The following is a 144,179-nucleotide window of genomic DNA, read 5'->3' as shown; positions in this document are numbered from 1 at the left end:
TTTTTTTTTTTTTTTTTTTTTTTAAACTGTTCATACTACTATATACATCCATGTAATATAAAACACTTGTATGCAAATAGCATTCAAATAATCTTGATGTTAGAAATCAAGAGGAGAGAAAAATAAGTTCTAACATTCATTTAAATCAAAAACTTTGGCTAATATGATTCAGACATTACATATATTAGGATGCATCTATTTTCTGTCATGTAAATACAGTTAACAGCTTCCAAAAACCTTGAATTGCTTGTATATGAGCATTTACTCAAACTCATTATTGCCAATAGAATAAAATATTGTATTCATAGAAATTGTTATAAATCATACTTCATAGTTAAGCAGATTCTCAGAAACATTTATATACATATCTACACACACACACACACACGCACACACACACACACACACACTCACACACACATATACACACATACACACACACATAAACACCCACACACACACACACAAACACACACACGCACACACACACACACACACACACACACACACACACACACACACACACACACACACACATACACACACACACACACATACATATATATATATATCTGATCTCACTGAGTTGTATCTTTGCTGAGCACCATCTTACATTGCTGTCCCTTCAATAAATCTGTCTGCTTTATACAAAATAATGCACAGCAAACACATTTTAGTAACCAGATTTTACAAACATGCTATACTACTGCTTTAAAATATATCACATGACAATTTCTTCCAGTATAGAGTTATAAAATTATTTATGTTTGTCAATCAGATGAATTAAATGAGTTATAGTAATGTATATGTTTGGGACATAGGTTTTTAACACAAATTATTAATCTGCTATTCCTGTATCTGTGATGTGTCAGTGTGATATCTAGGTCAAAGGTGAGACCAGCTGCTTTCAGCTTCTCTGTGAGAATTCTGAGAGTTGAAGCTTTTGAAGTAGCTCATGGACACTGTGCATGAGACAGCCCACATCCCAGATTGTCTCTCAACATTTTGGCGGGAAACTTATTAAAAACTAGTGACAAACATTCATTTAGCAGTGTAAATGCATCTAAACATGACAAAACCTTCACAATGCATTCTACAGGTTATTACAGACTCTATGTAAGTGAAATCAAGCCCAAAATTATTAATAAGTAACAAAACTCAACATTTTTGTCCCAACTCAACTCCTATGCGAATCTTATTATTTACTGTGTCTATATGATCAAAAGTATTTCTATATATTAATAAAGAAAAGAAAAGAGAGTAGAAAGTAAAAGGGTGTAAGGCAGAAATAAAAAAAAATGTAAGAGAAAGCTATAAGAAGTATATACAATAGAATATTACTTACTGTTTATATTAATAGAGTTAAACATAAAACATATTATTTACTATTATTTAGTTCTAATTATTATTAGTTAAAGCATGACAGATTATTTACAAACAAGCATAAGCAGTGTAATCAAGAAAGTATAATTAGGTAGTGTCATTCCTGTATCTGTGATGTGTCAGTGTGATATCTAGGTCAAAGGTGAGACTAGCTGCTTTCAGCTTCTCTGTGAGAATTCTGAGAGTTGAAGCTTTTGAAGTAGCTCATGGACACTGTGCATGAGACAGCCCACATCCCAGATTGTCTCTCTTAACATTTTGTCGGGAAACTTATTAAAAACTAGTGACAAACATTCATTTAGCAGTGTAAATGTATCTAAACATGACAAAACCTTCACAATGCATTCTACAGGTTATTACAGACTCTATGTAAGTGAAATCAAGCCCAAAATTATTAATAAGTAACAAAACTCAACATTTTTGTCCCAACTCAACTCCTATGCAAATCTTATTATTTACTGTATCTATATGATCAAAAGCATTTCTATATATTAATAAAGAAAAGAAAAGAGAGTAGAAAGTAAAAGGGTGTAAGGCAGAAATAAAAAAAATGTAAGAGAAAGCTATAAGAAGTATATACAATAGAATGTTACTTACTGTTTATATTAATAGAGTTAAAAATAAAACATATTATTCACTATTATTTAGTTCTAATTATTATTGGTTAAAACATGACAGATTATTTACAAACAAGCATAAGCAGTGTAATCAAGAAAGTATAATTAGGAATAGCATTTGAAGAACATATAAACTTTTAAAGGAAAAAAAAAATGTATCAAATTACTGACCTTATTTTTCCTCTTCAGAAAGAGAAACAAGTTAAATCACAGCTTGCCATTAAATCTCCAGATATTTTGACTAGTTATGAAACAAAACATTTCTTTGCACACAGAGAATAACTTTGATTAAATCTTTTCCAAATATTTGTTGCTTCTTGGAAATGCAGGAACTATATTTAAAAAGATTAATAATAAAATAAAATGATGAGAGAGAAAAAAAAATAGTACAAATCATTTGTTTTTTAGTTTCTTCTTCTTCTCTGAAGTCTTCCACGAAGTTTCAGTTGCCAGTCTCTTTAACGAAGGACTAGCCCATTCCATTTCTTCTATTTTTTCCAAAATCTTTTTTTTTTGATAAACAGTAAAGCAGAGTCTAAGTCATCGAAAATTTTAGGACCATCAGGAAGGAAGATTTTAAGCTTGGCAGGAAACAGAAGGTATGTTTTAAACTGTGTTTTTTAAGCTCCCTTATTAGTGGCAGAAAAACTTTTCTTTTAGCTAATACCATGGAAGAATAGTCATTGTCAAAACGCACAGTTGTTTCATTAATCTTAACAGGAGCTTTAGCCCAAGCAGATTTAAGAACCATCTCTTTATCAAAAGATGATAGAAATCTAACTATAACTGATCTAGGATAGTTTTTGTTACAGTTAGTATTAGCTATAGATCTATGTGCTCTTTCGATACCAAAAGAGAATGCTTCTGGTAAATCTAAAGTTTTAGGGAGCCAAGTTGTTAAAAAAGAAGTAATATTGTTACCTTCAATATTTTCTGGCAGTCCAAAAATCCTAATGTTATTGCGCCTAGATCTATTTTCCAGGTCATCCAGCTTTGTTTGTAAATGTGTATTTTGTTTCAGCAGAAACTCAATGTTGATTTCCTCTTCTTGTATTCTATTTTCCATGTCATTCACAGCTTCTTCTATGCCTGTCATCTGGATCTTCTGTTGTTGCAGGTCCATATGTAACAAGTCTATTTCTTTTGTAGTTTTTTCTATGAAAGTGTCTATTTTAGCATCCATTTTATCCATCTTAGCAGTAAGTTGCTGGACTATAATTATCAGAGACTGAAGTTCTTTCTTGATGCTGGAGTCTTGAGAATTTGTCTTACTGGAACTCATTTCAGACTGATAAACTGACAGGAAAATTTCCAAAGTAATTTCTGACAGGAATATTATTAAGATTTCCTTTCTTTTTTAGATATAGTTCAAGAACTATATAAAACAAACATATTTAGAAAGAAAATTACTTCAAGAATTAATTTTTTAAGTAATTAATTCCTGTCAATGTAATGAAATTGGTGGAGCTGAAGAAATCTGCTGCTATCCTGTGTTCATCCTTGGCCACGCCCCGGATATACACTTTTGACGACTGTGAACACAGTCATCAAAAAGTGAAGAAAATAAGGGACAACAGTGACGTTGAAAAGAACTGGACATCCCTCCAAAATTGATGAAAAGACAAGACAAAAACTGGTCAGGGAGGCTGCTAAGAGACCTACAACAACACTGAAGGAGCTGCAGAAGTTTCTGGAAAGTATTGGCTGTGTACTACATGTGACAACAATCTCACATATTTACCATATGTCTGGACTAAGGGGTTGGGTTGCAAGACGGAAGCCTTTTCTTCCACAGAAAAACATCCAGGCCTGGCTAAAATTTGCAAAACAATGCAAGAAGTCTCCCAACAGCATGTGGGAAAATGTAAAAACAATAAATTGCTGTGCTGGTGCAAAAAATACCATAAACCAAAGAAAAATACACCAAATGAACCGTGGATACTTTCTTTTTAATAAAATATATAAATAAAATCATCCAAAATAAATTGTGTTAAGCACTTTCATCAAAAAAACATGACTTCATCAGAACAACTAATCCAACATGTACTTCACATTTAAATACTTCCACCAATAGCTGCAAACAGTCAATTAATTAATTTCTCAACCTACTGGTGGAAGTATTTAAATGTGAAGTACATGTTGGATTAGTTGTTCTGATGAAGTCATGTTTTTTTTGATGAAAGCACTTAACATGATTTATTTTGGATGATTTTATTTATATATTTTATTAAAAGGCAGTATCCACGGTTCCTTTGGTGCATTTTTCTTTGGTATGTGGGAAAATGTGTTTTTGGTCTGATGAGACCAAAGTTGAACTTTTTGGCCACAATTCCAAAAGGTACGTTTGGCGCAAAAACAACACTTTGCATCACCAAAAAAACACATCCCCATGGTGAAGCACGGTGGTGGCAGTATCATGCTTTGGGGTTGCTTTTCTTCAGCTGGAACTAGGGTTTTAGTCAAGGTGGAGGGAATCATGAACAGTTCCAAATACCAGTCACTTTTGGCTGGCCCAAAACCTTTGTGAGTCTGCTAGAAAGCTGAAGAGGAATTTCACCTTTCAATATGACAATGACCCCTACCATACATCCAAATCAACAAAAGAATGGCTTCACCGGAAGAAAATTAAAGATTTGGAATGGCCCAGACCTAAATCCAATAGAAAATCTGTGGGGTGACCTGAAGAGGGCTGTGCACAGGAGATGCCCTCGCAATCTGATAGATTTGGAGCGCTTTTGCAAGGAAGAGTGAGCACATATTGCCAAGTCAAGATGTGCCATGCTGATAGACTCCTACCCAAGAAGACTGAATGCTGTAATTAAATCAAAATGTGCTTCAACAAAGTATTAGTTTAAGGGTGTGCACACACAACAAGGTATTAGTTTAAGGGTGTGCAGACTTATCAAACCAGTGTAATGCATGTTTTTTATTTTTTATATTTTTCCCCTAACAGATTTGTTTTTTTTTCAATTGAATTGGACAGGTTATAATTCACATAAAAGGTAGGAAAAGGTTTGTAATTATTTATTGTGGTCTCATTTTTTATATCACAAAAAACTGGCATTTTAACCGGGGTGTGTAAACTTTTTATATTCACTGTATGTGTGTGTGTGTGTATATATATATATATATATATATATATATATATATATATATATATATATATATATATATACATACATACGTACATGTGTGTGTGTGTATATATATATATATATATATATATATATATATATATATATATATATATAGATATATATAGATATATATAGATACATATATACATATACCAACATTGAGACAATAGCAGAAAAACCATATAAACTTTACAACCATTTGCCTTTCATCAAGATAACATGAGCTCATTAATTCAAGTACAGTCAAATAATTGGACTATCAGCAAGAGCTAATAACTGATTTGGTTTACGTTCAGCAATCTGCTGTGAAAACTCACTGATCCCTTTTGTAAAAGAGGTATGTAGTAAGACATGGACTATAAAACAGGTGTTATTTTTATCTGACTACACTTCTGATCTTTCATTGCCTCCAGTTACCTCGTCTTACATCACTAAAGCTGGCGACCATTTCCCATATTTCTCTGAGGTACAGTAAGTTTTAGATATGCCTGTGAGGGGTTCAGATATATTGCTGATGAATCATAAACATCTTTATTTTCTTACTGCTCCAGGAAAACATATTCATTGCATTACGAGAAAGCTGAACACGGACGCTCTGATAAAATTATATAAAGTGGATCCGCATAAGTGTTCTGAATAAAAACAAATAAGATGCAGAGAGAGATTTATAAATATGATAGCAGTATTTATTCTACTTTGTTATTGCAACATGTCACAATTGCATTATTATTGGGGTGGTGATCCCTAATTTCTATAGTGCATATACTGGATACATCATATAGAAGTTTGTGGCCAAGCATCTATCATGAATTCTGCTGTATTAGAAACTGAAGACTGAAGCACAAGTCGTGTTATTTGTGAAATCTAATCTCCTCTCCTAATTAAAGTCATGGCTTCATTTCAAGACCATCACTTAATAAGACCATAAATTAAAACTTGAATAAATAGTAGAGAGCAGCTTCATTACAAGGATGCCTTCTGAATGAAGATATATGGTAGAAAGCTATATTAAAGAAAGAAAAAAAAGTGTGTGCAAATTTAATTTTGGAGAAGCTATTACCAAGGTGCTGCTTTTAATGAGTATCCTAACTGGAAAGATAATATTTGTTTTCTTTAAAGACCTGAATACTCATCAACTGTGGCTTAATTTTAACCATCTCAGTAAGGAACAAGTGGTAGCCAGTGAACTGACTTTAAGATGAACAATCTGTGTATATACAAATCTGTGAAAGGGAAGGTACATATAGTCAGTTTGATTTTTTTGAACTACAAGTAAATGAGGCAAATTAAGTTTTAATCATTAAAGCAGGAGTAACAGTCAGCAAAGCAGTATAACTGAGCTATTTATAATTTCTTTTAAAAGTGGTACTGTAAGGGAGGTATTCAGAAAGATACACAATGCCATTGTGCAGTGGTAGGTAACAGACAGAGTTTAACACAATGTGGCCTGATTCTACTTAGGTATGCATGACTTTCAGTGTATTACTGCCATGCCAGGGTCAATGCTGTATAATGAAACTCTGCAGCCATGATTCTGTCAGTGGTCATGCTACTAGAATGACCATGATGAGGGTTGTCATGTGACTAAAGAAATGGCATTAAGAGTGTGACATTTCCTGATGCTATACATGTTCACATTCACACAGAGGTAACCCATAGTTATGACATGGGTGCTAAAGGCAGCCCATATAAGATATGTAGAGATAACTACAGGATGAAGTATTGAAAGACAAACAGAGGAACACACAAATGTCCAACAGGCTAGGAAGATAGGTATGGGGGGGAGAATGGTATACTTTTTGGGGGTTCATGTGCCCATTTTTCACATTTTTAAGAATGTTAAAGGGAAAAAGTAGAAAGAATAAAGTACAGCTAGAATGGTACAGAGCAGGAAGTATGGGCAAACAAACACACAGCACAGTCAATAACAGAAAGAAGAAGAAGAAGGGACATGTAAGTGAGGGCAACAGTGAAGAAATATGGATTGACAGAGGGTAGACAACTGGTGATGTGGAGAAATGGACTACAAATAGGGGATGGGAAGTGACACATGATAGAAAACACAATGCTGAGGATAAGGATGGGTAAGGAGGGCTTAACAGAATAGCTCGGAGAGGATCCACCTAGATATCAGTCACATTCATGGTTAACACCATGGACAGGTGACACCTCTTGTGGCCCAGTGGATTGGGCCAATCTGTTCTGTGACTGAATCAGCTGCAGAGGAATATGCTGTATGGTACCTATGCAGACATCCAGCTGCCAATCCACTTTGGTCCTTATCAGCTACAGTACTTTTTGACTAGTGACCATGTTCCCTCTGGACTACTGTGAGATGAGGAGCCTAATGCCAACAGTGAGTTCTTCATGTTACCATCTAAAAGGGGAATTTCCTTACACTGTAGGGAGACAGGCCTGTGGAATACTAATGAACCAGTCATAGATACTGTGACTGCTGTGGAGCAGGATGGTAAGTGCCTCACCACAGCCTGCATAATGATTAATCTTGTAGAAAAAGGAAATTAAAGAAAATGCAAAAAAATAGGAAAAATAAAAAAGTTGAGTATCTTGCACTTCATTAAAATTATAATGTACAAATAGTAGTAGACAGCACTTACTCCTCCACTTGTAGTCTCTAATGTCCTGTCAGATAAACTATCCTATCTGCCTCTATCTCCTTAGTTGTTGAAAAACATAAAACAGCCAGTAATCAGTACGACATTTATTTGACATAGAAGGCAGATACAGCTACAGGTGATAAGCCTAATGCCAAACCTCTACCAACCTCAATACTTTTGCCTACACTGTTCAAAAGAACAGATAATGACAGTAGCATCACTCAAAGCCCTGGCATGCTGGTGCAAGGTATCAGTTTTATAAAGCAGACCCTCATACTTCCCCATTAGGTAATCCATACCGTCCCTGTGTACCAGGTGTAGGAAGCTCTTACTTTCCTTACTGTGCAAATGAGACTCCAATAAACTCAGTGCCTGAAGAACTATTACCTCTCTTCTTCTTCTGGCTTCTCCCAGTTAGGGGTCACCACAGTGGATCATCTGCACTCTCATGCTTGGCAGTGGAGTTTTACTGTGTTGAGTTGCTTGCCCAGCGCCCAACCTTCCACAGAAGGCACACACACACACGCACTCATGCCTAGGGCCAATTTAGAGTGTCCAGTCTACCTTTGGGATGTGGGAAGAAACCAGAGCACCCAGAGGAAACCCACGCGACCACAGGGAGGACACGTACAGAAGGCACCCCAGCTGAGGATCAAACTGGAGAACCTCTTGCTGTGAGGCAGCAATGCTAACCGCTGCACCACTGAGGCCACCCTAGGAAATATTATCTCTCTACAGGTCTAAATGAAGAGAAAAATAGTAGTGTGGCACACATGCTCACAATTGCTGGACACCACTTGTTGTGGATTTCCTGAAAGCAAGGCAGCATGTTGCATAGTAACTCTAGTATGGCCAGGCAGCAGTGAGGCTTTGCAGTTGTTCTGCATGTTCTGATACTGCACATGATCCACCACCCTGGGAACAGGTGGTGAAATGCATCATAGTGCTGACTGTAGCTGATAAATGCCTTGCATTATAGTTATTAGTCAGGAATGACCACTTTAAATCATCTCATTACCATAATGACTATGTTATAATGTTGCTTTAGTTGGATAAAAATCATGCTGCCCTATTATAAGAGATCACAATATCACAAGAGAGTCAGAACATCGTGGATAACAGAGAGTACTGCCATAAAAGCAAACTGATAGCAGACAAGGCTTCTGATAATTGACATCAGGACTGCAGTGAGCACAGAAGGGTGCACAGAAGCAACAGGGATAGTAATTGAGGCCTCCAGAATTTCAGGGCACAAGGTTCAGGGCAGGACAGGTTTTCAGTCCTGTGGGTGGGCGGGTTTAACCTGTCAGGCCAAGTTGCTATCATTCTGTGTAGGATTGCCAACAGCTTGACATATGCATATGGATTCTCTCGTTTAATTTCTCCAAGTCTTTTGGGTTTCTAATACCATGATGGGACAGGACCCATTCCGAAGTCAAAGTATGATTAAAGTTCATGACATTAGTATTGTTTCAATCTTTGATTTTAGCTATAAGTTCACTTCCCAGCACCTGCAGTGTGCCCAGTAACTCTTTCTGCAATTCATATGGAGTTACATGTATCAGTAACATATCTAAGTATGATTATAAATTCTTTTTTATAAGATCCATTGCTCCTACTAGTATTGGAAATGTCTGGGTATCTTTCTTCCACGTTGCCTTTTTTTTCTGCCTGCAAGTAATGGTATTTTGTGACTTTGTGTCTCTCTGTACATAAGACCCTATAGTCACTGGGTGCAGCAATTTCTATGATCAGTGCTGCTTTTGTATTTTCATGGACTACTATATCTGTTTTTCAATATTATAATGTTTGCACAATCCCCAGTGCAGCAGTCTTGCCACATTATTATGCCATTCAATATACATTCCTTCTGCAAGTATTACACCAGCAAAACGATGTGCAGCTGTTTCCAGTTCTGTTTACAAAACCTGTATTTGTCGGTTTCACCCACATGTTCAATGAACTTTGTAAACGAATGTGTATGTAGTTCACTACATTGGTTCGCCATTATTAACCTTACGTCTTTTGGTTTAAATTCACCTCTCTTTAACCATTCCTGCATTTGATCCTGATCAACATGAGATTGCTCCAAGAGTTTTCTACACTTGCAACTACATTTATGCATTTTCAACATTTCTTGCCTTGTCATCTGATCCTTAACCTTATATTGTTTCATTTTTTTTTTGGCACATTCAGTTGCTGCCTTAGTTATATCTAATTCTGGTTTGATTTACATTCCAGCTTGCCGTCTGATTTGCTTCTGCTAAACTATGCAGGGAAGTTATCGTAGACTTATTCTCTTCATGTTTTAAAACTTTCACTACATTTGGATCTTGTGAGGTCCAAAATACACCCCAGACTTAGAAATGCAAATAAAAACGTTTAATATTACAAAGCTTTCAGGATTTCTCACTTTGTCAGTGTTAAAAAAAATTCCCCAAAAAAAATCAGTTTCTTAAATACCATATTCAAATTTCATCACAAAACACAGCCTCTGATCAGAACACAGAGTTAATTACATTTAGTAAAAGATTTTAAAAAGTATTTACTGCATCATTTTTTAAAAATTCAGCATTAAAAGACTACCTCAATTCATTTTCTCAGACAGTCTCCTTTCCAAGTACTAACCAAGTCGAACCCTGCTTAGCTTCTAATGTCAACGAGGATCAGGTTTATGCAAGGTAGTACAACTATCTAAGCAGGTAAGGACACTTAGGAGCAAATTCAATAAAGCTTACACAGTCATTTTTTCTATGTGCACATCACGGTGAGATGTGAACATGGGTGCAGTGAGTTTTAGATTCAGTAAACTCTGTGTAGCAGTGCGCAATTATGGGCATTCATGCACAATAATGGAAATTTTCACAGAATGCAAATTTCAGCATAAGTAGCTGAAATTTATGCTAATGAAGCAAAACAACACAGTGAAGCGATCCAACAACCTTAATAGGTTCATAAGTGTTTACTAGGCTAACGACCACAAGGCCCATTTTAAGCCTAGCCATGCATCCCAAATTTCTGACAAGTTTAAGCAGGGATTTGGGAGATGGACCATTTACAGGTTGCCTGTCTCCATTATAGACATATGTGCCAAACCAGGGATGAATTTCCGGTTTCCCATCCAACTGTCCAAGTTGCACTTGAATTGGGTTAGGGAGGAACTTTGCTTCACATGGATGGGGAGCCTGTTCCATAGATCTGATAGTCTCTGAAATACATACCCATCTCTCCAGCAGGACCTGTTTATATCATAGGCAAGGTTTAAGTCTTTAGAATGGATAATTCTGGTGTTACTTGTTTAGTGGATATGCAAGAGGTCCATCAGAGTGCGGTCTGCCAATACCCTGCATGCCAGACATAGATCTCCACTCAAAAGCCTGTAGGAGACAGAATACAGGGATAGGGCCTTGAGGTAGTCTGCATAGGGCATTTTACTTATGCCCGTCCCTGTATTCTTTTAGTGAGTAACCTCTGTGGACATTCCAGTTGCTGGATATGCCTGGTTAGGTACATACCAGAAGGGGCATTATACTCAATCATAGGTCTGATGAATGCTGAACACAGTGGAACAATGACTTCCTTGGACTTAGATGCCATACCTTTATTTATAAGTTGTGCAGTATAGAATGATTTCTTCACCACTGTAGACACATGATGGTCAAAGACTAGATTACTATCTACCTTATGTGTGTCCCTAAGTCCCTGACTACTGGGTCATCTCTAAGGGGTGTGTTGTCAGTATGATAGTTACCAGGGAAGGATGACTTCCCGAAGTATAGTATTATGCATTTCTTGGCATTTAGTTTTAGTCCATTGCTCTGACAGCAGTTGTTTGTCTGTGTCAGCCCCAACTGGAGAACATTTGTGTCAGTGTAAGATTCAGTAACAGCTCCTAATTTGCAATTGTCTGCAAATTTAATCAGCCAGAGACCACTGACATTGGCCTTGACTTATGAGAAGTAAATGCCAAAAAGGAGCAGTCCAAGGACTGATCCCTGAGGAACTCCACTTGTGACTGCCCTCTTTGTAAAGGTGGACTCCCCAATTCTAACTTTCTGGGTCCTGTCTGTGAGCCAGTTGGCTATCCACCAGGTTACATATGGGTTTGTACCTAACCTCTTGAGTTTGTCAACAATGCCCAAGTGCAGTATTGTGTCAGATGCCTTGACCAGGTCAAGGTAGGCAGTGTGAACGATTTTTTCCTCATCCATTGCTTTGGTGGCCTTCTCAAAGAAGTCCACTAGGTTGAGAAGGCATGATCTTCCCTTGACAAAACCAAACTGAGTTGGGTCCAGTGTCTGGAGGTTTACTGTATCTCTGTTGATCATCTACATGATAATTCTTTCCATGGCTTTACATATAAGACTACTGAAGCTTATGGGTCTGTAGTTTCCAGGGTCTGTAGATGTCCCACCTTTGTGCAGAGGGATGACTGTTTCCTTTCTCCATTCATGAGGCACAAAACCAGTTTGGAGGCTACAGTTAAATAGTAATTCCAGAGGCCCTGATATGTCATGTTTCATGCTATTTAGAAGACATCCTGGGATATTGTCTGGGCCCATTGATGCAGTCTTCTTGGTCTTAGAGAAGCATTAAGGACCTGTTTCCTAGTGATAGTAGGGGAGTTATATTTGATAATATTTCCTGAGGTAAGGTTGAGGGGGGGAGAGAGGGGTAAAGTTCAATCTGAATTTATCAGCCAGGAGGTTTGCTATGTCTTTTGGATCAGTATCGGTGGCTCCATTTATAACGAACTCTGCACACAATTGTGTATTGCCTCTGAGGTTGTGGACATAGCTAAAGAATGCTGTTTGGTTGTCCTTGGCCTTTGAGGCCAAACTTACCACAAATTTGGCTTTGGTGGACTTTATTTGTCCTCTGAGTTGTTTGTTTATTTTGATGAGAGTGCTTTATCCTGCTGGGTGCCGCACCTCCTAATTTTTGCCATGATATTCTTCCTCCTGTTATACAGCCCATTTATTTTGCGATTCCACCAGGGTGACTTGCTTTTTGAGTTCGTTCTATACTGATTCCTGGTGGGTACAGCTGCATCTATGCAGCTATTAACATGTTTGTACAGGGTTTCTGTGAACAGTTCTGCATAAACAGCAGTGTTCTAAGGGTTTATGGGGGCTTGGAATTTTTCTAGGTTTTCACTTAATAGCAAGAAGTTAGCCTTAGAATAGTTCCTGAATATTTCAAGTTTAGCTGGGGGTGCAGGTTTTATTTTTACTTCAAAGGAGACCATTTTGTGGTCTGACCTTACCAGCGAAGGCATTACAGTAGGGGGTGTGCACCACTCTCCCATATTAGTGAGTACCAGATCCAGTATGGTTGCACCCCTGGTTGGTGTATTGACTATCTGGCCCAGAGAGTTTGTATTTACAAAATCCAGTAATGTCTGTGTATGTACATTTGGTGTCATATAGAATTCCCAGTTAATAGTGTGGTAATTAAAGTTATCCATTAATATGGTGTTGGGTTAGATGTATAGTGTTTCGAATAAGTTTAAATACAAGGTATGGGTTTCCTGGTTCATAGTGAGGGTCCTATAGCTTGCAAGGAAGTGGTATTGGATTTTGCCTGTGGTGATTTGAGCAGGGAACAACTCAAGTGCGTTGTCCTGTTTGACCAGCCTTAAAGTATATTTATCTTTGATGTAAATAGAGACACCTCCACCTTTAGTCCCTGCCTGTGAAGTAGCTGGCCTAAATGTGTGGAAGGCATTATAATCTAGCACTGTTGGTGTGCTCTTTGTGGCTTTAAACCATGTCTCAGTAACCACATAGACATCTGCATTCTCTACGGTAAAGAGAGCTTCTAGAGAGTGGAGTTTTTTTGTTTAGACTCCTAGCATTGAGCAGTAATACCTTTAGATTTTCTTGGTTTTGATTTGCTATGTCAGAAGTACTTTCAATTTGGCATTGCTTAAAAAAGGCAGTATGGGGGAAGACAATGTTTTAGCTAATATTCAAAAGCCTAGAGGGGAGAGGTGCAGACCATCACTGGCAAAGCAGCATGGTCTGTGGACCATCTCCTTCCATGCTGACAAATATTGCACCCCCTTAGAATGACACCAGAAACAAAGCCAATTATTAAAGTCAATTATCTTTTGTTTATATTGTGGCATCATCCTTGGAGAAGGTAAAATGCTGCTTAATGCTAGGCTCATACCAGCCTAAGACACATATTCCAAGAGCTCCATGATGTCTCTCTTCAGATAGTCTAGGGAGGTCCATCTCAGATCATTTACTCCCACATGGACTATGACTGAGTCATATTAGTAACTGTGGTCCAATGATGTGAGTGCCTGCGGAATGTGGTGGATCCTAGCCCCTGATAAGCAACTGACCGTGACTTCCTCTAACTCAGCCTGGTGACAGGGACATCAGTGTGCCTCCTGATGGCCTCTCCAATGACTAGAATGTTGGATTGTGTGGTGGCTTGCCATATGGGCTGAGAGGTAGAGGTTCCATGAGATGTAGCTCTATGTGTTGATGTGGGTGCTGTTTTGAAAGAGTGCATTTGGGGCTGCTGAGGGTATTTGTTATGTGTACTTCATCTAGGAAGTCTTTGTGGTTTAGGAAGGTTACAGTTAAGTACTTCAGCATATGTGAGTCGATATGTCAGCTTTGAATTGTGCGTGATGGGTGCAGTGTGTGTACTACAGGCAACCTTATTGACATTAGGAGTACTTTTATGTGAGAGCTTTGTCTCCAGTGACATTGTGTAAATACATCTCTCACATACCATATCAGTTTGTTTGTTATTTGGTTTTCTGGTGATCAGCAGTCTCCAGGAAACAATGTCCCTGTTCTCCTTCTCTCACCAGGAGAAAACAGAAGCACTAATTCCAAGATGTCTACTGAGAGGCAGAATTTGGCTCTGCAGTAACTGGTGGTCTTGCAATAAATGTTTAAAGATAAGATGAAAAAAGTGGTTTATCCTAAACACTGCAGTGTACACTAAGCAGTTAGATGTGAAAGTGGGTAACTTACATTTTAGCTGTCTAAGTGGAGAGCCACAATTTTTAAAAGAGCAAGATAGATTGAATGGGGTGGGCACTTTTGTATTCTGGTACTATGGAATACAGTGGGATGGCCAATAGATTTAAATAGTTGAAGGGAAGGATAGTTTTGTGCTTACTCACACCAGCCAGTGAAGGAGAGAGAGAAGGAGATATATGGTCAAATTAACATAAGGGGCAGGCAACTAGAAAGACAGTGGTATTTAAGAACACAACAGTAACAGTGTGGAAAGATGGGAAAAAATGCTGTCTGACAAGAAACACAGCTGTGGTCTCTTTTCAAGTTTAAATATGCAATTAAAAGCAGAATACAAGAAAAACACTGTGTAAAGCAAGCAAATCACAGTATACAAAATAGAAAAAAGGCAGTAAAGTAATGCAAAGTACAAAAAATCAAAAGCAAACTAACCTTTCCCTTACAGCAAGCGTGACAGTGTCTGGGTGAGCATTTTCAGCAAATCGTGTAGACTCTGTGTCTGTGTTGGTAGTGTATGCAGAAAGTTTCCACATACAGGAGTCTTCACAGAAGCAAGGGCATGTAAAAGTCCAGAAATATGGACAGAATGCCCATAAAAAGTTAACAGCACACATATAATGGGAGATTTATACACCATGGATGTCTAAAAGCATTAGGGGTGTGTGGCAGATTAGTATACATTTAAAATATTTTTCCACATGTTTGCACAGTGCACTACTTAGCAAAAAAGGTTTTAAATATGAATAACAGAAATGTCATTGAAAAGAGAAGTATACTGTAGTGTCACAAAAGGTACATTAATACCCTGCCTTCTGACTTTAAATTCATGCATGTGTACTGTTGCCCAACTTACACAGCTACTAACCATGTAGATTCCAGGCTGTCAGCATGGTTATTCTGCAAATGTGTGCAAAAATCAGTGAATTTGTTGAATCACAAAAGCAGGAACCCTGTAGGGATGTTCACTTTGTGTAAGCTCCTACACAGTGTTTATGTTTACCATGGATGTCGATGACATCAGAGGTGTGTGTCAGATAATTCTGTTGTTTTTTGGAGGTGTTTTGTGTGTTTTTGCACAGTCCACTGCTTCACACAAACGGTTATGGTGATGCAATCCTTGTTTGCGCAAGCAGACCACCCACATATCAGACATAAGCTAGATATCCAAAAATAGAAACCGGATGCATTCCATCAATATTGCTGAGCACTGCTGGGCATCATGCAAACCCAGTAAGTGGGGCTGCACTCTGCTCATTTCTTCTAGTTAAAGGACTTTGCATAACTACTCCTGTGGCAACAGGTGTTAGTTATAGGACTGGAGTACCGATGGTTCTAGGTTCAAGTATGTGGTATGGCAACTTTTCTCATACTGTTCTGACATTGCAGGTTTTAGAAATTAAGTGTAACTAGCATTTTCTATATGTTTCATGACAACAGGTAGGAAAATATAACATTTTTACATGGTTTGCCGTAATTATGCACAGCTGCACTGTATGCATGCAGTTGCATACAGTGCACTACTGTACACTGAAGCAGGACGTTTAAATCATGTTAATTATATCCTAAGCAGGTGAATTCCATCATAATTAGCCAATCCAACATGGTAGATCTACTCAAGAAATGTATAAAGTATGCATAAAACCTACATTCTGATTTTCCATTGATAGTTCAAGACCAATGGAGTAGAGACTTAGAAATTTTAACTGAGATAATGCTAAGGGCTGCTGTATCTATTCTACATCTGCATGTGCTAGACACTAAAGTCAGCACTACTGGTGCTGCTGACAATAGGCCTAGTCCGAGAAGGAGAAGAGTGTTCAGGTCCAGGGTAACCGTCCAGGTGCTACATGAGCTGGAGATTGTAGACCAGTACAGGTGGACAGGGATATATTACAAGAACTTTGTGAGCTCTGTCACCCTCTACTCAGAGCCAGAGCCAACCTGGGGATCCCATCACAGTGGAAACTAAGGTATGTGTAGCCCTTAGGATATTAGCTACAGGTACTTTTCAATGACCAACTGGGGACATGATGGGGGTGTCACAGGCATCAGCATCCAGAATACTGCACCAGTCCCTGGATGTTATGCTCCTAAATGCCAGTGAGCACATATCATTTCCCCTTACCGCTGAGGAGAGGGCCAGCAATATGCAACAGTTCTATCAAGTAGCACACTACCCTGAAGTACTGGGTGCCATAGATTGCACTCATGTACATATCAAGGCACCAGCTGGTGAGCAGGCTAGAATCTACATTAACTGCAATGGATACCACTACATCAACCACCAAGTCATGTGCAATGCCCATGGGATTATCTTGAATGTGTGTGCTGGTAACTCTGACAGTTATCATGACTTTCATATCTGGCAGACATCACAGCTGACCAGATGTTTGCTATGGGGGACATCCCACAGGGCCATTTACTGGGGGATTCTGGCTATGCCCTATAACTGTCAATGATGACACCCATTAGAAATGCACATACACCCATGGAAGAATACCATAATGAGGCACACGCACAAAGTAGGAATATCATAGAGCCTGTGTTGGGCTTCTGAAGTCACAGTTCTTGTGCCTAGATATATCTGGTGGAGCCTTGTAGTATACTCCTTGCACACATACACAAATATTTACACTATGTGCTATGCTCCACAATCTGATCCTGGGGAAATAGCTGCAGCAGGATCAACAAGGGAAGGGACACATGTTTTCCCACCAATGCCTAGGTCACCACAGTCACAGTCGCAGGAGAACTCAGAGGAGGAACCCCCAGCTTTTGTCCCTGTAGACAGATGCAGGCATGCTCAGTATGCCCTTGCTTTGGCTAAGAGACAACGCATGACACATTCACTAACCACTTAGGGACCTAGAATTAATACCCTTCTAATATTCATGTACATACATTAAAAATGATACCAGGCAACTCACACAACCTGTACCAATCCATGTTTTGGATATTGCTTGCATTAGACAGATTCAGCCCTGAACTAAAATTGTGTCAGCCACTGCATTTGCAAGGTAGGTATTTAACCTATACTGTAGTCTTGTAGAGTATTATGACATATCCTTTGTATCTATGAACTTGGTACAGTATGCAAGCAAAGAGTGGTGACTTTTTACAGAAAATTATGTGACGTGATTATTGACCCTATTTTATGAGTATGGATCCATTTGTAATTAGTAGGCCTCATGCATGAAACCTTCATACACTCCTACTACAGCAGATTACTGGTACATCATTCAAGACAAAAGTTAGAAAGTGAGGCTACATGTTGCAGTTTCTGACTTCAGACTTGTCTGTATCCTAACAGTAGATGTGGTTTGTCCCCCCAAAAAAAACAGGGGTGTCCCTTTTAACTGCAATAACAGTAAATCATCTATCCTGCCCACAAACATATGGTAAATGGGTATATAACACAATTATTATCCCACACATTTCCAGGAGAATACTGTTGATTTGATCATACATTGGATATGTTAAGTAACTCATGTATAGCAGTGTACATTGTTATGCAGGTGGTTGTGTGGTGAATGACTCCTGTTCTGGTAAGTTGCTTCTATGGAAAAAAGGACTAAGGCAAACATCCTGTCTGATGAAGCTGTAATGCTGTAGTGGTTCAAATCCTGATATAAGTAGAGGTTTTGGGTACTAGCAATAGGCTGTGTTTTACAGACTACGACTCTGTATCCCAAACTGTTATAAACTTTGTCTTGTTTTGATTCCACATTTGTGCCACATGTTTAAAACCTTTTTGATAAGGCTTAGCCAGTTTGCTCAGACCACAGCAGTGCAGAAGCAGTGAAACAAGAAGCAGGATTTATGTCTGACCGTCAACCACTGACAACGGATACATTCAATCAAAGCAATTAGTAATTGTGAAATCCTGGCCTGGATTAGGGATAGGAGTGGGCTGTAGTAACAGATTTATATTACATAATAGTAAAATTCAGATGTGAGCAATGCACCTCATGTTTGTACACTGCTTACCGATGTGCAAACTGTATAAAAAAGGCAAATGTGCATGCATGTATACTTAGTTAACCATAGTACAATCCAATGCTTCTCGTGCTACAGCACTCTCTCTCTCTCTCTGTATACATATATATATATATATATATATATATATATATATATATGTATATATATATATATATATATATATATATATATATGTATGTATATATATATATATATATATATATATATATATATATATATATATATATATATATATAGATAGATATATATGGGTCTACTTTCTTTGATCGAAATACAATTATTTCGAATGAAGAAAGTACAACCTTACTTTTGTGAAAGTGTACTTCAATGAAAGTGCACTTTCACGAATTCCGGTTCAGCGGACCTGCAATTAAAATAAAAAATAAAAGTTTAAACTCCATTTTGCAGGGGGTAAGCCCCCCTGCACCCTCCATGTGGGGGGCTGTGCCCCCTACATCTCTGCTACATTAAATATACTAACTTCAAGATCGCACTACAGTGGGGAAACAGGTATATTCCCTTACCCCCACTAGTGCTCTGTTTTATTTAGATTACCAGTTCGCTGAACCAGAATTTGCGAAAGTGCACTTTTGTTGAAGTGCACCTTCACAAAAGAAAGGTCGTACCTTCTTTTTTTGAAATAGTGGTATTTTGATCAAAGAAAGTAGACCCCATATATATATATATATATATATATATATATATATATATATATATATATATATATATTTATATATATATATATATATATATATATATATATCTATATATATATATATATACATATATGGGTCTACTTTACATAATTGAACACCCAAATGTTCGACATTCATATGACCGAGACCATATGATTGAAAATTTGAATGTTCGAAAATGTGAAAAAAAAAACAAAAAAATCCTAAACAGTGCTAGCAGGGGACAAGCCCCCCTGCACACCCCACTTGGGGGGCTGTGCCCCCACACCCCCCGCTATTTAAATATACCAACTCCGAGATCACACTACATTGCGGTAAAGGGAAATATTCCCATTACACGCTCTATGGAGATCCCCATTCAGACTGTTCGAATTTTTAAAAGTTCGATCATATGGTCTCGGCCATATGAAAGTTGAGCTTTTAAAAGTTCCACCTTCTGAAGGGGACCCATATATATATATATATATATATATATATATATATATATATATATATATATATATATGTAAATAAAAATGTAAATGTTCATTTGTTCAAAATCTTAAATTTCCGAAAGTTCTTCACCGATTGTTTTGAAATTTTCACACAATGTTGCATTCAAATAGGTGCGTGTTTTTATATACCTACTATTATATAGATGTCACACGTTGCATTCGAATACGTGCGCGTTTTTATATACCTACTATGGATTCTATATATTTGTATACAAATATGCAATTTTATATGTTTTGTTTATAACTTTCTTTCTTCTTTTTCAGTGCAATCGATCTGCTTTAGTTCATCCAAATAATGCCTCGCAGAAGATCAAACTTAGGTTGTCGTACTCACGGAGCGGAAGCAGTGTGACACGTAATTGCAAATCAAACTGAGGAAGAATGAGCATCAGCGAACAAGCTAAACAGACAAAGAATGGCTCAAATATGTGCCGAGGAAGCAGCAGAGCGACGTGCAGCCAGACTTGAGGATGCACGGTTGCGAGCACGGCGATCGTGTTCTGCAGCTTCAGATCTGCTTTGTTCTCCTCGATCGACACCAGTGGACGAAATAAATGCTTGCCTGAAATACTCTACTTTGTGGCGACATGTAAAGATGTTAAAATTAACTACAAATATGCATGTTCAGCTGCAAAACGTTCGATCAGCTGAGATATTCTCACATCAATTGCTGAAAATTGGGAACGGAAAGGTGCCGGTTGATCTGACCTCAGGACGAATTTCATTGCCTCATAACTTCTGCAATTTAGTGATGTCAAAAGAAGAATTGGTTAAAAAAGTATTTCCCAACATTCAAACCAATTATAAGAATCATGATTGGCTGACTGAACGAGCTATTCTTGCGGCCAAGAAGAAAGACGTCTACAAACTTAACAATATTATTCAGTCTAACATTCAAAGCGAGGCAGTCACATAAAAGTCCGTCGACACTGTTGTGGAAGCAGATGAAGCGGTTAATTATCCAACAGAATTTTTGAATTCACTCAATCTGCCAAGGATGCCACCGCACGTACTGCAATTGAAAATCGGCGTGCCAATTATCATGTTGCGAAATATCTACCAGCCAAAGCTTTGCAACGGCACACGGCTTGCAGTAAAAAAATTAATGAGCAACGTCATAGAAGCAACAATCTTGACAGGACCTTTCAAAGGTGAAGAGGTCCTCATTCCTCGCATTTCTATGATTCCAACGGATATGACATTTCAATTTAAGAGATTGCAATTCCCAATTCGATTGGCGTTTGCAATCACCATCAACAAAGCTCAGGGCCAATCTTTAGAATTGTGCGGTTTAGATCTACACATGGATTTCTTCTCCATGGACAATTATATGTTGCATGTTCTAGAGTCGGCAAACCAGACAATCTCTATATCTGCACAGACAATGGAACAACAAAAAATATTGTATACCCACAAGCGTTGTGAAATTAAACATATTAGAAACATGCGCTTTCTCTTTTCTTTCTTTTCCATTTAACCAGACTGAGCCACAGCAACGCATGGCCGGGTACAGATAGTGTATATATATATATATATATATATATATATATATATATATATATATATATATATATATATATATATATATATATATATATATATATCCATAGTGCCCTCCATACAGGGGGCAAACCAACAAATAATGGGAGAACAAAGGCCCAAAAACAGGGATACTATTTTAAATATTGCACTTACAATCTTAGAAAGGTGATAGATTAACAGGCGTTGCATTTCCATGAATTTTCTGAAGGATATGACATGTGAAATTCAGATGTCTGCCATTATTTATTGAGCTAATTTCTCAATGATTTGCCATTGATTTTCCAGAAAACCACAATATTGTGTGAAACAGACTACAAATATGAGTCAAACATCTGGACATTATGCAAATATCTGGGCATTTAAAAGGTACGGTGCCCTATCATTCTTAGATACCATGTCTCCCCTAAGACCACATGTGGAAACATTGCAAAGTGAGGGTACAGTATAATTATATGCACATATATTGACAAGCCATCCCTTTGTTTCCAACCAGTGATGACAGCAACAGGCACAACAACCCTGGGTCGCCTTGAGTTTTCCACACATATATCACCCGCTTTACAAGTTGTAAGATATGATGTTGTGTTCTACCTCATTGACAGGGCCAACTAATGGTACTCATAGGCTTGGTAATCCAAAAGCAAACCAATAGGCTCAATAAGGATATTGTTGTTACACAACTAGAATACTAAACAGTATTCGTCTGCTAGGCTACTAGTCTCAGATAACACTATGAGCCTCCCAAGCTGTTGTCAAACACATGGCTTGGTTATGTCATCTACCATAAGATCACCTGCAGTCCTGTTAAAAGCAGACTTATGCTGTGGCATGTGAGTTAAGTACTCTGATCTGTAGTCCATAAACTTAGATAGGTATGGGGTTCTAATCTCACAGCAATAAGCTGTGTGTGTGTGTGTGTGTGTGTGTGTGTGTGTGTGTGTGTGTGTGTGTGTGTGTGTGTGTGTGTGTGTGTCTAAACAAAAGTGGGAGTGTAACAACAAAAAAGCACCAGTACCTGCCAGATAAATGCCTAGTACACCGAAAAACAGTCCTTACTCTCACAAATACAATGAAGCAGGTGTTAAGGCAAAGCAATGGCAGTATTTTCAAAATAAACTGTTTATTCAAAGATGAAAACAACACGTAAGTGCTTTCACAGGGTATCCCACAGCTTACTCAGATGTATAACCTGAATCACAACTACTTTAATTTAAATACATTTTCTTAATTCTTTTAATAATGAACCAATTCTCCTTTAAAGATGTATGTCTAGAAACATGAAAACATAAACCCTAGGATTCACTAATCTTCTGTGCAGGAATAAGTTATTCCTGCACGGAAATGACTGTTTAAGTGCAGCACGGCAGCACACCATGCCTGTTTACGAAGGCACGCAGCATGTGCTCCTAAACTAACATAAAGCCACGGATTAGTGCAGGGGGTGTGTCTGAAAGCCAAGCTCTCACAATATACATGCCCCTGCACTCAAGAATTGCCATTCGGCAATTAAAATGAGCGAGAATGCTCATAGTCTCCAAACACATCAGGATAGCTGTAAAATGTACAGATGCACATAGAAATCCACAGCAATATGTGAAATCTGTCCCTCCATTTGTTCCTTCATCATTTCAGGGTTTGTTCAGAGCTTGCACTCCAAGAGGTTGAGAAGTATGCCCATCATAAAGCAGAAAGCTAACAAAATAACAGGTGTAACAGTAGCAGGGATATTTGTAAAGGATATACATAAAAGAACACTACAAGATTTTTTTTTATAAAAGTGATAAAGTTTAACTGTAGCTGTGTAGGTGTGCCCATTGCTAAGCTATGCATAGTCCAGCTTAAACAGCACAAAATGTTAAATAGCAAGATTCATTCAATAGAAGCAGTACTGCTATAGTGTAATGGTTAGAGCATATTCTTTGTGAGCAGTCATTTCTGGTTCAATCCTCACTGAAGCCAATTTCCATTTTGCATATGAAAGCAATTCATAAACAATTATTTTGTGTATAACCTACTAAATAACATATATTTGTGAAATGGAGTACTGCATTAAGTCCAGATGTAAGGTGTCAGTGTAATAAAGTGGTGAAATCCCCTGATAAACACAAGTGCTTCATACAGTATGCTTACACATGAATCAGGGATACTAAGCAAATTTATGATATGTAATGAATGATAAATCAATAGGGGCAGCTGTGGTGGGTCAGAGGTTAGCATTGCCACCTCACAGCAAGTGGCTCTCTGGTTCAATCCTTGGCTGGGGTGCCTTTTCTGCGGAGTCTGCATGTCCTCCCTGTGGTCATGTGGGTTTCCTCCAGGTGCTCCAGTTTCTTCCCAAATACATGCTGTAGGTGGATTGGATTCTCTAAATTGACTGTGTGTGTGTGTGTGCGTGTGTGTGTGTGTGTGTGTGTGTGTGTGTGTGTGTGTGTGTGTGTGTGTGTGTGTGTGTGTGTGTGTGTGTGTGTGTGCCTTCCATGGAAGGTTGGGCATCAGGCTTGCAACTCGACACCATAAAACTCCACTGCCAATCATGAGCAGACAGGTGATCTGCTATGGTGACCTCTAACCAAAAAAATTGAAAAGAAGAAGAATGAATGATAAATCAATGCCATACAGCAAATAGTGTGTAAGATTAAAAATAAGCATTGTTCACCTCTTTCCTATCACCCCTTTTTCTTGTCTTTTAAAGAAATTATCTCACGGGTAAGCAGAAGTAAGCACTTTTAAGCAATACTAAGTGGGTTTAAGGCTGTTTGCACAGGGGTAAGCAATGCCTGCACAGAATAAGCAATCTTGAGGCTAACTCTCTGTAAGCATATTTACCTGGTAGTTAGCATTGCTTAACGTCATGCAATCCCATGCAGACCTGCCTACAACTGCTTAAAAGTGCCTTAGTCACTCTGTATCCAACAGCTCTTGTTCTGCCCAGCAACAAAATAATCAGTCTTTGCAAGACTTGAACCCAGGACCCTGCACACCATAGCCACAGTGATTTATCACTACACCATATCAACTGTACACAAAATTGAGGTATACTCAAACAGATCCTCATTACGGCAAAATCACATTTTACATGTGAAAATAATTTATAAACAATTTTTTGTTGTATAACATACTAAATAACATATATTTGTGAACTAGAGTACTGCATTAAGTCCAGATGTGAGGTATCATTGTAATAAAGTGGTGAAATCCCCCAATAAACACAAGTACCCCATACAGTGTATGTACACATGAATCACAGATACTAAACAAATTTATAACATGTAATGAATGATAAACCAATGCCAAACAGCAAATAGTCTGCAAAATTAAAGAAAAAAAATGCTAAGCATAGCACACCTCTGCTTACCAGGTGTAAGCAATGCATAGCCCAGCTAAGTAGATTTGCCCAGTGGTATGCCCCATTAAGCAATGCCAACCTTAGGTTAGCAGGTTTGCCCATAGCTTAGCATTTTCAAAACCATCCAATCACAGCAAAGTCTGGGAAATTGACCCTATTTACACTCTACAGGCAGAAATACATCCCATAACTGGTTGCAGATTCCTCCTGTAGGCACAGTGGCCGGTGTTGGGGAAGGATTATGCTTCTGAGTGCAGCGCTGGGGCATCCAGGATTCTAAGGTCATGGCAGGACTCCTGGCAAAAGACCATGAAGAAAGACTGCTGCAAGGCCAGCGCCAGGGTTCCCAATATAAAGCAGAAGCCTGGGATCGTCTCACCCATGATCTCACCAGTGCGACTTCCAAACACCCCTCCCCATCCAAGGTGTTTCCCCCCATGTGTCATATACTGCCCCTGTATGCGTCTTGTGTGTCTTGTCTGTCATCCTACCCAACATACCTCCCCAAATACACCTACTACCCCTCCCCGACATCCCACTCCAACCTGAAAAAAATGGCAAACTGTTCCCAAAAAAAAAATATCATGCCCCATACATAGCTGTCCATTTAGCACACCTGTCCACTGGACACATAATCTGGTCTAATTGGCATCACAACATATTACTGTTGTTCTCACCCCTCTCCCAGGTGTTGGAGTGTTCAAATGTACCTTCAAACACAGTGTATTTGCACAGCTATTGCTGTAGAGGAAATGGGCAGCTATGGACCTTCCCTACACCCTTCCTACACATCCCTAGCTATCTTGCCTACTGTCTTTCCCTCTTTGTATCCCTTTTTCACCACTTTCCTATCAATCCCTTTTTCTTTTCTTTTAAAGAAATTAGCGTGGGGGTAAGCAGGAGTAAGCACTTTTAAGCAACAGTAAATGGGTTTAAGCCTGTTTGAGTGGGGGTAAGCAATGCCTATGCAGGTGAAGCAATTCAGAAGCTAACTTCCGATTACAGTTTCTTATACTCAGTTAGCTTCTACATTGCTTAACCTGTATGGGCAGTGCTTACCCCTGTGCTAACAGGCTTAAATCTGCTTACTGCTGCCTAAAACTGCTTACTCACCTTACCCCATGCTAATTTCTTTAAAAGAAAAGAAAACGTGTTGATAGGAAAGTGGTGAAAAAGGGGCACACAGAGGGAAAGATAGTAGGAAAAATAGCTAGGGATGTGCATGAAGGATGTAGGGAAGGTCCATAGTTGCCCATTTCTTCTAAAGCAACAGCTGTGCATATACACTGAATTTGGAGGTAGGTTTGGACACTCATAGGTAGGTAAGTAGGTGCTAGGCTTTTGGCCCTAGGGCATAATTAAGCCTAGCCATAAATTTTGTGCTATAGCTCTCCCTCCCAGGTGGTTTAGTTACCTGCACCCCTGTCGAGCAGGGCCAAAGAAGTGATTCCCGGGGTGAATTTCCTGTTTCCCATCTTCTCATCCAGAGTTCTCTTGAAGAGTGTCAATGAGGACCTCTGCCTTACATATCTGGGGAGCCTGTTCCAGAGCAAAGGGAGTCTCTGGGACAAGTATCTGTCCCTCCAACACATCCTGTTTATTGATGATGTTAGGTTTATGTCCCTTGAGCATGTAGCTCTGGTGGATTGGGTTTTTCTTAGGTGGAGCATTTCTGACAATTCAGGGTTTGACATAGCCTTGTATGTCAGGCAGAGATCACCTCTGAGTAGCCGGTACCTAACCGAGTACAATCTGAGTTTTTTTAGCCTCATGGCATACGGCATCTGTTTAAAGTTCTTTATCCTCTTTGTGAGATACTTTTGAGGCCACTTCAGCTGCTGCAGATGTCTTGCTAGGTACATCCAGAATGGGGCATTATATTCAATAATGGGTCTAATTAGTGATGTGTACAGGAGGATAATAACTTTCTGATTCCTAGATGCAAACCCCTTTGTGATAAGGTGGGCCAAGTAGAAGGATTTTCTAACCACTTTAGCAATGTGGTTGTCGAAAGAGAGGTTACTGTCTACCTGAGTCCCTAGGTCCCTTATCACACTCTCTGTGATAAGTGGGCTGCCACCTATGTTGTCGTTCATAGGTACTTGGTTTTTCCCAAAGGGGATAACAATGCACTTTTTGGCAATTACTTTGAGGCCATGGTTTTGGCACCATGTATATGTATCCGTAAGACCCTTTTGAAGGAAGTCAACGTGACTAGGATTCTCTTTTATGGCTCCCAGTTTGCAGTCGTCTGCAAACTTTGTCAGCCATAGTCCCTCCATGATTGATTGTTCTTTTGAGAAGTACGTTGATGGCACCATGCCAACAATGTTGGAATAATTCAATATGGCACATGCATGGGAACCATTAGAATATTTATCAAATGATTGGCCATTATCAGAGTCAATAAATACCAGCTGGGGTGGGGTATGTTGATTATTGTTGGAGATAAGGTGGGGGGAGAGAAAGATGTCAATTAACATGTAGTATATTCCTGTACTCCACATTACTTTCCTAGTCAGTGCTGTTATCTGAACCTTACAAGTCTTACTACCATACCCTGTACACCTATATTGGACACTGATATGGCTGTCAACATCATTACACATGAACCAGTTTTACCTGCAGTATACACCTCTTACCTGGTATACTTGTGGAGGGAGTGTTTGTTAACACTGAATAACTGTTTGTACACATCCGGACGGATTCTGGGTTGATGTTTTGCACTATGCTATCCAACTCTTTCTGCACAGACTCTGGCCAAGTGTTGACCACATGCTGGTATGCCTGGACATATCTAGAATATTGCCCTCTTCCACCTTTAGTGAAATGACACACACGTATACATGCTTTCCTACACATTTATATTATGTAGCACAGTGTGGGAGACAGTGACCAGTGATACTTTATTATTCAGAGAAACTGCAACACTCACAATCCCCTACAATACCAGGGTGGATGGTACCAGTACAGGTTATATTGGTCTGTATTTCACAGCACAGTGTTTGTATCCAATGTACCTGCAGGAGCAATGTTTGTTAGCAGTACCTGACTGTTCCCACACAAGGTTCCATATTACACATTAGTATTATGCACATACATCTCACTCTGTTACTGTACACAGTCAAACCTCTCAACCATACCGAATTACTTGGTTTTTACCGAGTTTTGGGGTCCAAATGAAGGGTTGCCACGATTCCCGAGTGGCACCCCTTCATTTCCGATTTTTTTCTTTTGGTTTGCTTAATGATTTCAAATATTGCGCTGTTGAGCTGACGTCATCACATGCGCGATGACGTCAGCTCCGTCAGGGTTGTCAGCCAGTCGTAATTGAGCTCCTGTAGCTCACGTCATCATTTCTGGCTCATTTGGATTACTTGCTTGGTTTGGATATGCGAGCGGGAAAAAAGAACTCTAGTTTACTTGCTGTCATTGAGGAAGCAATTTTGTGGATTACTTGCTCATTTTGGGTCAGAATTATCATTGAGGAAGCAGCAGCAGCTCCTTTTGCATCATCGTATTTATTACGGGGCTGAGTATTGGATTTCTGTGGTCGTTGTATGAAGCAAGTATTATTGGGGAAGCAGCAGCTTGGCCCGGGAGCTGCACTCGTTGAATCATGGCTCAATTAACTAGTAAGTGTACGTATCAAGGGATGAGAGATTGCTGCTCTGTAGAGTTAAGTAATTCTTTAGTGAGAATGATGTGTGTTTGTGTGTGTGTGTGCGCTTTGGCTGAGTTTAGTAATGCTTACATTTTAGCTGTCTGTAGAAGTAATTTTTTAGTGACACTGATAAAACAAAAAGTGAACCTTTAGAGCGACCAAACGGCAAGTTATCAGTTAAATAAACACTGTCGATGTTGAATTCACGCCAAAAACAGGAAGGCTCACTTTAATTCCAAGAGATTTATTTAAAGCGCTTTAAAGCGCTTTAAATAAATCTCTTGGAATTAAAGTGAGCCTTCCTGTTTTTGGCGTGAATTCAACATCGACAGTGTTTATTTAACTGGTAACTTGCCGTTTGGTCGCTCTAAAGGTTCACATTTTGTTTTATTAATTTTTAGTGAGATATGGGCACTCCATGCATTACTGCAATATTTTAGTTTGCTAAGCAAAGATGACTCGTCTGCATGTAGATTGTAAAACATAAAAGCAGATTATTTGGCAATGTCTTTCATTTGTTGCTGTCAAGGATGCAATCTAGTAGATAAGGTTTCTAAACTGTAAACATCCTTCTGCTTTCAGTCGCTTTGATTAGTAAATACAATCAAATCTGAATGTTAAGGGGTCCCTTAATGCATGCCTCGCCAGAGTGGATTTTAGTATCTCATACAGTGAACTAACCTCTTTCTTTGTTCTTTTTATTATTGTAGACTTCTGTTTCTAATATTATTGTTGTAAAGTCTTACTTTTATTTATTATTTATTTTTAATTTACAGTAATAATGTGCTTGGTTGTAGGCAATGAAATAATTCTGAAGATGAACTTGAACAGGAAATATAAAGTCCACTGATACCCTGAATTCTTGCAGCTATGTCTGATAGTTTCAGGGTTGGACATATCAAAGGGAAATTGGGGTTGTAATAGTCTGCACATTAATTAGGCAGAGAAAGTGCTGTTAAGGTTCTCACTAAGTACTGTCATAACCGAGAGAAGAAATAAACAAACAGTGCTCCAAATATAAGATGTAGAAACAGAGAAAGTCTCTTTAAGAAAAATATTATTTGAAAAACTATATAACATTTGCAGGATGAAGCACAGTTTACTAAGAGGAGGTAATTAACATGGGAAGGGCAAACATTCAGATTATGTTTACTGAATAGGAGACTGGTGTGTGTGGGTGCGCACTTTAGCTGAGTTCAGTAATGCTTCCCTTTTAGCTGCTTTGTAGAGTTAAGTAATTATTTAGCGAGAATGGTGTGTGTGTGTGTGTGTGTGTGTGTGTGTGTGTGTGTGTGTGTGTGTGTGTGTGTGTGTGTGTGTGTGTGTGTGTGTGTATGTATGTAGAGTTCAGTAATGCTTTAGCTGTAGGTTTAGCTGCTCTAGTATGTACAGAGTTAAGTAATGCTTTAGTGAAAAGGAGTGTGAACCTATTAGCCAGCACATACATTCTTAGAAAGATAGTATAGCCTGTTGGAATTGAGCAAAGGAGCTGACGTGAATGCATTTCTTGCTGTTTGGAAGCAGGAATGGTGCTGCTGGTTCAACAAACAAGCTGCAAGGTGATTGCTGCACTGTAGTGTGTGTGGAAGGAACCCTGAGGACTTTGCAGATTTCTGGAAACAAGCCCCAGGGCTGCAGAATGTGGAAACAGAGGTATTTAATTTCTTATGCTGTGGCTGAAAATATTCTAATGATTATGCTGTGAAACACAACAGAGGTATTTATTATGTTGTGGTTGAGCTTCTGAAAACAAGCCCTGAGGTATTTATTAAGCTGAATGAAGGCTGTATTATGCTGAACTGAAGGCTGTATTTATACTGAACTGAAATTTATTATGCTGAACTGAAGGCTGTATTTATACTGAACTGAAATTTATTATGCTGAACTGAAGGCTGTATTTATTATGCTGAAGTGAAATTTATTCTGACCTGAAGGCTTGTGTGTGTGTGTGTGTGTGTGTGTGTGTGTGTGTGTGTGTGTGTGTGTGTGTGTGTGTGTGTGTGTGTGTGTGTGTGTGTGTACATTAGTGTTTATGGTAAATGGGGTGCAATAGCCAGGTAATTGGACATTAGAATGGCTGCAGGAGGACTCTGGTGCCATATTTTGCTTGTCTGTTCTTCAGTTTGCATTTAAAAGTGGTATCCCGCAATTCCATTGGAATGGGCGGGGTTCTGTAAATATGTATGCAAATTTTATGTTAAGCAGCGTACAGATTTGTACCTATTTTTTATGGGCCTTGTCCAGATTTTTGATGTTTCCAGGTTGAGAGGTATGTACACAGTCTGACCACAGCTTAACAGGTTGGGGTGTAAATGGGACATACGTGGCTTCTTAGTCACATAAGGTATTGGGGAGTTGCTAGTGTGCCAGTTTTGTTGTCATAGATGTGTGTCAATCAGTTGTATTTCCTGTTTGCTGCCTATACATCTGGGATCATTCCACTGATTTCCCAGGGGGACAGGTTGATAGGCATTAAATATGGGCCACTTTAATAGACAGTCTGGACATATCTGTACAGTTGTGGTATAATTCTGTATGCAGACTACTACCACTGGCAGAATTCAAACCGTGGCTGTGTGTGCTAATAAAACAACATCTCAGTTGCATGTGCTATTTGGGTTTTGTTGTCTGCGTTGCCCCTGTTTACTGTCTATGTGTCTCTCAGTTGTACTAAATGACCTCTGTGAACTACACCTGTCATATACAGGCATTCCTACACATTCACGTTATGGTACATGGTGTGGGTAACAGTGCTTAATACTACAGTACTATTACATGATTGCAAACCTACATTACCATATGATACCAGAATATACACATACAGTCCAGCAGTTAGACCTGCTTTGTCAGGGTATTGCACTTTTATTGCCATACTAACAATATGAGACTCTTCCTGCCATATTCTATAGTGTATGCAGTACTTGCCTTGAACAATACAGATTTTATACTAGCAATTACTTTGCTACTACTTTTATTTTTATTTCCTATGACAGTAAAATCATGAGTATTACTAACCTGCCTCGCGTCGCAACCACACCAGGTGGCAGATGTGGGCCTCCTAGTTCGCGGCCCGCTCCATTGCAGCTGTGGGGGACATAAGAGGAATATTTATCCATACCTATCCATGATATACCTGATAGATAGATAGTGGACTGATACTTACACACAGCTGGCACATCCCCTGATGCTCTAGCCACTCCTCCAAGAGGTCCCCCTTCCGCCGCTTCAGGTTGGCATAGTGGTGCCTGACCTGCTCACCAGTTTGGGGTATGCCAGTGGCACTGGTGAGGTCAGGGGTGAGATGGTCCCAGGCCTCTGCCTTATATTGGGAGCCCTGGTACTGGCCCTGCAGCAGTCTCTGTGCATGGTCTTTAACTAGGAGTCCAGCCATGAACTTGGACTCCTGGATGCACCAGTGCTGTGCCCGGAAGCACACTCCTTCTCCCCTTACTGCCATAGTGCCTGCAAGGGGAAGCTACAACAAGTTATGAGCTGTATTCCTGCCTCTTGGGTTTAAGTAGTGCCAATTTCCCGCACTTTTCCGTGATTTGCCGGTTTTGAAAAGGCTAAGCTATGGGAAAACTGGCTTACCTAAAGTTGGCATTGTTTAAAGAGGTATACCACTGGGCACAAAGAGTTAGCTGGTCTACACATTGCTCACACCTCCTAACCTGGCCTGTGCAATGCTTAGTGTTGCCTACAGTAGACATTCATTATAATGCCTTTTTGGTATTGTGTTATTATTCATTACACCTTATATGTGTGCCTTGTATCCCTGATTGATGTGTACGTACACTCTGTGGGGTCCTTGTGTTTTATTGGAGACTTTGACACTCTATTACAAGTACACCTCACTTCTGGGCTTACTGCTGTACTCCAGTTCACATATTTATGTTATGTAGTCAGTTATGACACATATGACTGTATACTGATGCCTTTCACAGGTTCACTTTGGTTATACTATGGTAAGGACATCTTTACTACTACCTCATTTTTCTGTACATCTGTGATGGCTTGGTGGATACCTACTGGAACTATGATGTATAGGGTCCTGGGTTTGAGACGTGCATGGCTGTTTATTTTGTTGCTGGGCAGACAAAGGCTTGTTGGATACAGAGTGATTAAGGCACTTTAAAGCAGTTGTGTGTTTGTGCAGGTTTGCGTGGTGGTAAGCACTGCTAACTTCTGGTTACAGTTTCTTACACTCAGCTTCTACTTTGCTTAATCTGTGTAGACAGTGCTTACCCCCATGCAAATGCACTTAAACATGCTTACTAGTGCTTACATATGCTTACTACTGCTTATTTGTGCTTAATCCTGCTTACTAATGCCTTATTCATTATGACACTGACTCTTCACATGTGCATTTCCTGCAAAACTCCAGTTCATAAATATATGTTATTTAGTGGGTTTTGCAATAAACATATTGGTTAAACCATGCTTTGCCATGTAAAATAGACTGTGCTGCAGTGGGATTCGAACCTTGCATGCCTGCTTGTTAGGTGAATGCTCTGTCCACTACACTATTGCTATGCTGCTTCATTTCATATATCTTCCCTGTTATCCTCTTCAAACTTTTAAGCTGCTTTAACTATAGCTAAGCAATAGGCACACCCGCACACCTACGGTTAGCTGTACTCAAAGCTTTAAAAAATAAAGGGGTTTCTTCTTTTGATTATTATGTCCTGTTGCTGTTGTACACATGGTGGACTGTTGGTGGGGATATGCAGACACCTATGAGTGGTCTCGCTCATTTATTTCCACTTTGTGCTGATCTACATTGCAGGGGCTTGTTTATTCTGAGAGCTCTGCTCTCAGACACACCCCCAGCACTTGTATACGCTCCATGTAAGCCAAGGAGGTTGGACAGCGTGCCTTCATTAATATGCATGGTGCGCTGCCATCCTCCTCCTACACAGGTGTTCCCATGCAGTAATAAGCTAGTCCTATATGGAAGATTAGTGAATCCGGGAGTCTATGTTTTCATGTTTCTATGCATACATCTTTAAGGGAGAATTGTTTCATTATTAAACCAATTAATAAAATGTATTTAAATGAATGTAGTGGTGATTAAGGTTATATGTCTGAGGAAGCAGTAGGATACACTGTTAAAGCACTTACGTGTTGTTTTTGTCTTTGAATAAACAGTTTATTTGGAAATACTGCCATTGCTTTGCCTTAACACCTGTTTCGTTGTAAAAGTGGAAGTGTGTATGCCAATCCAGCTTCACAGATGGCATGGTTTTTATTGTCTTGGTGCTTGCACAAACATCCAGTCAAGGCACACCTCCAACCTCTTGACCCCATATGGCTTGCTGATGTCATCTACCTTAAGATCACCTGGAGTGATGTTAAAATCAAACTTGTGCTGTAACACATGTGTTAAGTACTTGGATCTCTAGTCCATAAACTTAGCTATTTAGGGCTTCTAATCTCACTACAATAAACTGTTTGTGTATAAACAAAAGTGGAAGTGTGTATGCTAATCCAGCTTTACAAATGGCATGGTTTTGATTGTTTTGGTGCTTGCACTAGCATCCAGTAAAGACAGACCTCCAATCTCTTATCCCCCACATGGCTTGATGATGTCATCTGCCATAAGATCACCTACAGTCCTGCTAAAATCAGACCTGTGCTGTGACATACGCATTAAGTACTTTGATCTATAATAGTTCATAATCTTACATAGGTAAGGGTTTTATTCTCGCTGTAGTCGACTGTGTTTGTATGTGTGTGAGCTGTTGGTGGATGTTACACAGAGCATTTTACTTCAGCCTAAGGGATACTGTCCTTTTGTGTTCAACAGACACTGCTGATGTCAGCTATATCAGATTATTGGATATGTATATGTCACAACAGGCCATTGTCACAAACTGGCCTGACAGATGGGTAGAGGTTACCTCATCCTATATAAGACAGACAACAGTGACATTACTGTTATTGTATGTACAAACATCATGACATCTATTTGCAATGTTAATGGACAGGTTTTCACATTAGATCACATAGGAGTCCATGTAGAATTTGTTTTTTTTGTGGATGATATTGTTCTCTGTATTGAGATTAGGGTACAGGTGTAGAGACCCTGGGGGGTGGACATATGCTTTATAGAGGAGAGAAATGAAGGTCAGCAGGACAAAGAAAGAATATATGTGTGTGAATGAGATGGGGGGGGGGTTAGAGGAATGGTTAGAATACAGAGAGTATAGCTGGTGAAGGCATATGATGTTAAATATTCTGGACCAAAGGTTCAGAGTAATAATGAGTCTGGAAGACAGGTGTAGAAGAGAGAGCATGCATGGCGGAGTGTGTAGGAAAGAGTGTCAGAAGTGATTTTTTACAGATGGGTACCAATAACACTGAGATGGAGGGTCTACAAGATGGTAGTAAGACCACCTGTGTCATATGGGTCACAGATGGTGTCACAGACAAAAAGGCAGGAATCATAACAGGTGTTGACAGAGTAGCAGATCTTACAGTTTGCATTCTATGTCCCTAGGATGGACAAGAGTATTAACACTATATTACAGTGCCAGCTCAGTTTGTATGGTTTGAAGATGAAAATCAACAAGTACTGGCAAGGAAAATGGTCAAAATGTATGAGTATAATGTCATAAAACATAAACTTTATTTCATCCACATAAAGCGCTTGTCATCTGAGAAATTACTCAGACTTTTTCAGATATGGATCAGATATGGATCAACTTATCCACACCCCCACCAGGGGCAGCAATATCCTAGACCTGGTTATTACCAACATGGGCAACTGGTGCTTCACACCAGAGGTCAATTCCTCGTTGGTCAGATCTGACCACAAGCTAATCACCCTAGACATCCACATCCCTCCCCATCCCCCATTAGGGAAGCCACAGTAAACAATTTCTCCAAAGCCAACTTCATGCTTCTTAAGACAGAAGTGGCAAACTTCATGACACCCATGCTGACGGACAATAGAGATATGACTGCTGAATCCTACACAAATGCACTTTATAAGCACTTACACAAGTGCATGGATCGTGCAATCCCTAACAGAATCAAGATGCTATCCTCCAAAAAAGGAAGCCAATCTGGTGGTCCCCTGCCATAAACAAACTCTACAACAGAAGAAAGAAACTGTTGCAAAAGAGTAAAATCCCATAATTGGAGAAACTCCGTGGTGAGCCTCAGTAAGAAGTTGAGATCCCTCATAAAATCTCCCAAAGCTAGTTATGAAAACAAAATCGCCACTGACTCTAAAGACAGCCACAAAGCATTCTATAGCTATGTCAAAAATCTCAATGGCAACACTCAGATCTGCTCTGAGTTACAGCACAATGCATTAAATATACAGAACCAACTGATATTGCCAACATCCTGGCAGATAGGTTCAGTGCTAACTTTACCCCTCTGTCATCCCCTAAACGGCCCATCTCTATACCAGAAGTATGCAAAGTTCCTATAATCACAGCTGCACAGGTAAAAAACACACTGTCCAAAGCCAAGAACACAGCATCCATGGGACCTGACGACATCCCAGGCTGTGTTCTACATGAACTACAGAACGAACTGGCACCCCACCTGAGTACCATGTTCAATCATAGCCTCACCTCAGGCTATGTGCCCACTGAATGGTGCACAGCAACATTTATCCCACTCCACAAAGGGGGAGCCAACCCAGACCCTGGAAACTACCACCCCATTAGCCTAACAAGCCTGGTCTGCAAGGCTATGGAGCATATCATCATGGAACTTATAAACAATGACATTGGTAATCTCCAAACTCAGGATCTCACCCAGTTTGGGTTTGTAAAAGGCAGATCATGTCTCCTAAACCTGATAGACTTCTTTGAAGCAGTCACCAAAGCCGTAGATGAGGGTAAGGTGGTTCACACTGCCTATCTAGATCTCACTAAGACTTTCGACACCATCCCCCACTCTGGAATTATAGATAAACTCACTAAACTAGGTATAAATCCCTATGTCACAAGATGGGTTGCCTACTGGCTCACTGACAGAACCCACACTGTGAAAGTAGCAGACTCCAAATCCAACTTCAGACAAGTGACAAGTGGAGTACCACAGGATTCAGTCCTGGGTCCTCTCCTGTTTGGTATCTACTTCTCTGAAGTACAGGCCAACACAGAAGGTCTTTGGCTAATGAAGTTCACAGATGACTGCAAACTAGGAGCCATAATCAAGACTCCAAAAGATGTGGACATCCTACAAAAGGGCCTCGCTGAGACAGATGCCTGGTGTCAAAGCCATGGCCTCAAGCTCAATGCCAAAAAGTGCATTGTCATCCCTTTTGGTAAAAACTCAGTACCCATGAACTACCACATAGGTGGTAGTCTACTTAACACCAAAAGTGTGATAAGAGACCTTGGGACACAGGTGGACAGTAGTCTCTCCTTTGATATTCACATTGTCACAGTAGTCAGGAAATCCTTTTATGTGGCATACCTCATCACAAAAGGTTTCTCATCCAGGAAAAAAGAGGTCATTGTTCCCCTCTACTCGTCACTCATTAGACCCATTATAGAGTACAATGCCCCTTTTGGCATGTACCTCACAAGACATCTACAGCAACTGGAAAGGCCACAGAAATACCTCATAAAGAGGATTACTGGCCTCAAAGAGATGCCCTATGCAGACTGTCTCAAAAAACTGCAGCTTTACTCCATTGCATATCGCCTACTCAGAGGCGATCTCTGCCTAACACACAAGCTATGTCAAACCCAGAGCTTTTAGACATGCTCCACTTAAAGAAATCCCAATCCCTACGAGCTACACGCTCTAGGGACCTAAACCTCGTCACCACAATAAACAGAACATGCTGGAGGGATAGATTCCTGTCCCAGAGACTTCCCATACTCTGGAGCAAACTACCTATCTATATCAAACAAAGCTCCTCATTAGCACTCTTCAAGAAAAATCTTGATGATTGGATGGGAGATAGGAAATTCACCCCAGGGATCACTTCTGTGGCTCTGCTCAACAGTGGAACAGGAAAATAAGCTACTACATACATCAAAATCAGACCTCTGTAAGCATACAATTGTACCTAATGCATACATAGATAAATAAACTGTGAAATACAATCACATTTGAACATACATGTAGTTTTACACTCTCTGCGAATTGAATGTTGTAATAGACTTTTGAGATTTTTACCTCTACGAAATATAACTTTTGGATTAGTGCCTAGCTTCTGACATAATATGGGGTCACTAGTCAGAACATGCCAATTTTTCTGTAACATGTTCAAAATGTTACTGGCATCACAAGAAAATATTGTAGTCAAACTCATGGCAAAATTATCTGTTTTATTACGTACTGCCAATGTATTAGTTGTTGTTCCCTTACTTGTGTTTTTAGGGATAGGTACAAAAATACCTTCCTCCCTTTTTGTGGCTACTTCGATTATGAAATCTTCGACTAGTGTGTTAGGATACCCCCTTCTGGTGAACATGTTCTTTAAGTTTTGGCATGCTAGCATGAAATCTATATCCTCTGTCACCATTCAGAGAGAGTGTAAAACTACAGGTATGTACAAATGTGGCATGTGTCCACAATGTAAAGTTGTAGAAGTGGGAAACACATTTTATGTCAGAGGTAACAAATATAGGATCAACAAGAGGTTTGATTGTAATTAAAAAAAAGTAGTTTACTTGGCTCGGTGCAAACTCTGTCCTGCATACTATATAGGAAAAACAGAATGAAAGATCAAAGAGCGGCTCTACGAGTACCAGTATGTCATTTCAAGAGGCAAACTGGAAAATGCATTAGCCAAGCATGTTCAACAATACAATACACATGTTTTTTGGTTATTCACTAATAGATCAAATTCACCCAAACATTAGAGGGGAGCTTGTTCATTAAAGTTAGATGAACTGGAACTTTACTGGCAAATTTTGGTTAATGCCTACAGTCACCCAGGCTTAAATGAGGTGTGCTCTATATTATGCCTTTTAAAATTAAAAAGCCTAGTAAGATAAGACGAACCAAAAATTAAAACATCACTGAGTGTATAAATTACTAACATTATGTTGTGAATTGATTGAATTCTACAGTTTATCTATGTACGCATTAGGTACAATTGTATGCTTACAGAGGTCTGATTTTGACGTATGTAGTAGCTAATTTTTTTTTAATATAAATTATTTTAACAGGTTTTGTGTTAGGAGGTAGGGCTGTACTTTAAGAAATATGTAAATTATCACACCCATTTTATTGGAAGTTTGAACACATGTTGGTGTGCTACTTAATTAATGGGAGGGCTATGTGAATTTATCTGAAGAAGTCGGAGTATTTTCTCAGACAAAAAGCGCTTTATGTGGATGAAATAAATTTTGTGTTTTTTGACATTATACTCATAGGTTCATAGGTTCATAGGTAGGTACTAGGCTATCAGCCCTAGGACCTATACAAGCCTAGCCAAAAAGGTACCCTGGCATTCGCCACCCAAGAAAATTACTTGTGCATTTTGACTGTTTTCCTTGCCAGTACTTATTGATTTTCAGTTGGTTTGTTCATTTAAATGGTTTGGAGATGAAGACAGAGTGGTGGGATTGTGTTGGTTTGGACATGCACTGAGAAGTGATGCTGGGTATATTGAGGGAAGGATGGAGTTGTTGGGTAAGAGGAAAATAGGAAGGCCTAAGATAAGGTCTATGTATGTGGTGACAGAGGACATGCAGGTGGTTGGTGGGACACAGCAAGATGCAGAGGACAGTTAGAAATGGAAGCAGAACATCTGCTAATGGTACTGTCCAGAAGAATAGGTAGAAGAAGATGACATCTCTAGTTGGAGAAACCCCATCTGTACACTTGTGGCATGAGTGTACAATATAAGTATCTAATTGTCACTGTGTCTAGACTCAGTTTTGGCTTTAACAGGTTGTCTTTGCATTACCTGCTCTGGATTGTGTGCAGAAGCTGTAACACTTTGCCCTCTTATGTGCAGAAATGTCAATACACTTGCTTTCAAATACAATTGGCTGCTGTTATGTAGTAGAGCAGGTCTAGTCGTCAGAACCTCTGTTGCATAACAAGCAACAACCTACCCACTTACCTATCAATAACAGAAGCATTGATCCACCCTATAAAGAACATCATAATGTATACCCGATAGATTAATGACCTGACAATGGCAGTCAGATTACATATACTGCTCCTGTTTGCATTCTCTATGCAGATACCAGGTTCAAACCTCTATCATTTCCATTCTGTTTCCCCTGCTAGCATAGTTGACATGAGTTCCTGACTTAGTGCAGATAATGCCTCGTGTGCACTGAATAGTCTGTATCCCCTGCATCACTGAATCATAAATTTCAAGAGATCCACATATAGTAGGGATCTGGAATCAGTGCTCTCTAGCCTCCAGATGGGTAACACTGGAATGGTTGTCTGCTCACACATCTTGCCTCCTACTCATAATATGTATCCAACACAAATCATCATGTCTAGAGGTACTCCCCACAAACCAAACTAAACACCAGACACATCCTAAATGCAATCAGGAGGCTAAAATCAGACAATACACAACAGACATATCACCACTGTTTCACCATAGAAGTGCTCAAGGCAATGGCCATGTATCCTAAAGTTTGTCATAATAGTTGTCTGTATAGTGAGATGTACAGATGCTCCACTCAACAGCTTAAATAAGGATAAGTTTAGTGTCAGCTGTGTAGCATATGTAGTCATCTCTCAACAAGTCTCACTCGTATTCCAGCATACTTCATCTTGGTATGCAGAATTTGAGAAGTGATTATATGAGATATATGTAAAGAGACATGATTGAGCTGTCTTGGGTCCCTGCTAGGTATTTTGAGCAGGATTATACCCTCACCTTGGATGATACCACTATATAAAAATCAACAGATTCACTGAACTTGTCTAAGTTTCTGGTGTCATAGTACTGTGATACAGTGCCTTTCAATGTGGGATGACATGGTGGATAGAGCACACTGCTTTGCCAGACATAAGCCACTTGACTGCACCATAATCCCTGTATTAGGCAAGGCCACAAAAGCAGAATAACCAATGTGAAAATGTACAACTGTAACAAAGTAAGGGGCATGCTGCTAACCCTAGGAGTTCACACCTGAAGCCTCACTCTCTGTAAGCACTCTGCAGTGAAGATGTTGATGTCTGAGCAGTCACAGAAACCTGTTTCAAGGCAGCTGTATGCACTTTGCCCTTGCAAGATTACAATGCCTTCCAAACATCCACACAGCAAATGGAAGTCATGTGTACCACAGGAGGTGTCATGTTTATTTACATTGAAGATTAGTACCCCTCAAGACTGTTTAGAGAAGATAACTCTATGGAGTTATTCTATGTACAACCTACTGTGGGTAGGAAACCCCTTCCTGTTATTGCCATTAATAGGTCACCATCCATAAATATAGAAGGTTACACAGCCTACATATTACTACACAGGACAATTAAAGAAGAGAAAAACAACCTAGGCAGGGGTCAATGAAAGTATACATCCATTGACTGGAATAATTAAAGGGCAACAACCTCACCTGCACAATATTGCTTGCAGTTTGTGAACTGAAATGCCATGGAAGAAATAGTGCACCGCCCCACAAGATTTTCCATATTCCAGACCTGTACCTCAACAGTATGAATGAACATTGTAATGGTACATGTGTGGTGCCTGCACTGTTAATCCAACCATAAGGTGCTATGTTTTGAAGTAGATATAGCTACTGAGCACCACAAAGGAGGAGTCAAGTTCACAATCATCATCCAAGGTAACTACACACTCATAAGGAGCGGTCTTTAATACTTCCAAGACACAGTTTCCACAAAGGTCACTGACAGCTATAGTATATTACATAAGTCCCTGATGCCCTGTCTATACATCTACACAAATGTATACACACAGTTGTGCCTGAGAGGTTCAAACAAAGATCCTCTGGAAAATACAAACCATACCAGTGCATGTCTGTCATAACTACATTATACAGTAAGTGAAATAAGATGTTGTTTACAAATACAACATTGAGAAACTATGGGTATAAGGCCACTCTCCTCAGCATAAATATGCAAATAAGACACCTTCAAGAACCCACACAGAGCAATCATGCTAAGTCTTTACACAACATATCCAGGGATAACCAGAGGGCTTTCTTCATGTACACCTGCAAACTGATATAACTCAGATGTATTTGGATCAAACTGTTTATGGTATCACACACACTGACCCAGTGTAACTTCCAAACCTGCTAGCAGGCATGTTTGGCTGAAAAGAGAGCCCCCAGCCACCACCACACCTAGTACAAACCATGTGTGCAAGATCACCTCCGAGCTGTGGTAACTACAATGACAAAGTTATCACTGCCCTCTCCAAGACTAGGAGCACAGTCTCCATGGGACCAGATGGAATTTCAGCCTGTGTTTTTCATGTGCTTCAACAGAGAGCTACTCCCCTAGGCACCATATTTAACCACAGTCTGATTACTGCTGTTGTCCACAATGAATGGAATACAGTCACCAATTTCCATCCAAGCAAGAAATAACCTGCAAAATACAAGTGTAATTAAGATCCACACATTTATGCAACCTCTGCTGTAAGGCAAGCAATACAGTTTGCATGCATCTCAGACACAAGTAAATAGGTGACCTCTAAAGACTAGATGTGCTCCAGTTAGGTGTTCTCAAGGGCATCTTGGGCTGCAAAACCTGGTGGGAGTCAAGACTGTGACCAGAGATATACACAATGTGAAAGATGTGCACACATCCTATTGTAACTTGGCCAAGGCCTTCAACTCGATCCAGCATTTGTGGTCAGTGGGAAACTAGCCAAGGTGAATATCAAATCCTATCTTATCAGTTGTTTTTCAAATGGGATCACTGACCAACTACATTCAATCACAGTACGAGACTTCACCTCAAGCAGCAGACATGTCACCTGTGTGGTAAAGAAGTGTCAGTGCTGTGGCCCCTCATGTTTGACATATATGTCTCAGAAGTCCTGAATAAAACAGAGGGTCTGTGGCGCTAATGACTGCTGACAAAGTCATAGGTGTTACATGAACTGCACAGAAATGTATCAGCATACCTGAGGTAATAATAAATATTCCTGTTTATTATAAAATAACCATCAGTGCACTATTCCCCATTTCTGTGCTGATATACCTTGGGACACATATCAACTGCACCTGGGTCTACTGTGGGGAGGTAGACATTCTACATCCTACATCTGATTAACAATGGCATTATATCAATATCAATATATGTTAGCAGTCTCCTATACTCCTCCCTAATCGGCTGTATGAAAGAATATAAACCACCCATTGAAATGTATTTTATTGGACACCTGCACCAACCCAGACAGACCTAAGACATGTCTGGTAATCAAACATCAGAGGGTCACCAACATGTGTCTTCAGTGGGCAGAATGACTTATCTGTCACTGTGTGCAGCATCATGTAGAGAGCTTTGAGGCAGATTATGTATCCCTTACAGGGCTATCTGTGGCCAAAATGGGATGAAAATGCTGCATATGCATAAGTAATGTGGGATTCGAGTTACCTGTTCCAGGGACCTCAATGTACACTATGACATACATAGGTCATCCTCAAGAGAGAGGTATAGCTCTCAAACGTTGTCTCTCCTCTGCAGTAGGCTTAAAATCCATGTCAAGCAGAGCACCTCCATTACCCTGTTGAAGTGGATGCTGGATGATTTGCTGTGAAAACATTATCTGCCATGGATCACTGCTGCTTCATTCCTGGACATGGGTGGTTCTTGCTAGACAAAACTTGTCCATGCATTATATCTGACTGTTAATATTATATTGTGATGGAATGACTATGCTTCTAAACAACATCCGGTCAATACCCTAGTCACATCCTATGAACCTCAGAACCTATGACTATGTACATACAAAAAGGAACATTATACTGTATTACCTTTCTGATTAGATTTGTCTTCAATGCTGATGTACAATCCTGAGCTCTGAATCTAATGGGTTGACTTTGGATGTGCACCCATACATTTGTACTAAACAATCCCTAAAAAGAAAGTTAGATGTTTTAATGAGACGCATTTCATTGTCAGAATTAACAACCCTTACAAAATCATCCAGTATAAAGCAGATAAATTATTATGCTAGCAACTGTCTAAATAGCTACATACAATGTAAATGGCAGGTACAATTATCAGTTTAACAGCACAAATGGAGGTAATAATGTCATCTTAATATAGATAGTCACCTTGTGTATCAAACACATAGCTTTAGTATCCCTGAATCCAAAAGATAGATGACAGGGGATATGGCAGTTATCATCACTTGCACAGTATGTTGTGTGAGGAGGCAGAAGGCCTAGGCTGACACAAAAGGCTGGTGAGTGTGTGTTTGAGTAAGCAAGGGAAGCAGGCAAGATGGACCATGTAAATGCCGAGTGTGTGTATGTAGGTGCCCTCAATGTGACATTGATGTGTGAGTGTCTGCATGAACTCAGCCAAGCTCAGTGCTAGCCCTACATGTATGTATATTTGGCAGCTGTGAGCCGTGCAAGGTAGATCTGAAAGTTCATCATGTTCACCCTCTAACACAAGAACTGGCTCTGACAGGAGTTGCACTGGCAACTCCATAACCAAGGGCAGATGCTGTGCCACTACCTGAAGGAGACCAATGTCCCCTTCATGGGAACATCCAGGACCATGATCCCATGGCCTGCCACATCTGGGTGTGGACAGCACACTCACTCCTAGAGCAGTAAATGTGCTGCCACTCTGGGAGTGTGATCGGGCATGGCCACATTGGTTCTCAGCAGATGTAGTTGTTGACCTACACTCACAAGGCTGACACTCCCCTCCCAGTAGATGTTCCATCACAGACAATGTGCGTTCCATGACAGATACACTGCTACCCCTCATAGACACATCACATTCCAGCATGTCATTCAACTGATCCAGGGAATCAACAACACAGTGGAGGCAGTCATGGATGTCAGACTGTACTGCATCTATAATCCTGAGCATTCTCCTAGAGTTCCTTTCTGAATGTGCCTGTGCCTCCATGACAGCCATAAACATATGTTGAGTGACATGCGATGAGACACCTGCAACAGGTTAGGGAGGGACACCAGGCATTCCTCCGAGCACCCCAATGAATCTGCCTGTGTGGCACCTCACCAGCAGTTTGGCTATGGCCAGTGTCAACAGTCACTGAAGCTGCAGTAGTAGCCACACTTCCCTGGTCAATGTCCTCACCTTCCATCTCTCCAGTATCTATGGTCTCAGGGGACTGAATATGCATAGGCATACTGGGTGTGTCTGGTGATATGAGGGGGTGTCACTTGATGTCAACCTCTGTGTCAGAATCAGCCTCTGCAACCCCCAGTTGTGCTTCACTTTGGCCACCATCATCATCAGAGTCTGATAAGACACTGACATCAGGTGGCGTAGGGAACACGGAACAACTTCTATGTTCACCTGTCATAAAAGGAAGGAAAACAGGAATACATTAATATCTGCACTACTATGCTGCAATATATGTTAATCAATTTAGACTGCTGTCACTATTATAGACATTCATACCTCTCAACCTCTTAGGGTAAGGAATATGGACAAAGCCATGACTAATGGGTGGACAAAGGCCCAAGAATAGATATTATTGTGACATATTGCCCTTACAAACCTAGAAAGGTGATAGAAGAGCAGGTATTGCTTCACCATGATATTAATGAGTGGTATGCATTTTTAATGTGAGATCTGTCATTATTTTATATCTGAGCTCTACAATGATCTGTCAATAGTTTGCAACTCAATCGCTATGATCTTAAATACAGCACAGAGGTATGAGTCACACATCTGGGCATTTTGCAAATATCTGTATAGTTGAAAAGTATGCAGACAGTACAGCAATCCATACAGAAGGCCTGGGATGATTCTTTAGCAGATATGTTGGCATATTTCTACATTACTGACATAAATGTATTCTGCTTACCAACTGCAGGAGTCCTAGATATCTGGATTCCTGATGGCCCTGGAAAATGTAAAGGGACAGGTAATGGCAACAGCACCACATTTAACAATATAACATGGTATAATACTTTTAATAATCAATATCTTGGACCAAGTAAATGCAACAAGAATGTGTGCAGACAACCTCTAAATGACCTGAAAACTGCAGCTATCTTAAATACCTCACCAAAAAAATGCAACCTGCCACACATTAAAACTATATATACTATTACAGAATGAGTGCAACTGTATTCTACTGATGATCTGACAAAGCCACCTGGAAGCTCCTCCTGAGACGCAGAAGTGGCACCCACATCCAGAATGGATAGGTCATTGTCTCCCACTACTCTTCCCTCATTAGGCCAATCATTGAGTACAATGTACCATTTGGCATGTACCTCAGTAGACAACTGCAACAACTGGTGAGGCCACAAAAGTACCTCACATAGAGGATCCTAGGCCTTAAGCACTTGTCCTATAGGGACAGACTCAGAAAACTCCAACTATTCTCTGTCTCATATCACCTACTTAGAGGTGATCTCTGCTTGACTTACAAAGCCATGTCTGACCCAGCTCCGTTAGAAATACTACATCTAAAGAAATCTCAATCCCTCCACACCACATGCTCCAGAGACCTCAACCTCATTACCACAATCAACAAAACATGCTGGAGGGACAGGTTCATAACCCAGAGACTGCCCATGCTATGGAATAGACTTCCCATACATGTCAAGCAGAGCACCTCACTGACCCTCTTCAAAAGAAATCTTGATGAGTGGATGGGAAATAGAAAATTCACCCCAGGGATCACTCCAGTGGCTCTGCTTGACAGAAGCACTAGGAACTAAGGTCAGGTGGCACAATGCCAGGGTAATCCTATGTACTAGGCTTGTAAAGACTCCAGGGCCATTAGCGTAGTACACAGCTATTAACCTATGAACATACTGGCTGATAGACTGCTGGGAACTTTCCTGAGTGGCAATATTTTCCATGAATTCCTTGGTGGTGGTGAGTGATTGTTCTGCTGTAGGCCCACCACCAGTAACCTGGAGATCACATGCCATTTCAGCAGCACGCCTATTTGCAGCATGAATCATGTCCATGGCTTGTGTCACACCTGCTCCTAACTATGGTTTTCTTGTCCAGCTACATTTACATTTTGGACCAATTCATCCCAAAGAGCCACACATTGCAACATATTGGCCTGCCCCCTGGACATAAGGACCGTATGATGTTGCCTTAAAGCTTCAATGATGAGGTCTTTGTCTGCCTCTGAAAAAACTGACCTACGCCAAGTGGGCATATTGTTTACTGAAAGACAAAATAATGATAACACGTATAAGGACCACATAAGTAAAAGCATACTGTGCACAGATAAGGCAGTACAAAAAATCTCTCAATATTCACCACTTGAGTACAATTTAAAGATTCAACAGTGGCCAACAAATAACATGGGGGCTACGAAACAAGGAAAGTAGCATGACGAACATATCCTTGTTTGTGCCATAACAAATACTCACTTATGCTAACACACCCAACAGTCCATTCTAGTTTGTGCCATAGCAGGGCCCCCCCCCCCAAAAAAAAAAAAAAACAAACAAAAAAAAAACAATATAGGCTAAGGGACAAATGTGCTAAACAAACAACAGTGTAAATTCCAAAGTGCTCTCAAAGGACCTATACATGAAACATGTGTGCATAGTTATCACACAACATTAGACCTTTGGCCTATACTACATCCTCTGTACCTCTCAAATGGCTGGTAAAGAAGGCCATGTCACGAGTACAGTTCTAACAAATGCTTAGTGATTTACTTTACATCATTCCTAAGTACATTCCAAAATATGCATTATTTAGGTAACAAAATGGAACATACCTGATGAAGTAAATACTCCTCTGTTGAGATGTACTGTTCCAATATAAATGTGTACCTGAGTTTGAATTCTGCTACAACTGTCATCCACATTGGTTTGCCTAGCTACACATTTTTCTTTTTTAATGGTGTACACTGCTAATTGATTGCATCTGACTTAATCTGTGCTTCAGAGAGGCTAACTGCAGCATGCACCACTGTACTGCATGATAATCAACCAACCTCGTGGAGCTACTCAACAAGATATAAGGCATCAGTGTAGACACCATGCCATTTCTTATATGTACAGTGAGGTAATAGTGGAGTACAGATACAATGCAAGCACTGACAGATTGTTAGTAGCAGCTACAATTTACATACATTTGTGTGTGCTACAGGCTGAAGGTGATGCTGCTGCCAATAGCCATAGACAGAGAGAGTGTGGACTTTGCAGGGCAAGAACACAGTAGATGAAATGTGGAACTTCTGGCAGTCTTGAGTCACATACAGACCCAAATGCAGGGAACCCATCCCAGTGGAATATAAGGTATGTGTAGAAGTTAGTATGTAACAGTATTGCCATACAGCATTTATTTCAGCTACTGCTGTCACACTGCCAGTGCCTACATTCTCCTGACCAAGCTCACCATTACAATCCACCGACATGTCCCTCAATGCTCATACTATGTGCTATGCTACCCAAGTTATCATAGTGGAAACAGCTGCAGCAGGATCCTCAAGGGGATGGATAATACATCCTACCAACAATGCCAAGGTCACCATAGCCACAGGCCAATGATGACTCATAGGAGGAACCAGCAGCAGATGTGGTTGTAGGCAGGCACAGTCATGCTCAGTAAGTCCTTGCATTGACTATGTGACAAGCCATAGCACACTGACGCAACACCTAGGAGGCTAAAACCATCCTCTGAGATCACTATACATCTCCATTAGGGATGCATTAGAGATAACAGTTGTCAACCACAACTAAATCATACAACAGGCAAGATGCCAGACATATAGGGTAACCAGAACAACACAGTCATGTTAGTGCCATAGCAGATACACATCTTTGCTCCCTCACCCCTAAAAGAACAGTCAGTGGTTGCTTGTGACATCCAACCTGTCTTTCCTTAGTTGGCAGCTGCATGAATGACCAAGAAACACAGACATGTAAATTACTGATTTATATTTGCAAGCAAACATCATAAAGAGGTGTGTAATCAGTAAGTATTGTAAATGTGAAGCATTTCACTAAATGTACAGTACATGTAATATTTTATTATGACTGTACATTATTTTCAATTTGATTGTGTGCTGAACATCCCTCCCAACTGTACAGATTTTCACAGAATGTCCAGATGTTGTACTCATATATTTGGTCTGTTTCTCATACAATTTTTGTTTTCTGTAACATCATTGGCAAATCATTGAGGATTGAAGTCAGGAAGTAATGGCACACAACTGAGTTTCAGACTGCATATCCTTCATAAAGGTCATGCTAATGCATAACCAGTTATTCTATCCACTTTCTAAGTATGTAAGAGCAATATTTAAAGAGTGTCCCTATTTTTAAACTTTTGTCCACCCATTATTTGTGCCTTTGTCCAGCTTAATTTCTTTTTGACGTTGAGAGGTATGGCGCTGGATGCCTGTTGCTGCTTGTTGTAATGATGCATGTTTGAAACACAGGGTTAAGGCACCTATCCTGTATTTGGCATGTGCATCGGATGGTGAATTTTTAGAAGCATGTAGGTATATTTCCTTTGTAGATACATAGTCTAGTAGTGTGTGTGACACATTTATTTCAAATGCTGCCTATTATCACTTCTTTCTATCTTGATATATGGAGCCACTGTTTGTACATTGCTGCGGGTAGCACAAACAGTGTCAGCTATGCGCAGCTGGTTTGTGCACACAGTGGCAGTGCACAAACTGTAGAAGTGTACCACCCAGGTAGTAGATGGGACCCAGACATCTAGAAATAGACCTTGAATGTATTCTCTTAATGTCAGTCTGCATAGTACAAACCTGCTAAGCGCTGTTGCACTGCATGTAACAGTGCAAACTCAGGATCAGTATTAATGTAGTAGCTTTTCATGTAACCTCCCCTGTGGCTGCAGATGTTAAGTGCTGGCCTGAAGTCCACATTGTCCTGGGTTTTAACACAAGGATTGCAGCTTGTATTTTACCAATGTGTACTTGCATTACATGGCAATGTAATTAAACATACACATGTATTCTTTAACCCTTCTGGAAACAGCTGTGAGTGTAGGACAATCTTGTATAAGGTACATGGTTCTACTACAGCAGACATATGGTGTCCCAACTCACATTATAGTCACCCTGAGTTATAGCAGTTGCCTAGTATTTCTCATATCCTAAGTATTTTCCTGATGCATGACAGTAATATTGTTAGTTGTGTAATGATATAATAATATCTGTATTAATGAACTTCATTTTATTGTTTCCCATCATGCAAATGCAGGCAATATGTTTGTGGGGATGCTAAGCAGTGTTCACTATTTTCAAATGTTGCAAAGTCCAATAGTGTGCATTCTCAGTATCTGTCATAGCTGGAATTGGCATGAAAAGTCATTATACATTAGTGCTCATCTACATTTGACATGGCTGGCGTTCAGGGAGAGGTTCTGATATATATTTTTTTCAATGGTGGGGTGTGCAGGAGTACAAAGTGTTTGTTGGATTCCTAGTGAATGATTATGGTCCCCGGCTGTTGCAGGAGCACTATCATGGATCAGAATACAAATCAGTTGCATGGAACAGTTTGGCCCAGGATCTGTCCAGTGTTACCAGGATTGCCTGCACAGGCAAACAGTGTAGGAATCACTATCAAGACCTGAGGATGAGGAAGAGGGATATCCTCGACTGTTGGATTGAGGAATGCAAGAATGATGGCACTCCACAGATGTGTAAATATCACTTACAGGCACTTCTTGTAGGAGGTAGCAGCCGCATATGTTCATTATCGATGTTCTTAATGGTATTCTGTTGTGTTCTGTTATTCAAACAGCTAATGCAGACTGGGCAATAAATGTGCAGACTTATGAAGAAAGAATAAGAAGGATGAGAGATGCAAGTGGTATGTATGCTTACTAACAGTATTGTTATTTTAGCATTAGGAGTAAATGCAGCTTATTGTGGTAAAAACTTGTACCACACTGAATATGCATTTTTCCATTGTAAAGCAAAGGCATGCATGCATTAATATGTTATTGAGAACAACAGACCAGTATTACAGAGAAGACAGCGGTGGTAATTTAGAAAACCACACATCCAAACTATACAGTACTGATTTAAGTTGATATAAATATTGCAATATAAAGTATGATCTATATACCAGGGACAACAAGAGCATACTGCAGATTATCATTATAAAATTGAACCTGTATTTATAAAGTGTAAATGGAAAGAATGCTTGCATTATGCTGTATTGCAAAAGAAAGGCACAGTATTACAATAAACACTGCTTGGGGGTTCAAATACCAGACTCCACATATTTAAAACCAGCTCTTTATATATTGTTTTAGGTTAACATCAGTAAAAGTATGGCACTGTTAAATATTCATAATGATTACATTAGAAGTGCAGATCGCTATAGCTGTTGCTCATATGGCCTGCTGTCAAATGTCATCAGTGCACATTGAACATTCATATGTGCAATGTACACTGATTATATTTGACAGCTGGCTATATGAGTGTACATTGAACATGCATATGTGCAATATATGCCCCAAGAATGATTGATGGATGCGATATGATTTGCACTATAGTGTGTCTGTGTTAGCAACAGGGTAGTAATCAAAATAATAAAGGTATTTATAAGCATTTTGTATTATAAGTAAAATGTTTTTGTATATTATCTGTATGGCTACTAATGCTATTTTTTTCTATCACCCCACCCCTTCTCTATATTTGTTTTTTTATATTATTCATATTTTTTATTATTATTTGTATTGTTATTATTATATGATGTATATGATCATATTTTTCATTATCATAACTTTTTTATTACCTATGGTGTGTTTATTATGTATCATTTTCTATTGCTTTTCTGTTAAATACCTTTTCATTTCATATTATTTTTTTTTGTGTTTGTAATTTTATAATCTATTATTTTTGTATTAATTTATTACTATATGCTTAACTTTTATTTAATGTTATTCTGTCCATTATTTTGTGTTATGTTTTATTTCATTATGGAATTTTAATTTTATTGATGTTATTACTACAGCACGGCAGGGTAGGCCAGTTTCCAGTGGTCCACCTACACTCCCTATACTGGCTAAGGCACCAGGGCCCAGCACTTCTGGGCTGAAGCCTGGCAGCACCCCCCATGCTGCCGCTACCTTACCTAAACCCTCAGGTAGTTCTGCTCCAGAGGATAGGCATGTGGTTCCCTCTGGGAGCAGAGGCAGAGAGAGTGATTTTGTCACTCGAGCTGAACTGCTGGTCTGGTGCATAGGATTGTGCACCAAACAACTGATGCATATCTATACCCAGTAGAGACACCACTCTCCATTGTCATCCTGAATAATACAAGGACACACAGATGTCAGACCCTGTGGCCACTGGTGCAGTGAGGTGAGCTTACTGTCACCAAACATGACATCCATAGGTCCACAATGCCTCCACCCCTGCCCCAGTCAAGGTGTTCACCCCTATTGTGTCCTTCACCAACCCTGTCTCTTGTCTTGTATGCCTTGTCTGTCTGGAAATGCTTTCTCTCTTTCTCACCTTCCCAACTTCCCCGACCCAGGACCCAGACTTGCCCATGTCCCTTCCCCAACATTCCACTCTGTCCTTAAAAAAAATGGCACCTGTCCCCAAAAAAAAAGTCCCATATATAGCTCTTCATTTCAAAAATATGTCTAGTTGACATACTTAATTTAGTCCAGCTGGCTTCACAATGCAATTATATTGCTGTCACCCCTCTCTGTGGAGGTGACAGTCAACATTTAGCTAATAAACTTTACATGTGTCCATTTGTTATTGTTGAAGAAATGGATAGCTATTGTCCTTTTCTACACTCTTTGTGCACATTCTTGCCTTCCTTTCACTATGTTTTGCCACCTGCTTGCTCTGCTTTTCAACACTTTCTTATCTTATAATGACTATAACGGTGATTATTTAACAGTACTGTGTATTTTTATTGATGACAGGTTAAAACAGTATTGTAATCAGCTGAGCTTTACATTTGGGGAGTTTGGTATTAGAACCCCCAAGCAGTGACTACTGTAATGCTGTTCTTTTTCCTTTGGAATACAACATAATGCAAGCACTCTTTCCTATTACACCGTATAGACTCATGTTCACTGTTATGTGAGAATGTGCAACTGTTGTTTTGTGTTACAGACCATACCTTTCCACCTTTTAGAGCAGAATATCTTGACATATAAATTAATGGGTGTACAATGACCCAGAACTAGGAATATATTTCAAGTATTGCTGTTGCACACATGGGAAGTTGCACAAAAGTTGTGTTAACATACATTCTGACAATCATTCTTTATTGACTTCAATATAAATTACTTGCCAGACAGCCATGAATCCTACAATGAACAAACCAAAACAGTGATTCTTAAATGTGGGTATTCAGCAGATATATGTACAGTTGAAAGCTATGCTACAAAGTAATGTATGCATATTTGCTTTTACAGTTCAGACATGCATTCCCAAGTTCATACAACTGTCTGATATAGCAACGAATCTGTCTACCACTGTTACTGCCGCAATAACAGTACTTTATAGAATTATGCTTACTTACCACATGCTTGTCGCATCCTGGTCAATTGCCTTGCATGGGACCTCACATTTCAGGTCCCCCTTCTGCAGCTGTGGAAAAGGGAAAAAGAAAAAGCATTGTGAATACTGGTTTCTATCATATTCAGCTTGAATGTTTACATATATTACATGTAAAGCATGCATACACATTTCTGGGGTGTGCCCTGCCCACCACTCTCTGATCCACTGATCTAGGGTATTCCTTTTTCTGCAGCGCAGATTGTCATAATAGTGATGACATTGTTCCCCAGTGTCAGGGATACCAGTCTCACTGGTGAGGGTCCTGGCCAACTATCCCAGGCTTCTGATTTATATTGGGAGCCAGTGTAGTTCTACTACAGCAGCCAGGGCCCATGGTACTTAACCAGGTGCCCAATAAAGACTTTGGACTCCTGAACACCCCAGTATTGTGCTCTGAAATGCACTCTTCTCCATTGCCTGCTATTGTTGCACAAGGTCAAGCTCAAAATGTCTATGGTACAACTCCCACCTATTCACCTTTAAATAGCATGTTTTCCTGCCAATTGAGCTTACTGAGAGTGCACACTGTCTACATTTTGATACATTTGAAAAAGCTGCACACAGCTCACTATCACCCAGACATGGTAAAACAAGTGCATTGGTTTGTGTGATGCTAAGCAGAGTGAATCATTTTTCAAATGTATCTCAAACTAGCTTACAACCAATGCTATTCCACTGTTATTTCATTACACTAACACTTTATTTGCATAGGCTGCAATTCACAACAAAAGTATAAATAAAGTTTGCACACCCTGGACTAGGACCCAGGACCATCTGCATTGCAGTCCATCACTCTACAGATGTCACCACAGGATTTGTTACCTACAGTCTACATTTTACAATGTATTGTTAATTTGATGGTATGCACGTAGCACGGCCCTGATTACCAGGTTTGCGCAATGCCCAGCAGTGCTGTGCAAGAGTAAATGAAAGCATTCAATTTCTATTTTTGTATGTCTGGGTCAAGTCTGTTACATGGGTGGACCCATAGCACAAGCAAGGTAAACATTGCCAAATGCCATGGCGCACCATGCAAACACTGCATACATAAAAAAATTTAGGAGAAAAATATAACTATATAGATATGGATTTTGGCTGGTATTTTTGTAGTATTTCTCATAAAATGTGTGTTTTTTAATAATCATTTGGAAAAGATGGCACTAAATGACAACAGATGTTTTTGTTTAAGACTAAGAGTTTGGACGGTATGGGGAAGGAACAGTGGTGCTCTCCTGTACATGGATTCATTATCCATGTTGTTCTATGAGGTTTCACAGCCAACACTAGTGGGGCTCGACATGAAACCTGACTTAAGTGTGCCGAGCAATATTAATATGCATTGTGCATTGCCGAGTGCGTATTGTGGCTGTGTACATGGATACATTTCGTGTAGGCTCTACACGGACCCTACATGGAGTTTATTAAATCCTGCAATTAGTGTATAAGTTATTTCAACGTATTTTGTTTCAGCTTCAAAACTGATTTTAAACTAACAACTGAATTAATGCTAGGTTCTTAGTTGTCCTATAACCATAAAACACATTTGTATTCAATAGTTTCTAGTTTATTATTAAAATCACAATCTCTAGAGCTTTTAGCCAATACATAAATAGCCTAAAGTTAAATATATGATTAGAACCATAGTCGGACACATGCTTAGCATGGGAATTAGTACTAATTTTTCCTTCTTACATCCGACTGATGTTCTGTAATATGATCTTTTAGCTTCCTGGTACTGTTTCCTACATAAAAACTTGTACACTTTGAACAAATAGCAAGATAGACTACTTTACTAGTACTGCAAGTCTCAGTGCAGTTAGAACAATAGATCTTTCTTGTAACAGGATGAAGCAACTCATGGTTGCTACATATTAATTTGCAACAAATACAGTTGTAACAAGGAAACGTGCCAACCTTGGTATTGGATTTATGTGTGGCAATTTCCTTAACATCTTTGTAACAGAAAAGTTGTTTAAGGTTCTGACTATTCTTATATGTAAAACTGGGTTTATTACACATAATCTCAGCTCAGATAGAGCCCGAAAAATTGCCTAATTATCTGAGATCATTTTCCTTACTCCATCTGTTCTTCTATTAAAGGTGGTAATATACCTTATCCCTGTTTTGTTCATTGTTCCTAGAAGGAATGACTCTTGGTTCACATTACCTGTAAAATAAGGTTTTGCAGCTCCTTGTCTGCAACTAATAACTTCACATGTTAACCCTTCACACAGTCCACTGTCATAGCCTCTACCCTTAAATTCTTGTATCATATTATCTATCTATTCCATACAGGCATTAATATATGTATGTAACTTTAGGGTTATTTATAGTTTAAAACCAATTTTGAAGCAGAAACAAAATATGTTGAAATAACTTATACACTAAGTGTCCTTATTTAATTAGATAATCACACTACCTTGAGCAAATCTGATCCTGTTTGATGTTAGAAGCTAAGCAAGGCTGAGCGTGCTTAATACTTGGATGGGAGATTGCCTAAGAATATGAGGTGATGTAGTTTTCTATTGTTGAATTTAAAAAATTATGTAGTGAGTATTTTTTTAAATCTTTAAAGCTTTGTAAGATTAAAAGTTGTTATTGGTGTTTCCAAGTTTGGAGTACTTTTTGGATGTTATTGTTTTTATTGCCATTGACTCAGTTTACTGGCTTCCTGGATCCTATTTTCCTTGTGGCCTTGTGAGGGCAGCAGATATGTATGCAGTCCTACAATTGCAGATCTATACATGTAATCATTTCTGAGGAGGCTCATCCCTCCTTCAGAGCAGGGAATATATAGTTCTGGTATGCACTGATTTTTATAAATCATTTGATGAGCATAAGTCATCCTTCTTCTTTTCCCGTCCAACCTATCCAGCACCTTTTGGGGCCAGTCAATCACTCCAAAACTGTATATTAGGACATTTGTTCATGTTTTATTGTTGATCCTTCATCATTGCTCAAATATTTAAACACTCCTTCCTTGCTCAACTTCTTTTATATTACATTCCTGTTCCAAACTGATGTTTTCTTGGTGCTGCAGCTTTCCTGCTTTAAAGGTGGCTTTTGCACATTTATCAAGATCGAGTGACATTTGTATATCATCTGAAAAAGTTCTGACCACTTGCAGTTGTGCTTTCAGTTCCTCATCTGATGAACCATAAAATTTTAAGTCATCCACAAAATGATGAGAAGTCTTTACACTTTGTTGTTTTCTGGGAGCCAAATTGTAGACATGATTGAATCTGTTAAGTACATAGCTTAATGAGTTAAGGGCAAGACAAAAGAGCAGTGGTGACAGAGAGTGACCTGGAATGTCCCCCTTTGGATTTTTGTCGCTGGGGTAATAATTTGTCCTTTATCACGGCTTAACAGCAAAGTGGTTTGCCACTGTTTCTTGGCCACTGTAAAATCAGAGTAGGGTGTATCTTACAAATGTTAAGCACTCTTTTATCCATGAATGTGGGATACTGTCAAATGCATTTGGTAGTCTATCCATGCCATACTTAGATTATTTTTCTTTTTACAGTTTTCCATTATGACTTTATATAACACAAAATGATCCTTTGTTCCATATGACTTTCTTTTATTACCTTTTTGTTCTATTGTCAAGATTGAGTTTTCTTCTAAATGACTATAAACTCTGTCAGCATCAATTCCAGTGTATAGTTTATAGGACATTGGAAGGCAAGTTATTGGTCTATAGATTTTAGGATAGCTTGCAGGTTCACTCTTAAGTAGGAACACTGTTTTTCCTGTTGTTAGGTACTGCATCTGGACCTGTGGTTCACCAGTTAGGAGCTTTTCCTAACTTTATTTCAATCTTTCTGGTCTTTATTTCATTTAATTTCATATCCTGTACATTTAAACTTCGTATTCTTTTTTTTTTACTTCTATCCATTTAGCATCTTTGTTATGTTTCACAAGATCTTCATAGATATTTCTTCAAAATGTATCTATTTCTTCTTTTTTTGGTGGTGTTTAAATCCTTCTGCTTTGTTTCCCAATTTTCTATAAAACTTTTTAGATTATTAATACATTGCTTATTTTGTACTTTTCCTTTATTGTTATCTGCATATCTTCTAAGTTGTTCTGCCTGTGCTGATATTTTTAGTTTATTATTTGTAATAGTACATGCTAGATCCTGATCTGTTCTGATATTGCTAATTGCTTTTATATTATAAGTATTTTTGTTGATCTGTTCCCTGTTCTATACTCTTCTACTAGCGACACCTCTTGTCTTAACTGCTTTATAGTTTTCTCTATATGATGGCATTTGATTTCTCCCCTTTCTTTCCCTTACTAATGTGTTTTTGTGGCAAGACTTTATCTGTTATTAATTTAGCTGAACCATATTACCGTGGTGGTGCAGCGGTAACATTGTCACCTCACAGCAAGAGGTTCTCCTGTTCGATTCTCAGCTGGAGCGCCTTCTGTGTGGAGTCTGCATGTCCTCCCCCACGGTCGAGTGGTGTTCGAAAGACATGTGTGAATGGGTGTGCCTTTGTTGAAGGTTGGGTGTCAGGCTGGTACCTCGGCACTGTAAAAATCTACTGCCAATCATTAGCGGACTGGAGTTCTGCTGTGGTGACCCCCTAACCGGGAAAAGCCAAAAGAAGAAGAAGAATTTAGCTGCATAGTAATATATCCTATTTACTTCTGTTATATCACATGAGTTTCTATGAACAGTCCTAATTACTGTGTTCATTTGTTTTATCAAACTTCTAACTTTTTGGGTTTCATTGACTTTCTGTAGTTTGTTTCTTTAATTGCTTTTAATATGCCTGTCCATCTCTGTTAAAATCAAGCAACTCTTCTCTTAGATAATTTTCTTCTAAACTGAGGGCATATTCTTTGTTCTTCATTTCCTGCAGACATTCTACAGAAAGTTCCAGAGCCTCTTCCTGTGCCACATTCTCTTCAGTTTCATTCTGTGTCATCCAGTGCTCTTTCATATGGAAATTCACTGGCCTTTCACTCCACAACACTGACTGTGTCTGAGTTCCTACAGATTCCTGTTCCTTCATTTGCTGTGCAACTCCAACTGAACCTTTGTGTTGGTTTCCTATGGAAGTCTCCAAAGTATCTTCATATGGCAACAGATCAGATGTTTTCTGCTTCACTGATTCTCCTTAATTTGGGAATCTGTTGCTCTATCCTGCTGTGATGTTATCATAATTATATTTTCAGCACTAAATCCTTAACTTCGCTAGTAATCCATAACCTCAGTTTCTGTTTCTTTAACTTCTCCATTACTAATCCTCGTTTCTACTTTTCCTCTTCGTTTTCTTGGTTTTTTTTTTATATTGTAAAATTTTCCATATGCAGTTGTCTTTATCTTTGGTGCTGCTCTTTTTGTATTGATTAGTTTTACTTTCTCCTTTGCATAAATATTGCACCATATTAAATCTCTTTCCCGTGTCCATATTTCCTCTTCAGGTGTCTCCTGCTTCTCTTGTTTTTCTTTACTTGGGGGACTCAATTTTCCATCATGTTCTGATATAACCTGTGTTAGACTTTCTACACTAAATCCTTCACTTCACAGATATTCCATAACTTCAGCTTCTATTTTTTTAACTTCCACATTACTAATCTTCTGTTATACATTCTACCCAGGATTCAGTAAGCCCTGCATGATGTGCAGGAATAGTGCAGGAGCTGCAGCATGCAATATACCCATTGAGCGATCCAGTATAGAGCTTCCGGGATGTGCACGAGTGCATCTACACTATTCCTGCATGAACACCACTGCCTTATCCTAATTGCCTCATTTGCTGGTGAAAAACATGCAAATGAGATAAATTAGCAATCCAGCAACCAGGCAGGTGTTTGTGCAGGAATAGTGTAACCTGCAGAAATGTATTCAGTTACTAACTGAATACATTTCTGCAAATGAGAAAACAGAGGTATGACAGCTCGAAAGAAAGCATGTATTATATTTATGAAAAATAGTTTTAATTTTTTTAAATAAAACTTTTTTTGGCCAATCTCGGCTGTTTAACATAGGGCAGCGACATGCACATAGGATTGTGCTGAAAAAAAAGGGGGGGGGTCACTTTTTACATAAATCTGCATTTTGCCATTATAGTCAATGTCATGCAGAATGAAAACAATACCAGGGAATAGTGGCTGCTAAGTGGAAAGGTCCAGCCTAAGTGTAGTAACTATGGAGTGAGGCAGTGGTGCATGCAAATGAGGGGATTTATACTGAATCACAAATTTCTTCTAAGTGTCAGACTGCACCTAACCATGTAGGTGCTCTAACACCACTGTGTAGATAGGAAGAGCAGCTAACATGAAAAGGGGGTGTGTCATGCTTGCTGTAAGCACATTGGAGCTCAGTGACCCGTGTTTGCCCTTAGCTAACCACAGTTAAGGAAGGGGGTCTGTCTGAGGCTGTATTGTCTTATTCCATGAAATGCAGAGCATGTTTGTATCCAGGGATGGCCAGTTCTGCTTTAAAGTGTTTACTTTAGCTAAACAGGTGTGCACGGCATGCACTGAGCCTAAAACAAAGCAAAACAAACAAAAAAAAACACAGGGAATAGCAGAATTGTTTACATTTGAGCACCAGGAATGCATGGCGTGCATCAGGGCTTAAACAGGGAAGAAATGGGAATGGGAAACAGCAGAAGGAAGGCAATCAAGGAGAACTACCATAGCTGGCAGGTGGAATGTATCAGAATAGAATCAGAAATGCACACAATTACACAGGCAGCAGCCTAGCACACTACTATAAACTATGCAAACACATTTTAGTCTGTTTTTTCCCACAAACCCTACACGACTGGTGTACACATTCGGGGGAATTTTAAACTGACAGAACTAACAAAACATTTTAAGGGCTGCTGCTGCTTTGATTTATCAGTATGTGCTAGAGACTGAGGGTGGTGAAGAGGATAATGCTGACATCCAACTCAGACCAAGGAGGAAGAGAAGAGTGTTCAGACCCGGGGTAACCTACCAGAGGCTACATGATCTGGAGATAGTAGAGCACTACAGAGTGGACAGGGACATATTTCAGCAACTTGTTGAGTTGTGTCAGCCTCGCCTCAGACCCAGAACCAACAGAGGGGAAACCATCCCAGTGGACACCAAGGTATGTGTAACCTTATGAATACCAGCTACAGGTACTTTCCAAAGACCAACTGCGGATATTATGGGGGTTTCACAGGCATCTGTGTCCAGGATACTCTACCAGTTCCTGGATGCCATGCGACTGCATGCCGCTCAGCACATTTACTTCCTCAGCACCCATGAGGAGAGGACCAGCAATATGCATCTCTTCCACTATGTAGCAGAATACCCGGAAGTACTGGGTGCCATAGACTGCAAGCACATCCACATCAAAGTACCACCTGGTGACCAGGGTAGGGTCTACCTAAACAGCAAGGGGTTCCACTCCATCAACTGCCAGGTTGTGTGTGATGCCCAGGGCATTATCACGAATATGTGTGCTGTCCGCCCTGGAAGCTATCACAGCTCCCACATCTGGCATTCATCACAGCTGTACCAGGCATTTGCCATTGGGGACATCCCATATGGCCATCTGCTGGGGGATGCTGGCTACGCACTGGAGCTGTGGCTGATGATACCCATCAGAAATGCACACACATACACACAAGAATACCATAATGAGGCACACACACAAACCAGAATCATTATAGCACGTGTTTTTGGGATGCTCAAGTCATGGTTCCAGTGCCTTGACATATCGGGTGGAATTTTGCAGTACTCTCCAGCTACATGTGCACAAATGGTCATAGTATGTGCCATGCTACACAAAATGATCCTGCAGAAACAGCTGCAGCAGGAACAAAATGGGGAAGGGCCATACAGCACCCCCCATTGCCAAACTCTCCACAGGCACAGTGGAACTTGGAGGAGGAACATCCTGAGTCTGCCCCTGTAGGCAGATGGAGGCATGCCCAGTATGCTCTGTTCTTGGCAAACAGGCAACACATAGCATATACATTGACACTGTAGGACCAGAGGGATTGTTCTCTCTCTCTGACTTGCATACATAGTAAAATGGATGCCAAGCATCACACCACCTATACCCTACCATGTATAGGCAGTGTACTGTGTGCATTCAACATAGTCAGGCCTCAAGCATCATCCCCACAATGGCCTCTGGCACAAAGTAAGTCAATCTCCTTAACAAAATTACTAAATGGAGTGGAATGTTCTGATAGCATAGCTATGATATTGATTCAAGCATGCAAGGGAATGGGGTGGCTTACTAGGATAGCAGCAGACAACTGACAGCTCTGTGGGACAGGAGGAAGTATATTCCCAGTACTGGCCTACCCATACCATGCAGTACCACCCTAGTTGACAAATACCATTGCAGTATATGTGGTGAGCCAAATAACTGGGGGGGGGGGGTCATAGGTCACATGCATCGATGTCAAAGTGGGGGTCCCATACCCACCCCTGCCTCACCCAGCAGATCAGCTGTAGAAGACCATACAGAAATGCCTGGAAAAGGCCCCCACATGGTGACATCCACAAAATCCCCCACCTACAGACTTGTACACAGTGATATCACAGCAGGTCTGGCAGTGGCAATATGGCTTTGAAAAGTAAGAGGTCTGAAACTACAAATGTCTATGCCAGAACAATCTGACCTGTGGTTGATACTGTTATGCCTGTAGTCTGAAAGATATGGGACACAACTATGCTAAATGGGACCACAATGTTAAGCAAATATCAGTACAGTCTCTGCAAATGTGTATTGTGTACAGATGTGTCACCCCCCCATAGTCCCATAGAAATTCAGTAACATGTCTCTAGCCTTAAGCAGCATCCAGCCATCAACTAGAGTGATGGCTCAACACAAAGAGAAAGCAATTGTCAGTAACAGCCACAGTCAACTTACTGGTGCCATCCCAGGGTTGTCCACTGTCGGCAGCCTGGGAACATATGATCATCAGAATGCACTGCCTTGCTACAGATGTCCTGCATCTATCACCCCTGGCCTACAGGCCTTTGGCAAATGAGTGTGCCACACTCACAATGTCCTGTTAGAAAGTGTCATGGGATTCATAACACCAACTTAACACAGTCTACAAAATGCAAAGAAAGGCCATGCTGCTAACTGCTAGGAGAACACCTGCCAGTGTCAGAGAGCCAGAAATCTAGCTGAATCCATAAATAATGTGGCAAAAAAGGTCCAAAGAGAAGGACACATTTGAAATACTGCTCTAATAATGTAATAAAGTTGATGGAATGGTTGTAGTAGCATGGAATGTGTGATGGGTACGAAGTCAGAAACAGCTGTCAGTAATATCTGACTTCAACCCTGAGTGACTTGCAAAACACTTTTCCTTGAAAACCACACTCATCTGGGTAACCAACATGATATGTGAGTCATGAATGTGGGCATTCTGTGATACTCTGTACAGTCAATATACAGGGATAGGAGTCTAAACAGGGGAATGCACTCAGTGCAGGCAGTCCTAACCCTGGAAGATGGTGACACATCTGCACCCACAGAACCCTGACCCACAGTCATGGGGAGTAACACACCCTTCCCTGACCACTCATCCTATTTAACATCCTGACCCCAAAATGTGGCCAGCCAAGTAAAATGAGGTGGGCCATACATATATGTCAGACAAACACATGCCTCCAGGCTGGTCAAACAATCTAACACACACAAGGCCCTCCAAGTGCAGTCAACCTTTGAGCAGACCCCTATGCAAAGTACTGGTAGCTATAGGTAAACATATCTGACCCAGGACACTCCCCCATATATATCACCTACAAATCTATCCAGAGTCTGCCTGTCACCCTGATCCTGTCTGACTTATATTACCCAACCCTGGACTGGAAATCAGACCAGGCCAGAACAGAAATGCACACAGATTCCACCATTGTAATATATCACCAAGGTACTGAACCATTTCCACAGATCCAGCAGTCAATTGCTCATAGGCACACATCTCAACAGTCTGGATTGTGCAAGAATGCATAACACTTGGCCCATAATTTTGGTCTGTGCATCATCCATCCTGTATTCTTCTGGTAAATCACTGTGATGATCTGAGGAGGTATGTCACAAGGTACTGAAACAATACATGACAGTGTCAAATGGCATATATCTCAGATGTATGCTAAAACAAGCCCTGTAACCCTAGCAACCCATTCATTACTTAGAGAAATAGTCACAATCACCATATGGCCCATTATCTCCACATTTTGATAGGGTATCTCCAGATATCCTACACCAACAGGTTGAGAGGTATGGCCGTAGCACAAAACAAACCAGACTGGAGTAAAACAATCCCTGGAATGGAGTCCCACATGTACTATAGAAGGTCATACTGGGCATGCTCATACACTTAGAAAAATGTCAGTAGGATCTAGGCATGAACAGGCCTTCCCCACTCAGTACCCTTCTCATTCCTGCAGATGTCTGTCACCATATAAGTCCCTTTCGTCAGGCCTCAGCCCTATAAGCTATGTGGTGCATGCAATAACTGTGTAGCACTATAGTACAAATAACTAGTTAGCTAGGAGTTGTAATCTCAGTCCTGACAAATGTAAAAGTGTGTGTGCATGTGTGTGTGTGTGTGTGTGTGTGTGTGTGTGTGTGTGTGTGTTTAGAAGTTAAAACGTTTGGGTCCATTCAAACCCAGTACACTTTCCCTTTCCCAATTTAGCAGTCCTGCATATAACAGTCACCTTAGAAGTCCCTTTCATCAGTCTTTAGCTCCATAAGCTCTCTGGCACACGTGGTAACTGCGTAACACTACAGTACAAATAACTAGTTAGGTAGGGATTCTTATCTCAGTCCTGACAAATGTCAAAGTGTGTGTGTGTGTGTGTGTGTGTGTTTACAAGTTAAAGCTTGTGAGTACATTCAAACCCAGTATAATTCTCCTTTCCCACTTTAGTAGCCCTGCAGATATCAGTCACCTTAGAAGTCCCTTTTGTCAGGCCTCAGCCCCAAAAGCTCTGTGGCATGTGCAATAACTATGTAACACTACACTACCAATAACTAGTAGTTAGGAGTTCTAATGTCACTCCCGGCAAATGTCAAAGTGTGTGTGTGTGTGCATGTGTGTGTGTGTGTGTGTGTGTGTGTGTGTGTGTGTGTGTGTGTGTGTGTGTGTTTGCAAGTTAAAGCTTTTGGGTCCATCAAAACCCAGTTTACTTCCCTTTCCCACTTTAGCAGTCCTGCAGATATCAGTTAACTTAGAAGTCCCTTTCATCAGGCCTCAGCCCCATAAGCTCTGTGACATGTGTAATAACTGCGTAACACTATAGTACAAATAACTAGTTAGGTAAGAGTCCTCATCTCAGTCCTGGCAAATGTCAAAGTGTGTGTCTCTGTTATAGTATAAATGACTAGTTAAGTAGACGTTCTAGTCCCAATTTTGGCAAATGTGTGTGTGTAAATGTGTATATGTGTAGTTTAAAGTATATTGTGGCCTCTCACCCAGAACATCACCCATTGCCATACTTTACAAGGGCTGGCGATGTTCCACACCTTAGAAGTACCTTTGGACAACCTTCACCCTATAAGCTCTGTGGCACGTGCGATAAATGTGTAACATTGTAGTAGCAATAAATAGATAGGTAGGGGTTCTAATTTCAGTCCGGGCAAGTCTGTGTGTGTGTGTGTGTGTGTGTGTGTGTGTGTGTGTGTGTGTGTGTGTGTGTGTGTGTGTGTGAACAGTATCCTGTCTGTAGGGGTGTTGTGTTTGTGTGAGAACCATATCCATTGGGGGTAGGTTTTGCTACTTTTTGCTGTTGCCGCACAGTACATGTCCCAGTGTCCACATTACAAGTCCCACAGTTGTCATCCACTGTAGAGGGACCTGTAGACACTCTGCAGCCCTATAAGCATTGTGCCATGTGCAATAACTATGTGACAGTATGGAATAGATAACAAGATAGGTTGCCCATCTAATCCTTGGCTATCACTCCCCACTCAGGAATCATACACAAACACACTCAGGTAGGCAGCCACACCTAAATGAGTAGGTGGCCTGCAAACCGGCTCACAGCTAGAACCCACAGTCTGAAAGCAGTGGACTCCATGTCAGACTGCCAAACAGTCACGAGTGGAGTCCCACAGGTTGTGGACCTGGGTACCCTCATGTTTGGGATCCACGCCTCTGACGACCAGCCCAATGCAAAGGTGCCCTGACTGACAATGTGTGCAGATGACTACAAGGTAGATGCTATTATTACACCCTCATGTGAGGTTGACATCCTTTACAAAGGCTTCTCTGAGACCTATGACTGCTGTCAGAACCCTGGACATAAGCTCAATGCCAGATGATGTGCCGCCATCCCCTTTGGGTATGACATGGCTCCCATAAAGTAATACATTGATGGTTGTCCACTGAACACTGATGTTGGTTTAAAAGAACTGGGAACACAGGTTGACAGCGAGCTTGATGGTGACCACCACAGTGCCACTGTCTTCTGACTGTCCTTCAATGTGTCACTTCTCCTGATTCAGGGTGTTGAATCTGGGAAGCAAAAGGACAGTGTTTCCCTGTGCACTCCCCTCAGTAGGCCAATCAATGTGTACTGTGGCCCATTTCCATGTACTCCACTGGACACCAGCAACAACAGGAGAGGCTGCAAATGTACCTCACAAAGAGGATCTTAGGTACTACACACTTGCCCCATATGAACAGACTCTAACAACTGCAATGAATCTCTGTCTCATATTGGTCACTTAGGTGTGATCTTTGCCTGACATACACAGCCATGTCTGATCCAACCCTTTCAGGAATTCTACATCTGAGGAAATCAATTTGTCCACACAACATGCCCCAGATACCTCATCCCCATCCTGACAATCAACAAGACATGCTGGAGGGACAGGTTCACAACCCAGAGACTGGCCACGCTATAGAATAGATGCCACATACATGTCAAGCCGAGCACATCACTGGCTCTCTTCAAGCAAAATCAGGAGGAGTGGATGGGAAATAGAATACCCACCCTGGGGAATCACTCCAGTGACTATACTCAGTAGAGTATCGTCAGGTGGCATGATGTCTGTGTATTCCCATGGGATAGCCTTGTAAAGCCTCCATGGCCATTTGCTACGTGCATACCTATGACTCTTCGAACTCATGGATCTCAGTACTGTAAAATGTGTGTGTGCATTAGTGTGTCTGAAAGTGTTTTTAAGTGTGTAAACATGTGGGTGGAAGTAGTTGGTGGCCCGTCTCACCAGTAAAACTACCATTGCCATACCTTACAAGTGCGGTAGATGTCACTCACTATATAGGTACCTTGGGACACTCCACAACCTATAAGCTCTGTGGTGTGTGCGGTAACTGCATAACACAATAATACCAATAACCACATAGCTAGGGGTTCTAATATGAGTCCTTGCAAAGGTGTGTGTGTGTGTGTGTGTGTGTGTGTGTGTGTGTGTGTGTGTGTGTGTGTGTGTGTATGTGTGCGTGTGTGTGTGCGCATGTGTGTTTGTGTGTGCGCATGTGTGTTTATTATTGTGTATAAGTGTGTATATGTGTATGTTACAGTATTCTGTGACCTTTCTCACCCAGTACATCACCCATTGTCATAACTTGCAAGATCTGGTGATGTCCTTCATCTTAGAAGTGCCTTTGGACAAGTATCTCCCCATAACCTCTGTAGCACATGTGATAAATGCAGAACAATATAGTAACAATAAATAGATAAGTAGGGGTTCTACTCCCAGTCCTGGCAAATGTGTGAGAGAAGAGTATATTGTGTTTGTGTGTGAACGACATCCATTGGATGGGCATGGATTCATATTTTATGCCATGGTACACACAGTACATATTCCTAAGTCTACTGTATCAGGTCCACTGCTCACATCAACCATAGTGGTATCTGTAGACACTCATCAGCCCTATAAGCCCTGTGCAACAGTATGGAATAGTATGGTATGAATAACAAGATAGGTTGGTCTGCTAATGTCAGTACTGGCAAGTGTATGTGTGTGTGTGTGTGTGTGTGTGTGTGTGTGTGTGTGTGTGTGTGTGTGTGCTTATGCGCATTGGTGTGTATAGCAGTGGTTGTGAAAGTGTAGACTTGTATGCGACACTATTATGAGTACTCTCACACCCGGTGCAGCCACCATTGCCATACCCCAAAAGGCCATGTGATGTTATTCACCTTACAAGAAACTTGTAACAGTTATCACACTAGTAGTCCTGTGCCACCTGCAATAACCACATAATAGTGTGGTACCACAACTTGATGGGTAGGGGTTCCAAACACAACACTGGCAACTGTGATCCTGTGCATGCATGTGTGTGTGTGTGTGTGTGTGTGTGTGTGTGTGTGTGTGTGTGTTTCTGTGTGAACAGTATTCTGTGTGTGTTTGGTCAACACAATATCCTCTGGAGTTGAGGGCATTAGCAATTTGAGGTGTGTTTCACCCACCACACTTACCATGGTCCACCATATTAGAGTTGATGTCAACCACCATAGACTGAGATACAATGCCTCAGCCCTATAAGCTGTGAGGCACATGCAAGAACTGTTACACAGACCTGGGAAATGTGTGCAGATACAGCTGTACCCTGACAAAGATGTGGTCGATGTGTTATTACACTGCCATACTCCTTTTTGGTGATGTCTGCAGAGCCACACCCTGCTGACACACAGACACCCAGAACATAAACAGAATACAGCATGTGAGAGCACATTCGCTTAGTGTTACTAACACCAATAATGCATCATGGCTAAAATGGAACACACACACTCTGATGTGTACCCATTACAAATGCCAGATGATAGCACCTTAGACAGCATGAAATAGATACACTTTACTAAAGTTAACTTATGCATCAGACCCATATAAGCATGTCCCTGCATCAGTGGTATGGATGGCATGGATAAGGCACAGGTATCATTATTTGCACAGGGTGTTGTGTGGGTTTGCCAGAAGCCTAGGCTGGGCCACATGGTTGACATCATGTGGGTGTGTTTGGGGGTGTTAAATGGGTAGTGCAGGGGTGATGTGTGTGTGTGTGTGTGTGTGTGTGTGTGTGTGTGTGTGTGTGTGTGTATGTTTGTAGGTGACTTTCCTGATGGTGTGTGTGTGTTTGTATGCACACAGTCACTCCATGTGGGCACCCTACACAGGGTTTTTTGGCCAGCTGTGGGCCATACATGGTGGAGTGTACAGTTCACCATCTCTGGCCACCGACACGGGAAATGGGCCTGCTGAGGGTATCACTGGCACCACCAGGTCTGAATCTAGATGCAGTACTACTCCCCGCTGGTGACTGCTGCCTGCTGGATTCATGTCCCTTTTGGGACTGGCCAAGATCACGTGCCCATGGCCTGCTGCTTCATGGCGTGGACAGCACACCCCCTTCAGTAGTGCTGGTGGTACTGCCAGCATGGGAATGTGATGGTGCATGGACACATAGACACTCAGCTGATCGTGGTGCTGCCCTACAGCCACATGGCTGCTGACCAATATTCGCCAAACACTCAAGCACAGTTATTCCATGGTCAAGGAGTGCAAAGGTCTCCCCTCAACATACCCCAGTATGCTCACAGATGGTTGCAGTGAGCTCATATTACAGTGGGCACCAGGGACGTGCGCATCCATGACCCTGCATATATGTCTGGTAATACATTCATTACGTGCTTGTACCCCCATGATCGCCTGAGACATGCGTCTGGTGACTGCTGCCATGGCACTTGCAAAAGGGGCATGATGGACTGCAATCCTCCTCTGAGCACCCCTGCCCATCTGCCTGTGTGTGACCTCACCAGCACTCTGGCTTTGGCTAGTGCCTGCACCCTCACATGCCATAGTCACCACAGTAGTCTGTTCCATGCCACCACCTGCCAACTGTCTATTATCTGTGGCCACTGGTGACGGGGAATATGTGGGCATTGTGACTGTGTGCGGGGATGGGGTTGACAATAGTGGGATGCCAACTGATGGCACCATATCAGCCCCTGACAACCCCATCTGTGCCTCAATTATGAGTATCATCATGGTCAGAGTCTGCAGAGACAGTGACATCAGTATCAGAGCGGGAGGGACCGCAACTGCAACAGCCACCATGTCCACCTGTGAGGGAAAAATTACATATGTAAATCACTACTGGCACCATAAGGTTTGCTGGCACACACTCACACACACACACACACACACACACACACACACACACACACACACACACACACACACACACACACACACACAAATGAAGTGCCTCAAAGGCATTACACATACCTCACATTCATGACACGCAGTCAGACAATAACATACACACGCTGGATGGACCCTCAGAATCATGCAGTGCAGCCCCTTCCATTTACCGTTACTACTAATATACACCTCTGGGATACGTGAGTGGTGTTAGTAGGTGATGGTCCTTCACCTAGCACACACTGCACCCTATGTAAATTATTGCTGTTCACCTGACAGTACACCCCCCCAATTGTACAGGGTTTTGCTGAATGTCTACATGTGTGGCTCATATATTTGGTCTGTTCCTTATAACTCCTGTGTTTGCCTGATACATTACTGGGTTGGCCTGTGGAATGGTACCACTAAGTAATGTCCTAACTGGAGGTGAACACTGCATAACCTGCAGTACATGTATTTTAAAACAAAGCTGGTTACTCAAACAACTTCCGAAGCTTACAGTGGATATAGTAAGTGTACACACACCTGTTAACATGCCAGGTTTTTGTGGTATATCACATGAGACCTCAGAAACCAGGTCATAACATTCCCATCATTTCACATGACATATAACCTGTGTAATCCAACTGAACAACATACATATCAGTTACAGATAATATCTGGTAACTGAAATAGGTGCAATAGACTGGTTGCATGAGTGTGCACACCCGTAAAGTAATACTCTGTTAAAGCAACTTTGTATTTAATTATAGCATGCAGTCCTCTTGGGAAGGTGTCTATCAGCATGGCACATCTTGACACATCTTGCACAGTCTCCCTTGCAAAACACCTCCAACTATGTTAGGTTGCAAGGGCATCCCCTGTGCACTGCCCTCTTCAGGTCACAATGCATATATCCTGTTGGACGTAGGTGTGGGCTCTGACTCAGCTAGCACAGAACATTGCATGTATTCTGGTGAAGCCATCCTTTTGTTGATATGGCTATATGGTTTGGGTCATTGTTGTGTGGAAAGGTGGAATTCCTCACCATCCACTGCAATGTGGCAGACACCAGAACATTTTGGAGCCACAAGGGACCAGTGTTTGGAACTGTTCATAATCCCCTCTCACCTGGCTACAGCCCCAGTTCTAACTTGTGAACAGCAACCCCAAAAACAGGACACTGCCATCCCCATGCTTTACCATGGGGGGGGGGGGTTGTTGTGGTGATGTGCAGTAGTGATATTGTGCCAAGCACATCTATTAGAATTGTGGCCAATGAGGACAACAGTGGTACCATATTACCATAACACATTTTCCCATTTGCTTTTTAGAGACCTGATGTATTTTTTTTAGACTTTTACCTGGGCTGGATATTGTTTGGTGTGAGGAACATCTGCCATCTTCCAACTCTACCCTATAGGCAGAACATGTGGAGACCATGGAAGGTTGTTGTGACATGTAGTACACACCCAGTACTTGCTGGAGTTTCCTGCTACTCCTTCACTGCTGCTGTAGGGCTCCTGGCAGCCCCCAGCCAGTTTTGGTCTTGTGTTCTCATAGACTTTGGTGGGATGTCCACTCCTTCGCAATGTCACTGTAGCCCCATATTTTCACCACCTTTTAAAGACTGTCTGCACTGTGTTTCATGGTATGTGCAATTCTGTGAAAATGTTTGGGTACCCTTCTCCAGGCTGATACATCTCAAACATGTTGTCCCTTAGCAGCTTCATCAGCTCTATGTGAACCATGGCTGTTGCTGTAGCAGGCAACTAGGTATATGTTTGGATAATCCTGGTAGGACAACTGACCACTAGTTGCTGTTAATTAAAGAGCCTCTGTAATTGATGGCTATTGTGTACCCAGTAAGATGTACTGCTATAGTTACATAGAAAGCTGCCTCAACACAGTACTAGCTTCAGCCTGTGCCCACATATGCATCTAGGTTGTTGTACTATTATGTGTCATTATTGTTCCCATGACAGCTTTGTTTGCTTTACAATTGAATTGTACAGTTTATAGGTCACATGAAAGGTTGGCAGTATTCTGAACTTGTCTATTGTACTGTCAGTTTTGTATATCACACATACCTGGCATTCTAACAGGTGTGTACACCATTTATATGCACTGTATACCACTGATTTCTACAATATGACCCTAGTTTTAGGCCTTTGTCCCCCCCATTTTATCGGTCTTTGTCCAAGTGTCCTGCAATGACAGGTTGGAAGGTAGGCTACAGATATGTGACATCTCCTGCAAATAGGCCCGTCATGACCACTGTGATGTGATGCAGTAAACACCACCACAGGTGAACAGGCAGATATTGCCAAATGGCTGAGTGTAACAGTTGTGTGCATGGTCATATCCATTAGCTTTAGCATACCTGAGGTACTGGTGAGCCACAGCATGGAAACCCCATACTTACTGGTTTCAGGCTTCTGTCCCATGTGCAGACTAGAGGGACCTAAGTAGTTGTAAGGGAGAGGTATTGTCGGCAGATTCACATTAGGCATTGTTACAAGATGAATGCTACATTTCTGGACAGGTACAGTACACACTATAATATTATACAATTTGCTGTCCTTCACTGTAGATGTGCACTTGTGTGCATTACTACACCCCAGCCACTAATCCATTTTGCACTGACATATGCATCTAGAGACTCTGTAGGAGACAGTTTAAATGCTACCTCATTACATTGATGTCACTTTGGCTTTACCTGGATGCTCCTCGCCTGTTGCCTGGGTGCCACCCACCTCCACGGCTGCTGTTTCCTGTGTTTGAGTTTATGTGGGGGCTACCCCAAGGTTGGCAAAGGAGTTCCTCTGTCGCCGTAAGTAGGGCCTGTGTGGTTGGCCCCCCACTGATAGTAGTACAGTCCCTCGCTACAGCAGCAACCCTTTTCCAGGCACGATGTATCAAATCATTTCCTCAATGCCTGACCTGATCATATGTGCATCCATGGTGGCCCAACATGTTCAATCTGTAGATGATCTCATCTGACAGGGAAGTCCACTTCTGCAGATTTTGCCAGCTATGGCCAGAGAGGATGCCATAGTTTAAGATTACAGCTTCTGTGATGGCTGCTGTCTCCGCATCAGTGTAAGGTGTTTCCTATTGCATGGCACCTGGAAGACATACACAGTGAAATATATCACAAGACCTCAGACAGTGCCCTGAGTTCTTTACAGAGCCAGCACATGCATATGCACTATCATTAGCCACCACTTACAAACACATTACACCCCTGTACCTGGCAGCACTGTATGAACATCTATTGTACTCCTGGTCTTGATGTGTAATGTTCACCACAATTAGGGCCAGTACATTGCATAAACCACCATTCATCATTCACATTTGTGTAGAGGGATGACAGTGGCTATGTTCCTTGCAGATGGGCTGTCAGTGGTGCTCAGGTTTGCTTGCATACAGTGTGTAATGGAGCTGGAAGCATATGCCTGGATTCATGTAGTATGCAGACAGGAATGTTATCAGGTCCCAAGGGAACTTGCTTTTGTCAACTTTGATTAGGCAGTTTGGACCTGATTCGTGATGATGAGGGGTGCGTGTGCTGTGCATATCCACCTATACTGATGTTGATCCAGGGTGGTGATGTCTGCCCTAAACCTGTCTGCAGCAGGTTAGCTGTAGCTATGGTGTGTGTGTATGTGCAGTGATTGACCACCATTACAGACTGGGTTGGGTTGTTGCCTCTGAGACTGCAGACATATGTGAAGATGGCCTTGTGATTGCCTTTAGTGGATGTGTCTAATTTCTACTCATAGTTAGACTTATACTAATCCATCTGTGACCTATTATGCTTGTTCAGACAAAGGGTGACATGCCACCCAGTTAGTGCCTGCTCCTACTTTGCCCTGTACAACCAATATAACATCACATTATGTGCTTTGTGTATTGCTGCTGTCCAGCAAAGGGGGTTTACTCTACTTTGGTGGAGACAGGTTTTACAAGTAAGGTAGTACTGAGGCCATACAGCTATGTGGGTGGTCATATATCTGTTTGTAGTAGGCATGGACATAGAGTCATAACACAGTTGGCCACCTCTACAATTTTAATATGATACTCATGCTTATTATACTACCCATGTCTGTGTCAGGGCAATGCCACAACCAGTAGCTGTAGAAGTGTAACTCTGTTGGATGCACACAAACTAAGGTTACACACGTGTACAACATGTACAGTTTATTCACCTGATGTTTTGCATCCTATGTCACTTGTTATGAGGTAGCCAAGTACATCTTTCCATACAGACATATACACAAGTAATACCTACTATACATTTCTATTCTATGTCAGCATGGCACACTGTAATTACAGTCTTGCTGCTCAGTCAGTCATGTCAACCTGTTAGGGCAGGACATCTGGAGTACACCGCACATACATGGTGGGCTATGGGCCACAATTAGTGACACTTTCTTCAGGTTGCTGTAACACACATATGTCATTTGATAGTGCAGTAGCCTTTGCATTCACAGACATACCCTGGATGATGCCTGATGCTCATATGGCAGGCAGAGAGGTGAAAGGCTAGGTGTGTGGTAGTGAGGGCAGGAACTGTTAATGTTGTGAGTATGACTGGTATGGGGACAGAGCTAGCTGATATGCTGGACAGAGGAAAGGTAGATATATTGTCTGTGCCAGAGACCAGATGGAAGGGGTGTACAGCTGTGTGTATCGGAGTCACGTACAAATAGTTCTATCATGGTGTGTATGGGAGGAAAATGGTGTAGGAGTTAACCTGAAAGAACATTTTTTTATCAGATTTCTTTTTATTAAATATTTGCTCACAAAATATGCAGAAAAAAGATAACAAGACATATACATGTGGTCCAGTTGACATTACAGAGTGCATACCATAAGAAAGTAATAATAGTTATTGCCCACTTTACTCATTAACATTCAAATTAAGTAGAATTGCCATTTGTGTTACTAGGAGGATATGGTTATATTATAAGTTATTCCAAAAGCTTTTATCATATAGCAGTTCTCTTGTACATTATTTACAACTGCGGGCAATATTAGAGGTATAACATCAACCTATATAGTGATAACAATCTATTCTACTAAACCTTATATACATATATGCAATTATGTCACCTTAATTATTGTGGTTACTAATCTCGACTAAGTGATGTGTTTACTATCCTTATATAATTAGCATTTAACATACTGCTTATGACAGAATATCAATTAATGCTTTGCAGCACCTTTGATAGTAGGTTTGGTTCTTCTGACTTTTTGTATAAAGCTTCTTGGCCAATATATGTTTTTTTGCCATGCTTTTGTATTCTGACCAGGTTAGTCTTGATCTGTCTATCCATTTTTTGCTATGTATGCTTTTAATAGGGTGCACAGTGTTATTGTAATGTGTTTAGAGAAATGATTATTATTGCATTTGAATATATGCAGTATAGCTGTTTCCCATGACAATGTGGATTTTGAATACCCTGATTTCTCTAAAAGGAATCTAATTGAGCACCACAGTCTATAAACTGTTTTGCAGCTCCAAAAGATGTGGAGGATATCTGCCTCTTTGATAGGACAGAAGGGGCAACAGGGTAACTTGGATGGGTTGAATTTGTTAAGGTGGACAGGTGTATGGTAGGCATTATTGAAGATCATGATCTGTGTGTATATTAACTTTTTGTATGGTGTCAGTTTCATAGTATTTCTAATAGCTAATTCCTTTTGATTGTCTATTATGGTGTTATCTTTTCTTTCCCAAAACTTTGAAAAAGAATAGTACTTTGATATTTAATATTTGCTATTAGTTTATATGTATTTGATATCATTTTCTTTTTACTTAAGAGCAATTTTAGAACTTGTTGTGCTAGCTTGACATTTTGCTCAACTACATTGATATCTTTGGTTATAGTACTTATTAGGTATATGATTTGTTTAATTATCAGGTTATATTTATTACTAGCTTTAAGTAGTTGCATGATATTTTCCATTGAAAGTTTTTTTAATTGGTAAAAATCCCATACTGTATATTTTTTATTAAATGGTATTTATCTAGATTTACAGTAGTGTTTGCTAGTTTTATATCTGGGTTGTTATGTATTGGTTGTAAAAGCGTATCTGTGTCTTTTAAATTTATTGATATCAGTAGCTTCTTGAAAATTTCACAGCTGTTTATTAAGATTGGGTGAATTTTTATTGTCTTACTAGTTTCTTGTTTTAAGAAGGAAATCGTTTTTGGATTAACTTTATAAGTTATAATATCCCGGTGAAATAATTTAATCCATAATGGGTACCATTCATTTCCTATTGGGTCATGATTTGCTATCTGCATGATGTGACTTGCATTAATAATTTCAGAGTACAGTTGAAAATCAGGAAGGCCTAGGCCTCCTTTTTCTTTTGTGGGTATTAGCTTATTATAGATAATTCTTGTACTTTTTGGGTACCCTATGAACTTTGCCAGTCGAACTTTTATCTTGTTGAAGAAGGTAACTGGAATTTTCATGAAAATGGCATTCAGATGGTATACAATCTTAGGCAATATGTTCATTTTTATAATTGAAGCTTTTGATAAGGTAGATAGTTTAAGCTTTTCCCACTAACTAATGTTACCAACTATATTTGACCACATTTTACCTATATTATTATTGAACATATCTGATTGTATATGGCTAAAATTTATACTTAAATACTTCAAGGTATATTGCACTTTAACATTAGTCTCTGAAAAGTAAAATTCTTTATGTCCTAGTGGGTTAATTGGATAAATGATTGACTTCTTAGGATTGATTTCATAATTGGTTACCATGGAAAATTTATCTATGGACGATAAGATTTTATTTAAATCAGTATTGGGATATTGAAAGTAAATATTGAGATCACCTACAAAAGCTATGTATTTTACCTGAGTGTTTGATGCAGAAATAAGATGATGGTATGTTCTCTGGGTAATTTGCAGTAGTAATGCTTCTATATAAAAATGAAACAGGTTTGGTGAGAGTGGGTATCCCTGTCTGGTTCCATTTACTATTTGTATTGGGTTAGAAGTTTTCTTATTAATATAAAGAGTTGTAGTTGCTTTTGTATATAATGTTTTAATCATTTTTATGTATTCATTTGGGAGTCCAAATTGATAAAGTACAAAGAATAGGAATTTTTGATTGACTCTGTCAAAGGCTCTTGTTGCATCTGCTGATAATGCGTATTTATGGGATTTGTCCTTGGCACATAAATGGGTTAGGGCATAATTGGTTAATGTGTTATCCTTTACTTGTCTCTGACTCATAAAGCCCAGCTGTTCAGGTGCTATTATGACTGGGGCTAATTTCTGTACTCTGTGTCCTAAAATTGTTGAAAATATCTTGATATCCAGATTATCAGAGCTATAGGTCTATTGTTGTTCGGATTTGTGGGATCTGTATTCAGTTTTGGGATAAGTACGGTTTTGGAGTTGTTCAGCTAAAGGTCCGCTATCCCAACTTTTATTATATAGTTGTATAATTTTAGAAGTATCGGTGTTATTTTTTGCTTAAAATGTTTATAAAATTCTGCTACATACCTATCGGGGCCAGGAGCTTTCCCAGGTTTTAATTTATCAATAGCCTTACTTACTTCCTCTTCTGTTAATGGGCTTTTGATATTATTAGATTGGGATTCAGTAATCTGAGAGAATTCTAGGTTATTTGCAAAGGTTTGGAATAGGTTGTCATTAATATGATCATGTGGACCGTAAATGGTTTGAAATATTTCTTCAAAAACCCCTATTATTTCAATATCAGAGTTATAAATATTGTCTTTATATTTTATTTCTTGTATTTTTGCAAGTAGTTTCCTTACATTGATAAGTCTTGCTAACATTTTGGAAGGGGTTGGAGCCCACTCTGCATATTTGTGTAGAATTCTAAGTTCTGTAAATGTATATTGTTGCATTAGAATCTCATTTAACTCTTTCTGTAGGCTTGCTATTTGTTTCTCAATAGTAGGAGTGCAATTTCTTTGTAGTTCAAGTTCAAAATGTCTTAGCTTACTTTCTATTTTATTTATATTTTCCCCTTCTTTGTTTTTGTGATATGATGCTTTTTGGATGAGGGTACCCCTAGCTGTAACTTTAAAGGCTGCCTATTGAATATTCAAAGGGATATCACTGCTTGCAAAGTTTTCATTTAAGTGCATAAGAGAATTTATAATCTCATTCCACGTCTTTAATTTTCACAAGGTTTGAGTTTAATGTCCAGTTTGATGTAATGTGGTTATTAAAATCAGTTTTATTTTGTGTTATTATTAGATTTATTTTTGAATGGTCTGATAATGATCTAGGTTCGGAGTTATACTGTACTTCATAATGAGCAAAGCTTTGAGAGATTAGAAATATGTCAATTCTAGGATGTATGGTATGGGGGAGAAATATGTGTATCTGGTACCTAGACTGTCTGTGTTGTGAAGTTCAAAGGGATCTGTTAGGTTGAAATCTTCAATTAGTTCTGATAAAATTGTTGCGGCTTGGGGAGATTGAGTATAATTTTTATTCAACCTATCTTTAAGTGGATTCATTGTTATATTCCAATCACCAATTATAATCAGATGATCTGGGTGCTTATTTAGTAGGTTATAAATTTCTATTAAGCTGATAGTTACAAGAACCATAACCATTACAAAGTAATACAGGTTTTTTGTACGTTGGAAGCAAATGTGAAATAGCACCATCTCTCTTTAGTATCATAACTATGTTTAATGATGTTCCCTTTAAAAGATTTCTTAATTATTATAGCTGTTCCTTTTGATGAGGTACTGTATAATAAGAATATTCAAGAGGGAGGAAGTAAAGATGGAAATGTCTTTGAGGGGTTTCAAAGAGGCTTAGTGGTAGAATTTAATGCCACTAATCATAAGATGAGTGGGTCAAGTATTAATTTAATATCTACAGGCCATAGAAGAATAGGGACTTATAAATGTGGGAGGTGCAATCAGTGTCCTTATATTATTAACAAAGGTGCCATTTACCTTGAGAGTAGAAAGAGATGGATTAGAAGTAAAGGTTTTTATTCTTGTGACACTAAAGGAGTGGTATACCTTGTGATATGTCATAAATGTCAATCATTTTACGTAGGAAAAATGGAAAGAACATTAAGATAAAGAATATATGAACATATTTATGATATTTCAAAAGCAAAAGACACTAATGCACTTTATAAACATTCCAGAGTTTGTGTAGGATATAATTTTTATTTTTTTGTATTAGAACAAATTAGACAGGATATTAGAGGGGGTCCCTGGGAGGAAATTTTAGAAAGTAAAGAGTTATGGTGGCAAGTTACCCTAGATGCGGGGAAAAAAACAGGTCTTAATGATTTTTTTAACAATTTTGTCATTATTAAAATTAAGAGCTAGCAGAATGTAATAGTAATTATGAATTCTGTCAGTAGAGGGAGCTAGTTACTATTGGATTTTATATGTAATTTCTATTTACTCGTATTTATATATTTATATTATTGTTATTAAATGTTTTTAAGTATTTATTCTTTATAATTATATGGAAATATATGAATTCATATTTTAAATAATATTATTGAGTTGATAGGTATTTTATAAGCATTGTAATATATTTAATATTAAATCATGAATATTTATGAGCCCAGAGAGAATGTTGGTTAGCCCATTTAAATGCTGAGTTAATATTCTATTGGTTAATTGATTTTAATTTGGATATATAAGGGATTAATGTTTTAATTCTTATGTATCTGATGAAGTCCGAATGTTGAGGACGAAAACGCATGTTTCTGCTGTGTTTTAAAAGCGTTAATATCTATTGATATCTGTTGGTGTTTTTGTTCAATAAATCGAGTGGATATTATTCCCTGGGTCTCCTGTTTGGCTCATTGCACTCCTTTTTGGACTTATTGGTGACATTTGAGTGCTTTTCACTTTGTTTTTATTTACCAATTATAATCAGATGATCTGGGTGCTTATTTAGTAGGTTATAAATTTCTATTAAGCTGATAGTTACAAGGACCATAACCATTACAAAGTAATACAGTTTTTTGTATGTTGGAAGCAAATGTGAAATAGCACCATCTCTCTTTAGTATCATAACTATGTTTAATGATGTTCCCTTTAAAAGATTTCTTAATTATTATAGCTGTTCCTTTTGATGAGGTACTGTCCCCAGCTGCTATTATTTTCTGAATCCATTTAGTGTTTTTATCTGTTCCCTTGTCCCATTGTGCCATAGTCATATGAGTTTCCTGCAAAAAAAGTTATATCTGTCTTCGACTTGTATATGAGGTGCATAACTAGCTATTTCTTCTTAATGTCCTGTCAGCCATTTACATTCCATAAGCCTATGTTATTCATCTTGTGTGAGTATTATTTTAGATATCCCTGTACCTGAATGAGCTATGTGTGTTATGAGGGGATCTTTGTCAAAGCATTTTGAATAAAGGTTACTGTGTGTTGAGAAATAATAGCATGAGAGGAGAAGGTGACATAACTCTCTTTCAGAATTTCCTTAGTGCCTGACCACTTACCACTATCCTCTGAAAGAGAAAGGTTAATCCACTAAACAAGTAACATATACATCATTCTAGAATTGAAAAAACAAACCCTATATACAATTTTAACTGTCTTACAATAAATATTTTGCATTCCAAAAAACATCACAGCACTGCTAGGATAAACACCACCCAGCCAGCAACTTAAATATGATAACAAATATAGATGTTGTTAACCCGGTTAGGCAGTAGGGGTAAGTGGTGGCTTGTAATGCCATATTTCTATAAAAAAATATATAACTTTATAGATGTAACCATGTGGCTAGATATAATCTTTTATCACAAACCCTACTGCTGAGTGCCATATAGTTCAAACATTAGAACTTGTTTTAGTAGAACATCAGACTCTACTACTACATATTGTATTATGCTGATATATTATGAGTATATGTTATGAGTACCCTTCCTATGTTCCTCCTATATAAGCATATGGAAAATCAACATAAGATATATCTCCACAATATGCTTCATATTAAAATGCATCTAGTACACAAAAGGTTACTTGACCATCTCTAGTACTCCGACTAATACTAGTCCAATGAAAGAGAAAAAAGAAAAAAAAAAAAACTGATGAATGAGCATAAAATAATTTTATTTACAATAGTATAACAGCCAAGTCCAAGCTTGTAGTTTATCTTCTTCATAAGCCTTCTAATTCTGGAGGGATCATTTTAACCTTAGCTTTCTTATTCAGTTCTTGTTTAAAACTTGCTTTCTTCCTTTGCATCATCTAGATTGCCAGTAATTACATAAATATTCTTCTTTAATAACTGCCTTTATAGACTTACAGTTAATGAATTAAGAAAGTTTGCAGTATGTGTGTAATTGTTGAGCCATGCATTGTTCTTTTTCAAGAAGAATAGATGCCTCTTGATTTTCAGCCTTGTAATACTGCAGTTTACTTCCTGGATGGCAATCTGGTCGAGCTATTGGGTATCTTAATACATTCACATGGCTCTTACTTCTTTTTGGGACTTCTTGGCTGTCATAGACTTGAATTGGCTCTGACATCACTGAATGAGATAAGTAACATATGTGACATGAGGTCAAAGGTCACGGGACATCTGATGTGACTCAGTTTCTTGGAAAAATGGCTTTAGAATGTTGCAACATAAAATAAAGCCGATGGAGACTTTTTCTTACAAAATAAAGGTAAATAATCTTCAAAAACTTCAAAATAATGCATAGAAATACCAGCAACACCTGTATTTCATCGGAATTAAGGTATTTTACAGTCTAAATGCATTTTAAATGCTGATAAGAACAGTATCAATGTTACTTACATTTCCCTGGTCATTTTGGAGGGATTTCATTAAATGCTTTTAACAAAGCTGAGTTTGCCTCTTCTTTAATTTTTACTTGGTATGCAGATCTCTTGTATTGGAATTGCAGAGAAGCAGGATACTTCATTTGGAACTTTATTTTGTTTTTATTAAGTATGCACAGAAAGGTGATAGAATTTGTCGCTGTTGCTTGATAGCTAAAGGTAAGTCCTGTGCAACTGTTATTTTATTGCCTTTCCAAATGATTTGTTTCTTAGTTTTACCAGCTTGTAAAACCATGTTAGCATGAGCTGCATTCAGTAATCTCACATATACTTGCCTTGGGGCATTACATTTGATATTTTCTTAATGCTCTATGAAATATCTCTATTACAAAGTTTTGTACTGCAGCATTTTTGTCCAAGAGTATTTCAAAGATTTCTGTTATTGCAGTATGCAAAGAAGCTTGTTTGTATGATTCAGGGATGCCCCTGGTAAGCACATTGTTTCGTCTATATCTATTATTTTTTGTTGTAGTTCAGACACTGTTTTTTCTGTGGCATTTAGACTTCTTCTGATTTCTTCTATCTTGGTTTCATTTTCTTCAGTTTTCTCTTCATTTTTCTATTCTATTCTATAATGGTCCAGATGACATACCTGTGGAAACATGAACGTGTTTAGGACAAATGGCAGTGGCCTTATTAACCAGATTATTTACTGTAATCCAGGGAGGTGAGAGGATACATGTGGAGTGGATGAAATGTGTTTGGGTGCTGATTATGAGAATAAGGCTGGTGTGAGAGCTGTAGTAACTACAGAGGGATAACACTGATCAGTCACAGCACGAGGTAATGGTAAAGGGTAGTGTAAGCTAGGCTACAGGAGGTGGGGATTACTAATCAGCAGCATGGTTTCATGACAGGATAGAGCAGTACAGATATGATGTTTATTCTGAGAGTGTTGATGGGGACATACAGAGAAGGTCAGACGTAGCCGGGTTGTGTCTTTGCAGACATACAGACAGCATATGATGGGATGCCTAGGGAGGAGTTGTGGTATTGTATGAGATGGTCAGGAGTGGTGGAGGAATCCATAAGAATGCTGCAGTATATGTACAAGACTAGTGTGACAGCAGTGAGTTCTGCATTGGGAGTGACAGGTGTGTTTAAGGTGGAGGTAGGAGTACATCAGGGATCAGTTATGAACCCTTTCTTATTTGCAGTGGTGATGGACAGGTTGACAGACATGATCAGACAGGAGTCCTCCTAGACTGTTCTGTTTGCTTATGACATTGTGGTCTGTAGTGAGAGTAGGGAACAGGTTAAGGAGACCCTGGAGAGGTGGAGATGTGGTCTAGAGGAGGAGGAATGATGGCCAGCAGGACTAAGATGGAATATATGTGTGTGAATGGGAGGGAGGATGGAGGAATGGTGAGGATGCAGGTAGTACAGTTTGCAAAGGTGGATAGATGTAAATATTTGGGAACAACAGTTAAGAGCAATGGCGAGTGTAGGGGAGATGTGACGATATGAGTATGGGCAGGATGTGGGTGGTGGGGAAGAGTGTCATGTCTGATTTGTGACAGACAAGTACCATTAAGAGTGATAGGGAAGGTCTACAAGAGGATAGTGAGACCAGCTATGTTATATGGGTTGGAGACATTGGCACTGAAAAAAGAGGCACAAGTCAGTGCTGGACATAGCAGAGTTACTGATGGTATGATTTGCACTGGGTATGTCCTATCAGTGTCACAGTCAGTATTGTGCAACACACACTCCAGTAGTGGTCATATGTGAGCCATCCTTTTCTGGGGTGACTCAGGGCCCTGACCTGTGCTCTATGTCACTGCAGACAGGCACAGTTTCTATGGTCATAGGTTCTGCACAGCAATATATCAGTGCAGCAGGTGTTGCTGAGACATAATATTGTTTGAACTTCATATTTTCCATGTTTACATGCCCCTTACTACATTCCATTGCAAGCTTGATTGTTTGACATAGCTGTGTTTATTTGTTTTCAGTTCAGTTGGTGTACTCCATTAGTCGCAGTGTGTGTGTGTGTGTGTGTGTGTGTGTGTGTGTGTGTGTGTGTGTGTGTGTGTGTCTGTCTGTCTCTCTCAGACAGATGTAGGATATACATCTGTTTTGTATAGGCAGCATCTTGCCTTTAGCAGGTAATGCTCATGAGCAGCTGATGGCCTGTACACCAATTGGAGCCCCCCACTTGCTAATTGCATGTGGAACAGCTGTGGTATAATTCCCATATCCAATAGCAAGGAAATACACTCCTATAACTGAATACTTCATGTGGGAGTTTCCCATTTTCCTTGCCTGGGAGGAGTACTTCATGGAGGTGCGTGACAAATAGCATCACAGAGTGTAGCCAGGAATACCTCTTACAACAAACACTGTGGAGACAGCCCAACAAACTGGGGGAGAATTTTCCAGACATAGGGACAGAATGTAAGTATTGCTGTTATACAGTTGAACTAATAGTGGGTTGACAGGGTTTGTGTAGATATAGCTGCTCTGCATGAATTTAAGTCTGATAGTGTTATGTAGTTGACATAACTGCCAAATGTAGAGCTATCTGCAGACTGGCCAGAGTCTGAACTCTTATAGTTGGTGTGTTACTCACATATTTTTTCACCTTGGAAATGCAGTAGCATACTCTGAGTATTGCAGTCAGTAAATGCTAACATCCATTCTTCATGTTTCAGACTTAATATCCCTCATTACAACAACCCTGTTACATCAGCAACTTTCTCAGTTTATGACAGGAATATGTTAATAATGCCCCTGTGTTTGGGCCTCTGCCTCCAAGTATGTCAGGCTTTGTCCAGATGCAATGCTATAAGAGGTGTATAGGTATAGTATATCATTATATAGTGACTTAATTCCAGATATCATCCCAGTGATGTATCAGATTGCCAGCCATGTTATGTGTAGAAGGCTTTATATATGAAGACAAAGCCTGGATGTTCTGTGGGACTCTATACAGTTGATAGGACTGTGTATTTCTGGCAATTGCTGACAGACTGTCAGGATTGTGTAGCAGTGCATTGTGAATGTGTTATTTGGCTTGTGTAGGGGTGGCAGATGTAAGTGTTGAGGGTTCTTTTCTATCTGACTTTGCATGCTGCTCCATCTTCTGGTGCTCTATCAGATGTATATGTTTGTAGGAGCAGACTGAGACATGTCCCATACCACAGTCAGGCATCAGACTACACTGTGAATTGGGCCAATATATATATAGGGATAGTGTGTGAGTGGCAAACATTCTGATGGTTTTGTTCACACAGTAAATATGCTCTGCTGTTCCTGTGGCTTACCAGTATGTCACTTTGAATATGCTGAGATTGGTTCTGAGTATGCACTTTCATGCTGATGTCTGTTGGTCAGTGCTGTTACATCCCTGTAGTGCCTCATATATTTGCAATTACATGTGTATTCCTCATAGCAAAATTGAGTTTGTGTTGTGTCAGTCTGCCTGTAGTTTAGAAAATACTTGGTGACATGACTAGCAGCTCAGTGTAGTTTCCCTACTGTGATGTTATGTCTCGATATTTATCAGATGTACTGTTGCCTGGCCCCCATATGTGTTGTGTTTGTCTGACACATCAGTAGCATGATGTGAATATGTATGTCAGTGAGTAGTGGGGAGTAATTGTACTTGGGCTATTCCAGTCAATATATGGTACAACAGACAGGAGGGCGTAACTGCATCAACTGTGTCACCTTATCTACTCCAGTATTTGGGATATGTTCCCAGGTTCATGGCTTTACACCCCCCTGGTCAATCTCAGAGTTAATATATTTAAGTGGGGGGTTGTCAGGGGATGGGGGTGCAGGGGGCATAGCCCACCGGCAAAATAGTAGGGTTGATCTCATTGCTTTTTCAATGAAATGATTATAGACATTTTGATAATTCAATGTTTTGGGTTGAGATGTTATTTTTCAACCAAATGACTATTAGACATTTTGAAATTCAACATTATGTTGGTAAACTCTCTCTCTCTCTCTCTCTATATATATATATATATATATATATATATAAACACACATATATATATATATATATATATATATATATATATATATATATATATATATATTTTCTGATATCTATACATATGTTTATATAACAATATATATTCTATACATATTTGTTTTATATGTATAGCTCCATATATATCTGATGTATATACTTTTTAATATTTATCTATCACCATACACATCTATATGTATATATTTATATATACTAAACATGATTGATTCCACAGTGCTTGTTCAGTATTCTATACCTGTACTGAATGATATATTTGAAAAAACAACTTTTATTATTCCATCTCAGATGGTGTAGTTGTAAATTGCTCTGACTATTGTGCATGGGGTCCTGGGTTCAAGACTTAGCAAGGCTGATTGTTTTCTTGCTGAGCAGAACAGTGGCTGATAGAGACAAGGTGATTAAGGCAGTTTTAAGCAGTTGTAAGTGGGTTTGAATGATGGTAAGTGATGCCAATACATGGTTAAATGGGAAACTGCTTAATTATCTGTAGGCATTGCTTAGCATCATGCAAACTCACTTACTGCTGCTTATTGCAGCTTACTTCCACTTACCCCAGCACTAGTTTCTTTAAAAGGAAAGAAAAAAAGGAGAATATGAATGTGGTGAAAAAGGGAGCATGCAGAGGGAAAAACAATGTGACAGATAGCTAGGAATGTGCAGGATGGATGTAGGGAAGGTCCATAACTGTCCATTTCTGATACAACAACTGTGCATTTGTACAGAATGTAGAGGTGAATTTGAACACTCAGGGGTGAGGACAACAGTAATATGTTGTTAAACCAATTAGACCAGATTACATGTGTCCAATGGACACGTGTGTGAAATGGACAGCTATGTATGGGGTGACATTTTTTGTGGGAACAGATTGCCCTTTTATTTTTTAATAAGGTGAGAGTGAGATGTTGGGGAAGGATAACAGGTATATTTGGTGAGGTAGGTTGGGTAGGAAGACAGACAAGACAGCAGACAGGGGCAGTATATGACACATGTGGGGGTAAACACCTTGGACAGGGAGAGTGGTTGGGAATCGGATACCCATGAGCCCCCAAATGGATACATTGGAACTGAGGTCCCCACCCATGCAGTCACCATTTCAGTTTCCCGGCCCCAAAGGTGGCTATGCTGGGGGCTGAGCAGGAGAGGCAGGCTGACCCACAAGATGTGCCATGCAGCCCTCAAGCTGGTGTAATCTCCAAACTCCTTTCAAAGCTCGCTATGCACCAATCCCCAGACCTGACGATGGTTGACAGTGTCCTGAGGTGGTTCTACCTGAAGGTGGTGCAGGACCAGCAGACAGGAAGGTCCCAGGTTGAGTCTCAGATGTGCTGGGGCCTAATGCCATGGCCAGTTGAGGTGGGACAGGCAGGTTTGCTGGGATTGCCTTCCTAGACATGCCATGGTGTTGCAGTTTTATAACATATGTTGGTTAGTCATGAAAAACACATGCCAGGATTAGTTATAACTGCATACATACTTATTCCCATTTACCCAAAACAGCAAATTTGGAACAGCTGCATAGCAAACAGAACACATGCATATATGGAACCTCAGTGGGAATTATAATGGCAGGCAGGTTACATTGATAGAAACAGGCCACCAATGACAGTATATGAACAGGGAACATTAATAATCAAATGTTTAAATATTTGTAGAACGATAGGACACATGCCCCAACAGTAGGTTTAGTGAAAAATATACCCATTGCTTTATGTGTTTAGAATATTGGTGCAGATAGGGTGGGGGAGAGAGAGATAGATGTCAATTAAGAACTGTATAGGCTTCAATTGCTCACAACTTTAATGATCATTGCTCTAATTATTACTCTCCAGGTATTACCTCACTTTACATCGACCTATGGCCTTGGGTTGGGCAGGGGTATGTTTGTACACAGTGTATAATTACAGACTTCTTACAGCTAATTTATACCTTATCTTACCTGGCAGACCTGTGGAGGAAGTTTTTGTTAACACTACCTGACAGTTTCTACCCATATTCACATAGTCAGGGTTACATATGTGCACTCATATTGTGTGCGTGTGTGTGTGCATGTTTGTGTGTATGTGTGTGTGTGTGTGTGTGTGTGTGTGTGTGTGTGTGTGTGCGTGTGTGTGCTACTGCCATACTCTGCCTTGATTTCTATCAGTCACCCTGGGTGTGGGTGGCAGTGACCACTAGCTGTGACAGCGTGACACTTGAGGGACATTTCTTGGAGGAGACTACTTGGTGTATGCACTTATCTTGCTGTCATTTGCAGACTTGGGGCTGGACAGTGGGTGTTGCACACAGTGTATAAGTACAGCCTTCTTAGAGCTAAGATATACCTTTTCTTACCTGGCAGACCTGTGAAGGAAATTTCTGTTACCGCTACCTGACTATTTTTATACATATTCACATGTTCCTGGGTGAAATTATGCATACAGCTTACTACCACTCCCGGTATTCAAACCGTGCCTGTTTGTGCAAAAAATACAGCAAAGTTTGCGTTTCATCAGAATGAGCTATTGAGAAACTGCTGTCTTTTACTTGACTGTTTTCTGCCTAATACTCTCTTGGTTTTAAAATCTGACTTTGTAATTCTGACATTCATGCATGGCAGATAGTTCTTATACTGTGTATTCATACTTTGACATAGCACACTCTGGAAAACACTGATTGACACAACATTACTATCCAGGTATCAGATCTTGGTGCATGGAACATTTCATATAGTTAATCTTCCGTTTTACAACTCCACAATCTTTGTCAGATGAGCCTTGATTATTTAATGCTTTCAGAGCTATAGTTGCTATGCAGAAACTGTACAAATTTTGATTCATACCACTACATAACAAAGTAAACACAACCAGTCCAGGGTTTTGACAATTATTGACAAGTACTAACACTTTTATTGATATATACCCTGTATGTCACTATTACTCTGCTAATGTCTCATTTATTCGGTACAAACCATACCCATTTTAAATACTAACAGGTGACATTCTACTCCTTTCTATTTATTTGCCCTGAATACTACAAGCTAGATTTGTACTCACCAGCCTCACGATGCAGCCTTAGCAGCCTGCTGGCATTGGCATCCATGTTCACAGCCCTTTCACCTGCAGCTGTACAGGAGATAGAGAAACATTTATGCATACCTATCCATCACATACACAGGCTGGACTTTGGAAAACACTTATTGATAGTGATACTTGCACATGTCTGGGACATCCCTCGCCCATGCATCTTGGACCCACTGGTCCAAGAGCTCCCTCTTCCTATGCTTCAAGTCAGCAAAGTGGTCCTGGACCTGCTCACCAGTCCAAGGGATGCCAGTGGTACTGTTGAGTTCATGTGCAAGATGGTCCCAGGCCTCCGCTTTGTACTGGCAACCCTGGTACTTGTCCTGCAGCAGTCTCCCTTCATGGTCTTTTACTAGGAGTCCAACCATGACCCTGGACTACTGAATGCCCCAGCCCTGCACCCAAAAGCGCACACCCTCACCAACACCAGCCATAATGCCTGCAGTGAAGAGCTACAACTGGTTATGGTCTGTATTCCCACCTGTGAGGTTTACATAGGGACGATTTCTCGCCCTTTGCCATGATTGGATGGTTTTGAATATGCTGAGCTAAGCTAAGCTACAGGCAATTCTGCTGAGCTAAGGTAAGCATTGCTTAAAGAGGTAGATGCTAAGCACTGCTTACCAATGTGCAAATCCATTTACCTATGCTAATTCTTGCTTAGCATTTATGTTTAAGCAATGCTTACACCAGCTAAGCAGGGCTGAGCACAACTTAGCATTGTTCTGCTTTCATTTTATGGACTATCAGGATTTTGGGGTTCATTCCTCATTAATGACATGCTATAATATGTATGTTGGCCTTCCATAACATCCCCATATGTGCTTTCATGACATTACATTTTGTGTGACTATACTGCATGGGACACTTGTGTCTATATGGGGGTTTCACAACTTTATTACACTGACACCTCACATTTGGACCTACTACCCTACTCTGTTTGATAAATATATGTTATTTACTACCTAATTATAAAAAACAAAAAAAAAAATAGTACTTCTGCCACATATAAAAGTGAAATGTTTACAACGGGGATTGAACCGTGAGTAACTGCATGCAAAGTGGACACTCTAACCACTACATTATCTCAAATTGCAGATTTTGGCTGCATATTTCTATTTAGCTCCTTGTGATGTCTAAGCTAGGCTGAGCATAGCTGCTCTGCTACGCTTAAACTTTATTGCGGACAGAAAAAAACTAATAAATGTGTTTTATTTTTATTTACTGTAGGGGTATGCACATTGTTTTCTGCATCTTAGGGCAGGACATCTGGACAACTGCATCATACATGGGGGAATTGGTTTAAATGTTCCTCTCAGGAACATGCTTACTTATTTGATATGCCAGCATATACACTGGCATACTATTCTGGACATTATCTGTTCTGGACCATTGTGGGGGGAATGTGCTTTTGGGTTGCTTTACTTATTTTGTCCACAGACACTGTTACATTGACATAACAGTGTCTGCAGACACTGTAGATGCTTTATAAAAGCCGCATGGCAATTCTGGAGTGCAGGGGGGCATGTGTACTGTGTGAGCACTGCTCGGATACACCCCCTGCACTTGTACATGGATCATCTACGTGTGGAGAATACAGCAGTGCACCTTCATGAATATGTAATGTGTGCTGCTGCTCTACACAGGCACGATCCACTCCATGCAGGAATAGCACTATTCCTGCATGGAGTTTATTGAATCCAGGGGTCTGTATTTCTGCTCAAATATATTTCGGGTTGCTTTTTTGCATTGATTAATTTGGCTTTTTCCTTTACATAAATTTTGCACCATATTAAATCTCTCTTTCTTCCCATGTTTATATATCTTTTTTGTAGCTTTCAAATCTCTCTAGATTTTGTTCTTCATATTTCTGCATTTCCTCAGTCATTTCTTTTTCCAAATGGCCAAAGGTTTCTTTGACTATATAACGTTTTTCACAAATCTGTTGTATTAATGAACACACATTTTTATTTGAAGCTTCTGACAGTTTTTCTTGTGCAAGTTGTGAGGCCCCATCACTGGACTAGTAATCAAGGAGCCTCAATCCTCACCACTGACAACGGGGGAGGGGGCATACACTGGGAGGATGACAAGCACACACACAGTATTTCCAGATGCAGCTCACTGCATCAAGTGCAATTTCCCTTAAGAGTACACAGAGACCACAGTCAGTCCAGGGCTGGTTTCTCCCTCTTTCTCCAGATCCCCAATAAGACTCCCCACTGGCACAGCTATAGAGTTGAGCCCTTAGCCAGGGTTCCAAGCCAAGTCCTCCAACACTCTCTCTACGTCCATCCAGTGCTTTGTGTCCCTGCCCAAGTAGCTTGTTTTACACACACACACACACACACACACACACACACACACACACACACACACACACACACACACACACACACACACCTATGAAAGGCTAGCACAGGTTTACTAGCCATGCCCTCTACTGCCCAGGCTATAATGTAGTTAGTTATCACTGCCACCAGAACCCCTTATCACCTCCTTTAAGACCCTTAACAAAGGGTGTCCAATCTTACTGTGTAATATTACTATTAATACAAATGGTAGTTTGACCAAGAGCAAGCCTATTAGGATTGGCCCACACAGTGCCACCAAATAAATATGCAAGTACTCTCAGAACTTAAATATCTGTAGACAGATCAGCCACAATGACATGTTTAAATATATTTAATATTAAATATTAAAAGAACAGGAAAATATTCAGTATATATTTACAGTGACATCAGAGTTCAAAACAGTCTCAAATAAATAAAGAAAAACATCTAAGCTGAGGTTTACTAAATTCCTGACTGAGTCTAAGAGAATTGCTATACCCTAGTTAACTTACTTAAGAAAAAGGCAGATGTGTGGTGAATGGGTCTTCTTGTCAGGTCCAAGACCAAATACAGAATGCAGTGTCTCTCTCAGAGAGTTCTCAAATTAATATATCAAATATTACAGCTGGGATAACTTACAGAATGACATAATTGCTTGTCATCTGACTGCTGTTTCCCAGGCCCCAAAACAACCATCGATGGCAGCTGGTAGCATTTAGCATCTATCTGTGAAAATACATGGACAAGGGCTTTTCCTCAGATATTTGGCAAATCCTGGAAGTCATAAAACAATTACCTTCCTACACATTTCAAAACTAGTAATTATTTTATCTTAAAGACAATACAGAAAACTTCTCAACACAGGCATTGTATCTCCTTGCTGTCATAAAGTAATTTAATTTCAGCTATTTTTCTGAAGTTAACTTAGTGTATTCCACTTTCCACATTTAAAATATATACATTTAAATGGTTACAATAGTGCACATACATTTCTGTTCTTTTCCAGCTGGGTACACTGTGGTTACATTTCAAACAGCACTTTGCAAATACCTTCAAGTAGTTTGATATACACATGACATACAATTCAAGCATCCTATATGATCATGTTGATATTCACAAATGACATAACTATTTACAAAATTCCAGACAGGTGGGCTGGCAGTATCTACTTTCATGACACAAGTATTTTTCTTTACTGTAATTTCTCTCTTAATCATTTTGTGTATCTTCTGTCTGGAAATTCTGGGCTTCTTGCATAACAGTAACAATGCATAATTTCTTTCTTATCCTCAATAGTCCACTCTATTGCCTTTATGGCTTTTTTTTCTGGCCTATCAATTTTTGTGATTTTTGTGAACTGCTACTTCTTTCTACAATGAGGGGGGGCATCCTCCCCCTGCACCTGGCCTGGCTCCATTGTAGGAATGTTTCTATGTCTTGATAATTCTACACTGTCATTTTTTCCATTCCTGGCACCAGTGCGCCTACCAGGATTGGGCATTTTTTTATGCTGGGTCTTGTGCACCCAGATGTCTTTTTTATATTTTAACCTGCTACTGTCCATGATATATGCTATATAAAATACAGTCTATATATCAGTGTCATCTTGGTGAGATTTTGTGAAAAACGGGGTCCACCTCATGACGGTACTGACCAATACTTGAGGATAATGTCAATTCCAGCGGTATTATTCTCCTTTGCTTGCTGATTTATTATCTATCCATTCAGATTCCCATATGGACTGTATGACATGCTACATGGTAAATGAGGACTCTAGTGCATCAGGAATTGCTCATACTGTATTGTCAGCTCAAGTCTCTGATGGAGAAAAAAAACAATGCTAACATGCCTGCTGCTATCAGAATTTTGACACTAAGTAGGTCTGTGGATACCAAATGGCCTAGGGATAGTACATGGTAAAATTTTGACTGGCAAGAACAGTCATGTATATACACACTGGTCCACATATGTAACCTAAAGCTGTACATGTCTTGTCAGACTCCAAAGGAACTGCAACAGCTGGAAAAGTTAAACACACAGGAGACAGAGTTGTTAGTAGAGGCCTTTTGCACTCATGGTATGCTTATCATTGTGGATGGTAAAGCAGACAAGACCTTATGGGACCAGATGTGACAAGGACTGGTGCATCATAACACTGGTGCATGTGTAGTCATAATTAGATAATAATACAGGTATATTGCAAGAACACTGGTATGTTGCTGCAAGCTAAAACCAAGACACAAGAAATTGCCAGAGACAGGTTGATCACTCATTGTAGACTACTATCTCAGAAGTGTCTCACTGAGGTAGAAAAACTCCTGGTACCCTTCACTAGAAAAGATGGGAGAACCCTCATACCTGAAGTTGGCGTACATGTCAGAGCTGGGTGGAGAAGACTGCCCGAGTCTGTTTGTGAGATGATCCAGGTTACTAGTAGCATATGCAACTATGTAGGGTACTGACTTAAAAATATAAATGGTTTACTTTGACAAGTACATACAGATATCTGTCAACCAGGAACATCGAGGCTTCAAGAGAAATAACCTGTACCACAAGGTATGTCTGAGCCCATAGGCTATACAGACAATTAACATGTAGTGGTTTGTGCTCACACGGTGGTAAGAATCACAAATTTGACCAGCCATTTGCCACAGGTATGTTATCTGCATTCATTTACAAGTTCCAGCGATAGAGACACCAGCACTATAGGTCAAACCATTATTGATATCAGTGGGTCACTGATTATTGCTGCTGCTACTGATGATGATGATAATGATGATGATGATGGCACCATACACATTGTACAATCCAATGATAAAGTGGCATTGTCAGCAATGCTAACAGTGGAAGGCACACTAGCATCACCCATAGCTGAGATGATGGTGAAGGAGTGATATGAACCTCTGGAAGCCCCTATTTTCAGTGCTCAGCACTCTGTCCATGTCAACCCCACTCAATCTGCACATATGTCATCATAATAGATGATAGCAGAGGGACACCTTGCCTCCAAGGCACATTCATGCAGCAAAAGAGTTTAGTATGTAAGAAGCTATTGCTTTCATGCCCCCAGTACATTCCCAGACAATCAACAGATCTGCAGGTCAAGTGAGTCAGGCATAGATGGCAACTACTCACACCATGTTCGAAATGTTGAGTGTGCTGTGTGGTCTTTTGAGGTTGTAGAGCAGATATACCTCACGAGAGCAGTAGTGTTCAAACTGGTTGCCATTGAAGCAATCATAAGGATGTATGCAGTTGACCACCATTGACATGCTAGATGATGTATACGAGTTCCATAGTCATACCCTAGGCTTTTGCAGATGGCATGTACCATTCTGGAGACAGCTTCATTGTCAACACTGTCCATGCCTACCTCTGCCCCAGGTGTAAACACCCTCATGGATATTGACAATACTCTTCCACACATGGTAAGACAGACAGTATTGCACAGCTCTGTGTCATCACACTTCCTCTACAGCCCTACTATGAAACAACAACCTCTTCCCATTCATGGAATTATGGATACCAGTATGCTACTGGCACAGCTATGGGAGGACACAGTGGGGTTTCTATACACATTTCTGATGTGGTATGGACAAGATGCCTCCCATTCTGGCACTAGAGGGCCACATGGCACCCCAGGCAGTGTTCTACTTGCCAGTGTGCCATCTCATCACTAGAGAGTGTCATCCCTAAATCTCACCAACTTCTTAGTCATGTGCGTGTGCTACCACCTCCACCATCCATGAGCCTTCCACCTATTTAGCACTTATAACTGTGTTCCACCTCCATGGAAATGATAATGACTGCACTGGCCCATCGCTTCATGCTGTATGAGTAAGGTGATAGCTCTTGCAGATCATGGCCAATCAATGCACTGTACTGTATAGCCTTGGTGTATTATTGCATGCATCAGTTTTGTAATATGTTGAACTTGTGTCATGGCCCACTATTGTGGACCAAATGCCACCTCTTTGTTTGTGCCACAATGTACTACACCTGTTTTGGCCTTGCATGGGGGTACTACAGCAACAAGTTGCATCAGTGATTCCTCACTTGTCTCCTCCTTTGCTGTTGCATCAGATATGGCTGGCAGTGCCATGCTGTCCCCACAATGTAATGTTGTCATAGCACCATATTATGTAGCATGGTACAAACTACAAATATCTTGCTTCAGGTCTCCAGAACATGCTGCAGTATGCTAACAGATACTGCCAAGCAGCAAAAGTGGGCCTACAGTACACTGAGCACACATTCAAAGATGTTCTGTGTCTGTGACAGTGAAATTTATATCCCACCTTGTCCATCGTCTGAGAACTACAGAAAGGGTTATCAGTTATGGTTCCAAGGCATATCCTGCATCACATGCAACACACATTATGACTACCATTATGATACTGTTATGTACATTCATGGAAACAGTATGTTGAGGACTATGTGGGTGACAGCATGTGCATCTATCAACACGACAACCCCGTGGAAAGTCACACGACTTGAAATGCTAGTAGAGATTGCATGTTTGCCTGATTTGGGAATCATGCAAAATGTCTAGATGGCACACAGACACATTGCACATAATACCGTATACACTCTATCAACCTGGCAGTTGATGGAGTGGTTTCCCTTCTGGATGTTATACTGAATGCCAAAAGTAGCAGTTGGGTCAATGAATGTGGGTACAATTAATAGCCCCCATACCCTCAAAAAAAGGTACTGTGTTGTGGAAGCTTGTAGTCATATTTCTGTCCTCTGCTGCCCATAGAAACTAAATGTTGTCCTCAAAATGCTGCAGTATTATGACAAGAAATGTGTATAAGCTTTGCAAGGCCTATGCCTGTGAAACTCTTAACTTGTCCCCTGTTAGATGCTGAGAGGTCAGTGTAGCAAGGATTGTCAACAATATACAAACCTTGGTGTCCAATGGGATAGTCATTTCATGTATCTACTTTGATTCCACATGAGGGTGACTCATGTCTACTAACTCCTGTATGGTGCCTCTGTCAACACAGTAGCAATCAACAATGGATGATAAGCTAACCACTGGTGAACCTGTCTGCAATAAGGAGAATGACACCATTCAACACTGTGGACATTGGCTCTGAAGGAGGCTATTAATGCATTTTGTCCTACTAAGGGTGATACTACTAATAACATCATAGCAGGAGCAAAGTTCCTGTATATTGCAAGATCCCAGCATTCAGAACAAATAATCACCATGGCTTATCACTTTAGTTCTATAAGCTTCTGAATTGTGCTATCATGTTTGATTTTGTCATTTGCATACACAATGGCTCTTATTAGCATGTCAACACTCTCTTGCATGTCGTTATGCAGTCAACAGCATGTCATCAGCAAATGCTGCATATGTACTATTTGTCAGGTGATATGGTTGAGCTACCTGTGTCTCTCAATGACCTATCCATATGCATCACCTCTATGTTATTGTACCTAAGGCACTGCACTATTCGTTTTTCAACACCCCTTCAATTTATATATGTATGTGACTTATATGTGATGGTAAATTATGTGTGAGAACAGTGTGAATTATGTTCACACAGTGCTATGATATACAACCCATTAAAATGTCTGAGAAAAGAAAAGAATAATTGTGTAGCTCTTGAAAAAGGATACGCTCATTTGTACTATTCAGTGATTTTAAAATATTGTGGCATTTACATTCTGGATAAATATGGATTTGAAGCTGGCTACTAGTTTGCTCTGCGTATCATACAAGTTTTGAGAAATGATTTCTGGTTAAGTGCTCTGTGCTGTTTATTCACTTTTATATTATACAGAAAGCCATGTGACAAAAAGCCCCACCAGGAAATGCCAATGGCAGGCAGTACACAACAACAAGTACCTGCAGGTCGAGAAACAGGTCTCAACCAGAAGAGGAGTGTGCAGTCTGTGCTGTTGGTCAAAGCAGTATGAAACTGATTGCTTGTCAGACACATCTGACAGGGCATCATGCAATGTCAGAGCAAGAGAAATTTAAGCAGTGCCTTCAACAAAATAAGAAACCCTGGCCAGCAGTCAGTGAACGCGTTGTCAGGAGTACAGATGGCAGTGGAATGTTATCATGGCCATATCATAACAAAGTGACATTAATGTGAGTGTGTACATAAGCAATGTGAGCAGTACAATATACAGCTGTACAAGCTAGTATTGCAATAGAAAGACATAGCACCACCTGTTACAGGAAAGGGGAAAGGGAAGGAATAGCACTTAAAATAGTACTGACAAGTTAAAAAAAACAGGGTGGGCAGTGGTGAATGAGAGTAAGGGAGCAGGCACAGGCATGTATGATTTTACTGGGACAGTATTGCTACATATCACTGAAAATATCATATGTGATGTAAGCATGTTTTTCAGCAGCTATGTTCTGCTGTATTGTGAGGTATACAGCATGTTATATGCCTTGTATGTGTTTATGCCAGCAGTGGAACCTGTAACCAAGGTTACAAGCTGATAAGGTTCCAATAGGTGAACAAAGCAAAATCAGCCACAAATGCACAGATTATGCCTACACTGCAAGTACCATGTGAGCTGCTTTGGGGGATATGTACCCGCAAAGACTAATAAACTTCCAGTAGGAACATATGACCCATAGAGTTTAAGTATTCATTGGTAATGCAATGCATTTCACAAATGCAGACACTAATTTGCTCTGACTGAGAAATGGCAAATTCTGTTTTGCAGATTCTGAAAACCAGTATTTGTAAGTGCTGATCAGGACAAATTCTGTTTTATGTGATATTTTTATGTAATGCATATATAACACAATTCATGATCTCTCAAGATTATATTTGATTTTTTGGAATACTTGAATAAAAGACCATTCCATTGGTCTTACAAAAATAAATAAGTTTATACTTATTCATATTCTTAACCATTGAGACCTACTACAAGTACTTGCATGCAACACACATGCTCACCGCCACTTGTTCTAAATGACAAGTACTTTAATTACCTAGCACTCTAACCATCCAGCCCTTCTGAACTGCAGAGCCCTGTCACAGCCTTAACTACCAAGTCCCTAGCCCTATCCGTAGCCCTGCCCTCTCACTTTCTAACCTCAGAGTCCCTGATCTCTTCCTAAACCTAAACTCTACTCTCACACCATAACCTAAACTCCCTTTCCATAAAAAGTACAGTTGTGTACACTTACCATAAATGTAGATATTCAAGTGTATTCACTGTTGCAGTCATCACATTTGGGTTATTTGTTTGCAGTAACCCTCAGTTGGCCTGATTATCAAAGTCTTGGGTCTTGCGTCTGTTGCTGTATCATTTTCCGTAACGTCAGATAGTCAGGGGTATAACGCATGCAGCTGACTCCATTACATCAGTTTTTCTTGCCCCAGATGTCAGGTGCCCCCCAATGGGAAGCAATTAAATATATATATACAAGGTTACACCTCCAACAAAAAATCAAATACACCAAGAAGCTTTTAAGCATAGTAAAGGAGAGTAAAAGTATAGCCAAAAGAAGTCAGGTGGCTGGAGGGAGGTTAACCAGGACTGCAAGAGTGAATACACTCGAACATCTACATTTATGATAAGTGTACATAACTGTACTATGTTCTTCATGTTTCACTGTTGCAGTCATCACATTTGGGTACATTCCCAAAGCTAAGGATGAGAGGAGGCATTTAGATAGCCTTAGGACCAGCTTATAAGGCCCTGCAAGACTGCAGTGGCAAAGCCAGCTCTGGATTTAGAGAAAATTGATAAATGGTAATGCTTGGTGAAAGTATGCACAGAACTCCAGGTAGCAGCTTCTAGGATGTCCCTAGTAGGTACACCTCTGAGAAAGGCTGTAGAGGTAGATGCAGCCCTGGTTGAATGGGGTTTAATCCCCTGTGGGATAGGTTTTCCATAGTGCTTATAGCAAAAAAGAATGCAATGACCTATCCATTTAGAAATGGTTTGCTTTAAAATAGCCTTCCCCTCTGCCCCTGCAGCAAATGCCACCAGCAGTTGTTCAGATTTCCTTTGAGGTTTAGTCCTGCCCAAGTAGAATCTAATTTGTCTGTGCTCATCTAAGGAGTGCAGTATCCTTTCCCCTTTGTTCTGTGGATTAGAAAAGAAGGTTGGCAAATGAATGGACTGATTAAGAGCCACACTGGATACCACCTTGGGCATGAAGGAGGGACTGGTCCTGAGGGACACCCTGTCTGCATGAAATATGATGAAAGGCTCCACTGCCATAAGGGCCTGTGGTTCAGTTAGCCTTCTTGCTGAAGTAATTGCTAAAAGGAAGGCTGTTTTCCAAGAAAGAAATTTTAACTCCGCACTTGCAGCTGACTCAAAAGGAGGAAGAGTGAGTTTTTCCAATACAAAGTTAAGGTCCCAGGGTGGAGTTGGGGCTCTCCTGGGTGGTCTTAAGTTTTTGGCCCCTCTGAGGAACTGCTTGAGCAGTGGATGAGAGAAGAGGGGTAGTTATGTGTTGTAATGAGCTGAAATGGCTGAGGTGTGAATTTTGATGGAGGAAAAAGAAAATCCCTTGTGAAGCATCTCAGTTAAGTATTGAAGAATCTGAGGTAAATTGGGCACTGCTGTGCCCATCCCTTGAGATTGGTTCCAGGCACAGAATCTTTTCCATTTTTCAGCATAAGATTGTTTAGTACTAGGCCTCCTTGCCTCCAAAATGACATCCAACACTGGTTTGCTGAGGGATGGTAATAGAGAGATTAGGAAATTAGCCAGGCTGCCAGGGTCAGGGTTTGAAGCTGAGGGTGCAGAATCTGGCTCTCCTGCTGTGACAGCAGGGTAGGGTTCTGAGGCAGGTGCCATGGAGCCATCAGTGACAAGCTGTGCAAGAGGGGGTGCCAGTGTTGGTGTGGCCAGTCTGGTGCAATCAGTATTGTCCTTGGTTTGTCCTGTTTGATCTTTAGTAGTACTTTGGAGAGGAGAGGCAGAGGAGGAAAGGCATAAACTGATAGATTTTCCCAGCTGAAGGACAGCACATCCACTTTCCAAGCTTGTTTGTGGGGAGTTCTTGTGCAGAATCTGTCCAATTGGTAGTTCTGGGGGAAGGCAAACAGGTCTATATCTGGGCTCCTCCATTTGTTTATTAACACGTTGAAATTCTTTGGTTCAAGTTTCCACTCATGTGGGTCCATGAGATTTCTGCTGAGTTTGTCTGCTAGTGTATTTAGTTTCCCTGGCAGGAATTGAGCCTGTAGATGCACTTGGTAGCTCAAGGGAATGTTCCACAGAGCCATGGCTAGTCTGCAGAGGGGATAAGAATGGGTACCCCCCCCTGCTTGTTTATGTACCACATAACACTGGTGTTGTCCATCCTTACCATTAATTGTCCAGGAAGAATGCGGTCCTTGAAGGCTGTCAGAGCATTCTGTATAGCTAACATTTCTTTTTGATTGATATGCAGGTGCATTTGACTTGGGTTCCATTTGTCCTGAATGCACTTCCCTGCCAGATGAGCCCCCCCCCCCCCATGCATAGCCTGATGTATCTGTTGTTAGGGTTTGGGCGGCAGGGGGTAGAGTGAATGGTAGTCCCTTGTTTTGGTGGCAGGCCTCTGCCCACCAAAGGAACTCTAACTGTAAGCAAGGTATGATAGGAATCATTGCTTCTAGATCCTGAGAATGTTGATACCATAGGCTTTTTAGATACCGTTGTAGTTTCCTCATATGCAATCTTGCATATGGAATTAGTAGAATGCAGGAGGCCATGAACCCCAAGGCTTGCAGTATTTTCCTTGCAAAAAGCAGGGTTTTTGTGGTCATTAGTTTGAAGTAAGTTTTCAAATAAATTTGTTTCTCTGGCATGAGGAAAGCCATCTGGGAAGTTGTGTTCAAGCTTGCTCCCAGGAATATAATTTGTTGACAGGGTACCAAATGTGATTTATTTTCATTTATGGTGTACCCCAGACAAGTTATCACCTTTTGTACAAATGCCAGATGATTCAAAAGCATGTCCTGGCTTTCTGCCTGAATTAGACAATCGTCCAGGTATGGGTATATTTGAATATTTCTTTGCCTGCAAAATGTGATGACTGGAGCTAGGCACTTTGTGAATACCCTGGGAGCAGTAGATAAGCCAAAGGGCAGTGCAGAGAACTGATAGTGCATGTAGCCTGCTTTGAAGTGTAGGTATCTTCTACAAGATTCCCTGATTGGGATGTGCATGTAGGCCTCTTTTAAATCCAGTGTTGCCAGCCAGGCATCTTTGCCTAGCATAGGAAGTAACTGGTGAAGAGTTAGCATCTTGAATTTTGGAATCACCAAATAGGTGTTTAATATAGAAAGGTCCAGGATAGGATGTCAAGAGTTGTCTTTTCCGGGTACAAGGAAAAATCTTGAGCAGAAACCTTGTCCCTTTTCCTCTTCTGGTACAGTTTGAATAGCCTTTATGCTTAAGAAAGAGAGAGTATTTGCTTTTGAGCCTCTGCCCACTGACTTGGGGGTTGATCTGGCCAACTGTTTGGGGTTGGTAATGTGTGGAAATGAAATATGTATCCTTGGGAAACTACATTTAAAACCCATTTGCCCTGGGTAATGAGTTCCTAGTGTTTTGCCTGAAGCACAATCTTTCCCCCTAAAGAAGCAGTCAGTTGAGAAGTGCTTGGAAGTTTTAAGGTTAAGTCATTGAGACATTTTACCATAGGGTGGAGTCTTACTACTCCCTGAATTGGAAGTGGGAGCCCCCCACTGTTTAGTCCTGTGCATACCCTGGGACTGCAGGCTGGGTGCTCTGCTGGTTCTGGGTTTGGACTGAGAAGGCCTGGAAGAGGCAGGAAAAGACCAATTATTGGAGGGCCAATGCCTACTAAATCTTGGAGGTTGTACTTGTAGGAAATCTTTAACAGTTTGCATAGATTTAGCTTTTTCCTCCATCTTTTTAAGAACATCTTCTGTTTTGTTGCCAAACATGCGGTCCTGATTTAAGGGACATCCAGCAATTTTGTCTTAATATGATTTGGCAAAGATTGCTCCTTAAGCCAAGCATGACTTCTAAGTACAGACTCAGTGACAGCAGCCCTGCAAGATGCCTCTAGTGAATCAAAACCACATTGCAAAGTATGCTTTCCAACCTGTAAAGCAGAATGCATTCAATCCTGTAAATCCTTATTTTCAGCACAGTCAGGAATCAACATAATTTCCTGTTTAAGCAATCCAATGATATGCTGGTGATACTTTAACATATGAAACTGGCAGTTTAAGGCCCTAATGGCCAAAGTTACAGAAGTGTATACTTTCTTACCCCATCTATCCAGCGTCCGGGAGTCTCTATCAGAGGGGGTAGGATTTTTGGCAGTAGTAGCCTTGATGCCCTTGGGTCCCTGTGAAATAGTTTCAGGATCCGCAGAAGGATTTTTAAAAAAGAACTTGTGAGAGTCAGGGACCCTGTAATATCTATCAGGTTTTCTGGAAACAGGAGGTAAAGAGTCAGGGGCCAAGCTAGATTCAGAAAAGGCATCATCAACAATGTCTAGTAAAGGAGGGATAGCTAAAGGCCTGCACTGGGGCAGGAGTAAGAAATCCCTAAGCCTCTTTTTAGAATCAGAGTAATCCCAGCAAAAGTGCTCCCTAAGAGTATGCAGGGTTTCACCAAAAGAGAAATACTCTGGGGGGGGAGGAGCAAAGGGAATAGAGTCCTCTGCATCAGAATCCTCATAGGTAGATAAAGGTAAATCCTGGCCTTCAGAGGAAACAGACATTTCAGAATCCTGGTCAGAAGTATCTTAAGCAAATTCAGTCCTAGGTCTCTTAGAGGGGGAAGGTTGGCTTCCCCTGATTAAAGTAATAAGATCTTCAGCCATTCTTATCATCTGTTTTTAGGCATAGAGGCCTGACCATGTGGTCTGGGTGTCATTTTTTTAGGCATAGTTCGAGTTTTAAGGCTAGAAGAAGAAGAAGATGATGGCGTTGGTTTAATATGCAAGTCAGTAGGCCTGAATACACCCTCAGAAGCTGGTGCCTGCCTCCCATCCAAGGTAGAAACATCCACAGGTTCCACAGTTGAAGCATCTCGTGGCATACAGGACTCTGAATGGGTCTCAGTAGAGGCCTGAAAATCTGAAGGAGCGGGTATCAGGGGCTGTGAATGCACCTCACTGAGTCCCAGCGAACTGGCGACTGACTTAGGAGAAGCATTGTCGGAAGATTTGGACCTAAGCGGCCTGTCTCTGTCTTTATCTTTGCATGTTTTTGGAATGTCGGTGGTCAGATGGCTTACCAAAGACATATCTGGATAATTGAACCAAGTACCAAAATAATTAGAAGCATAAATATACTGACGATGAATGGTTTGTTGCTTAAAATAAAGCACAAAACCGACAGTGAGGTACGTCGTGGCCAGGGCCTAGGCAAAGAATATAGTGCAAATGAAAATCTTTGTGAGGTATTTGCTTTCCACAAGAAATACAATTATTGACTTTTACTGACATTGGTTAGAGCAAGAAAAAGTTTCCCCAATGAGGTACTTAGCTTTAGTTGAAGACTTTGGTTCTGAAACTCGAAAACAAAAATTTCAGGAGTCGGATGACCGGCACTTGTGAACTGCTTCTGCTTTGGGCACCACACGGCAAGAAAGACTGATGTAATGGCATCGGCTGCATGCTTTATACCTCTGACTACCTGACATCATGGAAGGTGAGACAGCAGCTGACGCACGACCCAAGACTTTGATAATCAGGCCGACTGAGGGCTACTACAAGCAGATAACCCAAATGTGATGACTGCAACAGTGAAACACAAAGAACATCTATAATTCCCCTCACAATCCATAACCCTAAACACTCTTCTTACTCTTTAAACCTAAAACTCCCTTCCTGCTTCCTATCTTCTTTAATTCTAGGCTGATACTTGAAATAATGTAATAAATAATTACCTGACCTTAAGACAGCAAATATATTATTTTAAAGGATATCTCTCAGACTTTGTCATGTTAAACGTTCAATAAACAGTATAGAAGTCTTTCAGACTCCTCTATTTATCAAAAAGTACTTTGATCTGTCAGTTAGAGAAAAAGAGTACACTATACTGTTTCAACTAGCACCCTGTGGAAATCCCACACAGTAGATTACTTAAAAAAAAAAAAAAAAAAAAAAAATTGCAGGAAGCCAAATAGCTTCTGCAGTACAATACTCAGTCCATGCACCCCATAGCTCTTCAAGTGATGATCTATCTACTACTACCAGGTAGCCAGATAAACTTCCCCTCCCTTATGCCCCAGCTCTTTAATGGAAGTACCCGGGGTATCCTGAAATGCAGTGGTGAGCCAATCAGGGGTGTTTCTATACTCAGCCTTCGAGCCTCCTCCTTCCTTACATTTTATTTACAAAAAAATATATTTTTTTACTTTTAAACTGTGGTCTTCTTGCTACAAATATAGCAAGCAGTTGCTACAATTTATACCCCACATAGAGTGCTACTGTGCTCAGGTTTTAGTTCATAGGTTCATAAGTTCATAGGTGTATACTAAGTGTAGAAAAGAGCATGTGTGCTGTATTCAAAAGACTGAACATGCATATAAATAGTTAACACGTGCTAGCTTCAGTGCCATTTTGAGAGTGCAGCCAGAGAGTGAGGATGTATGAGTGTAATAGCTAGTTTGTTATGTAAAATAAGTTATGTAAACAAATGTAAAATAAATAAATAAAAATAAATTGTTTATATGTTTATCTAAGTTAAAGTTAGTAAGCCTCAGTCCTGATGTATTTGTGCATAATAAAGATGCTTGAACAGAACCCAAGATGTCTTGTCTATTGTATCCTGACTAGACGAGTGACATGGTTTCAGAACAGAACCAGGATTTCAGAGACTGATATTCAGAACTACGAGGTGCAGAGATAACAGTGAAGTTAAACTAAGAGAAAGCACAAAAAAGAGCCGGAAAACAACCAAAGGTAATGAAAACTTGCACAAACAGTTTATTTTATAAAAAAGATAAAATAGAGCATTACAAGGGTGCAAACTGCATTACTAAACAAGCAAGAGGCACAAAAGGTTTATTGATTAAACTAGATGTTTAAGATTAAGATATTTGATAAAATGATTGTCAGAAAAGCACATAAAGGGTCACAAATTACCTTGGAATTGCAAAATGAGTATGCTTAAAGCAAAACAGGCATGTTTAGAGTAAAACAAGTCCAAGAAAAGTACAGTGGGCATGAAAAGAGATTAAATGAGCAAGACAAATATAATAAGGGCAAAAAGGGCACATTAAACATGAATAAAGCAAGGTGACTGTATGTTTTTTGGTAAAGTGCTGTGTTTTGGCTTAACTACTATTTGTATTGTATTCAGGACATAACTAAAGTTATTCGAAGTATCTCAAAGTGTGTAAAAGTGCTTCCAGTGTGTGCTTATTACTGAGCATTTATTCTGAAGAGTTTGCTTGTGTGCAAAGTGCAACTATTTCATAAAGTGCAGTCAAAATACAACCACTTCAAAAAGTTTCTTGTGCTGGGTGTGTCTATTTTCAAACTGCTGTCATTACAGAGTGTTTCTTGCACTGTAAAGACTTATTTAGCAAAGTACCATCATTTTGGGAAAGCTTCAGTATGCTGTGTACTGTTTATCTGCAAAGTTCAATTACATCAAAATGTTTCTTACTCTAAGCTTCTGCTGCCCAGTTCATTTGCACAGAGCAGTTATTTTGAGATATTTCTTACACTAAGAGGTGGTTTCTTACAGTACAGTGATTTCAAGAGTATTACAGTGCCCAAGAGACTTATTTCACAAAGTTCAGTTATTCAAAGGCTTGTTGTAATATTGGGCATAGTTACAACAACTGGCTTAAATATCTGGCATATATGTATGTGTGTATGTTCGTGCATATTTGCAAAACCCTTCACTGGTATGTGTTAATATGGCAGACAGATTTTGAAAGCCCTCAACACTTGTATTTGATCCAAATATTGCAGAGTATTGGAGAATATTTGAGCAAGAGTACGATATTTTTATACAAGCAGGATATTCTAACAAAGATGCACACACTAAGACATTCATTTTGCTAAACCTAGTTGGGTCAGAGGCCATTGAAAGAGAACATTCATTTGTGTATGACCAGCAGTACATGAAGGAAAAGGTGAAAACCATCATATTGTTGTACAGGCTGAATCAAGGAAATACCCTGAGTGTTTGAAGTGCAAATTCAGGGAAATGTGTAACCCCCAGACAAATATTACATTAAAGAGGCATTTGTTTTATACAAGAGATCAGAAACCAGGGGAAACATTTGCAGCTTAAATAACTGACCTGAGGAACAAAGCTAAAATGTGTCAGTTTGGTGACTTAAAAGATGAGTTGATAAAGGACAGACTTGTGTGTGGTATTAATAGTGCTGCTGTGAGAAAGATTTTGGTTTGTGACAGTGATTTAACATTGAGCAAAGCTATAGAGATTTGTCAGATCTATAAAGTTACAGAAAGGCACACAAGTATGCTTGCAAGTGATGAGTATGGTTTTTAGCAGATTCCAGAGCAAATGTAGACAGCATGCAACACATGGGAAGCAAAAGCAGGCCTAAGCATATGGCAGCCACAGCTACTGCTGGTTCACCAGAGAAACCATGTAGTTTTCCAGCAAGTTCTAAGAAAGGAGCATGCTCAGTGCAGTACAAACATGAGTCTGCAAAACCCGAATCCAGATTTATTGTTAACTGTTGCAATTATGTGCCAGTCATGAGTCTAAAAGAGAGAGATGGTTAGCATTTGGTCAGCAATAAGACAAAATTGAATAATTTTCAAAAGTTTTGGAAATCAAGTAAGCCTCACACAGTTGTAAAAAAAGATCACTTAAAAAAAGCAAACTGATCAAGTAGAAATTTTGGCAAGTGATGCTTGATTGCAAATCCTCATTACTGACTACTTTCAGTAACCCGTTTGGCAGATATAGATTATGCAGGGTGCCATTTAGAATAAATTCTACAAGCCTTTCAGCGTGCAGTGGAGCAATTTTTTTTCAGATTGTCCTTGTGCTATAATAGTAGATGATTTATTGATTGGAGGCAATGGTGAAGCAGAGCATGACAGAAACCTCAAGAGAGTTCTAGACAGAGCATGTGAAGTGAACTTAAAGCTTAATCCTCTGAAGTGCAAATTCAGACTACCAGAAGTTACATATGTAGCTCATTTATTTACCAGCACTGGCTTGCAATCAGACCCATCCAAATAAGCAGCCATTCTTGAGATGCCAGCACCAGATAATGTTCAAGCTCTACAACATTTTCTTGCTATGGTCAACTATTCAGGCAAGTTTATACCAGACTTCAGCGAGTTTACAGCAATTTTGCAAGAGCTGATGAGCAAAAATTTTACAAATGTTACATGGTCTTGGTTGGGACAACACCAGAATGCATTTGAAGACCTTAAGCAGAAAATTGCCACCCCACCTACATTAAGATACTATGATGTCAATAAACCAGTAACCCTTTCCTGTGATGCTTCAAAATTTGATCTTGGCACAGTTATTCTTCAAGAAAGCAGACCAGTAGCCTATGCATCAAGAACTCTTACCCAAACTGAAATGCAGTATGCTCAAATTGAGAAAGAACTTTGAACAATAGTATTTGCATGCTCAAAGTTTCTTGATTATATCTATGGTCGAGCTATTCAGATTGAAACTGATCAGCAGCCTTTAGTTACTGTTTTAAAGAAGCCCATGCATTCATCTCCAACAAGATTACAAAGAATGATGCTCAAATTGCAAAAGTACAACTTCATAATGGTCTGTACAAAAGGCATACTTCTTTGTCTGGTTGATACCTTATCTGGATTGCCCAGAAATGCAACAGAACAGCTTTATGCAGAGAATTTTGACTTTGACATCATGGAAGTGCATATTTTTTCTACCAAGAGACTTGATGAGCTAAGAGATCATACAAAGACTGATCCAGTTTTACAAAATCTATACCACTATATTAATGTTGGATGGCCATCAAAGCAATCTAGTGTACCACCTGAAGTGCAAACTTATTTTCCTTACAGAGATGAGATGCTGATGGAAGATGGCATTATTTTCAAAGGTCCTAAAATTGTTGTTACTGCTTCCTTACAACATGTGTATATCCAGATTTTGTATCATGATCACCCAGGTTCTGCATCTACCAAAAGAAAAGCAAGAGGACTAGTATTTTGGCCTTCTCTAGCAAACAACATTGACAAAGTATTTTCTTCTTGTTCAACAGGCAATAGTACTAAACTGCATTTGAGAAAAGAATTACTTCACCTAAGTAAAGTTCCTGAACTACCTTGGTCAACAGCAGCCACTGATATATTCGAGTGGAACAATCAGCATTACTTGGTATTGATAAACTCTTATTCAAACTGTTTTGAGATTAATTCACTACCTAACCCGGCATCCACTGCTGTGATTACTAAGTTAAAATGTCATTTATTAGTCCATGGTAGTCCACACAAAGTTATTTCTGACAGTGGTACTCAATATACTAGTCAGTTGTTTCAGAAATTTGCAAAAGAATGGGACTTTGTGCATGTTACTAGTAGTCCAGAATACCCACAGTCAAATGGTCTAGCTGAACATGCAGTGCAAAGCAACTACTCAAAAAGTCAAAGTGTGATAATACTGATGTCTTTTTGAATTTACTTAATCTCAGAAACATATCCCTTGAAAATATACTTGGCTTGCCTGCTCAGAGACTTCTATCTAGGCAAACCTGAACAACATTGCCTATCAGTTCCAGTTTGTTGATGCCTAAAGCTAAGAACAACAGAATAAGTGGAGCTCAACTATTTAGAAAGCATTCTTTCCAGAAGTCCAGCTATGATAAATCGAGCAGATTTCTTTGTACACTGAAAGAAGGAGAGACAGTGAGGACACAAACAGTGAAAAGTTTTGAATGGATTGGTCAAGTAACAGGTACATGTACTGAGCTGAGATTCCTACTTCGTAGAATCTGAGGGTGTGGAGTACAGGAGAAATCGCAGACATCTTCTTCCTGTATCAGAATTGATATTGCAGCATTGTTCCTGTGATACAGACTCTAGATCTTAGATCAGTCCAGACAATGTTCCTGTTGCAGAATGTGTCTTAACTTATCCTTCTGTTCCTGATGTCCCAAAAGTTGAACATTCAGCAGAGACAGTCCCAGTTGGAAAATCTGATTCTAATTTCTATGTCACATGATTTGGTCATATATTCTGACCTAGTGTGAAATACACAGCAACCTGGACATAATTGTCTAAATGTATTTAGTTCTGTATAATTGCAAGACAAAGAATGATTTATACTGATTACATGTCAATGAATGTCATCAACATTGCATGACTTATTTTTCAGAGGGAGAATGTAGAATAGAGAATGTGCGCTGTATCTTTAAGAAGCATTTCAAGGACTGAAAGTGCATATAAATAGTCAGCTTCAGTGTCATTTTGAGAGTGCAGCCAGAAAGTGAGCATGTATGAGTGTAATAGCTAGTTTGTTTATGAGTTTATCTAAGTTAATGTTATTAAGCCTCAATCTAGATGTGTTTGTAAATAACAAAGCTGCTTAACAGAACCCATGAAGTCTTGTCTATTGTATCCTGACTAGATGAGCAACACTAAGCTAATTACCAATAGAGCCCTTATAAGCCTAGCCGTGCAACCCAAATGTGACCCACAAATTTGAGCGATTTAATGATTGCCTCTGTCCATCACAGAGATGGGAGCCAGACCAGGGGTAAATTTCCAATTAACCACCCATTGGTCCAGCTTGCACCTAAAAGGGTATAAGCAGGAATTCTGCTTCACATGGATGGGGAGCATATTCCAGAGAATGATAATTTATCTGAGAAACATCTGTCTCTCCAACATGTCCTCTTTATGTTGCAAGCAAAATGTAAATATTTTAACTCATTCCCTCCAATGGAGCTCAGGAAGTTTGCACTATAACTTCCAATGGGTGGAGCCTAAGCCTTTTTACACAATCAAATAATGTCCTCACATTTCAAACAGATGTTCATATCTCTGGAACCATTGGGATTATGAAAGAAGTATAAATGACAAACTCTTCAACATAAACTATTTTATAGTGGTAGCATTGTTTAGGTTCTAGGTTTTAAACTGAATTTGATAAGTCACAGTAAACACAGTCCCCCGGGTTCTCTATGCCTTGCACAGCATGCAAGATCAGTGCAGGAGCTCTAGCAGGCAATATGTCTGCCGTGCAATCCAGGAACAGCCTGCAGGCGCATGCACGAGCGCTCCTGCACTAGTCCTGCATGGACTGAGCTCTTGTATGCAAATCACCCCATTTGCAGGAGAAATCCATGCAAATGAGGTGAATTTGTGATCCAGGAAGCTTGCAACCGGCTGTGCAGGACTAGAGCAATCTGCAGAAATGTACTTGGTTAGTAACCGAGTACATTTCTGCAAAATCCAAAACAGAGCTGTGACAGCTCCAAATAAAGGCTGCATATCATGTAGCAAACATGCCAATGGCCAAGTATAAGGCCATTGGCATTGCAAACATGCTAAAAAATAAAAAAATCAACTTTTATTTTTTTTTTAGCCAATCCCGGCTGTTTAAGCATAGGGCAGCTGCGTGCAAATGGGATCAGGGGAAAATAACAAAATAAACCTAAATCAAGCATTCTAACTAAAATCACAATTCTGCCATGCAAGTCAATGTGAGGCAAAAGGCAATATGGCCAGTGAGTAGTGGTTGCTAAGGGGGGAGGCTCAGTGTGAGACATGTAACTATGCATTAGCAGGCAATCCTATGCAAATGAGGGAATGATAGTGAATCCCAGTTTTCCCCAGCATGTTAGTCAGGTCCCAACAGTGTAAGAGTAGGAATAGCTTGGTGCAAGCCTAGGAGTTAGGTGACATCATGGGGGGGGGGTGTTAGGCATACTGTAAGCGGATTGAAGCCTTGTGGCTTGGGTTTGCTATTAGCTTAGCACAGCTAAGCTAGGGGGTGTGTCTGAATCTGCCTAGTGCTCTTTACATTGCCTAAGTGGGTGTGCGTGCTGCGCACCGGGTTTTAAAGGAAGAAAAAGAAAGTAAAACCAGGAAATAGCACCACTATGCACATATGAGCACTCTGTTTGTGTGGCGCACCCCTGGGCTTAAACAGGAAGGCAATGGAAAAGGAAAACAGCAATAGGAAGGTAATCAAGGAGAACTAGCATAGCTGGCAGGTGAAATGTATCAGAATGAGCCAATTACACAGGCAGCAGACCAGCCCAGCCCAAAACACTAGTATAAACTATGCAAACACCTTCCCCTCTGTTTTTTCCCACACTCTACACCACTGGTGTATACAAGCGGGGAAATTTTAACAAACAAGCCTACAAAATGAGAGGGGCTGCAGCAAGCAACATAGAATAACATGTGCAAGAGGCTGAGGGTAGTTAGGATGTGAATGCTGCTGATCAACCCACAGTGAGGAGACGGAGAAGAGTGTACAGATCCAGGGTAACCTACCAAGGGCTACAGGAGCTGGAGATAGTGGAGTGCTATAGGATGGACAGAGACCTCCTACAGCAAATTGTTGAGCTGTGCTGGCCACACCTGACACACCAAACTGACCAAGGGGAACCCATCCCTGTAGATGCCAAGTATGTGTAGGCCTATGAATACTAGCCACAGGTACCTCCAAAAGCTCAACTGGGGATATCATGGGGATCTCACAGGCACCAGCATCCAGAGTATTCCACCAGTTCCTGGATCCCATGTCAGCACATGCCAGTGAGCACATATATTTTCCCAACACCCGTGAGGTGTTGGCCAGCAATATGCATCTCTTCCACTAAATAGCAGAATACCCTGAGGTAATGGGTGCTATAGACTGCACACACATATGCATCAAAGCACCACCTGGTGATCAGGGTAGGGTCTACATCAACCACAGGGGCATCCCCTTCATCAACTGCCAGGTCATCTGTGATGCCCAAGGCATTATAATGAATGCGTGTGCTGGCTGCCCTGGAAGCTATCATGATTCCCACATATGGCATCTGATGCAGCTGTACCAGAGATTTGCCAATGGAAACATTCCCTATGGTCACCTAGTGGGGGATGCTGGTTACACACTGGAGCCATGGCTGATGACACCCATCAGAAATGTACACACACCTGCAAAAGAATGCCATAATGAGGCACACACACAGACCAGACTTATAATAGAGCATGTGTGTGGGATGCTCAGGTCACAGTTCCGGTGTCTGGACACATCCAGTGGAGCCTTGCAGTACTCACCAGCTACATGTACCCAAATTGTTATGGTATGTGCCATGCTACACAATATGATCCTGCGGAAACAGCTGTAGCAGGAACAGCATGGGGCAGGGCCACACAACCCCCCACCAATGCTAAGGCTGGCACAAGCACAGAGTGACTTGGATGAGGAACAATCCAAGCCTGTCCCGGTAGGCAGATGGAGGCATGCCCAGTATGCCGAGGCTGTGGCAAAGAGACAATGCATATCACAAACACTGACACAGTAGGGACCCAGGGAATGACACCTCTCTCTGACTCACACATACAGTAAAAAGGATGCTACATATGACACTACCTGTACTCAACCATGTATAGGGAGTGTACTATGTGCATCTGACATAGGCAGCCCTCCAGCACCATCCACAATTCTGGAACATCCTCAAGGTAAGTCAATCAACCTACCAATTGCCAAATGGAGTAGAATGAGTCGTTACCTGTATCTATGATATGTATGTAAGCATGCTAGAGAATTGGGTGGCTGAATGTTATGGCTGTGGAAAGTAGACACCCATAGTGTCCCCATAACATCTGTGGCACATACTGGAGTCACCACAGTAGCCAGTACTACACAGGGTGACAAATCCCACTGCTAGAAATGTGCTGGGTGACATGTGTGTCCATATGACTCACACATGCCAGTCAAAGCAGTTCACATACCCAACAACAGTCTCAGCCAGCAGGACAGGTGTAGACAAACCTAAACAGAGCCTGTGCTATGGCCCCTGAAAGATGGCTATGGTTAACCTCCTCCCAAGGCCTACACAGACAGACTACAGCAGATCAGGCAGTGGGATGTTAGTTCTGAAGGGTAGGAAGTCAGACACTAATATGTAGGATAACCAAAGCTAAGATCTGTAGTACACTGCTATGTCTCACATCAGCATGATAGGTAAGAATACAGAATGAAATGGAGTACCTGACATATCACTACAGTCATAGTAAATGTGTACAAGTGTCAGGTGTGCCCCCCATCCTACGTAGTAATGTAATAACAGTCAGGTGTGCCCCCCAATCCTGTGTATAAATGTAGAAATAGACAGGTGTGCCCCCCCATCCTACATAATAATGTAATAACAGTCAGGTGTGCCCACCAATACTGTGTAGAAATGTAGAAATAGACAGGTGTATCCCCTGCACCCTACATAGTAATGTAATAACAGTCAGGTGTGCCCCCCAATCCTGTGTAGAAATGTATAAATAGACAGGTGTGCCCCCTATCCTATGTAGTAATGCAATAACAGTCAGGTGTGCCCCCCAATCCTGTGTAGAAATGTAGAAATAGACAGGTGTGCCCCCAACCCCATGTAGTAATGTAATAGCAGTCAGGTGTGCCCCCCCCCCAATCCTGTGTAGAAATGTAGAAATAGACATGTGTGCCCCTCGTCCTATGTAGTAATGTAATAACAGACAGGTGTGCCCCCCAAGCCTGTGTAGAAACATAGAAATTGTCAGGTGTGCCCCCCATCCTACGTAGTAATGTAATAACAGTCAGTTGTGCCCCCCACCCTATGTAAAAATGTAGTAACAGTCAGGTGTGCCCCCCAATCCTGTGTATAAATGTAGAAATAGTCAGGTGAGCCCCCCATCCTATGCAGAAATGTAGTAACAATCAATGCCAAATGCTTGATGGATACCCTACAGAAACAACATGCTACCTGTAGGTGTACAACACAAAGGCACAAAGATCAGCACTCCAGTACAAACTACCTGGACTCGATCCACACATTAAATACAAATGGGCATACTGGGCATGCTCACACACTTAAACACATGAAGGCCACATCTGCAAACACCAGTGGACCAGACATATCTAGCAGTTGCAGTTGTTAGTGTAGACACTCATCAGTATGCACCTCTCATGCCTTGCACACACAGTGGATATGAATACAGACATATATGTAAGGAAAACACACTATAATAAGCCAAAGGTAGACATACATAGATATGTGGAAGAGGGTGACTATGACAAGGAGCCAACCAGGCCTGTCCCACCCAGCACACAGGCAAAGGGCCCCAACCACATGAGGTTCAGATGTCACTCACTGCAGATACTAGCCACCAGTATCTCTCAGCATTACAGACTATATGGTGCATGTGCTAGCTGTGCAACATGACTGTACAAGGAAGTAGTCATCTAGCAGCTGTATACATGTACCTGTGAAATGTGACCCTGTGTGTGCCAGCATGTGGCATGTCAACCTCTAGATGAATGGATTATGGCCCATGCACACACACTGCCCTCCTCATAGCCCTACTATGACAAACCTGTTGAGGTCATCCACTGTGAAATACACCTTTGGTAGAGTTGTAGCCCAGTAATCTCCATGGTGTGTCCCGTAACAGTGTACTGCTGTAGTGTGATAAACTAGATAGGTAGGAATTCAAATCCCAGACATGGCAACTGTGTGTGTGTGTCTGTCTCTGTTTGTGTAGAGAGCAATGTTTTTTAGGGTAGTCACACTCCCTTCAATTGAAATGCTCTACCTTGGTAAGACTGCTGATGTCATCCACCTAGAAATACATCTCTGGAAAGGTTGTATCACAGTAATCTCCATAGTGCATGCCATAACTGCATACTTCTGTAGTGTGATAAAATAGTTAGGAGTTCTAATCCCAGACTTGCCAACTGTGTGTGTGTGTGTGTGTGTGTGTGTGTGTGTGTGTGTGTGTGTGTGTGTGTGTGTGCGTATGTCTGTCTTTATGTAGAGATCAATGTTTTTAGGGTAGTCACACTCCCTACAATTGAAATACTCTACTTTGGTAAGGCTGCTGATATCATCCACCTACAAATATATCTCTGGGAAGGTTGTAGCTCAGTAATCTCCGTAACGCGTGCCATAACTGAGTACTGCTGTAGTGTCATAAATTAGTTAGGTAGGAGTTCTAATCCCAGACTTGGCAAGTGTGTGTCTGTGTTTGCGTGTGTGTCTGTCTGACTCTGTGTAAAGAGCAATGCTTTTCAGGGCAGTCACACTCTATGCAATTAAAATGCTGTACTTTGGCAAGGCTGCTGATGTCATCCACCTGGAAATACACCTCTGGGAAGATTGTAGCCCAGTAATCTCTGTAGTGTGTCCTATAACTGTGTACTGCTGTAGTATGATAAATTAGGTAGGAGTTCTAATCCCGGACATGGCAAGTGTGTGTTTGTGTGTGTGTGTGTCTGTCTGATTTTGTATGAGTAGAGAGCAATACTTTTAGGATAGTCACACTACATACTATTTGAATGCTCTACTTTGGTAAGGCTGCTGATGTCATCCACCTAGAAATACACCTCTGGGAAAGATATAGCCTAGTAATCTATGTAGCGTGTGCCATACCTGCGTAGTTCTGTAGTGTGACATAGAACTCTGGTAGGGTTCTATTCCTACCCATGCCAGTTCTGGATGTTATGTGTGTGTTTCAATGTCTGTGTAGGGAGCAATGCATTTTTGGCTAGTCACACTCAATACATTTCAAATGCCCTATTATGGCAATCCTGCTGATGTCATTCACTATGAAATACACCTTTGGGGAAAGACTTCTCCAGTAATCCCTGCGGTGCATCATATAACACCTTCATGCTGTAGTGTGATGTAGACCTCTGTTAGGGGTTCTATACCCACACATGTCAGTTGTGGATGTTTTGTGTGTGTTTCAATGTCTGTGTAAGGAGCAATTCATTTTAGCCTAGCCACACTCACTACAATTTGAATGCCCTACTTTGGCAATCCTGCTGATGTCATCCAACATGAAATACACCTTTGGGGAAGGAGTTCTCCAGTAATCCCTGTGGTGCATCCTATAACAGCTTCATGCTGTAGTGTGATATAGACCTCTGTTAGGGGTTCTATGCCCACACATGTCAGTTGTGGATGTTTTGTGTGTGTTTCAATGTTTGTGTAGGGAGCAGTACATTTTAGCCTAGCCACACTCAGTACAATTCGAATGCCCTACTTTGGCAATCCTGCTGATGTCATCCAATGTGAAATACACCTTTGTGGAAGGAGTACTCCAATAATCTCTGTGGTGCATACTATAACTGCATACTGCTGTAGTGTAATAGACTAGTTAGGTAGGAGTTCTAATCCCAGACATGAGGTGTGTGTGTGTGTGTGTGTGTGTGTCTGTGTTTGTAACTCGTATCCTGTGTGGAGGTGGTTGTGAGTGTGTAACAACTGGGCCCAATTTGGAACAGGTTTTGCAAATTTCTTAAATGGTGGCCCTAGTATATATCACAATATCCACTGTACAGGGATAACAAATTTGGAATAGCTGAGAGGCTGGGGTGCAGATCCATACTCATTCATGTGACATCAAGGCCAGGCAAAGTTAGCAGCCCTAGTATTAGCCAGAGAACACTCTCAACCCATGTATCATACACACTCACACACTTGCCTAGGCAACAGCCACTATGTTGGTAGTACATTGCATATTGACCTCTGTTAGTAACTATGGAGTGATTGCAGTGGCCTACAGAGGGCATGGCACCCTGTCCATCTGTCCAATAGGCACGTACATGCAGACAGTGCACTTTCCCCCTGTTCCCCACTGGACACCTGCAACACCTGTTGTGCCAGCAAATGTGACCCACAAAGGACATACCATGCCTGAAAACATGATCTGTATGGACAGATGCCACTGACACCAGGGAATGCCATTAGCATTCTATCAATGTAGGTGCAGGGTAAACCTGCTGTCCATTACCAGTTCCTGCCATATGAGGCCAGGCCTGGCACATCTGATGATAATCTATGTACACAGCATGGGCCAGACACCCCAGGTACAGTTCCGTATGTCACTGTACATGGATGTGGGAGGTGTACACATCACAGACACCATCCATGTCATCGACTAAGGAACACATATATGGCAAGCAATGCACAGCATTGGCCACACACAATAGTTACCCAGGTGATTGGATGGTGAATACAATACCCACCTGTGGGGGCAAATCCAGAAACTACACCCCTGAGCCACAATGCAGACCATTGTCATGTGGCCTGATGCCAAGGTGTAACCATTACCTAGCCTTGTATAGCTGTCTGGCAAAGTTGACCACTACACACCTGAGAATCAATGCACCCATGCATGGCAGTACTGGCACCGTGTGTGTGTGTGTGTGTGTGTGTGTGTGTGTGTGTGTATGTATGTGTGTGTTGTATCATGCGTATGTTCACATTCACACTCACTACAACCCCCATTGGCATACTGAAGCATGCTGTCTGATGTCAGACACCTCCCCATACCCTTTGCCCATATAACCTCTGTATGACCCTTGTGGTGCATGTGATACCTGCACAGTAATGTGTTGTGGCAATCTCAACAGTGATGGGTTGCATTCCTGGCCCTGCCAAGTGTGTCAATGTGTGTGCGTCCCTGTGAGAATGTGGCTGTGTTGACAGTGGCACCTGTTCATGTGGACAGGCATGTGTACTACACCTACCGTATAGCTACCATATCCCTGTTGCAGATGTCACTCACCATCACATATACGTTCTGAGGGCTCCACAACCTGTAACCTGCAACCTTGATACCCTGTGCTGGTAGGTGTGTGACACAAACATTCTTAAGTTTTACTCTCCCGTTCCTCCCTGACTTTGCCTCTGTCTGCCTTTCTCACTCCCTCTCTGGTGGATCTAGAGACCTACACCTGCTTTGCTTAGGCAGCAGCATGTCTATTTTAAGTTATGCTCATGATCAGCTGATGGCCTCTGCACGAATTGCAGCCCTTCCCTAGCTGATTGCATGTGGAACAGCTGTGGTAACATTCCCATAGCCAATTGCATGGAAACATACTCCAATATCTAGGAACATAATGTTGGTGTTGGACCTTTTCATTCATTGTGAGCAGGGAGCTCGATTTGTTGTTTGGCAAACATCATGTCAGATGGATTGGGGATTTACCTAACAACATACACTGTGGAAACAGGGAAACACACAGGAGGGGGATGTGCCTGACCTGACTACAGACTGTAAGTGCTGCTATACTGCATTTGGAGAAATGTTGGTTTAACAGTGTGTGTGTGTGGATATGACTGTCCTACATGATTTAATACCTGCCATGTCAGTTCTATGTTTTTGAGGAACCCCATCTATAGGGTCATCTGCAGACTGGGCAGTATGTGGTGCCTTTGGTTTCATGTGTTACCCACAGATCATCTATCTGTGAACTGCAGAAGGTAGTATGAGGATTGCAGTCTGTAGATGGTGAAAGTTGTGACAGTTACTGACTTCATATCCCTCATAGGACATATGTTGCAACAAACCCTGTTACAACAGTAAATGTATGAGGTTATCACAGCAATATGTCAATATTGGCCATGTGTATGTGCTTCCAGCCACAACTCTGTCAACCTTTGTACATATGTCATGCATTAAGAGGTGCATATGTGCTGTACACCATAATTAGTGTCATCATATCTGATAACAAGCCAGTGAGATATCAGACTGCTACACATGTTATGTACAGTAGGGGTTATAGTTAATGACATAACCTGGACATTCTGTGGTTGTTTGTACAGTACTGAGGTCTGTGTACATATGGTGAATGTCAACAGTGTGTGTATTGTTAATATGTACTATTTCCTATATACAGACTGTGGTAGATGTCATTGTTCAAGGTCCCATCCTATCTGATGTTACATGCTGCACCACTGTATGTTACTGTAATGGCTTACATGTTTGTAAGGCCATACACATACATGTCCCATACCACAGACAGGCATCAGACCACACTGTGTAGTGGTCCAGTATATGTAGGGCTAGTGTGTGAGTGGTACATATGAGGATGGTGTTGAACAGATAGTCCATGTACTGTAATATTATGCTAGCTTACCATATGTGGCTGTGTTCATATTGGTTGTGGTTATGCACTTTCACACAGGTGTATCTTACCCTGCGCTGTGGAATGCCTGTAGAGCCTGCTATATATGCAGGTACATGTGCATTTTCCCATAGGAGACGTAGGCCAGTGTTGAGCCAGTCTGCCAGTAGCCTGCACAGTGCTTTGTTACATGCTTAGCTGCTTAGTGTACTTACCCAGTGAGATGTCATGTCCAGATCCTTGCCAGATGTACTGCTGCCGGGTCTCCCCTAACAGTCATGTATGTCAGACAGAGCAGTGGGATGCTGTACAGATGTATGTCAATATCAAGTGGATAGTATGTGACCATGGCACCCCTGTACCAGCAGTTATTATGTGTCAGGACAGACAGGGGTGTGTGAATGCATAACCTATGGGGGCAAATGTATACCAGTCAATATGTGTTATACCCATCTACATGGCTGTTAACATCCATATTGCCAGGCTTGGTCCACGTTTTGCACTAAGGGGTTCTGTGTATACCTCCGGACTGTACAGAGTCTGTCAAAATGTCCACATATATTGGCCAATATATCTGCTGTAGTCCAGAGGAGCATTATGTGCTAGCAGCAGCACTGTACTATGATGTCCTTAGGATGTCTGTCAGTAGCCAATGGCGCACATGTGAAAAGCAAATGTGACCTCCCTCACACACCATGACTGTAAAGACAATCCCGATTACAGTAGCAATAGTCTACTAATATACCTGCTATACATACCTGACATCCCCTTGCACTAAGAAGTTGGGACTATAGGGGCTGAGATAGGGCTACACTCCATGTTCAGGACATATGGTGAAAATATATGTACATATAATTATTCAGATATCTATATATATAAAATTACACATATACATATCAACATATATAGATGGGTATGTATATGTATATAGATATACATATACACACCCATATAATTATACATATACAGTGCAATATATGTCTACGCATACAGATAATGGTACATATGCACATATACATTTGGATATCTACAGATATATTGACAGTAGTAGGTATATCAGAATAGATATGTATGCACATATAGTTATAGATATCTACATATATACCATCATGACATATACATATATGTATATATACACATATATATTATATATACATATGTACATACAAAGAGATGTACACATGACCATATATATGTAGCACTATACAGATGTGTATGCAGACATATGTTTGAGCATACATGTGTATGTACATGTAGACATATATAGACCTATTATATGCATACAACCATATTCCTGTCAGGAGTAAATGTCACAGTTATGTATACCCTCTCACATGTATCTCACTGTATTTAACTGCTATGTTCACATTCTGATAAAACAACATATGTGATGCAACAGTCATATTAATAATAAAGACTACACAAGTTAGGTACTACAGGCAAATGTTCAATACTACTTAATATGTGTATTGACAGCTAAATTGGTAAAACAACAGTGGTCTTCACAGTGTTCATAACATAGTGGTTAAGTGCTGTGACTTCAGTGTAAAGGTTTCTGGGTTCAAGACCTGCAAGGGCTGTTCATTTTGTTGCTGGGCAGGACAAGGGCTGTTGGATACAGAGTGGTTAAGGCAGTTTTGAGTAGCTTTAAGTGGGTTTGCATGGGTTTGCACAAAGCTAAGCAGTGCTAAGCTATGGGTAAATGTACACGTACTTACACAGTGTAGGCAGCACTTATCAGTGTGCAAATCAGCTTAGCTGTTATATTGCAGCAATGTTGATACTTGGTAAGCATACCTTAGCCTTGGTAACCAGGACACACAACCCAGTCTGATAACCTATAATAAGTGTATGTAATGCCATGTACAATACATGCACCTATGTGCTGTCATTACAGTAGCAAGGGGTGTGGGTGTAATGTGTGAGACACAGACATATATGAGGCCTGTACAGCACTGTTATCCATGTGAATGTGTTACATACAGGTGTAGTAGCCCAGTGTACATGCTGACACACTGGCATGTAGTGTGTCATGGCAGTACTACTGTTGACAGTGCTAACCCAGGCAACAGCAGAGTTCTTAATGTAGTACTGACAACAGGCAGGCCAACCTGCTGTATCCCTGGTGTGTGAGCTGTGTCACAGTATACACCCCTTACTGGTCTGTCAATGCACTCATGCTACTGCATAGCTGCCTGCCACACTGATGACTGTCAGTCCCTGTACAGATGTGCAGATGGCAGGTATCCAGCTGGGATATGTATAGGCAACCTACGCTTGATTAATACCCTACTATGTGTGCGGCATGTGCATGAGATGCATATCCCTGTAGTACCAATGTTGGGGTATACTATGGCTTGTATCGCAATTGCAGCCAATGTGTGATGGTGGGTATGGCAGAGTGTCATCATGGGTTTCAGGGAGTACAATATCCAGTGAGGGATGTGGGCGCTGTGTACACTGTTATTACACCAAAGTACACCAGGTATATGTCCCATGTACCACATTATGGTCACCAGTGTAAACATCAATCATACAGGTTACTTTTACCATAATCCAAGACAGTTATGCATTTGATGTGTGCAGCCTACCTGTAATACATTGGAGACACGGTCAAGTTAGTTAGCAGCGATAGGTCCTGGTATCTCAGATGTGTGACTGGCTGTTATGTGCTGTAAATGTGTATATGACAGTATGTCACACTACATATCATACAAATACACCCATTACATCCCCCATTAGCATACTGTACATGTTTGGGGTGTTCTGCATGTACCATGTTACCTGAGACACACCTCACCCTAAACGCTGTGTGGTGTGTGCAATGTAAGCCACATACATCAGTATCATGAAATAGCTAGTTAGGGGTCTAGTCCCAGTGTTGGCAAGTAACAGTGTGTATGTATGTGGATGGGTCTACATCAGGTTGCAGGGAATACGCACCGCAGCGGGCCACCTGTCCATGTGGTACAGGCAATAACTAGTTTAATAACCTATGAAATGTGTTCGACTGCACCCCAGATATGTTACAGCCATGGTGTCCAGCACAGTGACATACCCCGTTGTGGAATATGACTGCAGACCATCCTTGTGCTGACACATGTACACCTACAACACAAATGGATAACATTATAGGGACTGCAATCAACCAGTATTACTAACAGCTATAATGCATCATTGCTGGACAACTACACTACCTGCCAAATATGCCTCACAGTCCCTACAACATGTTACACTGGAGTACTGTGATACACTGTTGTACAGTAACCAAGTGCATCAAAACCATATCAGCCTGTCCCTGCATCAATGGTATGAATGACAGGGATGGGGCACAGGTATCATCATATGCACAGAGCATCCTAGTACTGACACATGTATACCTACAACACAATTGGATAACATTATAGAGACCACAACCAACCAGTGTTACTAACAGCTATAATGCATTGTTGCTGGATGGCTACACTACCTGACAAATATGCCTCACACTCTACTCCCTACAACATGTTACACTGCAGTACTGTGGTACACTGTTGTACAGTCACTGTGTGCATCAGAACCATATCAGCCTGTCCCTGCATCGATGGTATGGATGACAGGGATGGGGCACAGATATCATCATATGCACAGGCCATCCTAGTGCTGACACATGTACACCTACAAAACAATTGGATAACATTATAGAGATCACAGCCAACCAGTGTTACTAACAGCTATAAGGCTTCATTGCTGGATGGCTACACTACCTGCCAAATGTGCCTCACACTCTACTCCCTACAACATGTTACACTGCAGTACTGTGGTACTGTCCCTGCATCAATGGTATGGATGACAGGGATGGGGCACAGGTATCATCATATGCACAGCGTGTGGTGTTGGTTTGCCAGAGGCTGAGGGTGGGCCATATGTTTGACACCATGTGTGTGGGTGAGGGGTGTACTCTGGGGAGCTGGCCAAGGTGATGTGGTGTGTGTAGGTATGGGGTTGCCCTAGGTGTGTTTACATTGTGTGTGGGTATGCATGCACACAATTCTGCCATGTGGCTGTCCTACACAGGCATGTATGGCCAGTTGCAGACCATACCTGGCAGGGTGTGCAGTTCACTGCCTCTGGCCAAGCACACATTAACTGTGCCTGCCAGGGGTTCTGCAGGCACATCCAGGTAGAGGCCTCGATGTGCTACTCTCACCTGCTAATGACAATTGTCTGCTGGTACCAGGTCCCTCCTGGGACTGGCCAGGACCACGTGCACGTGGCCTGCTATGGTGTGGTGTGGACAGCACACCCCCGCACTGCTGGGGCTGCTACTGTCACTACAGGAGCCCCTTGGTGTCCTGGCATGTCCACATTGACTACCAGCTGTTGGCGTTGCTGGCCTACGTCCACGTGGATGTTGCCGCACTCCCATCACACGTTCAAGCACGGACAGACCATGGTTGATGAGGGCCATCATCTCACCAGAGCATCTATCCATGAACTCAGTTAATCCACGGATGGCACCAGCCAGTTCATGAGCGTTGTCATTTGAAGATGTGAAAGCAGACCCCTGCAGCCTCAGTCCCTGTCTGTGGTAATGTTCTATATGTGCCTGCACTGCCATGACAGCCTGAAACATGCTTCTGCTGGTAGCAGCTATGTTGTCTCTGCCAGGAGCATGATGTCCAGCGGCCCTACCATGAGCATCCTTGGACATCTGCCTATGCTGTGGTCTGCCGGACATCCAGCTATGCCTACTGCAACCAGACACAGTAGGCATGGGTACCACACTTTTCTGTGCACTGCCACTGAACATCAGCTTTCCCTCTGCTATGGCCACTGGTGATGGGGTGTGTATAGGCACTGAAACTGTGCACAGGGGTGGGGTAGCTAAAAGGGGAATGTCAAATTTTGGTGCAGTGTCGGCCCCTGACAACCCCACCTGTGCCTTAACATTATTATCATCATCAGCATCATCAGTGTCTGTATGGACACCTATTTCAGATTGCATGCAGGAGGGACCCTGACCCACCTCGCCACCTGTGGGGGAAAACAATAAATGCACTTTAAAACCTGTACAGCATTGCCTAACAGCACACACACACACACACACACACACACACACACACACACACACACACACACACACACACACACACACACACACCTCCATAATGCCTACCTGTCCATGGCTTTACAGACAGTCCCACGTATATATTCATGTGTTACCCCATCCTGCATCACACTTGTTAACATACACACATTGATACCACCCATTAATATCACAGTCCTCTAAATGCCCACACAAGCAGCCACAACATAAAGCCTGTTGCTAATTTACCTGCCTGACCTGTGTGTAGTGGATTTACATGGCCTCACTGCTGTCATTCCATATCCACCCTCTGTATGCCCGGAAATTATGTGCATGGCCCCTATATGTGTGGGCTACTATGTTGTATCCATAATATCTCCCATTGGTGCGTCATGTGTATGTAATGCTCACTACATGCCAGATATGCTGCTCTGTCAGCCCATCATGTGAAAACTGTAATATTTAGATACACTCCCTGGTGTTGACTAGTACTTCTCCAATGCATCTGTAGAGCTGCATACGTGGGTTGTAGGTGACCTCCCTGCTGACTGCAATATTAAGTGTGTACCTGGAGTCTACCTTCCCTTTGGATGCCTGTTCCATGCTACAGACCATACTATACTATTTGCTGTCCTGTGATTACACACATAACAGGTATTCCTGGTGTGTAATGTGGCAGTCCATGTTCATGTACTGCATGGTCCCAAAGGGAGGTACAGCTGCATGAACACCCCACAATCACACATGTGCATACATGGCCACACACACAAACAAACACAAGCACACATGCATCCTACATGCATTTACCTCCCTCCACTTCACCCGAGTGACCCTGCAGGCAAACTAACTAACCACCAGGATGCACACACATACACACACACACACACACACACACACACACACACACACACACACACACACACACACACACACATACATACAGGTGAGGTTGCAAAATAATAGTACACACAGTCCTCCTATTACCCATCTGCCAACATACAGAACATATGGTACAGAACAGCAAGAATTTCAGCTATAGTCAATCCATGCTCGCAACAGTATACATGTGTGTGATGCATGTGCTGTGTCACTATGTGATGCCCCTTCCCCTGGATACCACTGCATCCATGTACACAGTATTGCTGTGCACCTGTTCTGCACTCTGCCATGTACTGTGCACCACAACTCACAGGTGTACAACCCATTGCGGAATGTGTAGTACTGTGTCATTTATGTCAGCTTTACTTCTCACAGTCCCTATGCTTTTCAGAAACACATACCTAGGATGATATGTGGACAGTTGTCATTGGTGAATGCCTAATGCCTGATTTACAGCTGTCAACATCAATAGACCATGTATGACCACTGCAATACTCTTACACTGACAACCATCTGATCATACTGTGGCTATGGGGGGGTGTACACACCTTTATTGATTTTACACACACATCCTTGATCTGCCATGGGACCATATCACCGCATATCTTAGCAGTACATGAGACTGGTATGTGACATTTGTTCTGTACTTTCACATGCAGTGTGTATAGATTGTGTTAGGTGTGTGGCTGCTGACTGAAATGCATACACACCATGTAGGCATATGTGTGCACACCCTTATCATGATGGCTTATCACACCTCTTGTTGTGTGTACTACAGCAGTCACTGCTCCTGGCAGGGGTATACCAGCGTGGGCCATCTGCATTTGCCAGTGTATGTTCAGTCTGCCCTACACATGTCCCCCTATTCTGCATGATTGCAAGGTCTACTCATGTGCACATCCCGTGGTGTTCACACACTGCCCTCACCATTGCTGTGTGGGTAGGGTTACAGCTGCCAGAGGTCCTGAACCTGACTATGTGCAGATAGAGCCATTCCTACCATCCTTAGGATCCCTGCTGTAGTGCACTGGTGTGTCATGCTAAGACCCCCCCTTCAGCTTTTATGCAGATGCATGACAAGTAAGCCCTACACATGTGTGTCATTTTGCATTGTCCCATACACTGAAAACCACATGTTGCAGCCTAGACCTAGCTGATAATGTGGACTATTGTAATGCCTTATGCTATAGTGTCTCTCTGCAGCAGTTGCCATTGTCCTACAGGTATATTCACTGGTGATGCACTGTATATGGGTGTTGTTCAGAACATGTCACTACTGCAGGCCATGTCTGCCACCAGTATGTTACTCCCTGTGGACACATTCTGCAATGACAGGATGCTAGTTATCATGCAGGTGTCTGATAAACCCTTCCAATACACCATCATGGTCACCCCTGTGAAACCATGCATTTCACAGCAGCAATACATGCACATGTACAGCATGCATTTAGGGTAGGTGTGTTAGATATGTGCATGGAATATACCATCACCATTGCATGCCCAGTGTGTTGGCAAGCATCTACATAAAACATACCCGCCAGCTACAGGTTGCTGCCTTGTTGTTATCCCGGAGGGACCTACATAAGAGGGTGAGAGATGCCATGTCAGTGGCCACACCTGTGGCAGTGCTACAGGCTGGGTGCAGTATTACCATTCATCAACAGGACATTCCCACAATGCTACCACATCTGGACAACTGTTTATCACTACAAAGCAGCAACACAATATATTTATGACATGTCACATATGCATGAACTACCTGTTTCAATGCAGATGTTTGCATAACAGTGGTCTACTGATGTGCCCTGTGTCCTTACCTGCACTTTCTTCGGCCAGTGTGTGGGTGACACCCACCTCCATGAAGGAGTCCAGTGGTTCTTGGCTGTCTGGATGGGCAGGTGCCACAAGGCTAGCCAGGAGCTCCTCCACATGTGTCAGGGGGGTGACACGGACCCCCCTGTGGTGAGGTGATCCCCCTGGACTGCAGCAGCATGCAGACAGGCATTGGGAAGCAGGTCAGTACAATTATGCTGGACCTGCTCATAACTGCGGTTGTGCAGTCTGACATCATTGACCCTGTGGACTAGGTCGTTCCACAGGGCGGTCCATTCCTGCTGTTCATGTTTGTGCCTGCCAAACAGCAGTGGATAGTGCTGGATCATGTGTGCTATCAACACTTCATTCTCAGCACTGGAATAGGTGGGCAACCGTGCGTGTGCCATCTTGGCTGAAGGGCATAGAGATGGAAACAGGTCTGAGAAACTCATACAGCAAGGTTACCACAGTTTGTAATACACATCGCTATCACCCCCCACCATATCAGCTTCAACAGAATGTACACACAACTCATTAGGTATGGCTACTGGTTGGACAGATATTGTATTGTACCACACATTCTGCTGTGTGACTGTAGCCATGTCCCCTGTGTAGACACTATAATTGCTGGCCTGTTACAGACTATTCACCTGCATGGCTTTGTCAGGTCCACTATGGTTACATATATGCCAGTGGTAAAGCTGCTCTGAGATTGCTGCACATCTGACAGTCTGTGTTATTGCGGATATTTGTGCATGCTGTTGGACATGTACCAGGATTGTGTAGACTATTACTACCAACATATGTTCCATAACAGTGATACAATAACATGTATATGTTCTATTGGCCAGTAGATTCACCTCTCCACACCCATCTTCCTATGATGATACCTGACCACATCACATGTGTGTCCCAACCTGGGGCCTTCTCATGCACTGTTACAGCAATACCATCAGATGGAACCACCCAGGGGATGTTGTCTCCTCCCTCAGGGCACACACAGACATATTCCTGTCCCCTGAGCTCAGGTCTAGGGTCTGTTCCACACTGGGCTCCACAGACACATGAGGCATGTGCTACATCAGTCTGAGACACACAGTACACATTCACAGGGCCAACATGCTCCTCCTGCTCAGTCTCCAGACCAGGCACCTTCAGGATGTGGACTGCTGTTGTGAGTAGCAGTGGATGGGAGACTTGTTCCCATTGTGCCCATATTGGGGCCCATGGGGCATCCACATCACAGACCACCCACACAATCCATGGCGTTTACCCACCACATGTGTCACATACCACCCCTGTAGACTGTCCACTATATCTACCAATCCTGACCTCCTCCACATGTGTACCTGCCATACTTCCCCATAGTCCCATTGCATACTTCACAGATGGGGCAATGTGGTGCCAACAAGGGACTACCATGTGACATACCCATCCATGGTGAACACACTGCCATCTGTAGAAATCTGTGTGTATTGCTATGTGTGCTGCTGCCTTGCACATAGCATGTATCACTGTGTTAGTAATATAGGTTACATGTCTTTACATACATATATGTTTGTGTGTGTGTTTGTATATATGTAGACATGTGTGTGTGTGTGTGTGTGTATATATCTATATATATATATATATATATATATATATATATATATATATATATATATATATATGTGTGTGTGTGTGTGTGTGTGTGTGTGTGTGTAGATATATATGATGTATATATGTGCACAAATATATTTCTACACATGGGTATATGTATATTTTTGGACATATCTGCTGATATACATATACATCTTTATATATTATATATGTGACATATGTACACATATGCATACCTATATGTGGGGTAAATTCAGACATCAGCTCCACAATATCACAACACCTTACTGCACAGCTAAACTGTTTTGCATTGCTATAACACAGACAGGTGCCACATATGGACACAGCCTGACATTAAGGGAGTATTTGTAGTGCCTGATTGCAGGTAACCTTATTACACACCTATGGCATTCTGGCATGCTACATTACAGATTCACCTGAGTATCCTGCCAGTGGTTGGCCATGGTTCCCACTTGCCCATCACAATGGCATTAATTCCTCCACCTGCTATTGGCCACGTAATATACATACTTCTCATTACACAACACACACTATGATGGCTTACATCTTGTCTGTCAGTGCTGACCTGCACAGTTAATGGCTATGGGCCCTTACCCACAGGGATAGACACTATTGTCCATAGCAGTTGTTCAGTTGAACATCATCACAACAACACCTGATGGCACGTATAACTCATTCCACATCATCTATCTCATTATGATGGACCAGGTGCTACATTCTATTATATAAATATATATATATATATATATATATATATATATATATACACACACACATATATATATATATATATATATATATATATATATATATATATATATATATATACTTCACATACCTGTTGTGGGAATGATGACTTGTTGAATGGCAGCTGGCTAAATGCATGTGACTTCAGCTTTTAGCTTGAAGAACTTTGTCTTTTTTTTTTTTCTTTCTCTCTCTCTCTCTCTCTCTCTCCAGTAAATGGATTGAGCTGCTTTGAATAGATTGCAGCCTGGCTTTAGTAGGTGATGCACATGATCAGATGATGGCCTCTGCACCAATCAGTGTCCTCCACTTGCTAACTGCATGCAGCTTGCTGTGTAGTACTTCCAATTACCACTGTCATGGCAACCACCTACTATAAATCCCTACATCATGTGGGCATGGTCCCTTTACCTTTCCTGTGTGATGGACATCCTTCCTGTGTGTGACTGTCAGTGTTACAGACAGCAGGTAGCAATACCTCTTACAGAAGAACCGGCACATTCAGGCCAGCTACATATTTGTAGGAGGTTACAGAACTACAGACAGAGTTTGAGTAGAGTTGTGTTATGCTTTGTATAGTGCTGATGTTACAGGGTGTGTGTACATGCTAGTTTACCTTGGAATGCAGTCTGTCTGCATAGCTCTCAACTATGGACCTATCCTCTTGGAGGCAAGAGGAGTGCCTATCATGTTTTGTCTGTCCACCACACAGGTCTGTGTCAGATATTTCACTGGCAGTGTGTGTGTTGAGTACTATCAGTACATGGCTACATCAATTTATGTTTCTGTCATCAATTCCCTGACTAAGGGTATGTTGCAGACTATCCTGTAACACCAGTGACTTGCTTAGTGTATGGCAACAGTTTTCCACATATGGGCCTGTGTTCCAGCCTCTGTTCTCCACCTACATACCAAGCTTTGCACATATGACATGATGTCAGGGGTTGTTCTGTAGTGGTCTGTGTATATCACACTGCCAGTGCTGCCATCAGTCCACTGCTGTTGTGTCCCCCACACATACAGTGGGGCTGGGGCCATATATGTGTGGGTTTCACCTACACAATACATGTGTGCCCTTATGCACTCCAGAAGCCAGTGTATGTAACAGTGGCATATGGCACTGTATTATTGAGTCTGGGGGGTATGCACCATAAATAACCTAGGCTGTTACAAAATGTGGTGGTATCAGGGGTGAACTGCCTTAAGATATCTGGATATACAGTACCATACACTTCAACTATATTTAAATTACTTACATAAATTGGGTTAATGCAGGCCTACTGCCTCCTGCCATACAGACTGTTCTGTTTGTCAGTGTGCTTGTGATGGTGTCAGTTATGCCTTGTTATGCAACAGTTACATCCCATTTGGCAAACTGAATTCTTTACCACATAGTGATTTTGTACAGAGTGTAGATAGAGGCTGATGAACTATACACCTGGCATTACTTACTGTTGATTGTTTTGTATCCTGTGGCCCAGTCTGTCTTTATTAGTGTAGAATTTGAAGGGCTTGGCCTGGAGAGCAACAGTTGTGAACCTTTCCAGACTACTGTATTAGTATAACTGTTTCACAGTTGCATTACTCTGTTGATATGGATGTCAGTGTCTGAACAGCTATATGACATGGCATATAGAACTGTAATAGTACACAAATAAATGTTTTCCATTTCTGCAAACCTGTGTGTGGTGGTGACCTCTCTGTGGGTATAAGTTGCAAGCAACGATTGTCATTTATATGGGTGGCCCATATAGTGTCCAGTTGTGAAGGTGTTAACTGTAGGCATAGGGGCTGTTCCATATTGTGTGCACCTTCTACATATGTATCTTATTGTATAAATCTGTGTGTGTGTATGTGTAGTCACATGCATATATATATATATATATATATATATATATATATATATATATATCTGTAGTTGCATATATGTGTATGTGTATATGTATCCTGGGGATGGTGATAGCTCCCACATTTTACATTTCCTATGGGAGCGAGATTGTACTGCATGATATGTTATCAATACCAGCCTGACATCATACAGGTGTGATGCAGTACTGTTAACATCTTGTGCCCATCTCATGTTAGGTCCTGGTTATGGGATCTGCACCACTTGGTACTGTATTGCAGGGAGGATGTGTTTGGCTGTGGGGGGTATACCTATTCGTACAAGAAGTATATTGTTTGGGGCTTTTCAACCCCATTAACAGTGCATGTGATCATATATGTTTTTGTTAATCTACCATTGCTATCTACAGATGTATGGTCATATATACCTATATAGATATATATATATATCTGCTTACATATATATAACTATGTCCGTATATACCTACATAGATATATATCTGCGTACATATATGTAACTTGCTGTGTATATGTGGACATATAGGTGTAGACAAATATGTGTCCCGATACAGGCATTTGCATGTATATACGTTTATATATATATATATATATATATATATATCTATATATATATATATATATATATATATATATATATATATATATATATGTATGTATATATTTCTAAATATATATATATATATATATATATATATATATATATATATATATATATATATATATATATATATATATATATATATATCTATATATATATATATATATATATATATATATATATATTTATATACCCATATATAGATATGTTGTATCTGTTTAGATATTAATATATTTACACACACACATACATCTAAATGATGGAATGCATTCTCTGTACTGTTGCATGACTGGGCTGGATGATATGTTTCTGAAAACATCAGAGTTATGTATATCTGGCATGGCTTAGTGGTAAATCACTTTGTCTATGGTGTGCAGGTCCTGGGTTTAAGCCTTGCAGAGGCTGTTGCTGTGCAGAGCATGGGCCATTGGATACAGAGTGATTAAGGCACTTTAATGCAGTTGTAAGCAGGTTTGCATGGAGGTAAGCTCTGCTAACTTCTAGTTACAGTATCTTATACCCAGTTAGCTTCTAAATTGCTTAACCTGTGTAGGCATCACTTATCACCATGCAAACAGACTTAAACCTGCTTACCCCCATGCTAATTTCTTGAAAGGAAAAAGGGGTTGATAGGAAAGTGGTGAAAAAAGGGGCACACAGACAGTATGGAAAATAGCCAGGGATGTGCAGGGAAGATGGAGGAAAGGTCCATGGTTGCCTATTTCTTCTACAGCAACAGCTGTGCATATACACTGAATTTGGAGGTAGATTTGGACACTCAAACCCCTGGGAGATGTGTGAGGACAACAATAATAAGTTGTGATGCCATTTAGATCAGATTACATGTGTCCAATGAACACATGTGTGAAATGGACAGCTATGTATGGGGTGAGATTTTCTTGTGGGAACACATTGCCCTTTCTTTTTTCAGGTGAGAGTGGGATGTTGAGGAGGGGTAGTAAGTACATTTGGGGAGGTAGGTTGGGTAGTTTAACAGACAAGACAGACAAGATGCATACAGGGGCGGTATATGACAGGGTACATGCCTTAATGGGGAGAGGAGTTGGGATATCGGAATCCCACAAGCCCCATAGTGGTAGCAGTAGGACTGAAGTCCCCACCCATGGGCAGTCACCACTGCACCTTCACAGCCCCAAAGGTGGCTGTGCTAGAGGCTGAGTCGCAGAGCCGGTCTGACTCTCTAATTGTAACACATGGCCCTTGAGCTGGCGTAGAACATCACCAAACTGCTCGATGATCGCTCTATGCACCACAACCCCAACTTGGTGATGGGTGACAGTTGCCTGTCCACACCCACTCCCGGGGGGGGGACCCCATCCCTTGAGGTGCCTTGAGGTGTTTCCACCTGAAGGTGGTGCAGGACCAATGGACAGAGTGGTCCCGGCTTGGACCCCAGACATGCTGGTGCCCAGTGCCATGGCCAGCTGAGGTGGGACAGGTGAGTCCGCTGGGACTGGCCTTGCCAAGCGTGCTATAGTGTTTAGATTTCATCATCATTTGTTGGTTAGTAATAGTCAACACATTCCAGGGTTAGGTATAACAGCATGCCTAGATATTCCCATTAACCCAAACACCAGATACGGAACAGTTGCCATGCAAACAAAACACATGCATATAACGGACCACAGTGGTAATAAGAACAGCATGCAGGTACATTGATGGCACCATGCCACCAGTGTTGGAATAATTCAATGTAGCACATGCATGGGCACCATGAAAATATTTATCAAACAATTTGACATTATCAGAGTCATTACATACCAGTTGGGGTGGGTATGTTGATTAATATTGGAGATATGGTGGTGGGGGGAGAAAGATGTCAATTAACAGCTAGTATATTCCTGTACTCCACATTACTTTCCTAGTCAGTGCTGTTATCTGTACATTACAAGTCTTACTACATTAGCCTGTAGCCTTTGTTTGGACAGTGATATGGCTGTCGTCATCATTACTCATGAACCAGATTTACCTGCAATATACACCTCTTACCTGGTATACCTGTGGAGGGAATGTTTGTTAACACTATGTAACTGTTTATACACATACTCCCAGATTCTGTGTTGTTGTTTTGCACATAGCTATCCAACTCTTTCTGCACAGACTCTGGTCATGTGTTGACCACATGCTGGTGTGCTAGGACATATCTAGAATATTGGCCTCTTCCACTTTAGTGACCTGACACACACATATACATGCTTTCCTACACAGTTATATTATGTAGCACAGTGTGGGTGACAGTGACCAGTGATACTTTATTATTCAGAGAAACTGCAACACTCACAATTCCCTACAACACCAGAGTGAACAGTACCAGTGCAGGTTATAATGGTCTGTATGTTTCAGCACAGTGTTCGTATCCAACGTACCTGTGGGAGCAATGTTTGTTAGCACTACCTGACTGTTGCCACACAAAGTTCTGGATTACACATTAGTATTGTGCACATACATCTCACTCTGTTACTGTACACACTCTGTTCACAGCTTGACAACATAGGAGTGTAGATAGGACATACTTGAAATATTACTCTCCTAACAGTTTGGGGGTTGCTACAGTTACAGGTGTGTTCTCATGATGTTTGACAATCACTTGTATCCCCTGTTTGCTGGCTAAAAATCTGGGATCATCCCATAGACTTACCAGGGGGACTGGGGGACAGGCAGCAGATATGGGCACATATACTGGACATTCTGGCCTCATCTGTACAGTTGCGGGGTATAACTCTATATGCAGTCTAATGCCACTCCCAGGATTCAGAACATGGCTGTGTCTGTTACAACTTAAACACTGTCCATCATAGTTGTGTCTGCTATATAGATATTGCTGTATATCTCCAATCTGCTTTCTGTCTTATTAATCCCCTGTGCTTTTGCATCCTGACCTTGTATTACAACACTCATATACAGATTTCTTAGGCCATTATATGTTGTAGGACAGTGTGGGCGACAGTGATGTGTAATACCTCATTATTCAGAGCAACTGCATATCATTCTTATATTAATGGCCACAGTGCTGGTATCTGACAGACCTGTGGGTGGAATGTTTAGTAGCACTATCTGAATGTTCCCAGACACATTACCAGATCCCACATTATTATTATGCACATACATATCACTCTGTTACTGTACACACTCTGACCACTGCTTGATAAGTTGGGGTGTAAATGGGACATATGTGGCTTGTTAGTCACATAAGGTATTGGGGAGTTGCTTGTGTGCCAGCTTTGTTCTCATAGCTGTGTGTCAATCAGTTGTATTTCCCGTTTGCTGCCTATACATCTGGGATCATCCCACTAATTTCCCAGGGGGACAGGTTGATAGGCAACAGATATGGGCCACTTTAATTGACATTCTGGACATATCTGTACAGTTACGGGGTATGATTCTGTATGCATACTACTACCACTGGCAGGATTCGAACCATGGCTGTGTGTGCTAAAAAAACAACAGTTCACATCTGAGTTGCATGTGCTATATTTGGGTTTTGTTGTCTGAATTTTCCCTGTTTACTGTCTATGTGTCTCTCAGTTGTACTAAATGGCCTCTGGGGATTACACCTGTCATATACAGGCATTCCTACACATTCAATATATGGCACACGATGTGGGTAACAGTGCTTAATACTACAGTACTATTACATGATTGCATATCTACATTACCATATGATACCAGGATATACACATGCAGGCCAGCAGTTAAACCTGTTTTGTCAGGCTATTACACTTTTATTGACTTACAAACAATATGAGACTCTTCCTGCCATATTCTCTAGTGTATGCAGTACTTGCCTTGAACAATACAGGGTTTATACAAGCAATTAATTTACTACTAGTTATATTTTTATTTCCTATGACAGTAAATGCAATAGTGTTACTGACCTGCCTTGTGTTGCAACCTCGCCAAGCGACTGGTGTGGGCCTCCTGGTTCGTGACCCACTCCATTGCAGCTGTGGGAGACATAAGAGGAATATTTAGCCATACCTATCCATGATATACCTGAGCTGGTAATTATTATACACATACTAGGGTGATACTTACACACGGCTGGAACATCCCCTAATGCTCTAGCCTCCTGGAGCCATGCCTGCAAGACTTCCCCCTTACATTGCTTCAGGACGGCATACTAATGCCTGACCTGCTCACCAGTTCAGGGTATGTCAGTGGCACTGGTGAGGTCACGGGCAAGATGGTCCCAGGCTTCCACCTTATATTGGGAGCCCTGGTACTGATCCTGCAGCAATCTCTGAGCATGGTCTTTAACTAGGAATCCTGCCATGACCTTGGACTCCTAGATGCACCAGCACTGTGCCCAGAAGTGCACACCTTCTCCCCTTAGTGCCATAGTGCCTGCAAGGGGAAGCTACAACCAGTTATGAGATGTATTCCTGTCTCTTGGGTTTAAGTAGGGCCGCTTTCAAGCACTTTTCCATGACTGGCCTGTTTTGAAAAGGTTAAGCAATGGGAAAGCCTGCTTACCTAGGTTTGGCATTGTTTAAAGGGGTATACCACTGGGCACAATGAGTTAGCTGGTCTACATAGTGTTCACACCTCCTAAGCTGCCCTGTGCAATACTTAATGTTGCTTACATTAGACTTTGCATTATAATGCCTTTTTGGCATTGAGTTATTAATCATTACACCTTATATGTATGCTTGGTATCCATGATTAATGTGTACATACACTCTGCGGGGTCCTTGTGTTTTATTGGGGACCTCAACACTCTATTACAATTATACCTCACTTCTGGACTTACTGCTGTACTCCAGTTCACATATTTATGTTATGTAGCAGGTTATGGAACATATGACTGTATACTGATTCCTTACACATGTTCAATTTGCTTATACTATGGTGAGGACATGTTTGCTGCTACCTCAATCTTCTGTACTTCTGTGATGGCTTGGTGGTTAACTACTGTGACTATGGTGCATAGGGTCTTAGGTTCAAGACCTGCATGGCTGTTTATTTTGTTGATGGGCAGAACAAGGGCCGTTGGATACAGAATGATTAAGGCACTTTTGAGCAGTTGAAAGCGGGTATGAACAACGGTAAGCACTGTTAACCTGCAGTTACATCTGCTTACAGAAAGTTAGATTCAGAATTGCTTAGCCAGTGTAGGCATTGCTTAACCCTATGCAAATAGGCTTAAACCTGCTTACTAGTGCTTAAATATGTTTACTACTTCTTATTTGTGCTGAAACCTGCTTCCTAGTGCCTTATTCATTATGTCACTGACACCTCACATGTGCATTTACTGCAGTACTCCAGTTCATAAATATATGTTATTTTGTGGGTTATGCAACATAAATATTACTCATAATGTGCTTTGCTATGGAAAATTGAATGTGCTGCTGGGGGACTCGAACTGGGAATGTTTGCTCATAAGGCAAATGCTCTACCTACTACACTATTGCTGTGCTGCTGCATTTACATATATCTTCCTTGGTATCCTCTTCAGCCATTTAAGCTGCATTAACCATAGCTAAATGATGGGCACACCCGTGCACCTATGGTTAGCTTTAATCAGATTTAAAAAAAAGGGTTTCTTGATTTTATTCCTATATACTGTTGATGTTGTACACAAGGGGGACTGTTGATGGGGATATACGGTCAACTGTGAGTGGTTTTGCTCATTGCATACCCCTTTCTACTGTTCTGCATTACGGGGGCGTGTATATTCTGAGAGCTCTGCTCTCAGACACGCCCCCTGCACTCTTACACGCTCCATGTAGGATTAAGGGCTCAGGTAGCGTGCCTCATTAATATGGATGGCGTGCTGCCATCCTGCTTCTAAATGGTCGCTTCTGTGCAGGACTAAGCTAATCCTGCATGGAAGATTAGTAAATCCAGGGGAGTAACTATTACATTTGTAATATTTTGGAAACAACTTACAATATCTCAGCAACCACTCAAGTTATACACATACTGTCAGCAGCAATTTATTCATATAGCGCCAATCTTTCATATGAGACCAAGGAGTCATGTCTGTGTTACTTGGTTGTTGAGATATTTATAAAAATGTGAATATTATATCTATATGATTAATATCATAATACCAACAGTTAATATTTGTATTACCTGCACTATACAGAGTTCAAATATGAATACAGTTGAGTTTGTCATTGTGTAAGCTTTAATATGAAATATTTTAAAATCTTATACATAGCACAATTTTGGAATTATTAATGCAAATATGATCAACAGTATTTGCCACCTAGAGGTGTCAGTAGGAATTAACTGCAGATGCACCTTGAAGAGTCACTCAGATGTAATGAGTTAATCTAGCAGTTCCAATGCTGTTTATTTTGTGGATGTGCAAAATGTTCATCAAAACAGGGTCTAGCGATGTCCTGTATGCCAGGCAAGGATCACCTCTCAGAAGTCTTTATGATACTGACTAAAGAGGCAGAGTGATCATAGTGGAATATTGTGTTTACGCTCTGTATTCTTTTTGTAAGGATCCTTTGTGGACATTTCAGTTGTTGCATGTGTCTGGTCAGATACATACCGAAGGGGGCATTATACTCTATGAAGGGTCTAATGAGGGCTGGGTACAGTGGCATGATGACCTCTCTGGACCTAGATGCCATGCTCAAATGTGTAAGTTGAGCAACATCAAAGGATTTTCTTACTACCTTGGACACATGTTTGCTGAAGGCTAGGTTATTATCTTGATAAGTTCCCTGGTCAAAGACTAGAGAATCAACTTTTAATGGTGTTTTACTGATGACTTAGTTCCTCAGGGTGGTAGACTTCCCAAAAGGTATTATAATTAATTTCTTGGCATTGAATTTTAACCCATGGGTTTAGCACCAAACATTTGTCTGTAAAAGACCTTCTTGAATGGTGTTCTCATCTTGGGGAATTCAATGACTGCTCCCAGTTTGCAATCATCTGCGAATCTGGTCAGCCAATAGCCTTTGACATTGGCATTGACATCTGAGAAGTAGATGCCAAAGATGAGTGTGTCCAGCACAGAACCCAGGGGGGCTCCACTGCTGACAGTCCTGTGTCCTATCAGTGAGTCAGCTAGTTGTCTAGCATGTTATAAAGGGTTTATATCTAGTTCCATATGTTTGTTAACGATGCCCAAATGGGGTATTGTATCAAGACGTATGCACCATTTTCCCTTTATCCATTGCCTTAGTGACCTTTTCAAAGAAGTCCACCAGGTTCAGTGAGCATGACCTTCCTTTGAAAAAGCCAGACTGGGGTGGATTCAGTGTGTGGATGTCTCCTATCACCTTATTGATAATTTCCGTGATAATTCTTTCCATGGCTTTGCAAATAAGACTAGTCAGACTAATGGGTCTGTAGCTTCCGGAAACTGCTGAAGGTCCTCTCTTATGAAGGGTGACAGTTGCAGACCTCCATTTACTTGGCACAAAGCCTGTTTTAAGACTATAGTTAAGTAATGACTCCAGGGATCCTGATAAATCCTGTGATGTTATAAGACCCCGTTGAGGCCATGATCGTGACTTTAGTGAGTGCAGCCAGAACATGCTCCCAAGTTATAGTTGAAGTGTTTATGTTTGAGGGTATTTTTGAGGAGATGGTTGGAATGGGTGGAGTAAAGTTGGAAGTGAATTTGTCCACTAGCAGGTTTGCTATATCAGCAGGCTCAGTGAATCCAGCGCCATTAACCACCAGTTCAGCACTTTGATTTGTGCTGCGCTTGATGTTTCTGACATAGGTGTAGAAGGCCTTATGGTTCTTTCACCCAGGAGGCTATCTTAACATCAAAGTTGGCTTTGCTTGAAGTAATTTGCCATCTTAGTTGCCTATTTACATAGATGAGAGACTTTCTGTCATTATGGGAATTGCCCTTCCTGATTTTTGCCATATATTCTTTCCTTCTGTTGTATATGCTTGTTAATTTGGGATGGCACCAGGGTGGTTTGTTTTTAGGGTTAGTCCAGGGCTTACTTCTGTTAGGTACAGCAGCTTCTATACACCCATTGACATGGCTGTACAGAGCTTATGACAGCAATTCAGTATAGGCTGCTGTATTCTCTGTGTTTGGATGTGCATTGCATCTTGACAATCCATCACTTAATAAAAGGTAATTTACCTTGGAATAGTTCCTTAACTGTGACTGGTTTTAATAGAATTAGGGAGATTATTTTGATTTTTAAGGAGACAGTTTTATGGTCAGATCTTAACAGGGAGGTTGAGACATTGCGGGGAGCAGGCAGCAACATTCTCCCATATTTGTAAGCAAGAGGTGCAATATGTTGGAGCCTCTAGTTGGTGTATTCACTATTTTGGCAAGGGTGTATGTATTTATAAAGTCCAGGAATCTTTATGCCTGTAGACTTGAGGCTGTGTAGGATTCCCAGTCTGTAGGAGGGTAATAAAGTCTCGCATGAGTAGGGTGTTAGGTTGGATGGTAAGTATATCCACTAAGTTCAAGTTTGCATTGTGAGCTTCTAGGGACATGTAGAGTGACATTTAGCTGGCTAGGATGTGGTACAGGGTTTTGTCTATGGTGATCTGCTTGTGTGGGAACTCCAGTGCATCATCCTGTCTGACCACCCTAGAGGCATGCTTGTTGATATTGTTTTGTTCCTTGTCTGTGCAGCTACTGGTCTAGAAGTGTGGAAGGCACAGAAACCTTGCACTGTCAGGGTAGTCTCTTCTGCTGTAAACCATGTCTCATGAACTGAACAGATGCTTATATTCTCAAGTGTAAGGAGGGCTTGGAGGCAGTGTAGATTTTTGTTTATGCTCCTGGCATTGAGCAGTAACACCTTGAGGTTCAGTTGAGTTGATGTTGCTATGTCATTGGGTTTGTCAATTTGGCATTGCCTAAACATGGCACTATGGGTGCAGATAAAGTTTTCATGGGTATTTGAAATTCTAGATGGAGAGGTGCAGACTATCCTTGTCAAAGCAACATGGTCTATTAACCATATTCTCCCAAGCTGACTAATATTGGATTCCCTTAGAATGACACCAAAAAGACAGCCAGTTGTTGAAATCAATCATTTTTGCTTATATTGTGGCTTCATACTTGGTGATAGTAATATGCTGAGTCACATAGTCTGAAAGCCCAGTAATGTCTCTCTTCATATATTCCAGAGAAGTACATCTCAGGTCATTTACACCTTCACGGACCATTATGAAATCACACTGGTACCTTTGGCATAATGACTTCAATACATGGGCCATTTAGCAGATTTTGGCTAGAGATAAGCAACTAACATTTATCTTCTTCTTGCTCAGCCTAGTCTGAGGGGCATCAGTATATCATACAATGGACTCCCATGTGATGAGAGTCCTGGGAAGTGTGTTTGCTTGCCTTATGGGCTTAGTGTTTGGGAGTACACTGACAGTGACAGTATGTGTGTTGTTAGGTGGTGTTTTATCCGAGTGCCATTGGGCTTGCTGAGGCACAGCTTTGACAAAGGGTGATCTAGACAATCTTTGTTGTTTAGGAAGATTGCCTCAGAATATATTAGTCTATGTGCGTGTTATGTCCAATGAAAGGTGGGTGTTGTATGTGTGGTTTTGACAACCTGATGTGCACTTGTATATAAGAGTTTAACCTCCAGGATCATTGTGTAAGTGTGCCTCTCACATACTGTATTTGCTTCTTTGAGCATTAAGTGGTTATCAGTAAACATGAGATAATTCCTACATTGTCTCAAGATGCTCATATCTACTAATCTGGTTACAGAAAAGTTAGAAAATTGAATATCCATAATGACTAGTCCACTGATTGTAAGCCACAAGGAGGCAGTGCATTGGGTTTAGAAGGCTATTAAGGGTGCTTTATTGGAGAAGATTATCTATACTAAATTCTACTAACATTAATGTTTACACAGTACTGAATACAATTTAATCTGTAGGTATTGCCACTTGACTCCTAACTAGCTGCTATAAGCTTGTTGACACACAAGGTGTCTGTGTTATATTGCTGTTTTACAAGGTACAGTATTATGAACCATTCTTCCTAGGTGTTACAGGCTACAGTACAGGGTATTGCTAACCCACATAAATGCACACAATTTATAGCAGCACAGAAAAAAACAAAAACTAATGAGCCCTCTGGCAAATAAAATGACTACACCATTAATCCTTTTCTGTATTTCCCATCTCTGATCAGGCAAAAGCTATTAAAAATCATTGCAATCCACACATAAAAGCAGGACGCAGTAGTGATCACTCAAAATTACAAGTATGATTTAGCAATCAAAGGTACTTCAATTTGCCTGGATGGCACTGGATACAAGTAATACACTTCTGGAATGCAAGCTAAGACTCCAAGGTTTACTGAGTTCCTAGAAAATGAGCAGCAGACAATTCCCTGGATTCTCAAAAGCTTGCATGGCATGCATGATTAGTGTAAGAGGAAATTTGGCCAATATGGCGGCCAAGCGATCCACGTACATGCTCGTTTGATGTGCACGAGCGCTCTAGCACTAGTGCTGCATGTTCCCAGCCCCCATATACAAATTACCCCATTTGCAGGTGAAAACCATGCAAATGAGGTAAATCTGCCATCCAGGAATCAGGGTGCTCAGTATTAGCGTTGTTGTTGTATCTTTTGGCTTTTCCTGGTTAGGGGTCGCCATAGCGGAACTCCGGTCCGCTAATGATTGGCAGTAGAGTTTTACATACAGACTTGCCAGGTCTGACGCACAACCTTCAACGAAGGTACGCCCATTCACGCATGTCTCCACACAGAAGACGCTTTAGCTGAGAATTGAACAGGACAATGTCTTACTGTGAGGCGACAATGCTACCACAGCACCACCAGCGTAATATGCAGAAATGTATTCGGTTAGTAACCGAGTACGGTACTGCAAAATCCAAAACGGAGCTATGAGAACTCCAAATAAAGGCTGCATATCATTGAGGAAGCGTGCCAATGGCCAAGTTTAAAGCCATTGTCATTGCAAACAATACAAAAAAAAAAATCAACCTTTATGTTATGTTAAGTCGATCTCGGCTGTTTAAGCATAGGGCAGTGGCACGTAAAAGGGATCGGGGGAAAATAATAAAATAAACCTAAAATAAGCATTCTAACCAAAATCAGTAGTCTGCCATGCAAGTCAATGGCAGGCAGAAGACAACCTGGCCAGTGAATAGTGGTTGCTAAGGGGAGAGGCTCAGTGTGAGACATGTAGCCATGCATTAGTAGGCAATCCTATGCAAATGAGGGGATGGATTGTGAATCCTAGTTTTCCTCAGCATGTTAGGCAGGTCTCAACAGTGTAAGAGTATGAATAGCAGAGTGCAAGACTAGGAGGTAGGTGACATCATGGGTGGGTGTGTCAGCCATACTGTTGGTGGATTGGAGCCCTGTGGCTCGAATGTATTCCTAGTTTAGCACAGCTAAGCTAGGGGGTGTGTTTAAACTTGCTTAGCACTCTTTACAAGCCTAAGCAGGTCTGGGCACCGTGCACCAGGTTTTACAGGAAGAAAAAAGAAGTTAAACCAAGAAATAGCAGAGGTGTGCACATATGAGCACTCTGTACAGCGAGCACACGGGCTTAAACAGGAAGGCAATGGAAAGGAAAAACAGCAGTAAAAAGGTATTCAAGGAGAACTAGCATAGCTGGCAGGTGAAATGTATCAGAATTAGCCAATTACACAGGCAGCAGACCAGCCAAGTCCAGAACACTACTATAAACCAAGCAAACACCTTCACCTCTGGTCTTTCCCACACTCTACACCACCGGTGTATACAAGCGGGAAATTTTAACAAACAAACCTACAAAATGAGAAGGGCTGCAGCAGACAACATAGAAGAACATGTGCAAGAGGCTGAGGGTGGTGAGGATGTGAATGCTGCCAAACAACCCACAGTGAGGAGACGGAGAAGAGAGTACAGACCTAGGGTAATTTACCAGGGGCTACATGAGATAGTGGAGCACTATAGGGTGGACAGAGACCTCCTACAGCAAATTGTTGAGCTGTGCCGGCCACACCTGACACACCAAACTGATAGAGAGAAACCCATCCCAGTGGACACCAAGGTATGTGTAGGCCTAGGTATACTAGCCACAGATACATCCCGAAGCACAACTGGGGATATCATGGGGATCTCACAGGCATCAGCATCCAGAGTATTCCACCAGTTCCTGGATGCCATGTCAGCACATGCCAGTGAGCATGAATATTTCCCCAACACCTGTGAGGTGTTGACCAGCAATATGCATCTCTTCCACCAAATAGCAGAATACCCTGGGGTAGTGTGTGCTATAGACTGCATGCGCATATGCATCAAAGCACCACCTGCTGAGCAGGGTAGGGCCTACATCAAACGTAGGGGCATCCCCTCCATCAACTGCCAGGTTGTCTGTGATGCCCAGGGCATTATAATGAATGTGTGTGCTGGCTGCCGTGGAAGCTATGATGATTCCCACATATGGCATCTGACGCAGCTGTACCAGAGATTTTCCATTGTGGACATCCTCTACGGTCACCTAGTGGGGGATGCTGTGTACCCACTGGAGCCGTGGCTGATGACACCCATCAGAAATGCAAACACACCTTGAACAACAATGCCATAATGAGGCACATGCACAGGCCAGACATATAATAGAGAGTGTGTTTGGGATGCTCAGGTCACGGTTCTGGTGTCTGGACACATCCAATGGAGCCTTGCTGTTTTCACCAGCTACATGTACCCAAATTGTTATGATATGTGCTATGCTACACAATATGATCCTGCGGAAACAGCTGCAGCAAGAACAGCATGGGGCAGGGTCACACAGCCCCCCCACCAATGCCAAGGCCTGCACAGGCAGAGAGCAACCCAGAGGAGGAACAGGAGGAACAGCCTGAGCCTGCCCCAGTAGGCAGAAGGAGGCATGCCCAGTATGCCCTGGCCTTGGCAAAGAGGCAATGCATAGCACATGCAATCACACAGTAGGGACCCAGGGAATGACACCTCTCTCTGATTCGCGCACTTAGTAAAAGGGATGCCAAATATGACACTACCTGTGCTCAGCCATGTATAGGGAGTGTACTATGTGCATCTGACATAGGCAGCCCTCCAGCACCATCCGGAAGTCCGGCACACCCTCAAGGTAAGTCAATCAAC

The sequence above is a fragment of the Protopterus annectens genome, chromosome 4.part1 (assembly GCF_019279795.1).
Source record: "Protopterus annectens isolate FY-2018-M chromosome 4.part1, PAN1.0, whole genome shotgun sequence".
NCBI classification, from domain to species: Eukaryota; Metazoa; Chordata; order Ceratodontiformes; family Protopteridae; genus Protopterus; species Protopterus annectens.
Note: the sequence above shows the minus strand (reverse complement) of the source record.